This window comes from Cydia strobilella, chromosome 3 (assembly GCF_947568885.1).
Source record: "Cydia strobilella chromosome 3, ilCydStro3.1, whole genome shotgun sequence".
Lineage (NCBI taxonomy): Eukaryota > Metazoa > Arthropoda > Insecta > Lepidoptera > Tortricidae > Cydia > Cydia strobilella.
This window is the reverse complement of record NC_086043.1, coordinates 11,229,879-11,360,796: the sequence shown is the minus strand read 5'-3', so window position 1 is coordinate 11,360,796 and position 130,918 is coordinate 11,229,879. Positions and strand designations below refer to the sequence as shown.

The window sequence follows — 130,918 nt, the reverse complement described above, 5'->3', positions numbered from 1 at the left end:
TAAGGGGAAAAGTTTTGTGTTACACACGGGTGCAAATGTATTTTACTTCTCGTGTGTTAAAACACTCGCTACGCTCAGGATTCTATTTTAGAAAATTCAACTATAGAATCCTTTCGCTTTCTTGTGTTTCAATTCCACACTCGCGGGTAAAATACAACTTTGCACCCTTGTATAACAAATAACTATTGTTCCCTAGTTGGATACTGAGTTTAATTTGGTAATGGGAAAGGAAGCAAAATAGTTTCAGTTTTCCGCACGTAAAAATTTATTAAAACAACATGGATATAAAAGTAATGAATGGACAAGATATTTTACAGTAAGTGCGTAAGTATAGTTAGTGCTATAGGCCGAGTTACAAATAACTTAATTATGCCATAGATTCCGGCTCAAAACCAGGATCTTACAAGCCCAAATCGAGATTTTGATTTAACGATGATACTAGCTCATTTCTTAGCTACAGTAAGAACGTATTCTAATTAAATATCTCTAATGATAAAAACAAAAACTTCTTCAGAAACATCTATTATAACGCTAAATATGAGATTGTCTTACTCTATAGGAGACCCCAGTCGATATACATTTTTGCCCAACTATGTTTATGTTTCAAGTTTACTTGCTTGAACATTATTTCTAATTATATTAAGAAATTATAACAGTAAATATATGGCTTTTCATCTCTGGGAAAGCTCTTAACTAAATAGGTAAGCAGCAATAGTACATTACTATAGGTATAAGGCCAGGAAACGATTGGGATACGCAGCCGGCAACCCCGTTTCTCGCCGAGATTTGTATAGTGATTTTCTCAAACTTGCAATGAAATAAAAATATGATGATAATGATGATTGTTTTTATGTCCTGGACATAGGTTATTCAGCGCGTGGGGTATTGAAGGGGAACAAATTTTTTATTATTTTTGCGCTACGACGCACGGTTTAGGATATACAGCCCTATAAAGATCTTTTTTTTTTTCACCATGAACTTATTTAGTAACGCAGAAATCTTTATCTCCTAAACCATGCGTCGTAGCGCAAAAATAATAAAATTTTCGTTCCCCTTAAAATAAAAAAAAAATAAAAAAAAGCGTAATGGCAGAATGTCATAACGAACCAAAAATATAGGTTTTATTTTGAATGCCAATACGTTAAATTACGTTGTGTCACAATTTGACGTTTAAAACAAAAGAAGGTTGCTAAGGCTGGATGAAATTCCTTTGCATATTATTTTCACTCATCGCACCGGATACGTAGTATTTCAGGACCTAATTTGGAAGTAATTTCATTGCAAGTTTGAGGAAAAATTGTTTTTGTTTTCAACTATATTTTTTTCTTAACCTAATAATCTCCAGAATTAACTTGTAAAATAAAGAGCATAGCATTTAACAAAATAAAATAGTAGGTACATTTTAATGATAAAGTTCTTAAGACTATGATTAAAATTACCACGCTATTACCTTGTCCCTAATTAATTACATGTCAAAATACAAACTTATGTCGAAACAGTATTGTGCTTTTACGCTAGGTAAACTTCGAACACAGCCATTTTAATTTCTATTAATTTATTGTAATACCCTATTATAATCTTAATTGAACTAATAGCTAAGTAAATATGAACTAAGTGCTTTAATGTTTACTTAAACTTCTGGCTCCTAATTCGTTTTGAAGCTCTAGATTGACATTGCTGGACTACCTATTAAGAATGCCCACTGCGGCAAACGGTCTGCTCGCAAATAGGCATAAAACCATGTGAGTTCAGTTATTACTTATACTCTTATTAGGTATACGCTATACGCAGCGTAGGTAACGTGTTGCTGATTATCCACCTTTTCATACAAGGATTATCAAACCCATGTAGCTACATGCCCATCATACGCCGCAGAAAGCTTTTGCGGCTTTATCTACTCTTCTGCACATTGCTTGCTGCGGCCTAGTAGGTATTCAAGCTTGTTATTTCCATGGATACCTAAGGCAGGACGAAATGAAAGCTTACTCGTAAGAGAATGCGCAGCGTTTGCCACTACAATTACATTAAGAAATATTATATGTAAAACATAGGTACCTACTGTCAAAGCAATACATACATACTCGAAAATAGGAGTTCAATATTTGTACTCATTGTTCTGCATACAATTTTCTTTGTCTAAGTGACTAAGCTTGCTAATTAATTAACCACATTTATTGACTGCTAATTAACTTGGCCAATTTAATGATAATCGGTAGGTATGTAGATTACGTATTGGAAGCATGTGTAAGTACAATTTTTTTTTCATCTCAGCAGCTCGAACAAGCCTACTGTCGTCACTCCCTGGAGTGACGAAAGTAGGCTTGTACTCGCTTCGTTCGTGATTCAATTATAGAATCTTTCGCTTTCTCGGTACTCAAAATAAACACTCGCAAGAAAAACCAACTTTCCTCTCTTGTTGCACAAATAACTATTTCATTACTGACAATTATATTAAAAAAGCTGGAGTGCCTAAAAATATAAGTATCTTTAATACTTCATTTGCATAAAAAATAAAACTGAGCATTGTTTGGACTTAATTTGCAAATCAACAATATCTGTTATAGGTACTGGTAGGTAACTGGTATCATTACTTACATTATTATTTGAAAGGAAGAAGTAAGTTGCTTTTGGAAGATTTTTAACTGGGTTGACTAATACTAAGCAACTCTAAAAAAAGTGTATAATTATAGCTGTTTCTCGCAGTTCGTATTTACTTCCCCCGGTATATTTCGATAATACGGTCTTGGTCAACGTATTCAAAGATGTGTGGTGCATCCATCAAGATGCCGACAGTTCCAGCAGTGGTCACGATGAAGAAGATGTACAGCTGCAATCTATCGATCACCATGGCGACGTACTTCCAATCCTCGCGCGTCTGCAGTCAATACATGATGTTACAAAAGATGTATATAAACCGGTTAGGTAGGTTAGTGTATATAGGTATAATGTAATACTACTACATAAGGTATCGATAAGCGAGCAAGGTTGCGGCATCGTACTTGGCATTAATTTGTAGAAGTCTAGCAACAGTGGACAAAAGCAAATACAATAAGAGAAGAAGACATGGGCGTAGCCACGGTGGGGCAAGGTGGGGCAGTTGCCCCACCCTGATCTCTGACCGCTTCTGGTCTCTGACCAGAAAATTAAATATTAATTTAGGTAATTTAAAAATTACTCCGCGAATCGAGCGCGCATGCACAGAGATCGTGTCTTTTATAGTTTTTTGTCTATTAGAGTTATTTGCGAATTCCGGACAAAGTTAAGGTCAGTCCAGACGGGAGCAATTTTTCGCCAATCTGATTAAATTGTCTGATGAAATCAGGTGGTGCGGACGCAAACGCCAATATGGCTCGCTGATTTCGACCACCGATTATGACCGATATTACTGAAAAAATTGTGGTGCATACACAAGAATACCAATTTATGACGCTAGTATTCTCGTTTAGGGGCATTTGTTCAATTTAGAACGCTCAAATATTTAAAAAATAAAAAATATTTAATCGATTAAAAAATGACCCCCAAATACTAGCGTCACAAATTGGTTTTCCTGCGTCCGCACCCCATTTTATCGGTAATATCGGTCATAATCGGCAAGCCAAATTGGCGTTTGCATCCGCACGGCCTGATTTGACCGGACAATTTAATCAGATTAGGGAAAAATTGTCTCTGTCTGGACAGGCCTGAAGTTAGATTATTTACAGGCTTTTTTTCTTCCTTCTTAGTACCTATTAATTATTAAATCTACCCTAGTCTTGTGCTATTCTCACAAATACAAGATAGTAAGGAATTTTTTTTTCTGTTACTACTGCACTCAACCCCTGGTTTACCAATAAAAATAAACCAGGGTTCGAAACAAAACAACCTACGTACACTAAAACTAATAATTGAAATACTCCGTAAAAGTATCGACTCCAAAAAAAAATCTTTCAATCGTAATATGATTTGCCTTATGGGAATATAGTTCAGATCCGGAAACCGCTTTCAACTTTTAGTATGTTATTTATTATTGGGTTTCCAAAACTGCCGGGAGACAGCGGCGCCGGCCATCTACTTCAGCGGAATGACTCCCGCCTCTTTGCGAATATTCCATATTGCTCCCAAACTGCATTGCACATACACCATGTGGGGTATTAAATGAAAGCCAATTAAATATTCTTTATTAAATTTCTACACTGTAGTAGTTTAAGAGCAATTTACAAAAGAAATGAAAATGACGTAAAAAAAAAATTCGATTATTTGGGTTTTACAACCAAACCAAAAGTCGGACGTAAAGGGATGTACTACAATATTAAAGATGATGTCTCAAGCCATACACAGATATCAAAAAATCAAAATCAGACCAAAAATGAAAAAAAAATTGTACCAAAATATAGGTATTTGCCAGAACAACTGCATTAAAGTATAAAAAAATCTAAATTGGTCATTTTCAAGTTTTGGAGACCCAATACCATGCCCAACAACATACTAAAAGTTGATGGCGGTTTCCGGATCTGAACTATCTCTTCGACCGTTTCCCATAAGGCATAGTACTATTTATCCGCTCCTCTTTCCCCTAACCCTCACTCTCCTGTAGATCGAAAATATTCGAGCTGTTTCAACCGTACCCTGTATGGTAACAGGGTACGGTTGAAACAGCCTCAACTACTTCTGCCCCACCCCTTAAAAAATGCTGGCTACGCCCATGGAAGAAGACGTTTATATGTTGGTAGTTTGATAATGTAAGGGTGTATTCCCATTTGTCCCCGCCCCACGTGACCGCCGCCATACATGAGGCGGGGACTGATGGGAATGATCATATGAATGGACCTATTCCGATCTGTACCCGGCGGGCACAAGCCGAGTGGGAATACACCATGTAACATGGGCTTACCTGAATGTAAAGATCTTCGTTTCTTAAATGCTCTGCGATGAATTCGACCGCTTCAGTTGCTTTGGCGGCTTCAGGAGACAGAAGAAGGGAGTCAGAGCTCTCTGACTCCCGTCTATCCCCGCCAAGGCCGAGCCCGCCGAGCGCGCCTAAACCGCCCAAAGCGCCCATTTCACCACCGCCTCCAGCCGCCCGATTAATCTTGCAGTTAGGATGATGCAAATCAGACAGCTCCATCGCCTCCATTTTGCTTTGGTTTGCACCGATATCACTGAAAAATTAAATATAGGTTCATTCGCGAAGAAGTTAATGTTTTGATTAGCCCTCAATATCGTGCATTACCTGATGTGCTTAGGCAGGTCGTGCGGGGCAGCGGCGTGCGGCGGTGCGCCCATGCCGGGCATCTCCATCATCCAACGTAGGCGGGTTTTGCGTGGACGCCGCATTAGCAGCGCGGCAGGTAGGTAGTGCAAGAATACACTTCGAATCCAAAGGGGCATGCTGAAAATAAAAGTTACAGTTAATAAGGCTTTCTATTTATATTTCTGTCCAGTCGACGGCGCCGAGTTCGCTGAGGTCTTTCTGCACTTCGTCTCTCCAGCGGTACCTAGGGCGTCCAGACGGTCTTTGGCTACTTGGTACTCCAGAGTACGCCCTCCAGACTGCGCGATCTTCCCCCATCCAGACTACGTGCCCGAGCCATCGGAGCTTGGCGGCTTTCGTTTCTCCAATGATGTACGTAAGGCTTTAGACAGAGTAGCATGGCGGTCTTTGGTGTCGGAGGCCAAGATCCACTTCGGGTCGTCGCGCCACAGCAGTAAGTAAGTAAGTATTTATAAATATAAGGTCAATTCCGGTACTAACATACATAAAACATGGGCCTTAATAACCACCACAAAAATGCATGTTTGGTTAATTTAAATAGGTACCATAAAACCGGGGTTTTAAAAGTGACCCAGGAGAACTTAACTATGACAAGAAAAGTTGTTTCACCCATCTCATTACAAAATTAAAACCTCAATGTCTGCAGCGGCGTTTTGCATCTTAATTTACTTCTAAACTCTGATTTATAATTAAATTCCAATAATCTAACCTCACTTTTTCTCTTTTCCGTCTGTTTTAAGAAACTAAACAAAGCTAAAAGGATAAATCTATATTTATTTTAAATGCTAGAGTATGCAAAAGGGAAATTTGAGTTTACTTCTTTACATATTTTCCATTATTACGAAAGAAAAAGGATCTGAGTGAGGTTAGTTTTTCGGAACTTAATTACCACGAACCAACCACCACGTTGACCACGAACGCTGTAAAGGGTTCGAAACGTCGGGATGTATTATAAATTCAATATACGCGATATAATCCGTTTTCATAGTTTTATTTATATTTAATTATCTAAAGAGGTTGAGATAATTTTAACTTTTTATCCAGGGGGGTCCAGTCAAAGTGATTAATCTTTAGATCTCGTTTAAAGTGGTGTCAAAAGAATGAAGACCAAATTAAGCTAGATATTATATGTGAGCATCACTCTAAGGGAGATTTTAAGAGTTTCTGGAAGTCCACTAACAGACTCAATCCCAAACCGGGCCTTCCGGTGAGCGTCGAGGGTGTCAGTGATAATAAAAGTATTGCCAACATGTTTAGAAGCTTTTTTCGAGTTGAATCACCATTGGCATCAACACAGTCGCCAGGGGTGGCAGACACTGGGTCTCATGACCGGAGGACAATTACCAAGTTTACGGCTAATGAAGTTAAGAAAGCCATTAAATGTATGACAAGGGGTAAGTCTCCCGGTCATGACGGCCTCAGTGTTGAGCACCTCCAGCATGCTGGACCGCATCTACCAAGAGTACTGGCCATGCTGTACACATTCTGTATAGGACACGCTTTCCTGCCAGACGACATGATGAGGACTGTGGTGGTGCCAATAGTGAAGAACAAAACCGGTGACATTAGCGACAAGAACAACTATAGGCCCATTTCGCTTGCGACCATAGTAGCCAAAGTGTTTGACAGTGTGCTTAATTCTCAGATTGACAAATATCTAAAGTTACACGACAACCAATTTGGCTTTAGATCGGGTTTGTCGACCGAAAGTGCAATTCTGAGTCTTAAGCATACTGTCAAATACTACACAGACCGACAGACAAATGTATACGCATGCTACCTTGATCTATCGAAGGCATTCGATATGGTTAATTATGACATCCTTTGGCAAAAACTGAATGACATTAACATGCCACCAGATTTAAATAAAGTTCTGAAGTACTGGTATCAAAACCAATCGAATGTCGTTAGATGGGCGGGAGCATTTTCGGATGCATACAGGTTGAAGTGCGGAGTAAGGCAGGGAGGATTGACTTCGCCTAAGCTCTTCAACCTGTATGTAAATGCACTGATAGAGGAACTCAGCAGCACCCGCATCGGGTGCCATATTGATGGAGTATGCGTAAACAATATCAGCTACGCCGACGATATGGTGCTGCTGAGTGCCTCTCCCTGTGGGCTCACTAAGCTGATAGGTGTCTGTGAGCGGTACGCTAGTAGTCACGGTTTAAAATATAATGTCAGAAAGAGCGAATGTATGGTCTTTAAGGTTAGAAACAAATGCCCATCCGATATCCCACCTATCAAATTAAGCGGCGAGGTACTCGCTGTAGTGTCACAATTTAAATATCTCGGGCATATCGTGACATCTGACCTTAAAGACGATACGGACATTGAACGAGAGCGAAGAGCATTGTCTATTAGAGCTAATATGATCGCCCGTAGGTTCGCTAAATGCTCTAATCAAGTCAAGGTCACTCTTTTCAGGGCTTACTGCACTTCCCTATATACTAGCGGCCTATGGGCGAACTACACAGTGGCACGGTACAATTCTCTTCGTGTACAGTTCAATAACGCTTTCAGGGTGCTGATGGGGCTACCGCGATACTGCAGTGCATCAGGGATGTTTGCCGAGGCGCGGGTGGACTGTTTCCACACGACTATGCGCAAGCGATGTACATCCCTGGTGCGCCGGATCCGCGCTAGTACCAACAGCATTCTGAAAATGATATCTGACCGTTTAGACTGTGCATATCTCAACCGCTGTTGTAGTATACACCTGAACCGGGATGTACAATACCTACACTGACACCTGAAAACTTGTAAGAAGTATGAAGTGACATTTTATCAAATTTTAAAATTTTAATTTTAATTTAATTCTAATTAATGATAATACCTATTATACATTTTTAAATTTTAATTTTTAAACATATTTTAGTGACATTGATATTAATTTTATTGAATTTTGTTTTTATTATATTTTGTTTGATTTAATTTCACTTCTTTTCAATTTTTTATTAATTAATTTATTATTAAGTTTATTGACATTCGTTATATAGTGTATAATACTAACCATATATTTAAGCTTTATGTGTACTAACAACAATGATCTCAGTTGGTCTATGAATAAAATAAAATAAAATAAAATAAAATTAAATTAATCTTGAAGTTTTAATTATATTGCCTGTGCACTGTCAATATATTTATGAGAATATTCTGTATGTACATAAAAACATTGCCAGTTTTAAGAAAAACTGTGACATACATAACATTAATACTAGAAGTAAGCATAAGCTTGCAGTACCCTTCACTCGGCTCCATAAAATTAAAAAATCATTCATGGGTAACTGTGTAAGATTTTATAATAAACTTCCAAATATCATCACTGAATTATCTGTTAATAAATTTAAAAAATATGTTAAACGTAAACTTATCTCTAAAGCCTATTATAGCACACAAGACTACATGAATGATGAAACACTGTGGGATTGTGATTGAAAATAATTAATTATTTATTATTGTGTTAATAATGATGAAATTGATAATTCAATGAATACCTATACTAGGTAATCCGTATTTTTTGACATTTAGATTTTTATCGTAGAAAGTTTCTAGACTAGTATTTTTTATACAATTTTGGTGTTTGACGATCCTTTTGTGAATTCTTATTATTAAGTTTGACATATCTATAATAATTCAATGTTTTTAAGAATAATAATAACTGCATCAATAAAATGCTCTGATATTTAGATTAAGGTAATATTTAAAACTTGACAATTTAAAAGTGCTTGTTGCTAGGCCTATTTGAATAAAGAATATATTGAGATTGAGATTGAGATTGCCCACTTGATGCGGGCATTATGCATACAGACCGGTATTATTCATAGTGACCGGACTTATCAAGTTGCCCGTAACATGTAGATGAAGTCAGAGCACTACTGGTTATTGTGGATATCTTTAGGAGAGGACTCTGTCCTGCAATGCAGATGAAGTTTTTCAGCTGATATGATGACGATGCCGGGTAAAGCGTAGCTTAAATGTGTAACTTATAGTATAAATGATACTTACCGATGAGTTCTAGGTCCTCTGAAGTTCCAGTTGATGATGATGACCGTGACGAGGATACTGACGGTGTTCATGATGAATGTGAACAGCAGGTACTTGGCAATGAGCGGCAGCACGAGTGAGGTCGGCGGAAGGATTTTCGATACCAAGAGCAGGAACACAACCAGTGACAGCAAGATGCTGATACCCAGTGTGACCTAAAATAATTAATATTTATTTAAAAAAATAATAAAAAAATCATCTTTAATTGATATGCAATTATTATATACTTATATGTATTGGTGCAAGAGAGTACACGGTAACGGTAGGCATCGGGGCATATATGTACCAATTGTCATGTCGCTTTGTGTGGTAGGGCACAGGACAGCGGATGTCATTCCAGATCTAGAGCAGAGCCCAACTGGGGAAGTACCTCCACCTTACAGAAAACCGCAGCCAAATAACACTAGACCCTACTCATAGTGTTGTGTTCCTGCCGGTGAGTAAGGTTGCCAGAGCTTAACGAGGGAGTGGAGTGTTAGGGTCGGCAACGCGCGTGTAATATCTCCGGTGTTGCAGGCGTCCATAGGCTACGGTAACTGCTTACCATCAGGCGGGCCGTATGCTTGATTGCCACCGACGTGGTATAAAAAAAAACCATTTATATAACATTTTAAAGCACCTTAAGAATTTTTTGATCGAACTTAACAAATTGGTCTTGTTTTTATATTGTATTGGAATTAAGTACACGAAGTGAATCTCGCTCGTAGGTGCTTATTTGTTGGCGTGAGCTAGATGCATTGCGAGATTTGCGAGTAATAGATACCTACGGGAGGATCTCATCTCAAATACACTAATAGTTTGTCATAATTCCTACCTAGGTCTTTAGAAGTTTAAATAAAAGAAAAGTAGGTACTTATGATTACGTTACCTTTTCTCCAGCTTCAGCTGGAAGATAGAATACCAACACACAAAGGAACGAGATAAGCACGGTCGGCAGAATCAAGTTGACAGTATAGAATAAGGTCTTCCTTCTTATAATAATGTAAAATGTAATGTCCGTCTCAGTAGGATGGTTTCCTTCATAGATGTTCAAATACGCGGGCACTTCTATGATATCCCATGTTCCAGATTTCCAGTAATCAGACAGATCCACGAAATTCTTATTGTTATATAATGCGAGAGATACTTGGTCGCCGTTGAAAGTCCAAGATCCGAATTTCATGATGCACGTTTGTTGATCGAATGGGAAGTATGTTACATCGATAGTGCATGAACTCTGTAAAATTAAAACATAAAATGTACTTAGGTCACTTCTCTTCCTATAATTACTTCACCGAGTAAAGTTCTGGTCAGAAACGGCGCCATGGCTAGTCTCTGTACCACTAGGTACTTAGGTACTGTCTACCAATATTTATGTCTATGGTAGAGGTACTTGCCCTTAGGTTACCTCCTCCACCAGATCTTACAAATATTTTGTAATGGTTACCTGGTATATGGCAGGGGGTACCCAAAGTACTTCGCCGTTAGGGTAGATGAGAACGTTAGATTTATATCGCACTTCGTAGTTGCCGTCAGCGCTGTAACAATGTGTTTATTTATCGACAATGTCATAACAGCATCATTCAAGAACATCATCATTGTTTTTTTGTTAATTCGTGACATGGCTGGTCGATGTCACTGGTAAACTGAATAATATTAATGTTAGAAATGAATTAAATAACTCATATAGAATTTTAAAATAAACATTAGCAACTTCAGTGATAATTTCGTCTTTTGTATAGATTGATGAATTGCGCTCCTGCACTACACCTGTCCTCGTATAATAGGTAGTTAGGTAGGTAGTGTGCGATCAAAAAAAAAAATGCGTTAGAGCGGGTATTGCCATACTTTGTGCATATTATGTACCTAACTACTACTTATGATTTATAAGATATATCTGCGTATAGAGAAAAACTTTAACCTTTTCGACGCCGTGTCAAACACAAAAGCCGTCTCTCGGACGCCACGTCACCGAAGTGTCAAAACTGAAATTGAACTATGCACATGCACGTAGGTCTATGTTGCTCTGTGGTCTTTGACCGATTAATCCGTCTTTGGCGTTGGACCTGCGGTGCCGATATATCCGTCATTGGCGTCAAAAAGGTTAATACTAACTTGTTGAATAGCACTATATCCGGTTTCCAAACTTTGTCAGGGGGTAGTCGCAGTACGCCGATGCCTCCGTAGTCAGCTTCGTCCCACATCAGCTGATAATCCATCCATACTAAACGTAGCCACACATTCGATTTCATAATTTGATTCTTCTCGTTCTGAAATGTCAATTATGCTAATATAATAAACAGAAAAAATCTTATTGGATGTTTTAACAATAATTGTTGTTCAATCACGTCAAATTAGCTGAAAGCAGGCTGAAAGGACTTAGTTGTTTGAGTTAAAATAAGACTTCTGATACTTACTGTTTATTCCGGAAATTACCTATAAGGTTGAAATTAGTACGCCACGGAAGGGTACAGAGACTAGAATTAGCTAACTATAAGAATAACGGCGTTTAGAAAATGATGAGTACCTAATATATATACTTAAGATCAATTTATAAATATAATAACCGTGAGATGCTACAAAATAATTTGGATGAAGAAAAGCTCGCGCAACACATTATTTTTAAACAATTGCTTGATTTCGTTAATAGCTATAGTTTATAACACGCCATTATTTTCGATGTTAATGCGTAGAGCGTCATTGACTGCCAAAGTATTTATTAAACCCGAAAGGACTTTCTAGCATCTCACGGACATTAAGTAAAATGGTCAATGTGACGTACAACGTTGATAAGCTGGACGAAGGCTAGTCCAAACCGCACGTCGACCTTCTGTGTCATGTTTTGCACCGGCCGTATGAGCTTGTTGTATCCTCTGAATAGATCGCGCACTAGGCGCTCTTCGTCCTCTGAACACCATCCTGTTAAAACATCCACAATGTATTAGTATTTAAACGTTTTATTGCGGTTATAATAGCGGAATTCTTAGATTCGCACGTTATCTGTGACTCGCTTGGTTCCGATTCTGTGATGCTGCAGCGCTCGCAGATCAATAAGACACGACCGCGAGATAAATGTGCATATAACTACGTGAAAACTTATGAACAGGTATTAGAAAATATATATTTTTAAGACACTTAGTGTATTAGGTAATAAATATAATTAAATATATATTTCGAAATAAAATCGCTACCTACCTAAGATTACAGTTGTTGTTATCTACACTGTTTAGTTGTTACTGCTCGCTTCGTGGTACATTTGCTTTTGTTAATTATTATTGAGATTTACACATAACTTGCATAGTTAAAACTGAGTCATCACACAGTTAATTGATTTTAATACATAAAAATGAAAATATGAAAAATAAAAATATTGTTTAGTTAATCGTTTTTTTTTGTAAGCAAGCAATTTCTTTTCATAAATACCGCTGTTACTTTTTGATCAAGCATAGGTATCTTTCAATGTTGTTTTGGTTTTGTTTTTTTGGATATCGTAACTGACCTGAGTAGAGCACTGCGAGCAGCGCCGCCAGCAGCAGGCAAGCGCGCGTCCCGCCCGACATGGCGGCCCTCTGCCGCGAGTACCGCCGCGCGCCGGCTCCCGGCCCACTCCCTATCTATTCACAAACCATTCCCTGCACGACGGGAGCTCTTTTCCCTTTGTACCCTCTAAATTCAACAACTTAGCGCTAACCAGAGCTAGATTTATACTGGTTCGCTTGGGGCGATGTTTATGGACAGATTTCTGACATGGTTTTGAATAACACAGCTCTGCCTTTTAAACGAAAAACGTTATAACGTTGCTCAAGTCAAGAAATACATACTGCATTTGCCTTATTACATTTTGACAGTAACAGAGGTTTTCTCGCTCTCGGGGAATGCACTCTCTACTTCCTGGCGTTTTTGTCTTAAAGTCCATGTTTTTAGATTTACCCTCATCAAAAGTAAAAGGGCAATGATCGTTTAAAGGGATAAACTTTTCTATTTACTTACAGCGTCTTTTAGATAAGACATACATAATTAAATAAATGAGTAGGTACGCGACACAATAATAAGGTACACTTTTTGTATCAAGAACGTATTGTAGTTTCCATAGTGTACTAGATGGTGCTAATCACCAATTGTTCTTTAACCACATCAGCTGGTAAAAGCTCTCTTGATTGTTCAAAAACTGATGAGAAAGTTGCATTTTATCCACATGTGTGGCAAAGTTATCAAATGCAAATGTTGTTGTTTCCTTATGTTGGCTGGTAGAATTAACTTTGAAATGATGATATTGTCTTCGGTTACCGCGATAGTTACTCATGAAATAAAACTATGAAAACGGATTATATCGCGTATATTGAATTTATAATACATCCCGACGTTTCGAACTCTTTACAGCGTTCGTGGTCAACGGGTGACCAATACGCGCAATAAACGCGATATAATCCGTTTTCATAGTTTTATTTCATTTGAAATGATGATTATGAATGATAAATATTTAATAACCTTCGATCATTCGATTTGGTTTTTTACAGTCAGTATTTTCCTTACAGTGGCAAAGCCAAATTTGTTTAACTGTCGTGCCTTGAAACCCTCTTAACGCTCAAGATTCCACTTTTCGAATCACTCGCTACGCTCGTGGTTTAATTTTGGAATTTACTGGCGAGATCCTGTAATTGTCTTTTTGTATCATATGTTTAAAACCCTAGCAATATTAACAGCTGTTGGATCTCCAAATAATAATAAATGAAATTCACGCCAATTAAAATGTAAAATTAGTGTAATTTTAGTAGGATGACATTGATGACTCACGACAGTTTAAATTCGAAAATTTGTTTCATAAGGTGTCAAGATTAGACGTGAGTAGATTAGATTTCTTTTTCATACCCTTAAGTGAAAAGAGGAAGGCCGTTTCTTCACTTTCTCCATACAAACGTAGTTTACATTTTCCTCTCTGGATATTGACTATATGTAAAATATTTTTATATAATTTGATGTATTTTAACCATAGCTATGCCTCTACGTTTGACTTTTTTCGATTTTTTGATTATTGTAAAAATTAGGAGCGAAAAACAGATTTCATACAAATATTTAAATGGTCCTAACTCTTATAATAATTAAATAATCAAACGTAGTGGCATAGCAGTGGTTGATATACAACAAATTATGTCAAAGTGTTTACAATAATGTAAATATCCAGAAAGGAAAATGAGGACTACTTTTGTATGAAAAGGTTTTTTCCTCCTCTTTCGTCTTAACATTTGAATTGAATACTTAGCAGAGTTACGAGTACTTAAGCATTTAACGAATTGCTAAATGCCGCGGTTTACTTTGATAACTAGGCGAAGATAGAGCGAGCACCGAGCAGTACCTATTTAAGAGAGGTTCCAGTGACCTGCAGTAACCCTGCACTACTAAAGCCGCCCGCCCGCCCAACCACCACTTAGCGCAAAAATGCACAATACAGACATCCTTACGATTTTTGCGATTCATGGGTAGGTACCTAAGATTTCTGCAACACCTGTCTAATGTTACTTTCGGTTTAATGTGTTATATCGTAAAAGTTAGCAGTAAATTCATAAAATTATCGATTTTCCATGGGTCAGGATCTATTCCGAAAATAAATTAGGAGGTTATTAAGAAAATACATCATTCCATATATGAGATTAAAATTTCGTGAATTTATCGAAATGATTACTTATGTTGAAATACCATATTATGTTATACTGTCTCCGTACCTACATGTACGAGTACATATATAATATTAATATTAATAAAAACAAATTAAAGTATTTTCTGAAAATAATTTAATTTATTCTAATACTTCTAACAGCATATATAATATGTCTATCATAGAATAGCGACAACGGGAAGATTTTGTGCTCTAAACTAAATACTAAGTATTTGTATTTTCTGTACTTAAGTCAACAATGTCCGCAATAGTGGTAAATTTAACCCAATGTCAGGGATATAAATATCCTTTCTTAGGTTCCATTATCCTTTCTTAAACCTAACTTTCGAAAAAAAAACAGTAATTTTTTGTAATAAAAAAATTTAAGACCTATTTAAATGCCGTATTGCATTGCCTCGCTAAGGTAACCTACCACTATCAATATCTCTGTTAGATAAGGTAACCAATATAATTTGCATCCCATTTAATTGAAATTTAGAGAGGTTATTTTATTCGAGTTTCTGGTTTATTAGTATTTATTTATTTTAATATATTCGGTAGGTACCTACTCGCTCAATAATCTCCAGTTCAAGTCACAGGTTTTTTTTACGGTTACAGATCAATAATAATGACCATTTTATATTTAAACCTAGACACTATAGGTACTATACATAGGTACATACCTTTTGCTGAAACATTTAAAGTTTTTGTGACTTATAGACTGCATATATTGACGTGTCATCCTTTTACAGCATCCTGCATGTGCATACCTAAATAGAGGCATCTACCATCCAGAGTCCAGACAATATTTAATTAAAACTACTACTGCTAAAAGAGACTTATATTCAATACAAGTACTTACTATGAAACAAGCAATATACATATTATATATATAAATTTGATCACGTAAACGGCTCTGACGATTTCTTCAAGATTTATTTTATTGGAGCTTTGAGACGGAAAATTTAAATTGAAAACTATAAAATAGCTTGTTCTTGGAAACGTCCATAGTATTTCTTTTATCAACTAGTTTCCCATTAAAAGCAGAATTGAATTCGTTATCTGCATTGCGTTAATCAGGCTGAGTAGTCGAAGGCAAGCACGGGAGCTCGCCCGGCGGCGCCGTGGCCTTCTGCGCATGTGCCAACATCCCACGGGATAGCATCGATTGTCTTCAACCACGGTGCTCGATGCGTTCCCTAACCGACTGCCAGCAATAAATAGGTCAGGGTTGCTCGGTCACACAATAAAATCAACAAGGTCATCTGATAATTAAATAAAACTTCATGTTCTCATTCGTTTATATTTAATAAACAAAATGCAATTCAGATTATTAACCCTAACAATTGTACAAATCATTGGGACAGAGGTCGTTCGTCGCCGTCGGAGGCCGCGTACCGCGCTGGCACCAGCGACCGCTGGCTAGTGGCCACAGGCGCCGTGGCCGCGCTACGCGGCAGCCACCACTCGGCTCGCTCTCGTCACGCAACCGACACAGAGTGGTCGATGATACGATATTTACAACAATAAGTAAAGTAAACAAGGAAACTGCGTTCCCGAACGAAAACATTGGCTTCATAATCACAGACGGCCCGCAACTTCCAATGGGCCGTTTTAGATTATATACAAGCGCTGCCTTGCAGAAGAAAAACATGAAAAACGATGCGAGGGTACATTGTTTTCCAAACGTGTATCCGCGCACTCGCTTTGTTATGCGATGTTTTCCTCCTAAAAGGGTAACAATGTTCTCAACATTAAAGTATAAACTGTATCGTTATTAACATGACTTTTAAGGATTTTATTACATAATTCATCGAACAAAATCGTTATTGCGTCGTATCTTAAGAATAATAATGTAACTTGATGAGGTATAGCCGGTGGCAGTGAAATGGGTAAGATGGTACTTATGCGTTGACTCATTGTACTTTGTCGTCAGTAATTAGGCACGTCAGTCGTACATTAGGTAATACGACAACATAAAATGGATGTAAGTGGACTGGTTGATTTTTGACTGATTCATATGAATAAATGTTCAAATTCGTTATGTTTACTTAATTCTTAGGATAGGTAGTTTGTTTATTAATTGTCAAAATTTTAATAATGGGGAGCGCAAAAGCTAAGATCGGCAATTTACGAACTGCTCGTTATTAAGATACGGTAACGGTATTGAAAAGATGTATAAATGTGTTATCATGTATGTTAATTTATTATTTGTATAACTCGCTCCGAAAGACCAGGTACGATTTTAATAAAATAATACTTTGTTTAACTACAACTTTTAACGAATGTTTTATTAAGCTATAAGCCATGGATATTTTACCATTTATAACAATATCGACCCGTTCACAACGAGGCATATCACAACCTGTACCAATTGAATCAACATTGTTTGTAAAGTTCTATACTAGCTACGGACACAAATACATCCGAAAATAAATAAGGGTCTTAACCACGATTCACGGAATCGAACAAGAATAAGGAAACAAAGGGCCATTGCCTTACTGCCCAAATCCTAAACTGTACAATAGATTTCAAGAATCGAGAAAGTTTTAACAAAGTTTAAATTTTAAATGCGAACCAGGTCGTTCAACGGTATGAAGGAAGACGTTTTTGTGCTAACATTTTTATAATCGGCCGCCGTATCGGCTTGCAACCATTCTCAATTGTAAGTAATCTAGCGTGGACCTCTTGGCTGCCGCCATGGCCACGGTGTCTCGGACAGGATGGTGAACTTGGGACCACGTAAGAATTAGGGCATCGCGCTGTCGCCGTGCTATGGTGTGCACGCGCACCAGTCAGTGAAACCTTCCCCTAGTTACAACGATTCATAGATTCTTCAGATAACAAGAGCAAGAGCTGCTGGTGGAAGGAAGAAAACTTTAAGGGGATTAAGATGGGCAGTATTCGGTTGAGCGCAGGGAGATGGCAGTTCGATCAGCGTTAACTTATTACTATAGGGAGGCGCGGGGGCGGAGGCGAACGGCGGCAACTTCATCGCCGCAGCGGCCGCGCCCGCGCCGACTCGCACATCACAACTTAACAAGTATTCGCGGTATCACAGAACGTTACGCACGCGCAGCCGCAGCCGCAAGCGGGCGGGTCGCTACGACACCATGATGTGGGGCGCGGACAGCAGCACGGCTAGCGTGGCGATGATTGTGAACAGGGTAAAGATAATAAGGCACAGTCTGTCCACGACCATGGCGGCGAACTTCCAGTCGCGCGAAATGTCCGCATCTTCGTCATCTTTGCGCATCTGGAACAAAGTAGCCAAGTAAGTAAGTATGTACACTCATATTATCGAAATTTAAATTCACTATACCTAACGGCATTAGCATTTACCTGATCTGTGATGACTCGAATTTCTTTGAGAATGAGCGAAAGCTCATAGTCGACACCGAAGCAGCTGTGCGCAGCTATCCCCGCTCCGTTCTCCTCTCCGCCCCCCCTGCAACAGTTATGGCTCTGTAGACAATGCGGATGCCTACGCTCTACACTACAGGTGGGACCGAGGATTCGAGGGAACTACAGGAATTATGCTCAAAAATTTAATGAGACCCATGACCCACAAAAGCTGATTTTAAATTACTGTTTGATGACTGATTCGACTAATAGCTATTAGGGCCGGGTGACTGCGGAACGTTCGAGGCGGGGGTAAAATATCGAAACCGTGCTATTTACGGCGGCGAGTAGTGTTCGTGTAGATCGTCGAGGGACCTGTAGTATCGGCAGCAGGCGGGCTGCTGCGCGTGCCCGTGTCGGAAGTCGTCGTCGATATCGAGCACGTTGGCGAGCAGCGACTTGGAGGAGCGCTCGCGCAGCTCCAGGTCAGGCGGCGGCGGCGCGCGCGTCGGCGGCGGCGTCGCTGCCGAGCCCGGCCGCGACATGCGCAGGATCCACGGCATCCAGTACAGGAATACGCATCGGATCTGCGTAAAACCACACATTATTTGAGCATTGTTTTCATAATTCGTTCATTTTATGAGAAAGGGCCGACAAACACCGTAAGACTGTTATTTAATATTTTGCCAGCCCTGGCCATGGGCACTTTTTTTTTTTTTTTTTTTTTTTTTTTTTAATTATTTATTTATTTAGAAACAAACAGTCTTATAAAACATGTAGGTGAATCAGCTGACAGCTAGAATTTATTACAATGTAGACCTATAGTCTCCTGTATGTAAATTTTTAATAAAACTTAATACTATGAAATGCTATCTGAGACAACAGTGAAATTAACAAATAATGAGATAACTTAACCTAGCTTTAATACTAATTTAATAGAGAATAAACCTTCTTCTTAAATAACCCTAACGAACTGCCAAATATATCCGCGTTCATACACTTTTCATTATACAACCTGCATGCGCATTTATTTATGATATTGTTTTCATTTTATACAATACCAGCATGAAAATTTCAAATAAATATCGTGAATGTAGAGTCCGTGTAAACTAACTTTGCGCCGACTTGGATATAACAAAGTGAGGTTGCGTCATTATAAACAGCATATTTACATAGAAATTTGACATTGATTATGACATTTCCACACTTTGTCATTGTAAATGCCATGCAAAGTTACCTTGGTCCGACTCTACCTATAATACAAAAAATAAAAAACCGGCCAAGTGCGAGTCGGACTCGCCCACCGAGGGTTCCGTACTTTTTAGTATTTGTTGTTATAGCGGCAACAGAAATACATCATCTGTGAAAATTTCAACTGTCTAGCTATCACGGTTCATGAGATACAGCCTGGTGACAGACAGAGGAGTCTTAGTAATAGGGTCCCGTTTTTACCCTTTGGGTACGGAACCCTAAAAAAGATAATCAGAAAGGTCGAAGAAGGTTTCATACTATTTATTACCACAGGAGCTACTAACACACACAGGCTGCTCCAAAGTAAAAGATCGTAATTTGTAAATTCTTCGTAACCGCTACACCGGTTTTTCTGATACTTTGTAAACTGGTTCTAAATACCCTAATGCATAATGTACATTTCGGCTTTGTCCAATGGCTAGGGACACCCAGTATATACACATTTTTTTAAATTTTTATTTGGTCGATAGATGGCAGTAAATTTACTGTGACTACAAAATTTACTATGACAATAACTGTCTCTCTCTCTTTTACATTACCCAAGCCACGCTATTCTTACCGTTTGAGAGGACGAAGCGATACAAAATAGTTTTTTGTCTTGGTTCAATTATAATTTTGGCATTCAAAATTAAGTAGTAATTTGAAGTATTTTCAAAGTATCGCATAACAAAATTTATTAAAATTAACATCATTATAAATCAAAATATTTAGATCAGTACGGTTGTACGGTTTCACTCACTATTATTTTTAGTAACTATTATTTTGAAATATGTCTCACGATAGTTTAATTTCGATCATTATAAATTATAAAATTAAAATACGTACTACGAATAAATACAAATAGATTTTACGAACAAACTCCCATAACAACTCACGCAGCGTCTGACGTAAGCGAACAACTCGCGAACGCGAAGCGAAGCGGCGCGGAGCGGCGGGCCTACGGCGTTCGCGTTTGCAACGAGATCGCCTACGTAGGACACCTCTATCAAAGGACTGATTCACCCTGCGCCGCATCGCTTCGCCTTGTGTTGGCATGTTGTTCGCCTACGTAGTACGCTGCGTCAGCGACGCGACGCGCATCCAAAGAACGCCACACAAAAGTAACCCTCCTGCCTAAACTATTAGTGATATAGAGGTCCGTTTTTAGGGTTCCGTACCAAAAAGGTACAAGAGGAACCCTTATGTCCCCTTATAACCCTCTGTCTGTCACATTGCTAAATATCTCGAGAACTACTATCGATTTGAAATTTGGAATAGTTATGAACAATGCTAACCCAAACACATTAGACGTATAATTTTTTTATTTTATTTTTACTAATTATGAAAAATGCCCAATATAAAGAGGGGGCAAAAAGTCAAAGTCTAGTTACTAGGATCGAGTGGGATATCATTTGAAAGAGCTCAAATTGAACATTACATAACAATTTTTGATTTGTTTTTCATAGTGAAAAAAAAAATTGACTTATGAAGGAAAATGTGAAAAAAATACCGTTCCCCCCCTTATCTCCGAAGTTTACCAACGAAAATTTTAGAATTTTTTACATAATAATAACATTATCATAAATATTACAGGAAAAATATAATCACACCTTTACCTTAAAAACTTCTTTTTAATTATCAAAAAACATTTTCTAATTTAATTTGCAATTTAAGCCCATTTGCGGATGTTTGTTATACTTGAAATGTTTATAAGATTACACTAAAAATACCTTCTTTCAAATAAAACAAAAATTGTTGAAATCGGTTCTCATGAAAAAGGATCCTTGAAAAACCAACATTCATACGGTCGCGCAAATTAGTTAGCCAATTTGCCGATAGATGTCGCTGGACACAATTACGCTTAGTATACTTCTGGTCAAGTCTTTCGTGATTCTTTTACCATATATGAGAAAATTGAAAGTTTGTACGGAACCCTCGGTGCGCAAGTTAAATGAACTCGCACTTGACCGGTTTTTTTAATGCAGCCCAACTCAATACCCCGAGGGCTTTTAAAAAAAATTTCGATATCGCATTTAGTTTTTGAGATATAGTTGATTTTATGACAAAGTACCCTAAAGATCGAATTGATTGAATTTTTCACACTTGGCGATTTTCAAAAAAGTTTTAGACCATATTGTACCCCTTGTCGATACACGTCTACAGATATCAACCATTCATGTAGCCCTAAAATTCACGACACCAAGGCGATGTCACACTGAGCGAAAATGGTGGCTATACTGATGCGATCGAAAAAACATTTTCAATGTTAAAAAACAAAATAAAATCATATTTACCCAATCGCTCATTTCGTGTGTGTCCGCGTGCCGATGGTGGTAGTTGAGGATGAGGATGGTGGAGACGACCGAGGAGGCCACCATGAACATGATGCAGTTGAAGTATGTGCCCAGCAGCGGCACCGCGTCCGACGTCGCCGGCATCGTCTCCGCCACCATGTTCAGGAACACCGTCAGCGACAGCAGAATCGTTACACCTGAGACGAGACAGTTATGTAGGTACTATGAAAAAGGGGTAAGTATTTACTATGTATTTAATTTCGAATTTCTGATATGTCGGCACAGTTGCACATGCCATCTTCTCGGCTAATTGTTATAAATTCGTCCGTTTCTTTTGCTTTTCTAAAAATATTACCAACTTTTGTGCTTAAGCATTTTATTTCATTGATCGACAATAAACCCTACCACTGCGCAATGCGCATACGTTGCGAACAAAACCATCTGACGAAGCATTTGAACGCCAATTGAGATCCTTTTTATTGGATAATCCATTATATTCTGTAAAAGAATATATGGAAATGACGTCTAATATTATCAATACATTTAATTAATTATATGATATGATATTGCTTACTTATTCTTATATTGTAATGCATTGTACTATAATTTGACGACCATTACGAGATACCTAGGCATAACTAGCCATATTGACATCTTTTTCGTAATATATTATTGACATTGTATATTTATTTCCCAATATTTATTTGACTTTGTGATGAATTTTTATCTGTATTGACATTTGTATATAATAAGCAAGTAATAAGTGACGATCATTATATAAATTCGTATAAATTAAGTTAAAATAATTTATAATGTAATTTAATATTATGAAATAAATAAATCTAAATCTAAATCATACGCTGCGCTCAAATGCATAGTACATATAATGTTCGGTAGATATATAAAATACTTTAACTGCTACGAGCTACGGTGTAGCAGACAAACTTACCTAACGAAAGTTTCTCGCCAGAGTCCGGCGGTAGCGTGAACCCGAGCAGAGCCATGGAGGCGATGAGCACGCACGGCACGATCAGATTGAAGAAGTAGTACAGCGTCTTGCGCCGGATCACCACCGCGAACGTGATGTCGATGTACGGCTCCGGACAGCAGTTGTAGTAGATTTCGTTGCGCTTGCCCGGCACACCTGTTATACACAAATTTTGGTTTTTAAATTTGTCTTTAGAAAATCGTATCAATATATTTTTTACTCATTAACGCTTTAAAATAAATGACTTTAAAGACAGGGGTATAGGGTTTGTCTCGGTTTTACCCTCGAGCTCAATTTGTTCAATGTTAACTTGTGTATGGTTACCATACACCACTATGGAAAAGCTAAAACGATTTTGAGCAAAAAACAAAAAAAATATTTAGAGAACTAATACAATAATTATTAACACGATTTAACACTCACCTATAAGCTCCCATTCACCGTTCGTGACAAAACTGCTTATGTCCCCACCAGCTTCATCTTGAAGTTGAAGGTCTAACTGTTAACAGATGACACAACGATCAGTAAGTATTAGGGTCACATTTTGCAGATTTGTACTGTATCAATTATTTTAAGAAATATTTATATACCTACTCACAACGCAAAAATGAAAATTGTGTCTAATCTTTGTGGTGAGTATTTACAGTAGCGGCAAATAATCTATCATATTATTTCAGATACATAAAATCTGCATAATTGTTTTGGTAATTTCTCAAAAACGGCTTTAGCGATTTCGATGAAATTTACAATAAAGGAACGTATGAAAACGACAATTCGATCAGCCTAGAGTACATTTTTAAAATAATTAGTTAGTCCGAGTTTTCGCGGTAGCGGTGGGTATTAAATTGTTAAGTAATGATTCGATTTAATTTTCAAATCCTCTGGTTTGGGCTAACGAGGGCGAAACATCGATCCATCTAGGTTTTATTGTTGGCAAGATTCGCTTTTGAGTGTTTCAAATAAGAAATTCAATATTTATAATATACATAAAAAAAATCCGTTAGTATTCCAACTGATAATGTTCCCAGGAATAAAAATGTTGATAAAGGACCTAATGATTTGCTAGAATAAGCGACTAGTTTGAAAGACAATTTCTCATATCTTATTATGAGGTAGTAGTTTGGAAAGTAAGAAGAACTTACTTGATATCCATCGTAGGTCCAACTGCCGAACTTCATCTCGCAGCGCTGGTCGTCGAAGGGGAACCACGTGATGTCGATCTTGCAGGTGCTCTTAAAGATACCGGGTGGCACGTACAAGCACGAGCCGTTGTTGCGTACCACTACGTTCGTCGGGTATGTGCTGTCGAAGCCTTCGTCGGCGCTATATCACAGAAAATGTACCTGTTATTTAGGTTACTTAAGAGCGTTTTCACATTGTCCGATCCGATATCGGATGTAGGAACCTACATCCGCATAGTCAGGCCGCGGGAGCGTCTTTAGCAGTCACGCACACTACAACAAGCTTTATGCCTACACATACGCACACAAATAAACAATAAGACATGCGCGATGAGGCCTCGGATGGTGCCTCGGTGTGGACCCTCAATGTACTAATACTTGTCAAAAATGTGGACGATTGTGCCGTTCAAGGATCGGGTTATATAGCCACGAGCGACGCTGTCGCTAGATAACACAATTCATAGATACTGCTTAAATCATCTGTAAAGACGGACAAGGCCTAATGATGATGACGCACACAAACAAATATTATCGGTCCGACAGCTGACGGGGAGCTCCGACATGGCTGAATTTATCGGAAGCGCTTTTCCGATATCGGATGTCGGAAGGCGCCTATGACAAAAACAGCTGCAGGAGAGTGCCATTGGCATAAAGAAATACAGAGAAACACATATACCTATCTTACATTTTACTTCCTTCCGACATCCGATATCGGATCGGACAATGTGAAAACGCTCTAGGCGTTATTCAAGCTAGAGTTAGACCAAGCTATGTTGGCAGCGATTTTGATAGCCCAGACTGTGTAAGTATTATTTTAAACGTCAAACTTCTATGAAATTATGACGTTTAAATAACACTTGCACAGTCTGTGCTATCAAAATCGGTGCCAACTTGTCTTGGTCTATCTATATTTATCTTTTCATCAGAGACTTTCTGCTTATGCTGCTAAGAGCGACTCGTAGTCGTAAGCTAAGTTCTTGTTTTACTATTTTTACTTATTAAGTAAATTACAACGACTTAATTACAAAATTATCGCTAAACCAGATTCCATCGGCAGTAGATTGTTTGTAATTACTTATATTGTGATCAAAGAGGTTGAAGTAAGTAGGTACAGCAATGTGTTACTTCAAAGATAGATATACTTTAATGAGAACATATCTACATTTTTCTTGCGGTTTATAATTATACCTAATTCCGCGTAATTCCGTTTGGGATTTCTGTCAAAGTTATCAGATTAACAAGGTTAGTAGGTAGCTGTAACTTGTCTGGTTCGTAACATTTTTATTTTTTATTTTTATTTATTTATTGATAATAACGATACAGCTATCATAACATAACTAAGTTGACGGTTTAGACAGTATTTAGAACGTTTTACAAGTTCAAGCCAGACAAGATATGACGTAAATGCCCTACTTACTCGTAGGTAATAAGGTTATTTTGTTATTGCGATTTAGAAATCATATTTTATTTTTGGAATAAGTGGCAATTTGAGTATTTCATAAGTAAAAAACAAGTATGTTCATAAAACTTCCTGTAATTGTTGTTTACCTATTGTACATGAGGACATCTGGTTTCCATAGCCTGTGGGGTGGCACTCTTAAGTCTTTGACCCCGCCGAAATCAGAAGTGTTCCATCTCAAGTTCATATCATTCCATTCCTGTACAGACAAACATATATAAAAAAAGATTATTTATTTCGGTAGTATAGGAACGTTTTAACTGAGTCACTTTAGATTAATCTCACAACTCGTGCACAGTAAAAATCGTTTAAAAAATTATTTGATTCAATTTATTAATTTTATATTATTTATTTTTTAATACATGTTGCTCTTATAAAACTACATTTATATGACATAGTATGCACCCACAGAAGTTGGCTAAACTAGCCACGGTTCCACAATGTAAACGCCGGCATGGTCGGCCTAAGAGGAGATGGCGGGACGACCTGGACGCGTTTCTCAGAAACTTGACGGATGCTGCAGTTAATCAAGAAGATTGGAAGTTTAGGGAGGAGGCCTTTGCCCAGCAGTGGGACACTTTAGAGGCTCGTAAAAAAAATGACATAGCGCCGAAATTTTAAAACGTAATAAATATAAGAGCCTCGGTATTAGAGAGTACCATTTTGTACTATTTGGAGTTGAAACTCTAGGTCCATGGGGTCCCAGCGCGGTTTGCAGAAATCGCGAAGCGTCTGGGTGACGTAACTGGTGACCGAAGAGCTGGCGGCTTCCACGCACAACGTATCAGCATTGCGATTCAACGAGAATGCCGCCAGCATACTTGGTGAAATGCCTCAAGGGACTATTTTAGATTTAAGCTTTTAGTTATTCATTTAGTTTAGTATTAGTACCACAGTATATATCTTTTATGTAAATAAATGCTTTAAAAATAGCGTAGTTAAATCTCGTAACATTGATTTTTAATTTTTCATACTACTTGCGTTGCGTTTAGTAGCAAATGTATGAACTCGTACTAAACACAAATCAATATGTAATCAGGCCCTAAGGCAAGTGTACACGCTCGTAAGATAAGAGCCTTATTAGATAAAAATAAATTATTGATTATCTTCAAAATAGATTTCATTAGAATACCGGTGTCTTTCAGAAATTAATTTAATTCAAGCTTAGAAATGCACCCTTAAAATTAACGGAGCTTAAAAGAAACACGGTGTATGTATATCGAATAGTATACATAAAAAAAAAACTAATTAGTGCGTTGTTATACAGAATTATTATATGTATATTATTATTATGTGTATATTTACTTATTATATACGTTATTGTTATTTAAGATATATGTAGAGCCGGTTAAAGGAGGGATTAAGCAAGATGGTTTTCAGGCTTCCGTACCCGAAGGATGGATGGAACTTGGCAAATGGAACCCTATTACAAAGTCTCCGCTGTCCGTCCGTCTGAGAACTGTGATCTAGACAGAAAATCCTGTGATGGTACGGAACCCATGGGGCGCGAGTAAGACTCATACTTAGCCGGTTACGTAAGTAAATATCCACGATTACTTATATCATGAGTATTTTATTTGGGTCTATTTTAAAACTACCTACAATTAAAGCGTCAACAACAAATGCGAGTTTAACGTCAATAGCGTTAACGAGTATTCGATCAGCAAACATGGATACAATAGGTAGTTTAATCGTGTGAAGTAAGGGCTAGTCCTATAAGTAAGTAAATTTTGCGGCTTTTATAAGAAATAGTAACATCACTCCATTTAAGTAAACATACTAAGTTAATGGATACAATAACTAATTGCGTAATTGCGGAACAAACAGATAAACATTAGGTCATGTCAGGTGTAATATAGGTTATAGCTACGTATACCTACTCACCAGTTTGAGCCAGATGTTCGTTATTAATAGCTGGTTTTTTTCATCCTGCGAACAAAATTGAATTACTGAATATACATGCCAAAACGTACGAGCGTTTTAACCGTTGACATTATGTTAAACGATATTAAATTGCAAGCAATTGCGTATCACCCACAAACCGATCCTTTACACCCATTTTAATCAAGGCTTTACACAATTCCAACAGATTACCACATGATTACCACGAGGTTTAAATATCAGGTAATTCACACTTTCCAGTGAATTATGTGCGTTTAATCGATTGACATAAATAATTGTTGTATAAAAAATGGCTACTGACAAATAAATAAGATACGCGGTGATTTTCTAGTTGAAGGAAAATTAGTTTTGGGATAACATTCATTCTACGGTTTCTCCCACACATTCTAGTGGTCAGGTTGATAATAGCAGCAGTAACAACGTTAGAGGGTAGTTGTACGTACCACGTCAATGATCTGCATGAGCGTGAGGCCGAAGGAGAGCTGCAGTGGGTCGCTCTCGTTGACCACGGGCCTCTCCAGCACGTTGTAGTGGTCGAGCAGGTGGTGGAGCAGCCGCTTCTCGTGATAGCCGCCGCGCACCCCTGTACAAAAATCACCTGCCTTAGAGGTTACACGTATGACGGCTGATCGGTGATCACGTGGTGCTTTCCATAGAAAACGAAGCGCTGGAAGCTATGGCCCGGCCCCAGCCCGGTCTAGCGTGAGTCATCCTTTATAGTGGACTGAGTAAAGTTACTTTAGTACTTTATCATAACATTCATACTCGTAGGCCTCGTAGCAATCTTTATGAATTCTTCTTTATTCGAAATTGTCGATTTTTAGGGTTCCGTACCCAAAGGGTAAAAACGGGACCCTATTACTAAGACTCCGCTGTCCGTCTGTCCGTCTGTTTGTCACCAGGCTGTATCTCATGAACCGTGATAGCTAGACAGTTGAAATTTTCACAGATGATGTATTTCTGTTGCCGCTATAACAACAAATACTAAAAACAGAATAATATAAATATTTAAATGGGGCTCCCATACAACAAACGTGATTTTTTTGCTGTTTTTTTCCGTAATGGTACGGAACCCTTCGTGCGCGAGTCCGACTCGCACTTGGCCGGTTTTTTATAAAAATATGTATAATTTGGCTTCATCGTCATATCAGCCGGAAAACGTACACAGCTGGAAAGCCAAATTAATTTGTACAGTATTTCATGTTGTTAGTAAATGATGTCTACTCCTGTAGTAAGAAGGTACCGTTCATGAGACGCTATATACATAGATAGCGCATAACCAGTCAGAAATATGGGCGTTTTCTAAAATAAATATTGAAAACCTGATTCTTTCAAATCCGGACATTATTGGGCTCATTCTACCCAGAATCGACAGCATTCTCCATTCTGCCATTAAATCCCAAAATGTCCATTTCATTAAGTCACGTTTTAGTGTGAAAATTTTATTCACTTGTATGTGCATGACGTAGTGGAATGCACAATTTTCATACAAACTTTGGGCCATTTTTTTTTATCATCAGGATTGAATATGCTAGTGATTCTGAGTTGAAAGAACCGAAAAACACCAGGATCTGTGAGAATCAGATTTCAATATTTATTTTGGCATTAAACTATTTACAGTACAAGGCCCCTAAAATGGACGTGACACTAATAATGAGACGTAAACCCAAAAAAAAAACCTGTAAAATAAGGTTTTGTACACAAAAACAAGTCATAGAGCTGCTTTAGTTTGCTGCTTTGAAATAAATAGCTCCATACTGTCCACTACTGGAGAAAAACAACATAGTTTTAATTTTTTAATTTTGAAACCAATTGCAGTATCTTTCACTAAACACGTCGAAAACATAAAAGACGAATAGGAGGCCAATTCAAACGTACATTTTGACATCAAATTGATATCTAAATGATGTCATTTAGTTATCATTCGCGCGTCCATTTCCCTCGTACTTGTCCGTACATGTATTGGCGTGAGCGAGACGCACGTGCGAATGATATCATCTTGATGTCGAAATGTAAGTCCGAATTGGCCTCTAGGACATTTAACTTTTAACACGCAAAGCGGTAGACATTTTACAGGTTTCAGTGAAATATCAAAAATACTCCAAATTTTCTATTCAATGTCTCATGATTTTACCATAAAACGAAATCAATCTTGATTTCATTACCTGCCTTACATCTATTCATTTATACTAAAGTGACTGGGGTGTACCCTGACACAACAGCTCCACCAGAGTATAGCAAATTTCGATTATGTTTAAATGAAGAAAGTTTAAGTTGTTTTAACCTTTTCGACGCCGTGTCAAACACAAAAGCAGCCATCCAGAGGCCACATCACCGAAGTGTCAATACTGAAATTGAACTTTATGCATATGTATGTAGGTCTACGTTGCTATGTGGTCTATGACCGATTAATCGGTCTTTGGCGTTGAACCTACGGTGCGTATATATCGGTCATTGGCGTCCAAAAGGTTAATATTGAATATCGTGACATGACAACCATGTCATAAAATTTGCGATGTATAACAGTCAAACTGTCAAAGCGGAATGTGAAATTATGCGCCTGACTGTTCAGATGGTATCGGAAATTAGCTTTGAATCTGATAGACAGCTATATAAAATGTGTCACTTCACAGTGAAAGTACTGACAACAACGGTCAGAAAGTTTTGCAATTATTGTGCTGGTGAAGGTAATTCACATAAAGGCTAAGCCATTGAGGGATATATTTTTAAACTATCTTAGGTACAGTACATTTAAAAAAAAAACACGATTATCGATACGCAACTGCTCCTGGGCTCGAAAATCTTGAGGTAATCACTATTACCCATTTCGAGAATTAATTATTGGGTAAAAACATCAAGATTTTTTTCAATAACGTTCAATATTCCAAGGTATATAATATATAAACTAGCCAAAAGTGATCGAAATTAAACTATCGTGAGACATATTTCAAAATATTTAGATCGGTACGGATCGGTACATGTCGCCAAAAGCGACTGAAAATAATAGTGAGTGAAACCGTACTAAAAACAGAATAATATAAATATTTAGCCAAAAGTATATAAAATTTCGAAATATCGGATTTTAATGCTGCTTTCATCTGAAGATAAAATGATTCAAGAGAATGAAAGTTGGGTGCAAAATTATGATGATTAAGTATCTTTATTGCATTCGAACGAAGCCGGGCCGGGTCGCTAGTTACTGATATATGTACTTAGCCAAATCAATAGTAAGTAGTAGCAATAGTCCATTTGATAGATAATACAATAAAGTATATAAGGAGACAAAAATACGAGTATATTATTATCGATTGATGTGTTGAGTTTCGACGAAAATATATGGGCATCATTCGTTCGGACCACAGTTCGGACAGATTAATAAAAATAATAAGGCTGAATAAAACAATAAATGAACGTACCTAAATGCAGTCTCAAGCAAGATTAGAATGATGAATGATCTTTCGCTTTTCTATCATGACATTTTTGGACTAAGCCAACCAAAAAATAAGGCTTTTGTTCTAAAATCCGGCTGCGGCTACTAAAGCACTTTCGGCGTACTGTTATCCCACTATATAAGCCTCTTGGGAGCTGTTAAATGCTCGTTACGTGCATTATCCGAAAGACTCAGGTTATTTTTATCAAGTGGAACTCAAGGCAGTCTTTTGTGGAATTACAGCTTGTAGTCGGGGCGGGACGAAAATCTTTGATGTTCCGTGCGTGACTAAGCGTTTGTATGAAAAATTGACAGGACGTGTTGACGCACATAAGACGAGATGTTGGTCCGTACGTAGGTGTGTACTAGTAAATTAATCCTTTGAAAAGCTGTGGGATTAAGATGGAACAAAAATATATTAAAAGCAAATGCAATTATGCTTCGAAGTGGTTAAGTACCTATCCTATTTACTTACAACTCACTACTATTCGAAAACATATAAAATACTAAAAGACACCTAGAGATTAAGTTTCTGGTCTTAAAATTTTGAGAAAGGCGAATGAATGTTCGAATGGAAAGAATGTTGTCTAAATTAGAAAACAAAGGTAAAAATACCATAGAGGTAAGTTAAAATTTTAAGTAACGCTAACATTTATAAAAAAAATATATACACTGCTGTATAATATTTGTCTGTGTAATCAATCTCTATCCAAATAAAGGAATAATACCAACATATCTATTTATGTAATGAATTGGATATTTCGTCCAAAGGTGGAGATCTGAATTCTGAACTATTGTAGTATGTAACAAAGGATAGGCATTATCTTGCTCATAAATATTGTTAAAATAATATTAAAAATAGTACTTTCAGCAAAATCTAAGCAAAATCCGTAAAATGGGCATAGTTTCTTATTTAAAGCAAATCGATGTGTAGGTAGCTGAGCAGGGCCGACCCAAAGCGAAGGTCCGACAAATGTTGCATTGCACCACACTTTTAACACTAAGGTTGCCGAAGCGGTTTAAGATGCCGAGAAGAATAGATTACGTACAGGAGAAACTGATGCTCTGACGGGTCACAACCCCAACATTAGGGTATCGACGCAAGGAGGAGGAGGTGGCACTGTGTTTATTCAGCGAATTGGGATCCGAGGGCGCAATTATCGGAGGACTGATAAGTAATTTTCAGGATGGTGTTTATTTTAGTTTTAATTTCTTAAATGCGTACTCAATGTTCGGATAAAATATTCACTGCTCAACTGTGCTACGTGCGCTACGCCGTAGCTCGTAGCAATGCTTTCCATGTAGGTTACATAGCAAAAATGGTACAAACTGACAAAAATGTAACCAGGAGGCTAATTCAAACTTACATTTGGACATCAAAATGATGTCATTTTGCTGTCATTCGCTCGTGCGTCTCGCTCGTGCCAAATGTACCGACATCTATAATGTTTATTATATCTACACTACGGATAAGTACGAGCGAAATGCACGCGCGAATGATAACAAAATGACATTATTAAATATATCAAAATGTACGTTCGAATTGGCCCCATAAAACCTTAAACTTGTTTCATCTTTATGAATCTCAAAGTAATCATTTTCCTGTAGGTATCGCTTTCATCGAGTCTGCATCCGGGCTTCAACCGTGATTTTTGGATGAATGCGTAATAGGTGCGGTGGTGCGCTTGTGACTCACCCCGCGGCCACAGCAGGCCCAGCAGCAGCAGCAGGCCCGCGGGCGCCGCCAGCAGAGCGCGGCGCGCGCGCCCGCCCATGTCAGCGCCGCGCCGCCGCCGCGCCGCGCGCCGCCCACCCGCCGCGCCGCGCCATCGCCCGCCCGCGCGCCCGCGCCCGCTTCCGCGCGACACCCACCCTCGCGCTACGACAACTACACTCCCGACCCTCTGTTAAACACGATCAGTTTAAAATTTAATTCTTTTGCCGTTAACATAAATTAGAATGATCACGACCGCTCGCCGACGGCCTCGCTCGCCGCCCAGATCTCGAGCATCGCCGACTGCGTTACGGTGAGGTTTGTGGTTACGGTGTGTTTTAAAGCATTGTTGTTTAGCGGAGTGCGGCCGACCGTGGGGCAGCGGAGCCGCCGGTGTGCGGACTGGCGGAGCGGCGGTGGGCGCGCAGCCGCGACCCCCGCGCCGACCCCGCGCCGCTGCCGCCCATTCAAGTCGCGCCGCCGCCAGCGAGCCGCACGCAGCCTCCGACCTTGCCATCTCCCGCCAACGACGGGGTTGCCCAATACACTTTTCGCTGAAACCGATATCAACAATATCCCGATGTATTACGAGAGTAGATCTAGGCCTTGATGCATCGGCAGAACGAATAACTAAAAACTATGGAGTAAATGGTCCCTTAATTGTTTCTACACATTCGTAGGTACAATGAGATAGATAAGTTAGCCGCATTTTTTAGCGATAAGCTTGCTTTTGCCGTTGGGTTAATAGTTAAGTATAGTATGAATCTTTTCAAATGATTTTTACGTCTAAGGCCTTAATCTGTTAAACAAAAGCCATTGTTTCTTTTATCTGAGCGGTCGGCCATTGTGTGCCATTGTGCCTGAGCGCGTGCTACGGTGCGTGCCATTGTCAGACACAATGGCACACAATGGCCGACCGCTTACACAAAAGGAACAATGGCTTTTATTTAACAGATCACCGTCTTAGGCGTGTAAATAATTTGAGAAGATGCAGACTATACTACATATCGTTATAATGATAGTCATTGTTAGGCTTTTAGTCCCGTGTTGCCGTCTAATAAACCAAGTTAAATAATCTCTGAATTAAAGAAAAAAGAGCGCGCGGAGTGTGACATCCCCTCCGACTACGCTTGCGCTTCTCCCGCACATTGTCGAAGACCTTCCGACACTCACCACCTAAATTATGCTAATTTGCTAATATTGCTTTTCAGAGAGCATTTGTTTATGCTTTACAGTCTTACACAGTGCTAAAATATCGTTACATAAGTACGTTCAACAATATAGTACCTAAGTATACAAGCATAAATCACGCATTACGACTGGTAGTATCACTGACCTGCATCAAGTTTTCATAAAAGTAGAGGGCCCATGTGATGGATACGGTGTGCGAGTATCTATTTTTAATGAGACGGATACAATTTTAATGTAGTATAGGACTATTGCGATTCATGCCGATAGAGTAATTCCTTCATATATTTAAGGTGAGGTATGCCAAGGCGCATAGTTACGCGTTACGCTCGTACCTATACCTATCCAGTTCTCACCTGGATTACTAGATTTGTAACGAATCTAGAACATTGATACATCCAGAAACTCAATAGAAAATTGAAACGAAACTTTTACAGCTTCGATCCATCTTGATTTAACTAATACATATACTCGTATTCATCGATTATGAAAAGCGGTTTTTGTAACCGAAATTTTATTGCTGCTAAACTAGGAGAAGCTTTTGAATTTTGAACGTGAGAGTCGCCTAAAATATGCATGAAATAAGTTTGATTTGTTAGTACTGTGCGCCGCCATTAGGAGTATTCCTAATATTCAGCAGTTCTGTCGACGTTGAGCCGAGCGCTAGCGTGAGCGGGGCTGCGGCGTTGCAGGCATTGCTGGCACGGGCGCGGGGCCGGGGCCGGGGCGGCGGGGGATGCTGCGCGGGTGCGATCAATGAGGGCCCAGCCTCCGGCCCCGCGCCGCAACCCCTGCCATTGGAGTTCTCCGCACTCGCAACATTTGCCGAGAAACTTGGAGTGCCACAGATTGCTACTTTATATGTGTATATGTACTTTTCGACTGGGTAAAATATGCGGCAATCTGTACGGCGTTCATTATGTATAAAACGGTGCCGTAAAAAACAGAAAGAAATTTTCGGCGTTGTACTTCCTGTTAAAATTCATACACAAAATGTTCGTTTGCCTGTACCAAATTTTGATCCAAGCCTAATTAAAACGTTATTCCAGCAATTTGAGTTGAAGTGCTGAAGCATAAATAAAGCAGACCCGCTGAAAATTCAGTGGGCGAGTTAAGACACAGTTGCGCTGCTGGAGCGATAACCGTAGATCTTCGACTCTATTCACATATTTAGTAATTAACTTCGATGTTATCAGCTGATAAGCGTATATCATCGCCTAATAAGGGGAGATTAACGTGATCATCTAATACGACAGCGCCAGTGGTAGTTCCAGGCGATTCACATTTATCTTAACCGCTTTTTTGATTTACCTGTCGCAAATAAAGTACATTTGACAACATTATCAATTATAGTTGTCTTTGTAATACCTTTTACGGTGTCCTTTATAAATAAATTAATATTTTATTTATTTATGAAGGAGATATGTTTTCACTATAGAGAAAATATGGATACTGGACAGTACCTGAGTAAAACAATGAGAATTAAAGTAGGTAAGAGTAGGACAAGAAGTGACATAAATAGCTGCTAAGGATACTCGAGCATTCGACAGGCATACCCGTACCCAAGTACTTAACGAAGGTCTCCGTAGAAGGTGTCAAGTAGGTCGTAAACCTCAGCCGTCAAAAGCAACCTCACCTCACCTTCGCTATATTACGTATTTTTGCTGCTCTGTCATGAATCTTGGACGTGGGTGTACTCATATAGGTACCTACAGAGAAATCGTTGCTAGGGCTGAAGCTTTTACTTTGAAATATGTATTTTCACAATTACAGTTAAAAACAGCTGGATTCAAACACTGCAGAAAATAAAACCAATGTTAAGTGATTTAAATTATAAACACTTCAATTTAGTAAAAATATGCTAATGAGTTTTTTGGACATGATGTACGAAATATAATTTGATATAATTATTCAAGTCGCTTTTCGGTGAAGGAAAGCATCGCGAGGAAAAAGGACTAATAACCCCAAGGTTTAAATAGTTTCCTCTATGGGTGGGACGGTCTGATGGCGTTTGCTTTCGTAATAATAATAAAAAAACCGACTTCAATGGGGGATGCCGGTGAAAGATTATTGTTGATGGTGCACTTAGATTCCAGACAATGAAATGAAAAAGATAGCATCTTATGCCTAATTATGTAGTAAAGGAGGTAACACCACCCACTTTTCTAGTAGTATTTCGTTTCTGTGAGGATCGTAGTTCAAACCTAACCTAATCCACTTTTCTAGTAGCATTTCAGGTCCGGGTCTGGGTCTGGGTTCAGGTCCGGGTCCTGGGCCGGGTCCGGGTCTTAGTCCGGGTCCAGGTTCAGGGTCACGTCCAGGACCATGTCCAGATCCGCGTCCGGGTCCGTGTTCGGGTCCAAGTTTGGGTCCGAATCCGTGTCCGGGTCCGAGGTCGTAGGGGACAAATGTCACTTTTTAAAATGTAAATGCTGGATTTGTTAATGAAAATACAAGTCGCTATATATATATATATATATGCCTTTCACATTTGAGGAGTTCCCTGGATTCCTCATGGATCCCATCATCAGAACTCGAGCTTGACAACCTAACTTGCTTAACAAACATAACGAAGAGGACAAATCGCTAAACGTGAACTATGCGTCATTGAAGAGTCACTTCATCAAATGTCACTTTTTTAAATGTAAATGCTTGATTTGTTGATGAAAATACTAAAATCACTATATGTATGCCTTTTATATTTGAAGAGTTCCCTCAATTCCTCATGGATCCCATCATCAAAACTGTGTTTTGACTAAAACGGGACCAATCTGTATGTATATATAACGTGATATATACTTACAATCAATAAAAGATAATATTAACACCAAAGATAGATATAACTCCGTAATAGATGGATACAGTCTAAGGAAAAAACGTGCCTCGAAAATCACGAAAATTTGATTCTCGATCAGATGGCGCCACTAGCTTTGGTCTACTCTCGTATAGATGGCGTTGACGGTTTCGTTTGTTATTTATAATTTTAACGCATATCCGTTAAAGAACATGGGTCAAAAACATATAAAAATAATTAATGCAAATAAAAAAATCATTTATCCATATTTAAATACATTTTAACGTATTTTTATAAATCTTCATTTTTAGTTTTAAAGTGTGTCGATAGATGGCAGTGAATTTACAGTGGTTACAAAATTTACTATGACAGTACCGCTCTATCTTATTCTATCCTCTTTGATTAACACTAATCAATAAGTAGTCATGAATTGGAACAAGTATAAATTTAAAAAAATTGGAAAAGTAAAAAGCACTATCGCGAATACCAACTTCTACCGCACGCTAAGCAGCTACGTAAAGTAGCACTTTTTGAGCAACTGTATTAAAATAGTTTTTTATTCTACTGTTACTGACAACTTGCTTGCATAGCTTAACACTTTGAGTGCCGGGAATTAATGAGAATGAGAATGAGAAATCGTTTATTATCAATTAGCAGAATTACATCTTTTTATTCCCGTAGGATTGTGTCAGCTAACGACAGTCTTTTAGAGTGACGGGAATCCGCTCGGCAGGTTCTCTGTTCGTATATAGTCACCTTCCTCTACAAAGCGGGAAAACGCTGGGATCGGCCACGAGCGTAGCGCTACGAAAAGGTTGGCAGTGAATGCGTTAATAATTATTTGCCATTGCTAAGAAGAAAAATCGTACAATTAAAGTGTGCGGTATCGTGAAAGCGGTAAATGTCGGGCAGCGGGCGCGGCGCGCGCGTAACGAGCGAACACCCTTCATTATCAGTTTCCGCGACATTAGCCGCGCGACATTCCGCGACTAGCTGCACTCGATCTACTGTGACGCTGCGTTTTTTAAAACTGAAAGTCCTGACTGTAATACTTTTTTTGAAGTTTGAATCACGAGATAAACATTGGAATCAAATAAAAATTAAAGGAAAAATCTGGCGCTATTAAAGCTTACTTAGAACGACGTGTTAAAATCGTAACGGGGAAGATGCACCCGAAAGCAACGAAGAAGGGTAAGGTTAAGTAAATATTCTTTATTGCACAACAAAGAAAAAAAAAGCAGATTTAGATACAATGTAAATATAGGTAACAACAGGCGGTCTTATCGTTGTATGTATAAATGAATTCTTAAAACACGACCAACATGACCGTAATGAAAAAGCTTCCACTTAAAACACTAGGTAAGGGGACAACTCCAAAGTTCATATGCGCGTTATAAGGGTCGTAAGGGCCGGATGCGGTATGTTGACAGCTCAAGGGATAAATTTAGGACACTATGTACTGTGGGCACAGAGCCTAGAGGCATAGCAGCGCAGGTGTGAAATTTTGTCACAAAGAGGGCAATTTACTTACATTCCAGTAGGTACGAGTACTTAACACGAGTATGTATAGTCATGCTCCATGACGGGACTATTATATGAATGTATAACTCGACGTAAAAAGGATTGCCGGCCTCCTATTTCCACTTAGCCGACAATCACATACCTCGGCCTCGGTAGTAATGTAGGTACTATTTAAATAAATATTTTTCCCCTCACTAGCTCGGAAAGTTGTCTTTTATCCTTTAAAACAAGCGGGGAAAAACGCATTTTATCCACTAGTGGGAAAAGTAATTTGACCTTGGATGGAGCGTGTTTAAGTAGCTTGACAGATAACAAAACGTAAAACGCTCATAATAATGATTCGTTTGATATTAATTATCATTAAACAAATGGTTTGAGAATCTAATAAAAAATACCAAATTTAGCTTCATTTAATGATTTTATGTCATAAACCTTAAAGTTCCATAAGAAACGTTTGTTTTTTAATAATGATGTTAAATATAATTCTGAACGCACAAGTTGAGTCAATGCAATTTCAAAACGCATCATTGACATTTCATACGTCAGAAATGTCAACATTGTCAACAAACATTTTACTTAAAAACTTCTCACGTAAAAAAACAGAATTTCCAGTTTTTTATTATAATATCGTAAAAAATGAGTGATTTCAGTGATGAAGATGATCTACCGCCTGTGGATGTTGCACTTTCGTCGCTATAGTGAGGTGAAAAGTTTTGTGTTACACACGGGTGCAAATGTATTTTACTTCTCGTGTGTTGAAACACTTGCTACGCTCAGGATTCTATTTTAGAACCACTCGCTTCGCTCGTGGTTCAACTATAGAATCCTTTCGCTTGCTCGTGTTTCAATTGCACACTCGCGGGTAAAATACAACTTTGCACCCTTGTATAACAAATAACTATTTCCCCTCACTAGCTCGGAAAGTTGTCTTTTATCCTTTAAAACAAGCGGGGAAAAACGCATTTTATCCACTAGTGGGAAAAGTAATTTGACCTTGGATGGAGCGTGTTTAAGTAGCTTGACAGATAACAAAACGTAAAACGCTCATAATAATGATTCGTTTGATATTAATTATCATTAAACAAATGGTTTGAGAATCTAATAAAAAATACCAAATTTAGCTTCATTTAATGATTTTATGTCATAAACCTTAAAGTTCCATAAGAAACGTTTGTTTTTTAATAATGATGTTAAATATAATTCTGAACGCACAAGTTGAGTCAATGCAATTTCAAAACGCATCATTGACATTTCATACGTCAGAAATGTCAACATTGTCAACAAACATTTTACTTAAAAACTTCTCACGTAAAAAAACAGAATTTCCAGTTTTTTATTATAATATCGTAAAAAATGAGTGATTTCAGTGATGAAGATGATCTACCGCCTGTGGATGTTGCACTTTCGTCGCTATAGTGAGGTGAAAAGTTTTGTGTTACACACGGGTGCAAATGTATTTTACTTCTCGTGTGTTGAAACACTTGCTACGCTCAGGATTCTATTTTAGAACCACTCGCTTCGCTCGTGGTTCAACTATAGAATCCTTTCGCTTGCTCGTGTTTCAATTGCACACTCGCGGGTAAAATACAACTTTGCACCCTTGTATAACAAATAACTATTAATCACAACAGCCTTAAAAGTAGAAAATAGTTTTAGACGTTGCATTTATAAACTACCTATACAAAGATAAGGCCGACACTGCCGAGAGGTAGGTAAATACTCAAAATGGGCACAATTTAAATAGCAAGATGGAACATTCTCTTAAAAACTGTTCGTAAATGTAAATTCGTAATCAAACATGCAATTATAGTGCACCGACTAGGAACAAAAAAACTGGCCAAGTGTGAGTCGGACTCGCGCATGAAGGGTTCCGTACCATTACGCTAAAACGGCAAAATAATCAGATTTGATGTATGGGAGCCCCACTTAAATATTTATATCTTATTTTATAAACTGTAATAGATGTCATATATTTAAAAAAAAATGACGAAGCCCTTCAGTGCTGAAGGCCGGATTCGAACCGGCGTCTTTAGCTATCGCGGCTAACGCCATAATGCTATTACGTAATTCCGTAAGGAATTCGCTTAGGAGGTGCAAGCGCGCACTGATTGCCCTTAGAGCTGGTCAAAGACGCCTAGTCTTACTAAGATGGCATATAGTCGAGAAATTGGGACGGGTACCGCTGTGGCGGGGTGGCCTAGGGGTTCATGGCGTTAGCCGCGATAGCTAAAGACGCCGGTTCGAATCCGGCCTTCACCACTGGAGGGCTTCGTCACTTTTTCTTTAATATATGACAACTATTACAGTTTATAATTTATATATTATGACTACTTAAAAAACCCAAATCAAAATATTTAATTTGATTTGTTTCCACAACTTGTTTATATCTTATTTTGTTTTTAGTATTTTATTGTTATAGCGGCAATAGAAATACATCATCTGTGAAAATTTCGACTATCTAGCTAACACGGTTCATTAGATACAGCCTGGCGACAAACAGACAGACGGACAGTGGACTCTTAGTAATAGGGTCTCGTTCTCCCGTTTTTACCCTTTGGATACGGAACCCTAAAAAGTGAAGGTATTTAAGTAGTTGCTAGATTAAATATCGATAGATTATAAGAAACCAATCGCTGCAATTGTCGAACGCAATCTTGTTGGTAGTCTTTATTAGGCGAACTGAATCTAATGGTAAATGGCAAATCTGTTCTGTGCTAGGAAGTTTGCGAAACTTGGAGAAAGCGCCTAAGGAGTAGCTAGTGAATAGCTCGCTTCGAACAAAAGCGGTTCATTTGCTGGAAACTAGGCGCAATAATGACCGTCCCATAAGTGAAATGTCAAAAGTAAAGGTTAAATGTTACGAGTGCACGGCGTGGGCTATGGACTGCGGCCTGGGGTAATATATGCCATGCGCTTGCCAAGTTGATCGCTTAGGCGAATAAAGTTCAAGACCCCTTTTCGATCTCGAATACTTGTAATGGAAATTGAGGTCAAGTTTCTCTGGTTCGTTAAAGAAGTCGACTCGCCTGAGCTCGCACAAGCCATGCGAATAGACGGCCTGGAGGCTGCAGGGCTATTGCATAGCGGCGCCGGTTGCGGACTATTGAATTGAATACCTATTAGGTACCTATGGACGAAAGCTTTGGCCCGGAAACTTCAAGTACTAGTAACTACTTACAAAATTATTATTATTCAGTTATACGATCTTCTATATAAGTTTAGATCCTTTCATCATCACTATCATCAGAGTTTCCTGAAAGTATTGCCGACAGGAACAAAATGACGAGTTAAGAAACTAAGACTTAAAAATCAATACTAGGTAAATATGCGAGTCTCTATACGCAATATTTAATAAATAAGAGATACATAATTTATGTATGTATGTATTTATGTATATATATACTCTTTATTGTACAAAACAAAAAAACACAAATATGGCACAGATAGGCAGTAGAAAGGCGAACTTATCTATTTTACTAATTACTAATTAAGAGTTTTGAAGTAGTAGTAGTACACAACACAGGTTTACAAAAATAAATTACAGTAATGGAAGTACAAAGTCGAACTTATCCTTATAAAAATCTCTTCCAGCTAACCTTTGAGTAGATAAGTGGAAAACTATAGCCAAGGTCAGATAGACAAGCTTACGGGATGTATAAATTAATATTCAAAAACTATTTTACATATTGTCTACTCATAAAATACAGAAATAACATTATAGATTAAAATACATAAAATACATACTAGCATACATAGCATATATTATAATATATATAAATATTACAAATGTAATAATAAAATAAATAAAGGTTAGTGCTTAACCAGATCACGCTGATTGGAAAGCCAAAAGGGAAAGGGTTTAATTATAAATACCTAATTTATGTTTTAAGTATGGTACAGTCGAAGGCAAACATATGTGAACACGACTTTATTGTCTAAGGTGTAAGAGCGTACACATTTTTTTTGATGTTATATTTGCATCTATTGTGTACTCGTATGTGTATCTTGTAACACGAAACAGGGTCACAACTTTATTTCCCATATGGGTCAGGCACAAGCACGACGACAGTGCCCAAAAACTCGGGCTTACTTTCTGATTGATAGATGTTACATTTCTCATTACTTAAAGGATGAAGGGTACATGTTTTTTTTACGTTTCACTAGTACTCACTAAACGGGGCGAGCTTCTAATCCAGGAACTGTAAAAAAAGAAACAAACTGTGGAAACGTTTGTTTCTATTTAGAATTAATTATTTCTTCTTCTCTAAGCTACCGTAAATTGCTCCACTTTAAGGAAATTTTGAATATTTTTTAAACTGATAACCCATATTAATATTATAAATGCGAAAGTGTGCCTGTCTGTCTGTCTGCCTGTCTGTTACCTCTTCACGCTTAAACCGCTGAACCGATTTTGTTGAAATTTGGTATAGGGGTAGTTTGATTTCCGGGGAAGGATATAGGATACTTTTTATTCCAGAACACCCCTTAAGGGGGTGAAAAGGGGGGTGGAAATTTGTATGGTGAATTAATAATAGATTAAGATGAAATTAGGTATGGACATAGTTTGAGTCCTAGGGAAGGACATAGGATAGGTTTTACCCCAATAATCAATCAATCAATTTTTTGAATTGGACCATAGTTACCCACCAAGGAGCAAAGTAAGACCATTTTACGGTACTTTGATCTAAGCAAAGAGTGTTTTAATATTCTGTTACTTTTTAGGGTTCCGTACCTCAAAAGGAAAAAACGGAACCCTTATAGGATCACTCGTGCGTCTGTCCGTCTGTCTGTCTGTCTTTCTGTCTGTGTGTTCCCTCTTCACGCTTAAACCGCTGAACCGATTTAGATAAAATTTGGCATAGAGATAGGTTGAGTCCCTGAGAAGGACATAGGATAGTTTTTATCCCGAAAATCATCCCTTAAGAAAGTAAAAAGCAGGGTGGAATTGAGATAATTAACGAAGTGCCTGCTAATTTGTGTGCATAATATGCTCAAATTTAGATTGCTGTGAGAATTTTTCCAGGCGCTATTCTTACTCTAGCTGCGGTTACTAAGTCCACGCAGACGAAGTCGCGGGCAAAAGCTAGTTAAGTTATAATTTGGTATACATATGTAAGTTTGCGACCTAAAGACGGACATGTAACGTAAACAAATGAATTTTAAACACAGGGGCCACTTTTGGGAGTTAAATAATAAAATTAAAAAATAAAGTTTTTCAAACTATGTCGTGTTACATACCAAATGAAAGAGCTCATTGTGAGAATTTTAAATGTATTTTTTTTATAATTCAAGAAAATAGGCAAAAAATTACCATTCCCTTCCCTTTTATCTCCGAAACTACGCGGTCTATAATTTTGAAAAAAGAAATACACAAAATATATCTTTACCTAGATCACAGAAAAACCTATTAGAAATGTGCAGTCAAGCGTGAGTCGCACTTATTTACTTAGTTTTTGATCCGACCCTTACGGGTTTTTAAAGATATTTCGCTCACGTTTCACATAAAAAATACATTGTTTAAATTGTGTAATACGGAAGCCTTAGAACGCGCGTCCGACTCGCACTTAACCGGTTTTTTATTGTATGGTACATGTAAATGGCAAGTCGAATTAAGGTCGAATTAATGTCTGCAAATTGTGGGATTTTTACAAGGAATCTTTTTTTTGGGACCCCCTCTTACATTTTATTCAAGCAATGTTAAAAATAAGTTTCCAATCTGAAAATCTGAAAGAAATAGGGGTCCACTTTTCAGAACGGCCGAATTTTGTTGACACCGGCCCCTATTTCACCACGGTGACAGGTGCGGCAATTGTCGACATCACTGTTGCTTACGTCACAGGCCTCCATGGGCTACGGTTACCGCTTACCATCGGGCGGGACGTACTCCTGTTTGCCACCATCATTGTATTATTTAAAAAACTTTATTATATCGGCAAAAACAGGTAAGTTTATCATGATGATGACGACAATTGTCACAGATTTAAAAGAATTTTCGGTAGGTAATTCTTGACAGGAAATAAGTTCTGTGTCGGAATTTCGTGACAATTGTCGTGTTTCTTGTGACAATTGTCATTAGCTTCGCAAAATAAGTACTTATTTATTGGCGATATAATGGAGTTTTTTTATTATTAAAATGTTGGTGGCAAACAAGCACACCGCCCGTCCGATGGTAAGCGGTTACCGTAGCCATGGAGGCCTGTGACGTTAGTAATAGTGATTTCGACAATTGTCGCACGTGCCACCGTGGTGAAATAGGGGCCAGGTGGATTGTACAACACCGTAGTACCTAATAATTTACACTAATTTATTTTCTGCCGACCACCGCAGTCGGGATAACTTTTATTTACTTTGTTTTGCCTAGTTTCTAGATGTGTTACCATTTGGAGCGCTAACACATTGTGGAACTTTCTATGTCGGTGCTGGCATCTCTAGACAGCGGCGCTAGAATGTAGCTTTTAATGGGTTTGGTCGGTTAAGGCAAGTAGGCAAATGTTTCGTCTTAAGGGGCCCACTGACTATCAGTTCGCCGGACGATATCGGCGTCAGTTAGAACAAAAATTTGACAGTTCCGAACAACTGACAGGCCGATATCGTCCGGCGGACTGATAGTCTGTGGGCCCCTTTAATGAGATATTGTTCAACTTTATCCATCTGTAAGATGACTACTACGAAAAAGGACGTCCTCAATACTACTGCATATTTACACCTACTTACAATAAGTAATTAAAATGGATGTTGTAAACATAGTGTTATCAATAATCGGACTTGCCGTCGAGTTCGAATTCTTGTAAAATCTCACGTCCGAATTTTCCTATGACATGAAGAAATATTGCGCATTTATCTTTCAAAGAAGCCTCGTCGCGCCCTGATGCAATTAGGAAATAATCAAAAGCAGATTTCTATTCTCTCCAGTTGACAGCCATGTTCCCTTGTTCTTGCATGGGTTCCGGTTGCTCTATTGCAGCATACACACTGTTGTTATGTTGCGCCATTTTAGTATGTTTCCTTAAAAACTGGCATTACATTTACTCTAAATAATATAATATACATATATTTGATATTATATTTTCACACCTGACACCATGTCGTGTCATACGTCAAAAGCCTAGAGCATTTATTGAATAGCTTCAATACTACTACAGTTACAGTTATACCTTCACCTTCACAGAGCTTTGTACGTCTTTTTACTATGAAGCAAAGAATATAATATGAAGGGAAGACTTTTTGCGATAACTGCGATTATATCATCATAATATTGCATTGTCATCCGATATAGGTATTTCAGTAGTTATGCAAAATTTCAGCTCAATCAGAAATCAGGACGTGGGTCAAATCCAGCTTCCAAAATTTGACCCATACTAACAAAATACTTATAGGGCAAGTTAAATACAAGCTTGTAATATGTAACTATATACGTGAATATCGAAAATACGGGACACTCAATCATTTATTGGTCCTTATCAAAATCATGCATCAATCATGCCCCGGGGTACTTATAGTACTATAAGTACACCGGGGTATTGCAGTTCATTGCTTTCCTAGCAAACATTTTTTTTACATGACGCGTGTAGTAAAGTGACTGCGCACGTGACACACACGTAGCTTTTTAGCTAAAGCAATTTCAACTTTATTGAAAACAGTTCATTAATAATTATTGTTTTGTGTGAGGTTGAAGTCGCGTGACCGCTGAATGGCTGCCCGCAAATTGCACATTACACGCGTTCACCTCTGCAACCGGCCATTAGTGCATTCCCGCTGATTACTTCATAACTAAACTGACCATAGAAAATGTTATGTACATTTTTTGCCCTAAAGCAATATTGATTTCTATGAAACGATAAGTTATTTAGAGGACAAGTTTCGTAAATTTCAGTGGGCTCCGAGTTATAGTAGATACTGGGAATGGGGATATAGTAGATTGTTAACCAAGGGATGAAAGGCACTCACTGCCGCCGAGGTATTTTGGCACTCGAACGCAGTGAGAGCGCCAATAGTCCGAGGCTGAAATGATGCCTTTCACCCGAGTTAAACACTACTTTTCATTTCGAATACAAGGAAAGTAAAATGCATGTGGCTTTTTAAAAACATGACTAAGTATACATTTTTATAGTATTTTTTGAGGGTACTTTCAATTAACAATTCAGGCAAAAGTATCGTTATTTATGGAATGGAGAGTCAAATATCGGAAGGGAAATTTGGAAATGGAAATTTTATATTCAATTTAAACTCAAATTTCAATTGATTATCGTAAAAAAATTAGTAAAATCGTACTTCGAACGTAAAATGCTCTAGTGCAGACACGTATAATTTTCTGCACCAAGTATAAATTTTTATAGTATTTCTTAAACCCGTACTTTCAGTTAACAATTTAGGCAAAAGTATCGTTATTTATGGAATGGAGAGTCAAATATCAGAATGGAAATCGTATAACAAATCCATTTAAACTCAAATTTCAATTGCTTATCGTAACAAAATAAAAAAAAACATACTTCGAATCGAATTTAAACTGTTGTGAGACATACTAACATTAAATCATTTTACGGTTTAGACTCACTTGTTTTAGTCACTTGCGCGACATGTTCGCATGTTCATGTTGTGTGTGTATGCAATACACGGTCGTCGTGAACGCTGCTCGCACTATTAGTGCTTGAGAAAGGAGACCTAGGCTCTCCGAAACATGTCGCGCGAGTGACATACTTCGAACGTAAAATGCTCTAGTGCAGACACGTATTATTTTCTGCACACCTTTTAGAACAACAATGACCCTCTTTCAGAGCATGAGAAATGAAAAACGTATTTTCTGAACAGTCAGAAGAAATAAAGAATGCCTTCGATCTAATGTACATTATTTTTATTATAGGTACCTACTAATTGTTTGACGTGCTGCTTTAGTTATCAAGTCGATGAAATAGATTGTTTTCTCTCTTTGACAGTAGGATTGCTGCTAGTACAGTGTTGCTATTAGTGCACTACATAAGCATTAAGAATTTTTGTCATAAATTCTATATCAATTCCGTGCACAACCACACGAAGTACTTACGTCCCGTTGTAAGTCTTTAAACCGATAGGTACTAGGTACCGGTTTTTAGGGTTCCGTAGTCAACTAGGAACCCTTTTAGTTTCGCCATGTCCGTCTGTCTGTCTGTCTGTCCGAGGCTTTGCTCCGTGATCATTAGTTATACAAAGCTGCAATTTGGCATGGATATATAAATCAATAAATCCGACAGTCTTACAATACAACCTTTTTTTAGGGTATCTCCCCTACACGTAAAGTGGGGGTTTTATTTATTTTTTCGCTTTAACCCTACAGTTTTGGGGTATCGTTGGATAAGTCTTTTAAAACAAATAGGGGTCGCCGATCCCCAAAATCACCCCGTAAGGGTGAAAAGGGGGTGGAAAAGGGCATAAGGGGGGAAAGGCGGTTGAAGTTTGTATGGGGGATCAGTATAAAGCAAATTGTATAAATACGACCCCAGATACGTATTTCAGGATTTTTAATAGTAAATTACCACTTTAAATTAGGAGATGGAAGATTGTCATAAGCAACTTACAAAAAGAAGTGAAATCCCACCAAAACATTTTCATGTAAAATGTTGCCAAGACGAAACCATAAGGCTCGCACTGTTAAAAAAAGGGTGATTAGGGTGAAAGGCACCAATAATCATTTCATCCCTTTGTTAACCATCTTCTATAGCTGCAGCTTAGCCTATAGTGACGGAAGGGTAACTATAGAACTCTACACTGAGCATGGCCCGACATGCTCTTAGCCGGTTTTATTTTAAATCATATAATGCTGCGCATGACTACGGGATTCCTTTCCTTTTCTCCCGTCCCCACCATCCAAGTAACAACTGGAAGGTAAATGCAGAAAATTGTACGCTTGAAACCCTGTTGTGAAAGTAAAAGCTGTGTGTACAGTAATAACCTAAGTTGTTACTTGTTCGTTGTTCGAAAATTTTACGAGACAAATTAAAAGTTACTTTGTTTTAATGAAGGTTGACAATCCATCAAAACTGAGTGTACATCGTAATGTAATGTACATTGGGCGGCATCGGCACGAGGCTAGAGAAAAATGCGAAAAGAGGCATCTAGGAGGAGATATTGATATTTATTGAGATACAATTTTACAGCTAAGGTCTAAATGTTCTGTAAAATTAAGTAATAATAAAGCTATAGGTAATTAAATTATATGATAAATATGATAATAATTAACAAGCTACCTATGTTGTGTGACAAAAACGTAAATAATATATTTCGATGCTAGTGCAGGAAGTCTGTCATTAATTCACAAGTCGATATCTTGCCACGAGCCGCAGGCGAGTGGCAAGACTCGGGACGAGTGAAGAATGACATTTCCGCAAGTGTATCGAACGACGTTTTTTAATACAGTTGCGAAGAAATAAGAAAAACAACAAGTAAGGAATTCGAAACTTTTATATTATTAATTCTGTGACACCATTGACATTGACATTATGAAGAGGTGTTTTTTTAGCTGGGAGTTATTATTATTGAACCCACTTCAATGAAAGTTTTTTTTTTAATGCATGTTCTATAAGACAAAAATTATTGTAAATATAAAACATTATACAATTATTAGCTAAATATCGTTAATTACGATTATTTGTGTATCGTACATTTATAAAAACAATATCGAATGTTGCCTTTGGAAACTTAAAGCAGAAAGAAAAAACGCCTCTTCGTTGACAGGCGTTCCGTTCCATTCAGACAACTTATTAAGAACGGTTTTTCAATATTCAATATAAAAAAAATAGACGTGTTATAATGATGAAGAGGTAAGTAATAAAATATGAAATATGTATATTTTTCGTATTCTTACATTAGCAGTAGGTTTTAATGTTGATTACGACGTTTAAAGGAAACTAATATCAACACTCATCAATAAATTTAAAAAAATTGGAAAAGTAAAAAGCACTAGTTCACGAAAACCAACTTTCCGCATGCTAAACAGCTACGTAAAGTAGCACTTTTTAAGCAACTGTATTAAAATAGCTATTTACGATACAAGTGGGGAAAAGAGGAAATTCGAAACGAGTGGCGATAAACGACCGCAGGGAGTGTTTTAAATCGACACGAGTTGCGAATTACCCATTCGCACGTGTATCGTACAATATTTTACAGTACATATGGCCCTTTAAACTTTTGACATATGCACGAAAAGTGCTCTTTTACGCACTAGTGCGAGAAAGTGGTACCATATATACTGTAAAAATCTTTGAACAATTTATGATTTTTGTCATCAAACAAGTCGCAGTCAGGTGCAAAAAAAAAATGTTTAGGGGTGTCCGGGAGCGTAAGGAGTTCTCCAAGCAGTCAGACTCTCCTCTTAATATTTGAGATGTAGCGCAATCGAAGTTATGGCTAATTATCAATATCTTTCAGGAAACCAACATTGGGTATAAGTACCTACTCGCAGCTACCTAACTATACAGAATGTCCCAACCGGAATAACTCCCGGCTGACAACAGCAGACCAGCAACCCAATTCCATTACGGCGATTATCTAAATCGGCTGATGTGGGCTGGGAAGGGTTTCATCAATATTGCATAAGCTTAGAAACATTATACGGTCTTGTCGTTATTGGCTGGCGAGTGGTGCAGGTCATGCTGATTACTTATTGATGACTGCGATCCGCGCCGCCGCTGAGCAATGATAAATTTGGACCAACTGTGTCATTGATTAAAGAAGAAATTTTATCATACCGACATTTACCGACAAACCGACCGCAAGAGACGCTCGTGTAGTTTACTGCAATCTATATTGCGGGCGGAGAATGTCTTGTTAGGGTCACGATATATAGGTACAAGACTATAAAACATATTTGGACATTATTGACGCGTCTCATTCTGTACCTGAGCACTCTGTAATGAGCCGTCAAGTGTCAGGAAAGTTACAGTGGAATTTTCTCAACGAGCTCTCGGCTGTAGGAGGGTAGGTTGTGAAAATGTTCTGGAATTTGTTTTGTTTCCTACTTCCTAGACGATCCTGCCGTTAACCGACTGCAAACAAAGTTAGCATGTACTCATGTCTATTTCTTTATATTATTTAATCGCAACAGCAGATTCCAAGTTACATGGGCGTTGGGTAATACAAATATAAATGGTAGCCGAAAAAGAAAATGAGTAAGGATGAAATTAACGTGAAAAAATCCTACATATTCTTAAGTTTCTGTGTTTAAAAACCCAACTACCGCCACCTACGGTATAATATTATTATTTTATGGTCTGGACAAGATGCACCTACTGTTTGTGGACATGTATATCATAATAATGAATAAATTTCTGATAACCTAAACCCACGTCGTGCCTCATTTATATATTGATTGCATTATAGCATAAACAAATGTATTAATAAGGTATTCATTCAGTAATCAAATTTTGGCCTTAATTCAGTATTATGTCAGTTATGTGCAATGAAAACGTATTTCCAATTTCAAGAGAGGGAAACAACTAAAATCTATGAATATACACAACACCACACCACACCACACCACACCATGGTTAATTCAAATTTATACTTTTACTTGATTAAACAGTATGTTAACAACAAATTTCTCTTGTTAATGTTTGCGAAGTGCATTTAAAAACGCAATGCTTCGGTGTAGCGAGCTGTCCTCGGCAGATGAGTTACGACAGCGTCCTCGTACAGACTTTCCATCATTATAATTATGTTGTAGATTTTTTGCAACTGTTCGTTTATCTTTATAATAAAGTTATAAATAAGAATCATGACTGGTTTCACCAGATGTCCTACTTCCCTTGAAGTCAGAGCTGTGAAAGGGCCCTTTTACAGGCACTATCTTGAAGCATCCATTTTGATTTTTGCTTTAACTGAAATTTACGTTTAATTTTTGATTCTTCTTAACTTGACAATAAATGAAAAAAAAAACACTTGTTAAAATTGATTCTAAGAATAAAGTGAACGTCTGATTTAAAACGGTAAGAATAAATTTATTGATGATAAAGTAGCGCCTACGTTATGCAGATTTTACGAGAGTACAGTTAGGGCCGGTTTATGTGTAAACACACACCTTCCGCAGACGGTCGCTTGAGTCGAGTCTCATTGACTGCATTTGAGTAAATCTCACTCGCCCGGTACGGCAAGTCGACGATATTTATTAACCTGAAATGAGAAAAATGCTGATAGCCTCGTTCACTCCCCATTTAGAAGGGGATTACTTGCTGACCAGTCGATAATGTAGGACGTTTGCGTACCTATATATGGTGCGGTAGCATTCAAGTAGATTTCGTATGAGACTGCCTAAAATTATCGTGTAGGTATACCTTTATTAATCGAATGGCATAAAAAGTCCCAATAAATCGAATATATATATATAACAGGTATGTCACAAGTTTATATGTAGGTAGCTTGCATAAACGTAGTCAATTGGAAAAAAATACTGATAATGACTATTCTACCGAGCAATATAAATACATATGCCTTATATGCCTATTGCCTACTGCACACTCATCTGACTTTTAACTGCGACCAACTTCTATTTCCAGTACCTATGTCTAAATCAGGCCTTAGCTGGCGTTTTCGTTACAATACAAATATTTCACAAGGTCATTCACCTTTAAAATAAATTGCTTACAATGATACCGAACAGCGGGCAGTGCTTTGTAGCGGCCTGAGCACCTGTCGGCGTGACAGCCTGTGCCAATGCAGTCCCATTCATGGAACTGATTTGACTGACAGCTTTAGGTTAACTGGAAGAGATCCCTCTTAGGTATAAGTTCGCCTTTAGTTCATAAAGTGGGTATGTATATGCACTTCTGCAGCCTAGTACATATGATACTACAAATATCTAAGGTTTCCAGGAGTTACAAGGCAATACATTCATTCGGCAAATCGTGACAAATATTAGTGATGTCACCGAGAAAACTTGGGATAATGTATCCGTATTGTAAATTTCTTTATTAATACCTACAAATATTGTAGGATGGAAATAACATTTGAGAAACTTTTCTAACTGTTATTAGTGCCCAGGTGATCAAGCCGAAAAATCTGCGGAATCTAGACTATTTATTATTGTTAGAATCTTTAAATAATATGTGCGTGACAATGACGAGATGAATTCCAAGCCCCGTGAGAATGACTCCTGATTTGAAAGCTAAATCTTTGCCTAATTAAACACCTAACCAGTATAAAAGACTCAAATTAACGCGTCATCATGATACGTTGGAGAAATTGAAAACAAAACTACGATGGTTTGTTACGTTAGGTACCCGTTACGTACGATTAGATTATGCTCGTAGTCTGGTAATGGCATCTACTATTATGTTTATTTTTGTTTTAGAGGTGTATTAGCACTTAGAGCGTTGAATGATTGAATTAGCAATTGATTGGTCGACACGACAAAAAGAAAAAGTGAATACAAAGTTATCTTTCGTGTTATCTTTGCGAGAGAATGGTTTGTATTGTACTATCTACTTTCACTGTTTCAGTTCGTCAACACCTCGGAGCACCTCGGCCTAAAGCCGGGACGGGAGCAATGCGGAATATTCTAGTCGTGGCATATAGTTCGATGCATGTAAATATGCAATCGATGTATCTATACCAAGAACAGCGAAGCCAACCCAATAGGTAAGTGTAACGGAATTACCTAATTCAATTAGAGTTGTTGAGTCGGCTTCGAAACGAAGGTAAGTTACGCCTCGTTAGTCGGGTGTCGGGTGAGCAAGATCGCGAGGAAAAAGTGTTGATTTACTGATATCGAAAAACATCACTACATATTGTTGCCCTGGTTGAGATATATTAGAATAGAACTTGGATTTATCCTTGAAATCCCTTTCACTTGGGGGATTTTAGTGAAAAAGAAAGATGAATAGAGAAAATGAAGTTAGTCAACCATCTCTCGTCGGGTCGGGTTAAAGTGACATAGAGAAATGCGAAACTTTCATTAAGATTGTGCGCTGCACGGTGTCAAGTGCGATTATAAGTAACTTTGTGGCAGGGCGCGCGGTGAGAGCGCGGCCCGGTTGCGACCGGTCGGCCCCTCCAGCGGCGTACGCGCACACGCCGCTCTGCGCCGCCGACGTCGCGACGCTCGCTCGCTGCGCACCCGTGTGCGCTACATACTTACCACCGCGATTCCCGGATTTTCTTCGCTAATGTGTGAAGCCTGACCGACAAGTGATTCGGAACGTTGTTGAGTGATATTCTAAAATTTACATTTGGAACAAGAAATAGGGTGAGTATTCGACACTTCCAGTAGTTGTTAAGGGAAGCAGAACGTAAACAAAACAGGTACGTGTTGCTGCGGCTCGGGAAACGGGCTAAGGTCATCGAGGCGAGTACGGCTCGGCTGTGCGGTACGGTAATGAGATTAGGGCGGGCGAGCGAGCCTGAGATCCCGCTCGAGCCCGCAGCGCCGGGCGCGCGAGGGCGACACGTCGCCCGGGTGTCGTATACGCCGTGCCTGTATCGCCCGACTCTTATAACTACACAAGCATACTTGTCCCAGCGACGTAGCCTCCATTCTCTCTTCGAATTTACTCCGGTGACTTATATCGGCGAAAAATGCCCTTAAATTAATTGTATTCATTTAGTGACATCATTTGTTATGCTGTATTAATTTGGTTTATAATAATTATCTGCATTTGTAAGTGACAGTAATCTCTATGCACTAACTTTATATTAAGGTTGTAGTAGGGTTTTTGGTTGGGCCCTGTAGGTTCCATGTAAAGAAATCGTATTTGATTGAACCCATGTACCTAAATATTTATATTTAAATATAACTTATTTGTTTTTATTCCTTTATTTATTTGTCATCTTAAGTCAGGTTTTTTAAATAATATGAATATAAAATTATTTATTATTAGAATATTTTAATTTAAATCTGCGAAGCATATTCAGCATTGTTGTAGTTGAGCATTATTTATTTTGTTGATGTTTTTTGATGTTTGCCTTACCAAGTAGGTACGTTAAAAGGAATTTTTCGTTGTACTTATAAGTAAAAATAAAATAAGGCACGTAAGAAGCAAAACAATCAATTATCTTCTTCATCATCATCATCATCATCAGCCTACTGTCGTCCACTGCTGGACATAGGCCTCTCCTATTTGCACGCCATTCTCATCTTCATTATCAATATCATTATTATATTCATTATCTTCTTATGATAAAAAAAATAATAATATTGAAAATGTGTTATGCTGATTTGCAAATAAACCGTGCCAAGGTAATAAATGCCGATGACATGTCTTTAACACAACGCAATAAATGACATCATGTTCAAGATATTCACTGTATTTAGCCAAATATTCCGCAATGTCCGTCTTCAGCACTTCTATCGTACTCGTACGCCACTGACCAGTTGTTCGACGCTCTTGCCTTTTTATTCAATTGTCTAGATGACAAGTGATGTTTAATTCTTATTGAAATCCTCGCATAATGACAGAGGTTCTCACGGTACGTTATTATTAACTAGTTGTCGATCTACTAACTGCATATATAGCAAAAACTGGTGCGATAACTACCAGTTTGGCAGACCTTTTTACAACAAAGCGTATAAATTAGTACTACTACTAACTATAATTAGTCAAAAGCATGGAAGCCCTGTTGCCATATTGTCTGTTTACAGTTTGTTTTGTACTCGTTGTATTGGTTTCCTTTTTAGACAGCGAATGAGCCGTTTTGTTTATTTTGAAATACGAGGTACTTTTGGTTTCAATTCACGTTTTTCATTAAAAATATTAAATAAAATAAAATTAAATCATTTCGACGAGCGTTTTTCGACTTAGAATACGTGTGACCCGTTATTAATTTATTTAAAATTAAATCATTTTTATTTCGACCAACTAGGATCATGATTTACATAAACTTTACACTTATGACTTACTTGATAACTTTGTTAAGTTAACAATGTAACTGCTTACAAATAACAGCTATACTCACTGTACAAGTCATAGAAGTAAACCATAAAACATAATAAAAGTAGACAAAACAAAATTTAAATACCCAGGTTCTTCCATCCATTGTTATTTTTATTCATATATTTATGTTCTTAAGCATAAAACGCGAGATTCAATCAAACGCAATCCAACTACTTAGGAGGAAGAAAAGTTTTCTCGATACACAAATTTGTTATTGTCTCGAAAATAAAATGAAGTAAAAGAAATAGGTACCTATCTAAATGCAGATATTGTTAAGTAGGTACGAAATACTGTTTTGCTTTTGAAATATAAATATAGTTTCACTGTTTTGTATTTTGTCTGCTAATGCATAAAAATCATGCCGCTGTAAAAAAAAAACAATTCATTCAAGTCGCCAGTCTGGGTTGGTCACAGACGGCGTGTTTTTTGCGAGATTGCGAGAAAACTTGTTAGCTAAAACGGGCTGTCGCAAGACAGGCTATTTGGTGTTTGCCTTTGATTCGAGCTCATTGGTCAAGCACGGATACTTGTAGGATGTTAACCCCTGGAGGATTCGCACAGACGCCGCGAGCGTCTGATGTCATGCCAATACGCCCACTTTGGCAAACCATTCAGCTATCACTTAATGGTCATTTACATTTTAGAATAATCCGTAAAAACCTTTATTGATTTATTTTTATTGATTGCACGGTGTGAATATCATTTTAAAAAACACTAACGATCGTAGCCTACTTCCCAAATACATACCGTTATTGTAAACACTGTCTAGTAAAATATACCTAGTAAATACATACTGACTAATACTGAGGTAGGTCGAAGCCGATGTAAAATTTTGGATTCGTGTTTAACGAGGAAACTTTATGTCAATCGTACCACCACATAACAACCTAATGGCCTTAATAAAATAATGACACCGTCTTTAGCCACAAATAGGTAGGGCAGGGAGGATTCGTACATCCGTACATCGGGAGGCTTCGTACAGTGGTCATATCTCGACTATCCAACATGTTGAAGCGATCATAATATTTGTTTTCATTACACGTTGGGTTCCGTACATCCTACATTTCGACCTAGGGCTGTAATTACCCAGTAAGTGAAAAATGTAGATTTTTGAATTAAGGCCTAATTTCTAAAAATACGCCATGGCTACGAAAAAAACTTTAATGCCCGTCGGTAGGCAGCACTATTTGAGAATATTTTTCAAAAAACAGAACGTACCTAAAAATATTTTCATTTGTGGCCTAGACCTGACGATCATTACAGTGAAATAAGGAACCAAAAACTTAAAATTAAGAGAAGTGCGAATATCTCGAAAACCAGGATACTTTTACTAAACCTTAAAGTCTATTTTCTGCACCAGCCTAAGGTGCCCTCTTGGTGGTTTAGAAGTTGGTCATTAATTACCAAATATCCTGTACCTATGTATGTATAATGTATAATGATTTCTATTACATGTGTATAACTTGGCATACCTTATTAGGTATTTTGACGAAAGATTTATTTTTCCACTATAATATTATTAGGAAGTAGTCTAATCTGGAGTTGATGCCCGCTCGAGGATGTTTTTATGCTTATAATTAAGTTGGCAGGCTCGTGGGCGATATTGCGCCGCGGGAGACCTGCTTATTAACTTTTTCGTTTTGAATTCGACCAAAACAGTAAACTCAGTTTTATATTAGTCTTGGCTGGATGCTCGTGTCCCCACGTCTTACACGAAAGCCATTTTAAGGAGCTTGCTCTTCCGAATGTACGGCAGCAGTGACAAATGTTAGGCACTTTGAAACTTTCCCCGCCTTTCCTATGTAAAATTTATAGACCCTTTACATCTCTGGATAATTTGATGATCTTTTTTATTATTATATACATTTTATCTCTGACACCTAGAGACTTTTACATCTCTAAACAATTTTAGTACTTCTGTTATTTGTATAGTTTTTATTAGTTTTTTTTTCTTGTGTAATTTAACATTTATATTTATGTAATTGTTTTTTGTAATTTTGGGTTAATTTTATTGTTTGTAAAAATTTACATGTAAAAGTGCCCCTGTGGCCTATTTGCTGAATACCTATAAATGTTTGATGTTTGATAGCGAAATTCAATCTCGCATTAAATGCACAATTTACCTAAAATTTTCAGATGGTAGGTTTAAGGTTCAAGCCTTCTGATCTTCGAGAAAAAGCGTTTTAAATTTAAGAAAGGCTCAAAAGGTTATCGTGAACGGGATCGGTTGTTATGCCTCTGAACTCGCTGTTTTTGGCGACACATCTCGATAACGTCTGGACCACTCGTCTCGAGGCGGGTTCTCACCGAGATATTATCTAACTTATTTCAATTTCGTCGGAGATAAATGCGGGGGAGGGCGCTGCGTGATGAGATGAACTTAGAGACGCTGCTGACATATTGCCGACTTGCGGCCTGCGACGCGCCGACTGGCCCCTCTGCTATGTAAATGCCGAGGAGGGCGCTGCGTGATGAGATGAACTTAGAGACGCTGCTGACATATTGCCGACTTGCGGCTTGTGACGCGCTGACCGGCCCCATTGCTATGTAAATGCGGGGGAGGGCGCTGCGTCTACATGCCCCGCATAAGATGAACTTATGGGGCCTGTAGACGGGCCCCATTTTTACTGCAATATGTGGCCGGCAACTATTGGTGTCTTTCTCTAACATGTGAGTAAGAGAGGGACACCAATAGTTGCCGGCCACATATTGCAGTGAAAATGTGGCCCGTATACAGTCCCCATTAGAGACGGTGCTGACATATTGCCGACTTGCGGCTTGTGACGCGCCGTCTGGCCCCGCTGCTATGTAAATGTCGAATACCGATGGAGTCATAGGTTCACTCAATATGAATAAAACGGCGAATTTGTATAGAAAATCACGTTTTACATAATTTTAACGGGTGTTTGAGATGCGGTTACGATTTCGCGCATCATACTTAAAAATAGATTTAAGCACTTTCTAAACACGAGAAAATAAATAACTAAACGCAAACGTGTAAAAACACATTAATTAGCCATGAAACCTTCTCTCTACACCCTGTATAAATAGGACGGCCGTCATCGGTTAGTGCATTGCTATGAGTAGGTACTAGGTACTAGACACGAACTACAGCGATAAAATAAGCAGAGCAATCAGTTACCTAGCGAGCGAGTTCCATGGGCTAGCTGTTACTGTATGTAGCTTGCACAAACGAGGATCGCCTAATTAGATGTAGATAGTGATTGCCTACAGAAACAAGCCAGTAGCAATAAACTTGTAGGTATTGCATGTTTCGTTTTTTATGCACCCATCGTAGAAGGTGAAATAGCTAAACGCCAACGCAATCGGCCGCCACTGGCTAATCGTAGAAAGCGCATAAGTATTCAAATAATTGGTTATTCAATATCCTAATAACGAATCTTTGTTTCGATGCTATTGCAGGTGAAAGTTCAATGGCCTACCCATTGTTATGTTAGATTGTGTGGGTAGTTTTTGCTGGTAAGTAGATAAAAAGACTGTGCTGTCGTGTCGGTACACATTTGCTAAATGTAATAGTTAAATAGACATTATTAAAATTACTCCGGCCAAATCTAAAGCTACTCAGTATCAATTATTTTGTAGGGTTCCGTAGTCAACTACAGCCCCTTTAGTTTCGCCATGTCCGTCTGTCTGTCTGTCCGAGGCTTTGCTCCGTGATCGTTAGTGCTAGAAAGCTGCAATTTGGCATGAATATATAAATCAACAAATCCGACAGTCATACAATGAAATAAAAAAATAATAGTGTAAGTACACGTAAAGTGGGCGTGTAATTTTTTTTTTTGCTTCATCCCTACAGTGTGGGGTATCTTTGGATAGGTCTTTCAAAACGAAAAGGGGTCTTCGACAAACATTTTTTGATAAAGTAAATATTTTCGGAAATAATCGCTACAAACAACAACTTTGACACATGGGTTCAAAAAATATGAAAAAGACCGTAGAAACAGAGCTTAAGAAAGACTTAAATAAAAGCAAGCAAGCAGAGCTTAAATAAAAACTATAGCGAACATGATCAGTTTAGCCGTTTTCGAGTTATCGCAAAAAGTCTCCCCTATATATATAGCAAAAAGACGTACAGCCACAGTTAAACGTTGTTAGGTACGACATTAAATTGGTTTTTGAAGTTATTTGGCATTATACATGTAAATAAAGTAAAATGTATGATATAAATAGCTTATTTTACTCATTCAATTGTTATTTAATATTTAATTTATGTAAAACAGTTTCATTGGCTGAATGAGTACTATCTAATGCCGTTGACTAGTCAAGTGGCAGTTTTAGAACGAAATAGTAAAAAAATTAAAAGTAAGAGGCAATCCCGCTGATTTTCATAAACAAATAATTTTAAAATTAGTGCAGCATAAATATTGTAATTTAATATTTTTCGTTATGACTAAATAAGTGTCCAACTGAAAGTAAGTTCTTAGGAAAAAATCATGTCCATACGTCTATTACTTTAATTAAGTACTGACTATGCAAATTTGCCTCGTCTTTTTGGATTCCTCGTATTCGATATGAAAAATAGATTGTTTAACTCGGTCGAAAGGCACCAAGCATCATTTCATCCCTTTATTAACAATCTTCTGTTGTTATACTAATAGCTCCAGTTTAGCCTATAGGCTCGATGACAGTAATTAAACATTCATATAAAGTCCCTAAAATATTATATTTATTTAATGAAACTTTAGTCGTAGAATAGGTACGAAAAACGCATTGATTTTTTTATATTTGGCGAGATTGGTAAATGTCTTATTAAAATAAAATTACTAAATACGCAAGTCCGCCATGATTCGGTGAACCATTCAGAGCGAATGACGTCACGTTAATGTAAACAAATATCCAAAGTACTGAAAGTACTGGTTCTCCTGCTATTTTATTTACGATTCACGGATTCAATTTAGTTTAAACCGAATATTAACTAATAACTTGAGTCATGAAACAAGGATTTACTAAGACAAACAGTGCTAATTTGCCTTGAATCGATGTGATGATGCTTAGAGTGTTTTTACGATCAAACGAAGTCTTTTGTTTACAATTTAGAAATGTCAAAAGTTCCTTGTAAGTACAATAAACAATATTAATAATTATATAAAAATCATACTAATTTAAGTAAGTAACTAAATCCAAATCCTGTAAAATCGCTTTTTATATGTGTATTCCAATGCAATGCAAACAGTGCTGTGTGTGCAATGCTTTGAAACCTAACCTCAAAAAACTAGTCTTATGCAACTTTTATATTAAAGTTACGCCTCAAACAAGATAGACACTGTTAGGTATACAGACTAAAAAATAAATTAAATACTCACATCGAAATGATCTTCACAAAAATAAAGATGAGTCTTAGGCAATACGGCCGTTGTCTCGCCTTGCAAGTTTAAGCTTGCGTGTTTTATTGTGTGGAACATGCACAAATAACTTATTAGGAGTTGTTATTGATTTGTTATTACAATGAGGAACCGCACAACATTTATACACTTTGGTATTCATATTTAATAATACGAAATAAACAAATTATCTAATAAGTTCCTAAGGAACGTCAAGAGCGTACGTTCTGTTTATATGACCTTGACGTCACTAGGGACGCCATGACATTTACAAGCGTTTTGGAGCGAATTTAAAATCTAAAAACTAAAATGTAGTTTTTTCCTACTAAACCTTTATTAAATGCAGAAATATGTTATTCATAGTAAATAATTTATGTTTCTAAGGGCCTGTTTCACAATGTCCAACTAAAGTATTGGATAGCTAATTAACAAATAAATTAACTGCCAGATAAAATTTCCTACAAAAAAAGCATTTTATCTAGCAGATAAAGCTTATTTGGAGATTGTAAAACGCCAACGATGACTTTATTCGTCAGATAAGTGGCAAGTAGCTTATTCAGGACTTTACTTGGACATTGTGAAACAGGCCCTTAACATTATAGGACAGATTTTCAAAATCTGTCATCATGCCTATTGTGACGGAAGGGTAACTACGGAACCCTACACTGAGTCGGTTTTTGATAATTAGTTTTCCGTTTTTAGGGTTCCGTACCTCAAAAGGCAAAAACGGAACCCGGATCACTCGTGCGTCTGTCTGTCTGTCTGTCCGTCTGTCTGTCTGTCTGTCCGTCTGTCAGAGCCTATTTTCTCCGAAACTACTGGACCAATTAAGTTGAAATTTGGTACACATATGTAAGTTTGTGACCCAAAGATGGACATGTAACGTAAACAAATTAATTTTAAACACGGGGGCCACTTTTGGGGGGTAAATGAGAAAATTAAAAAATAAAGTTTGTGAAACTATATCGTGTTACATATCAAATGAAAGAGCTTATTGTGAGAATCTCAAGTATATTTTTTTAATAATTTTAAGATAAATAGTTTAGAAGTTATTCAAGAAAATAGGCAAAAAATTGCCATTCCCAGGGGGAGAATAAAGGGTTATCTCCGAAACTACTAGGTCAAAAATTTTGAAAAAAATACACAAAATAGATCTTTACCTATAGATTACCGGAAAACCTACTAGAAATGTGCAGTCAAGCGTGAGTCGGACTTAATTACTTAGTTTTTGATCCGACCCCTACGGGTTTTTTAAAGACATTTCACATAAAAAATACATTGTTTAAATTGTGTAATGTACGGAACCCTTGGAACGCGAGTCCGACTCGCACTTGGCCGGTTTTTTTATGAAAGTACCACAATGGGTAGGTATACTCATCTAAATATTGTCAAGAAAGCACCCAAGAATGGGGTAAGCCGCTATAATTAGATTCTTGGACAATTTGTGATAATGAGAAAATTTCAAAGTCTGATAAAGTTCCTTTGCCGGATAAAGTGATAAAGTTAAGTGGAATGATAATGAAGCACAGGTACCTACTCGATTCTATTGTTGATAAACAAGCGTAAGTGGCACGCGTGAGAAAATAACATGTTTAATGCAATTGCAACTGGTTAAAATTTTGGACACAAATTAGCATTACCTTCTCAACACACTGAATACAAACAAACAAACAGTTATGTATGTTTAAAATTTCAAATTTATCAGACCACAAAATAGTAATATTAACCTCATTTTGCTTCATACCTGTGTCGCTTAACTTCAAGCTCGGATAAATCCATTCGACCCTCTTAGGACATATTTACCTTATTACCTTTACCTAATACCAAAATCGCAAAATCTGACAGTTGGATTTACCCGAGTTTGAAGTTAAGCGACTCTCCTAATATATTATACTAGCTTTTTCCCGCGACTTCGTCTGCGTGGGATTAGTAATTTGGGTACCTTAGTTTTTAAACAAATCTACTTTAAAATCCACCCTTTTTTCACCCCCAAATTGGTCCACTATAAATTTCCGCACTATTTTTTACACCCTTAAGGGATGATTACGGGGAAAAAAATATTCTATATGCTTTCCCACAGATCAAACTATCCCTATACCAAAGTTTCATCTAAATCGGTACAGCGGTTATTGATTCCCCATACAAATTTCCACCCACTTTTTCACCCCCTTGAGGGGTGAGTTCTGGGATAAAAAGTAATCTTTGTCCTTCCCCGGGACTAAAACTATCTGTATACAAAATTTCAATTAAATCGGTTTAGCGGTTTAAGCGTGAAGAGGTAACAGACAGACAGATAGACACACTTTCGCATTTATAATATTAGTATGGATTCTAAGGGCCACTTGCACCATTCACTAACTCGGGGTTAACCGGTTAAACCTGGAGTTACCATGGTTACCAGTACAATTTGCCACTGGTTTAACGGTTTAACCGGTTAACCCCGGGTTAGTGGGATGGTGCAAGTGGCCCATACACTTTTAACTTGTCAGCATCTTTTTTTTTTTCATATCTTCGTACGCTAAGAAACAATAGATGTTACACTTCACCCAGATACGCAGGTGCTGTGTAATTGGCAATGTTTAAAATGATGCGCGTACACTCGACACTTGATGAATATTCATGCTGGCGCTGCGCGCTGGCACCGTCACCGCGCCCGTCGCGTCGTGTCGGTGCCGTCCAAAATAGGGTTAAATTGCAAGTATGCAGCCTTTTCAAATTTACTACTAAAACTTCTGTGAACACTTTAAACCAAATACCCCTTCTTTTTAGGGTTCCGTACTCCGTAGTCAACTAGGAACCCTTATAGTTCCGCCATGTCCGTTTGTTCGTCCGAGGCTTTGCTCCGTGATCGATAGTGCTAGAAAGCTGCAATTTGGCATGGATATCTAAATCAATAAATCCGACAGTCGTACAATAAAATCTATGAAAAAAATTTTTTTGGGGGTGTAATTTTTTTTCGCTTTAACCGAAACCGAATGAAATAAAAATTGTAACCAATTGGAGGTGAAAGGCACCAAGCATCATTTCATCCCTTTGTTAACAATCTTCTGTTGTTACCTATACTAGTATTACTTACTTATATAACGTAATACTGCATGCACTGCACTGTTAACTGGTAAGCGTTAAGGATTTTTTTTATCTTCTTTATGAATTTATAATGTATTAATAATACTTATCTCTTCTTTTGTAAATGTCTCCCGGAGCCTTAAGCTCCAGTGGTATATAAGCTCCGAATAATCAAAATAATTGTATTTATTAAGTGGTGAACGGTATTGGTCACACATACTGTAAATAGCGTTAAAACTACTATATTTAAGTTTCCCTTGTAGTGACTGTTTGTTTACCTAAATAAATTGAAAAAAAAAAAGTAGCTCCAGACCAGTTTAGCCTATTGTGACGGAAGGGTAACTACGGAACCCTACACTGAGCATGGCCCGACATGCTCTTGGCCGGTTTTTTTTAATTACATATAGGATGGCGTATAGCATGGCATTCGAATTAAAAACAAATGTTACTAATATGAATTTAATGCAATACGTTCGTAGTATCTCATGGCATAGTAGAAGAGCGACGATTATAGGTATCCGACCTTTGGATACCTAATCGTCGCTCGTCGTCGCCGGAACTTTGGAGTGTCGTTTTATTAAGATTTTGTAGCTTCCTTTACATATCCGCCTGTCTTATTTTAAAGATTTTAAATTTACGTTTTGTCCATTATGATGCAAATTAAACATCAATAAAATGGTTTCCGGACGTCGTATAATTTATGTTTGTAAAATATCGATTTAGTTTTCTATTGCTAGTTTGATTTTGAGGCGTACGTAGGCGTAAATATATAATAACTAATAGCGATAGTAGGTATTATTTGGAGTTGCATAAAATACGTAGAAATAATAAAACGAATGTTAGTGTCTATATAAAAGTTAGATTGCACTGCCATCGTGCTATCAACCCATCACGAACAATTTTCCATACACGATCTAAAGTAGGCAACGGGTCTCAAATTGTAAAACACTTTATGCTGCGAGTAAAGATTCAATTATGAGATATCAGTAAACAATACCATGTGTGATAGCGCAATGTTTCTTTGTATACGATAACAACAGAGAAGTGACGGTGCTACTCTCCATTGGCAAATCGTATGCTTGCGAACCAAGAATAATCACGTACGAAATTCATAAAACCAATCAGTAATCTTATAGGTGAGAAGTCTGTTTTGCACACTCACGAATTTTCTGCAATATGTGTACATTCCATTTCATACTTTTATTATTTTGTCTCTTGATAACTTTAGAAATATTGTTCAGATGTCAGTGAATGAATGAATGAATGTTTATTTGCACAAAAGAAGCGTACCTATATATACAGGTGTAAATTTTTTGTTTTTTAAACTATTCTTGTTTTGCCCAGACTGGCAATTTAATTTTTTTTTTTTTTTTTTATGAAATAGGAGGCAAACGAGCAGACGGATCACCTGATGGTAAGCGATTATCGCCGCCCATGGACACCCGCAACACCAGAGGGGTTGTAAGTGCGTTGCCGGCCTTTAAGATGGGAGTACGCTCTTTTCTTGAAGGTTTGAAGGTCATATCGGTCCGGAAATACCGCAGGCGACAGTTCATTCCACAGTTTAGCTGTGCGAGGCAGGAAGTTTCTAGAAAAACGCACAGTTGAGGACTGCCAACCATCTAAGTGGTAAGGATGGTAATGTTGTCGCGTAGGGCGATGGCGAAAAGAAGCGGCAGGGATTAATCCGAACAATTCCTCGGAGCACTCCCCGTTATACACGCGATAGAAAATGCAGAGCGAGGCCACATCTCTACGCAGCGCCAAGGAATTAAATTTGGTAACTGAGATTTTTAAGATAACTCTTTTACTAATAAGAGCTTCTTATTTATGAAAAAATTATATCACATGTGGTAACTGTAGCTCAGGCATGATTAAAATATTTTTAAAAATAATGTCACACAAAACATGAAACTTTCCAAAAATTTAAACCTTTTTCCGGTAAACGATACCTCACTACTTGTTTACAGTTTTGTAACAAGAGAAATAAAATATGTCAACAACATGCAGACAAATGCAAATATGGTACCAAAAGCCAAGTCAATTTCATGCAATTATGGGAAAGGCCAACACATTGCACAGGTCAAAACTGCCAGCATTAGAGTTGCGTAGTCAAACTAGAAACATTAATTCATACTTCTTCTTCCTCGGTCCCTCATTGCTGAGGATCGCGACCATGTATGCTCCGTCTCCATATAGTGTGCGGTCATAAGCCATATGGGTCACGCACTGCATGTTGCCGCCAACCACCCTCTTCACACCATCAGACCATCTCGTGGGTGCTTTTCCTCGCGCGCGCTCGCCATCCATTTGACCCAAGATAATCTGCCTTTCTAGGTCATGCTTCTTAGACCGCATGATATGACCAAAAAAGCTGAGTGCGCGTTCTTGACATACTGTAGAGAGCCGTGTGGTGATTTTCAGCTCCTCTAGGATGGACCTATTGGTTGTCATAGCCGTCCAGGGTAAGCGTAAGTCTTTGCCAACACCACATCTCAAAAGCGTCGATTTTTGCCCTGTCGCGACTTTTCAAACTCCATGTCTCGGCACCGTATACGAAAATCGAGAATACCAGAGATCGAGTCAAGCGCACCTTGGTTGAACGTTGAATGCTTCTGTTCCTCCAGATCTTATCGAGGTTCGCCATAGCACTTTTGGCCATACCAGATCTACGGCGTATTTCGCCAGCGCAGCCACCGTCACAGATTATCAGCGACCCGAGATACACAAACTCACTCACTTTTTCATATTTCCTGAGTGCATCGGTGATGGGAAGTAGTTTGTCTCGGTCTATCACCATTACTTTCGTTTTGGAATGGTTAATCTTAAGACCAAGGTTAGCACTCTCAACCTCAATTTTCTTTAGAAGAGTTGCCATCTCCTCTTCGCTTGATGCCACTATCGTCGTATCGTCTGCGTATCTCAGATTGCTGACCCTGCGTCCACCCACTACGACGCCGCCTTTCCAGCCGTCCAATGACTTCCTCATAATATGTTCGCCGTACAAATTAAAAAGTTTCGCCGACAGAATGCAAATTTATTAATATATTTATTAATTTATACAAATCAGTATAAATGCGATCACTTTAGTAATTCTCTTGACTGATCCAGACTAATACTTATACTCGATTTTGATGAAGCTTGGCACGTAGGAAGCTTAAATCCTAGGATAGACTACTTTTTTTTTTTACTTTATCCCGAAGGAGTGGATCGTCCAGTAAGATATTTTTTCTACTCATTGACTGTAATGGTTGAATTAAGATTTCGTATACCAAACTGTAATTGGGTACTTTTCATATATGGACCAACTCAAATATAATATAAATTTCGAAACGGTTTAATCAACTATAATGAATTTGATCAATCACGTGGCGCCGCGGTCCAGTGGAAAAGACACCAACGCGCGACTATTTCTTGAGTAATACTGTAGCTTTATCGAGTTTTTTTTGTTGTTGATAGCTACAATTGGGTAATTTGAAAATGGACAATAAATGAACTGCGCGACATACAAGTTAGCTACGATGCTTAAACCGAATAGGATATACACTGCAGCCACTAACCTGAGAGCTGATGGTGGAAGCTGGAGTCTTGGAGTCCACGTGACCAAGGTGGACTGCAGCGTCTTCTGAAGCGTCACACGGTTTTTCTGAAGTGTTTTGTATGCCGGCCGGCGAGAATGACACTATATTTAGCACTTTTTAGTTAAATTTTGGACATTCCATTCGAATTCGATGCGAACACGTTGAGATTTCAAAATGGAGTCAGCCAGAAGGTAAAACTTCGGCGTGAGTTGTCTCGCTCGCGCACAGGTTGCGCGTCGATCTTGCATCTCTTTCTAAGCGACCACAGACGTAGACCAACGATCTACGCTATCCATTCGGAAAGCATCGTGAATATATTGATGGCGCGAAAGTTTAAAATACTTATTTTCAAAACGTGAACATTCCGCCCACCAAAATACAATGTTTTGTATTTTAATAAACTTTAACTTTAAGCGAGACAATGTGTATGAACAATCTTAAACCTAAATTTTAAGAACTATTTTTTTTTCTTTATAACTACAGTTAATCTATCTTAATAATAATTAAGTTACTGATTAGTCAACTTGGTTAGGAAGTGGACATAATTTAGCTAATGGTCGCTTAAGAAGATTTCCATTAGCAGTTCGGAGTGTTGCTAAGCGTACAATTCCGTCCGGCCCAGGATGCAGTTCTACTACGCGAGCTAGAGGCCAGTGTAACGGCATTGTATTCTCAGTTTTGATAATAACAACCGAGTTAACATCTAAAGGTTGGCACTGAGAAGTCCATTTTGCACGTTTTGTCAGCGACTGTAAATATTCCGATTTCCAACGCTTCCAAAAGTCTTGTTGAAATCTTTGAATTAATTGCCATCGACCTAGACGGTTCAGTTTCATCGAAGTGTGGTCTTCGTCGGGTACTGCAGTAAGCGGCTCAAGCGTTAGAAAATGACCTGGGGTCAGTGCGCTTGGGTCGTTCGGATCAGAGCTCACGGGGCATAACGGCCGAGAATTAAGCGAAGACTCAATCTGAACGAATAATGTGGTTAATTCTTCGAAAGTAAGAGTTTGATCTCCGACAATACGATACAAGAGAGATTTCGCCGCTTTGATTTGGATTTCCCACACTCCTCCGAAGTGAGGACTCGACGGTGGGTTGAATCGAAACTCTATGTGTTCTGTGCTGGCAGCTGATCTCATATAACTATTGAGCACGTTATTTGCGCCTATGAAATTAGTTCCACAATCTGAATGAATAACACTTACTCGACCTCTGCGGCTCACGAATCTTCGAAGCGCGGCAATGAAAGCTTCAGAGGATAAGTCTGATACTGCTTCGAGATGTACAGCCTTTGTTGTGAAGCACACAAACAGACACAAATATGCCTTCCCTATTTTAGCACCTCTATATGAACCTAAACGAATGCGGAATGGCCCCGCAAAGTCGACGCCAACTATTGAAAAAGGCTTAGCTTGATTTACGCGAGTTGCCGGTAGATCACTCATGAACGGTTCAAGGGGAACCGGATTTAATCGATAACATCTGATACATTTAGATAGACAGTGCCTAATCGCGCGTATGGGAGACAAGATCCAAAACTGCTGTATTAAGAGATAATGCAGCGTGTTCGTGCCTGGATGACAGTTTTCGCGGTGGAAAGCCTCAATAATGCGGTAAGTTAACGTAGCGTTACGCGGAAGTAGAGCAGGGTGTTTATGATCGAACTCGAGTCCAGATCTTGATAAACGTCCGCCCACCCTGAGAATACCATATTTATCTATGAACGGATTTAATTTGCGCATAGATTTAGAAAGAGGCTTCTTGGTTTGTAAACGAATAATTTCATTATGAAAGTGTTGCGATTGTACATGTTTAACGATAGGCCCGAGAGCGTTGTGAAGTTCATTGAGGTTAAGGTAAGTAGTCTGACAACGCGTTTGCTTGTTACGTAGGTTTCTTATAAACCGCTGACAATAAGCTATAATCCTCTGGACCTTTCTTATCGAAGAGAATTTCTCTAGTAAACCATCGAGGAAGTGCGTGTCGTCTTGGACGACTTGGACGATGAACGCGTGTGTGCGTTCTTCAACTATAATGTCGGGATTGCCGCGATCAGAAATATCACTCGTGGACGCATCGAGTGAAGGCCATGCTGCAGATGGCTGCCTAAGCCACTCCGGTCCCGCCCACCATAGGGAACTGTGCAACAGATCTACTGGAAACAATCCGCGAGACGCTATATCAGCGGGATTATCTGCCGATGGTACGTGGTTCCAACTGGCGTCGGGAACGGACTCCTGAATATGACTAACTCTATTGGCGACAAACGTCTTCCAACGGTGTGATGGCGCCTTTATCCATGAAAGTGCAACGGTGGAATCCGACCAAGCAAAAATTTTGAAGTTCGGTAGTACTGACGAGTAAATTTCTTTTACGTATTTAAGGAGATCTGCGAGTAATACCGCTGCGCACAGCTCCAGGCGTGGGAGAGAAACGCGTTTGATGGGACAAACTCGACTTTTGGCTAAAAGTAAGTAGGTATGTACCTTATTATGGACATCAGTGGCGCTCAGATAGACCACAGCTCCGTATCCAGCCTCCGAGCTATCTGAAAAGCCGTGTATCTGACAATTCGTCATGTTCACGACGGATAAACAACGAGGTATCTCTACGAGTTGCAGGGATGACAATTGATCAGAAAACCGTTCCCACTGTTCAACAATGTCATCAGGAGGGGTTTGGTCCCAGCCTACACATGCAATCCACAATCGTTGAATAAAGCACTTGGCGAGGAAAGTTAAAGGACATAAAAACCCCATAGGGTCGAATATACGAGCTAATTCACTAAGAATAGTGCGTTTAGTACAAATACGGTTTAACGGTTTCACTTCGAAAGTGAATGCGTCTTTGATAGGATTCCATTTTAAACCTAGTACCTTAAAACTATAACTTTGATCATAGTCCATACAGACAAAATCTGTCAAACAATGTTCAGCTGGTAACTCGGCTAATAATTCCGGATGATTGCTAGCCCATTTTCGAAGTTCAAATTGGCCTCTCTTCAATAAGGCTATAACTTGACTTATAGTTTGGCTTGCTTCCTCGAAAGATGGAGAACCGCTGACAATGTCGTCGACGTATACATTATGTTGTAAGACTGACTTAGCTAACGGAAACTCATCTCCTTCGTCTTGGGCCAACTGTTTTATTGTACGACATGCAAGGAAGGGCGCTGAGCTTACACCGTATGTGACAGTATTCAAACGGTATTCTCGTATGGGTTCGGACTGGTGAAAGCGCCAAAATATTCGTTGGTAATCACGATTGTGTTCAGCTATTAGCAGCTGCCGATACATTTGCCGCATATCAGCGGTGAAGACAATTGCATTGATACGAAACCGGCATAATATATCAAGAATGTTCGTTTGCAGTTTCGGACCTATCAGTAAACTTTCGTTCAGAGAAATACCGCGCGCGTCCTTTGCCGACGCGTCGAAGACGACCCGCAGCTTTGTTGTGGCGCTTTCAGGGCGTAAAACACAATGATGTGGTACGTAATACCTACCTTGGGACAATTCGCTTATAGGAACTAGACTCATGTGCCCGCTTTTTAAATAGTCCGCCATGAAATCGGAATATTGAGCATGAAGTTCAAGGTTATTTAAGAGTTTTCGCTCTAGCGAGTGGAATCGTCTAAGGGCCGATTCCCTCGAGCCGGGAAAGCAGAGATCCTTGACATTTTCTTTAAAAGGCAAGGTGACGATATACCTCCCGGTGGGATCACGAGATAACGTTTCAGTGTAATGTTGCTCACATTGGATTTCTTCGTTGGTAAGCTTTGGAATAGCTTGAGGAACGGAGTCAAGCTCCCAAAACCGTTCTACCTGTGAACGGAGCTGCTCTCCTTCTGTGACAAAGAATGAATTCATTTCAGCTGCTCCGGCAATCTTAGTACGACCCATCAAAATCCATCCAAATATTGTATTAAGAGCAGGTGGCTGAAATTCTCCTCCATCAATACTTCCTGGGGTTAGAAGTAAGGGGAAGACCTCCGCGCCTAACAGAACATCGACGTCTCCCGGCAGGTGACATTTAGGGTCGGCTAGTTTCAAGTTTTGCACATGAGTCAATTGAGTCTTGGTAAGTTTGGCGTTAGGCATCGGACCGCATATCGTAGCCAAAGTGAGAGCTTCAATACTGAATACCGTTTCGTTATTCACGCCTATTTCCAGCTGAATTGCACCCGATACGGGAGCCCGCAACAGACCTAAACCGTTAATAGTACGTGGTGTTGATGATCGATTGAAGCCCAAACGAGTAGCCGCACGCTCAGTGATAAAATTGGGTTGACTACCCGGGTCGATTAGGGCACGACATGGTTGAAATCTTCCAGCAGAATCGCGAACGTTAATCTGGGCAGTAGCTAGCAATACAAACGAATTTATGCATGAATTTGTAACCAGGCTCGCTTGTGTACACGTATTTGAAGATTCGACTACGTTGCAAACGTTTTCCGCTTCGCTAGCTTCCGAAGTTTCAAGATGAAGTAACGTATGATGACGTTTATAACACTTTTGACATTTGAAAATGGATTTACAATCTTTAATGCCATGGGAAGGTTTCAAACAATTAAAACACCAACGGTGTTGTTTAGCGTGATCGAATCGTTCTTGTGGTCGTTTAGAGGAAAACGTTTTACAATGGAGTATTGAGTGGTCCTCTCCGCAAAACGAGCATTTGGTAGTAGGGATAGGTGTCACCGTTTGCTGTACCGATGACGTGGAATGAAGCGTTGTTTCACCCTCGTTTTGATCATCTGCCGATAACAAAGTCGTCACTTGTTTTTTCACATAGTTGAGTTTGTCGGAGCGTTTATCAAAAGGTTTACCAGAATAACTGAAAGAACGAGACTTGTCGGCTATCCGAGCTTTTTCAACATCACGAGTTTTATCATTTGACGAAAAGTGCGTATCACGAACAAGCGCTTCGCATTGTGAATATAGAAAAGTCTTAAGCGACTCATACGTGGGCAACTCAGCAGTTGTTGGCTGTTTCTCAAACAAACATCTAGTCTTCGAATCCAATTTAGAAAGAAGAAGGTACGTTAGAACAAAGTCCCATTTGTCAGTAGGTAAGTCGAGGCGCGTTAGCATTGTTAAGTTTTCTTGAAACGTATCAAGGGTTCTACGAAACTCATGAGGTGAATTTGATTTGAAAGTAACATCTAACATTTCTTTCCAACAAGTAAACGCTAAATCACGCTTACCGCGATAACGCCCGATTAAAGTTTCGTAAGCAGCGCGGTAATACTCGGCCGCCACGGGGAAGGTGCGGATGAGTGCCAATGCGTCGCCCGACAGGCAAGATACTAAGTAATGCATTCGTTCCGTGTCCGATAACGCTTTGTTTTCGTGAATAAGTGAATTAAACATATCGTAGAATTCGGACCACAGTTTAACATTTCCGCTAAAGTTCGGAAGATTGATCTTCGGGAGCCGGGCTTGTGTGACGTTACCCGTTGGAGGATACGACGGTGGACTCGGTTCATCGGAGGGTCCCAGGAGTTGCCGATGCAACGAGAGTATTTCAAAATAACATTCGTCAAATTGACTTCTAATTTCATCCTCCCTAACCTCCAAGTCGTTATCGATAACGCTCAAAATGTCGGCATGAGCCTCTTCAAATTTGTTTGCATGCCTTTTAACTTCTGAGTAATGTACAAGAAACGAGTCCATGTAAGTTACGTCATTTTTCGCCTGACGCGCAATCTCTAATGCTTTCTTTACGCGGTTAAACGCAAGTGTACGAATACGACGTAACGCCGGCAGATCGTTAACTGTTAAACCTTCCATTTCTATCGACTTTGATTTAGTTCCTTTAATTGATTTCCTTTTATACAATGGCATAGTTCTGACTGTACCTTTTAGTACCTATAGGTACGTTATAAGTATTTGTAGTTTAGTATTGTATCGTAAAGTTATACGTGAATCACTAGTGATACGTCTTAGAGTACACAATACCTAAAGTAAACCAATATATACGCAATAATAGAATATATTTTATAAGTATGCACGAATGTGGTTTCAATTTACACGTAAATAAACGACCATCTGTTACTAGGTACCTATACGTACAGACCTACACAGTTATACTTAGATAGTTTCACTTGCAGCGAAAAATGTAAGCACAAAGTACCTAGTAAAAGTAAAATGTTTATGAATTCTCTTGAGTATACTATACTGTACTACGTACGGGAATTATACGAATAACCCAAACGATAGAATACCTAAGTGAATATAGGGTTAGACGTATTGAGATGCACAAATAACTCAAAGAAATCAAACAAGTAGGTACTTATTATATTCTTAACGCAGAAAATTAATATTACGATTTACGATTGTATGCAACGCGACTAAATACGGAAGGCGATAATGCAATATGAACTTCTCGGAAATGTAGTTTAAGTACACGGACTTTTCAAATTGGTCGGTTTATACCAGAATGATTTGCAGTAATTATTGCAATATTTCGCTAACAATAGCACCTATTGTTAATATAATCTTATAAGTAATAGGTTGCTCATACACATATACGCCTGTTTTAACACCTGATTTATAGAATTTTAACATAAACTCAATAATTGCGCTGCTAGTAATAAGAACGGCGGGTAGGTATTTTACGCCTTTGGAATGTTGCAATTTAACTCAAAATATCGTAAATAGGTGGGAAATAGTATTAAATTGCTTGAATTTGTTAAATTTACTTTACCAATGATGGAATCTAAAGGTTCCCGGGTTTCGGCACCAAAAAATATGTAGCTTTATCGAGTTTTTTTTGTTGTTGATAGCTACAATTGGGTAATTTGAAAATGGACAATAAATGAACTGCGCGACATACAAGTTAGCTACGATGCTTAAACCGAATAGGATATACACTGCAGCCACTAACCTGAGAGCTGATGGTGGAAGCTGGAGTCTTGGAGTCCACGTGACCAAGGTGGACTGCAGCGTCTTCTGAAGCGTCACACGGTTTTTCTGAAGTGTTTTGTATGCCGGCCGGCGAGAATGACACTATATTTAGCACTTTTTAGTTAAATTTTGGACATTCCATTCGAATTCGATGCGAACACGTTGAGATTTCAAAATGGAGTCAGCCAGAAGGTAAAACTTCGGCGTGAGTTGTCTCGCTCGCGCACAGGTTGCGCGTCGATCTTGCATCTCTTTCTAAGCGACCACAGACGTAGACCAACGATCTACGCTATCCATTCGGAAAGCATCGTGAATATATTGATGGCGCGAAAGTTTAAAATACTTATTTTCAAAACGTGAACAAATACCTATTATTCATATATTATGCACGCGTTGATGTCTTTTGTACTATTGAGATACTTACCTAGTTTTCTTTAATTATTTAGGTTTTATAGTAGAAAGTATTATTTTAGATGACTCTTAAAAAAAAAAATTGTATACAATAGTGATATAAGTAATCAAGCTTTTCAATCTTGTAACTTTACTCGACTGAGCAGCTCTCTATTATATCACGATTGTATAAAATACTAAATATAAGAGCCTCGGTAGAGAGTATCATTTCGTTCCATTTGGAGTTGAAACTCTAGGTCCATGGGGTCCCAGCGCGCATAAGTTGTTTGCAGAAATCGCGAAGCGTCTGGTTGACGTAACTGGTGACCGAAGAGCTGGCGGCTTTGTCGCACAACGTATCAGCATTGCGATACAGCGGGGAAATGCCGCCAGCATCCTTGGTACAATGCCTCAAGAGCCTATTTTAGATTTAAGCTAGTTATTAATTTCGTTTACGTAGTACCACTGTATATATCTTGTAGGTAAATAAATGTCTATTATATAAATACTAAATATTATAACATTTATCTGTCAGTATCTTACCTACTTTATGGAGTTACCTCTAACAGTTATAAATGAATGTTAAAATCTAAAGTTACAAAAATACTTCGTTAATGACAAAGACCGAAACTAATTTAGGCAATCTTTATTATTATATAAAAATGATAGCCAGGTAATGGTGACATGAGAAGCAATAACGACCAAGGAATCGTACATTTGCATACTCCGAACTATTACACTTGTTTTTATATACCTGCCTTTCTTATTACGCAATGTTTATATCTAAAATACCTGTCTGTAACATGTAGTTTCACTTTTGTACCGTATTCATATATAAATGTTCAATCCCTAGTATTGTTACAAGGCAATAGATGGAATATTTTCATTATGGCTCAACATATCCCCATTAATCATCATTAGCTGCCATATTGTGGTAGGTATCTAGTATAGATTTGTTACTTACAGGCAAGAGGTTATTGACATCTTGACACAAGGGACTTAGTATCGTTGATTCATGTGTATATTTTATGTATTATTACAATTTGATTGCGCAATAGTACAAATAGTCCACCGCTGATTAAGGTCACCAATTATATTTTTCCGTCTCCACTGGTCAATGATTGGGCTACTTAGAAACATTGGCATGCAGTATTTCTAAACATAAGCAAGAATAAATCGAATCAAATATGTATATTTTAAGGAAAAATAATAGTAATATCCCTATTTATTCTTTTGGGGTAATGTTAAAATGAAAGGATTTCAATTTTGATAGTAATCGCAAAATTGCCAAGAGCCGTGAGAATGAGCGGCCCTTCGGAACGGGACCCGGGATTAGATAACGGACCGGACCAGCCAGCCCCGGGCAATATGCTAATGCTGCTCCGCGAAAAGCAGCGCGCGCGCCGCGCCGCCTCCGGTGCTACTAACCCACATCTCGCTATGATGAGGCTGTCTGTGGTCAGCGCATTCCCAAATACGCTCGTTATACTTTCGCATCGATCGACGAAAGTTTTAAACGATCGGACATGTGGGAAGTAGGTACCTACATCATTACTTATTAACAAAACTTGTCATGACGCTATAATGTTACCAAAATGGTGATTGGAAGATTGTAGGAACATTTTCTTCCCTATCTCTCATTAAGTAATGGCAATTTTTTAACATTACCACTTTTCATTTTATTGAGAAAAAATACATTGAGCACTGTACTTACAGGCTGGTTTAGAAATGGGTGAGTAAGAGCAACTAAGAAAAAAATAAAAAATATATTTAAGCTGCTTATTTCTATAAAAAATTGAAAAGATTTTTGGAGATAAGGAAACTAATATTAAATATTTATACATATTTTTTTTAGGTACATAGGTACATTAGGTACGTACATAGGTACATATCTTATTTCAATTAAGTATTTTTTAATAATATTTCTTGCTTGTCCACTCGTTCGTCCTTCAATAAGTGTTAATAATTCCTTTGAAAATCTATTCAAGGTACTCGGTAAGATGCAATTCCACACTCTTTGCCCGTATGCATAAGATTACGTTTCGCTGTGAAATAAATATCTTAGACTTTCATTTATTTTTAATATACAATCAGCCACTACATTTTCATCTATATATATAAATGCACGTGTCCTGACTGACTGATTCATCAACAAAGAGCCGAAACTTGCATCTATAAAGTGTACAAGAAATAAGAAGCGATTTTGAGAAATTCAACCCCTAAGGGGGTTAAAAGGGCGATGAAAGTTTGTATGGGGTTCAAGTTTTATTTTAAGCTGGGAATTTGAAACTTTGTATAAAGGTAAGGTACTGGTAAGGGGTTGTAACTTGTAATAGTTGTATTGTATAACTAGCCTAATGAACCGATTTTGCATGTACAACCAGCCTTAAAGTTTATATTCTATGATGGTTCATTATATTTTGTATGTGGGTATTTTTGCACTTTGTAGTTTTTCCTCAGTCACCTGTTGACCACGAACGCTGTAAAGGGTTCGAAACGTCGGGATGTATTATAAATTCAATATACGCGATATAATCCGTTTTCATAGTTTTATTTCATGAGTAACTATCGCGGTAACCGAAGACAATATTAAAGGTAATTTATTAAAAAACAGGAAAACTTGTTTCAGCGTTTTTGAAATTTCATCCCCTAAGGTGGTGGAAAAGGTGTTGAAAACTTGTATGGAGATCAAACATTTTTTTGAGCGGGTGACAGTTATTCCAACGTTTTCAAAATGCATTCCCTAAAATATTTAAGAAGGGGTTGAAAGTTTGAATCCATTACAAATGCTTTAAAACTTCTTAGAAAGGTATAATATAAGATTACACGAAATGTTACTTCAACGTTATTGATAATTCAACCCCTAAGGGGGTTAAAAAGGGGATAGAACTTGGTAAAAGGGCATTATATTAAAATAGACGAAAACTGATATCACCGTTTTTGAAAATTCATTCCATAAGTTGGTGAAAAAAGGATTGAAAGTTTGCATCGGGAACGAGAATTTGTTTAAATAGTGAACTTGAAATGTCGTAAAAAGACAATAATAGAAAACAAGAAAAGTGATTTCAGCCCTTTTAGAAATTTATTCCCAAAGGGAGTTAAAATGGGTTGAAAGTTTACATCATCGAGAGCGAACATTGTTTTTTAAATAGTAGACTTGTAAATATTTTAAGCGCCATTATCACCATCCCACTAACCCGGGGTTAACCGGTTAAACCGTTAATCCAGTGTCAAATTGTACCTACGGGTAACCATGGTAACTCCAGGTTTAACCGGTTAACTCCGGGTTAGTGGAATGGTGCAAGTGGGCCTAAGGGGGTTATAAAATCAATAAAAATAAAATAGCCTTTTATTCCTTGCTTGCACTTAAGATTACAGTTTTCATGTTAGTTATTTAAGTATTACTATTTTCTAATGTTAGTATATTTTTACTTATTTTTGTTCTAACTTCTATATACAATTTTTACTTTATAAAAATAATGCTTCATTACTTTAAGTGTTTGTGTATATACATTAGATATTGTTTTATTAATATGGTTCTGTTGCAAGAACCCCTGTCTGGGTATAGGCCTCCTCCAAACGGTTCCATCTCTCTCTGTCTTGGGCCACCTGTAGCCACGAAGGTCCAGCGGTTCTGACGATGTGATGACGATGTTCTAAGGGGGTTAAGAGGGATTATATCCAGAACAAAGCATGAGATTTGTATAATTATTAACAAATGATTAACCGTCCCTACTGCTCAGCTATCTTTTGCTGCATAATGTTCTATGCTCTTGTAGAATATATAGCCACAAACATACAAATCAACGCGTACGAAGTCGCGGGCATCAGCTATTTTTTATTCTTATGTCGTTGTGATAAATAAACAAGTATAGATTCTATAAAATCATTTTATTTGTAGTTCTAAATTACTTTAGAAATAAAAATTACCTCCGTGTTCAGTTCATAGCGTTAATATGGCCATCACTTGGTCATATTAACATACACTGTCGGAAATATGACCATTTTCTAAAGTTTTAAAAACTAATCACAAGATTCGTTCGAGGGTTTTTTCGTGCTTATAATAAGTTACCTAATTAAATACGATATAAAATAAATTTGACTTGTAACTAAGTGTAAGGCCTAAGTGGACGCTCGAAGCGGAGCGTTCGGCGGGGCGTGCAGCGTGGCGTCGAGCGTCCAAGGGGTTAGAGCAGCGTGCATGGAGGCCGCTCAAACTCCTATAGGAGCGGTCTTAGTGCACGCTGCTCAAATCACTCGTGAGCCCGATGCCACGCTGCACGCCCCGCCGAACGCTCCGCTTTGAGCGTCCACTCAGGCCTTACACTAACTGTTATACAGTGCGTTATATATAATCTGGCGTCAGACCTTAACGTGGCCATATTCGACCCAGGTACCTTATTAACATTAATCTAAAAACTACGCCAAAAGATAATAATACACAAAAATATCCCTCCGCGACATGGTACCTTTTATATTTACGTCGCCATTGAGTATTCGCCAAAGTGCATACGTATACGTATAATGGAGTTTATTTCCGATCTTAGCTCATCTTGTACCTTTCAAGTGCAGCGACAGTGAAAGAGAGAGGCCAGGCGTGCCAGTCCTCGCGTGCCATCCAATGCGAACGCAACTTCAAACATTCATGCATTTTTGTTACGCAAGTTCATGAATATTTTTTGCCTACAGATTCGTGTCTGAGAGCGGTGTTTGATAAACAGCGCCGTCGCGCGTTGTACGCGTCATGGCGGCGGACGTGGTTGGCGACGACTTTGTCACCATAGTTCCAGTGGGCGAGAGTCGGCCTGCTCCCAAGGAGTTTCCAGAGTCAAGAAGTACTTTTGTCACCGTGCTGACGGTGGGTGCAGCGGCGGGTGCGGCGGAGGTGGTCGTGCGCCGGCCGCGAGGTGCGCGCCTTGGGCTAGGACTCAAGTTTGAAGGAGGATCCGCTGCAGCGGAAAAGGTCAGAAGACTTCTGGTTCAGTCATGTGCGGAAGACAGCCCAGCAGCTAACGCTATCGCACCATGGGGTAAACTAATACCGGGTGACGAAATACTTGCTATCGATAGCATCTCCGTCTCAGAATTGACTAGAATAGACTGTGTTCGAAGACTAAAAGATTCTGACGAAAAACTGACCTTACTCGTACGACACTTTGAAACCACGAATGAATCTGAAAAAGATAAGACAATTGTGGACTCGATGGTATCAGGCAAACAATCGACAGAAATAACAAGACCTACAACTTTGCCGCCGCCAGTTCCACCAAGAAAATTGGGCAAGAAAAACTCATTTAAAGACAAACAAACTCTTCAAACTGTAGGTGAACAAAATGGAATTTTGTGCACTGATGGACACGACAAAGACAATATAATAAATGGACAACAGAATGGAGCAACACCTTATTTAACAAAATTATCAAGAAAATCTTCTTTTGATAGTCATATACATCGGCAAGGCAAAGAGGGAATAGCTTACTTAAAAAGAGGTTCCCCGGAAGAAGTTAGACGCCTTGTGCGTCGTCTGTCCGACGGCAAAACAATGCCTCCGGATGCCGAAGTTTACATAGACTTACTCTCAACAGAATGGGAGCGATGTCTAGCACTCGCAGATGCAGAGTCAGATGATACAGGCAGTTCAATCTCCACGGTAGTTGACCGACTGGGATCTATGGCTAACTCTGTAGAAAACAGTATTCCGTCCACTCCTACTATGCAACCGAAGACCATAGATATACAGAAAGTCTTAAATTGCATTGAAAACATTGATTCTAACATTTTAAACGATATATCAAGTACGAGGTTCCTAGAAAAGGACAAATTCGATATTAAGGAATCATCTAAATTCAACGATAAAAATGTAAATATCAAAAGTTTAAGTAACCACGAGACTTTGAAACAAATTACTCTGTTGTCAGATGATACGACTACATCTGTTAAAAAACTTGAGTCTAGTGATAAAAATAACAACAACACTATTCTCCATACAACTGTAGAACACAGTGAAACCAGTAAGATGACAGAAAAAACGGAAATCAAGACTGAAACCATAGTAGTAGAAAAGCCTAAACCAATGCCAAGAAATACAAAAATTGAGCGTTCTGTGAGTGAAAAGAAGCCAAGACCTATACCTGTTCCAGAAATTCCTCCGCCGCCAGTACCGGAACAACTTTTAACACCAACAAAGAAAAATTGTATCGAAACATGGTTGCAAAGATCCGAGGACGAGATGAAAAATAAACCACCTGAAAAAATGGAAGAGGCTCCACCGCCTGAAGCGTTACCTCGATTGATAGACTTTGTTCCCAAGACGCATTATAAAGAATATGGAACCGACTCGGCGCCATCACTGCCAAGACCCACCACGGCGCCGCCGCCGCCACCTCCGACAGCGGATCCTCGGGAGGACGGCTCTGGTGCTTCACTCGACACCATTGGCGACTTTGACGAGAGCTGTGATGTCACTGATAATGCGTAAGTACCTATTATTTAGCTTAATAACAAAGTAAAGCAATTGAACAAAAAATTAAGTAGGTAGGTTTTGTATTGTAGCTATGAGGTTATCTAATCAAACATGATAAAATTAATTTCATCTCTTATTCTTAACTATGTAAATTTGTGGTACATCGATAAAGTAAGAATCATAGCATTAAAAGTGAGATTATGTTAACATACGAGTATAATTACAAAGGAGGAACTAAATAGGTAATTGTCACTCATCAGGTGATCAAATTCAATATGATATAAATATGCGGCACAGATGACATGTTTTAATAGCTTTGACTGAGAGCATTGGTTTTATTCACAGCTTCAAGGAACCTTGAGAATTCGAGCTCGATACGCTAACGCATTTTTAAAAGATAAAGGATTTTGACAGATTTGATGCGTGGTCAAACACGCACTTGGCTTTGCTCCGTGGTTGTTAGTGCTAGAAAGCTGCAATTTAGCATGGGATATATAAATCAATCATGCCGACAAAGTGGTAAAATAAAAACGATTGATAATAAAAATTAGGACACGTCCACACGTAGTGGGGATGAATATTTTTTTCGCTTCAACCTTATGGTATTGGATATCATTGGATAGGTCTTTCAAGACGAATACGTGTTTCCCACAACCATTTTGTGATTAAGTAAATATTTACGGAATCGTGATAATTATGCCTAGGAATTTCATGATATGGCAGATTTTATACATTAGACAAGTCTTTCATGTGATATGGATTATTTGAGATATTTATTTAATTCTAATAATAAATCCAAAGAAATACTTTACGATAAATGTAGCGTCAAAAGGTTTGCTCTGGAGTATCTGTCACCGGCTCTGCTTGCTTGTTAAATAAATACGAGCCATTCAGACATAAACCTGCCTATTCGTCCTCGCGAACCGCCGCTCGTCGTAAAACGTTCCTCGTTCAGGTTTAACTGTATTCGTACACAGAGGTACCTAATCCACGGGAGAGGAGTCTAAAACGGGTAAAGCGGGTAGACACTGTTTTATAAGTGCGAATGTAAAAGAATGCATATGTAATGATTATTGGAACACTCCTGAATTTTTGTAATTTTGTAATCTTGTCGAATGATGAACAAATATTAAAAAATCAAAAGTCTTAATTGAGACGTTATATCGTGAATTTCCTACACTTAATTTGCTACAAACTGCTAAAATAGGTCTAAAGGGGCCCACTGACTATCAGTCTGCCGGACGATATCGGCCTGTCAGTTAGAACAAAAATTTGACAGTTCCGAACAACTGACATGCCGATATCGTCCGGTGGACTGATAGTCAGTGGGCCCCTTAAGATTATTATTTGAATAAATTTAAATTATTATTTGAATAAACGGCGATATTTACATCGAAAGCTGCATTTGATGCAGAAAGCCAGCAGCTTTGCCTAGTGAGATTAGGGACCAATCTGAGGATTTCATCCGAGGTAACACCTTACCAAAATGGCGACTTTATAAAAATATAGACACAAAACGGCTGCACCGATTATAGTGACTGGGGCATCAATCAATTCGTATCGAAAATAAAACATTTAAGAAATTAAAGATGGCGGCCAAACATTCCTATTTTTTTTCTTTGTAATGAAAATAACAACTAAATATTCTATAATATGGTCACATATTCATTAATTTAAATAACACCTGATAATATTATTTACAACATAAAATAAAAATCTTGACAATCCTTCAAGTAGTTTTTGAACTACACGCATTACAAAAAGCGCGTAATTGCCGTCCGAAACGGCCCGATCGCACCAAAACTGACAACTGCTGATTTTCTTTGTTTTGAAAGATAAAAAAAATAAAAATAAAGAACAGAAAATATATTTACTCTAATTAATGAGCTACGAATAAATAAATAAATGTATTTCCGCTTATTATTTACTCCTCTTTATCATTTTCGTCAGATGTGGTTAAACTTACAGAAATGAAAATTCATATGAAATCAGAACAAAATATACCTAATATAATAGGGGTTATTACTGCAATGTTCTGCCGCCAGAGTGCAGCACCCATCGTAAACAATACAGTAAATTATACATCCTGTGCTTTAAACTGTTTTTTGACAAGTTTCACAGACAATTAAATATGACATTGATGTATCAAGGCGGTTTGTTTACAAAGGGAAACGCAAAAATCGAAACTCGGCTATCTGCCTCTTTATCGCTCGAATATGCAAGAGTACTTAATAGAGGGGTTAGATAACAAAATTACGACTCTCTAGTTTCGCGGTAGACCCTCAGATTGTGATAGATTGTAGTAGTGGCGCCCCCTACGCAGAATTTCGCGTAATATTCTCTTTAAATTAAATACATATATAGAGATGAACTACGCCAAAAACTCCCGCCCCTTAATTACTATTTCAATGTGTGTTACCTATTTCAATAGTAATGGAGGGCGGGACAGTTTGGCGTAGTTTATCTCTATATATGTACTTAATTTAGTTTATATTAGGTATTGTATTTTGTTCTGATTTCATATGAATATTCAATTTCTGTAAGTTAAACCACATCTGACGAAAATGATAACGAGGAGTAAGTAATAAGCGGAAATACATTTATTTATAGCTCATTAATTAAAGTAAATATATTTTCTGTTCTTTTTAACCTTTGAAAATAAAGAAAATCATCAAAGCTGTCAGTTCTGGCGCGAGCGGGCTGTTTCGGACGGCAGTTACGCGCTTTTTGTAATGCATATAGTTCAAAAAGTACTCGACGGATTGTCAAGCATTTTTTTTATTTTGTAGATAATATAATCAGGTTTCATTTAAATTAAAGAATATGTGACCATGATACAGAATATTCAGTTGTTATTTTCATTAGAAGGAAAAAAAAACGAAAATTTCACAATTTTCTTAATATTATTAAGCGAAAACACATTTATTTATTTATAGCTCATTAAATAAAGTAAATTTATTTTCTGTTCTTTTTCACCTTTGAAAAGAAAGAAATATCATCAAAGTTGAAAATTTTGGCGCGAGCGGGCCGTTTCGGACGGCAGTTACGCGCTTTTTGTAATGCGTATAGTTCAAAAAGTACTCGACGAATTGTCAAGCATTTTTATTTTATTTTGTAGATAATATTATCAGGTTTCATTTAAATTAAAGAATATGTGACCATATTATAGAATATTTAGTTGTTATTTTCATTAGAAGGAACAAAACTGGCCAAGTGCGAATCGGACTCGCGTTTCAAGGGTTCCGTATATTACGCAATTTTTAACAATGTACCTATTTTTTATGTAAAACGTGAGATATCTTTAATAAATCCGTAGGGGTCGGATCAAAAACTAAGTAATGAAGTCCGACTCACGCTTGACTGCACATTTCTAATAGTTTTTCCTGTAATCTATAGGTAAAGAGCTATTTTGTATATTTTGTAAAAAAAATTAGACCCAGTAGTTTCGGAGATAAAGGGGGGGGGGGGGAGGGGGATTGTCATTCTTTGGCTATTTTCTTAAATAACTTCTAAACTGTTTATTTTAAAATGACAAAAGAATATATTTGAGATGCTCATAACGAGTACTTTCAATTGATATGTAACATGATATACTTAGTTTTAAAAATTTTATTTTTAAATTTTATCATGTACCCCCAAAAGTGGCCCCCATATCTTAAATTTGTTTACGTTAAATGTCCGTCTTTGGGTCACAAACTTACTTATGTGTACCAAATTTCAACTTAATTGGTCCAGTAGTTTCGGAGAAAATAGGCTGTGGTAGACGGACATACAGACAGATGCACGTGTGATCCTATAAATAAGTGTTCCGTTGTTTTCTTTTGAGGTACGGAACCCAATTTTCTTAATATATCTTATAAAAAAACACAATTTTCTTAATATTCGGCCGCCGTCTTAATTTCTTAAATGATATATATTTTTTTCGATTACAGGTGTCAATACAAATTGATTGATATATCAATCACTAGAATTGGTGCAGCCGTTTTATGTCTACAATTTTTTTTAATTTTGCAACCGCCATTTCGGAAAAGGTCCGCCATCTTGAATTGTAGTGGATGAAATTTGTGTTTCATCACTGGGAAAAGCGGCTTGCTTTCTGCATAAAATACAGTTTCATTTTGCTAAGCCCTATCAGGCTATCACTAAGTATCAAAATTAGATTTGTCATTTAATTCTAATCGTTTGTAGTGATTACCCTAGGCTAGGCTAGGTTGCAGGGCAAAACGGGTTTTTGGGGTTTTTTTTATATATTTTTTATTAGGTACAAAATTACACAGTCTTTTTGTCTTATATTATATCGAAGTTCGATAATCAAATTTGTTTGTCAAATCAAATACATAAAAACTAAAACTTATAGGCCCTCTCCGTTAGCTTACCCATTTTAGGCCTCCCTCCCGTGACTATTTGTAATCAAATCAGCCATTACCTACCGAAAATTGCTTAAATTTATTCATATCTTACTTACCACCTGATACAGTTTGCCTTTCAAATAATTTGACTTGGTAATTCATTACTTAGTGGTTATATTTAAACTGCTAGAGAATCTTAATTACGCTGGGCCGTTTAAAGGGCGAGACAAGTAGTTAGGTATTATAATATGCAAGTCGTTGTTGTGGAAACAGTGCTTGCGGCTATAAACTAATCTCTACCCGCTGCCTGCCGCCCCTCCACTTCCACTAATTATCCATACTGTTGTGAGCAAAGGGATTTGCAGGTCGGTAGTTCTTCGATTCGATGGTCCTAATATTGATTTCCCTTGCACATTCCTGTAGTGAACATTCATTTTACATATGCTATGCTCTAAAGCTACAAGTTGTGCTACAACACAAATCTTGTAAATATAGGAGAAATTTATTTTTAACTACTAGGTGCAAAGTAGTAAACTAGTAAGCATAGGAAAGTCGCTTTTCACCTTGGGCGAAGTAATCGCTGGTGTGCAATTGAAACCGTTCGTTTACCGAGTAAAGCAAATTTCTAGAAATGTTAGATACTTTTGCTAACAGTTATTAAAAATTACGAGTCAAGTTTTGATTTAAATCAGTGTCAAGATTCTGTACAATATTGGTTATAATAAGGTAAAATCCCAAATTTATTTTTATTTTAACGTTTGGTTATTGTTCTTTTATTAATCATCAAATAGCCTTTTTGTACCTTTTAATTATTTTATAAATAAATAAATAAATTGAATTGAATTGAATTGTGCATGACTTGAATATTATGGACATTGCAGTATTTATAGAGATTTAAGATGACGTTCGCATGGCAACTGTAGGCTGCATTACTGTTACAGTGTTGAAGTCGCCGCTATATCTGTCAATTTCCTTGATAAATTGAGTGTCATTCGCCGCCGCAGTAATGTCGTAACAGTAATGCAGCTGCACTTGACATCCGAATGACACTTTAAGGTTAAATTAAATGTCCCATGATGAATTATGATCTCATATTAGCATGTGGGACTAAAGACTGGTTAAAATAAATTAACGCGTAGATTCATGTATGTATCGAAGAGATAAAAGTGACGCAGAAATGCAGTAAACACCGGACTCTAAATAGGTATGTGTTTGATATTGGTTGTGAAAATACAATTGTTGTTTTCGCTAATTGTTTGTAATTGCTGTTCATTGATTTGAAAGCGAACTTCGTTGAATTTCAGTAGGAATGTGACTCACCCGATGGAACATAATTGTTAGTCATTATCGTGTTGGTTTCTAGATCATAGCTACGAGTTATAAATAACGTTCAGTAGTTATACGCCTCAGATGATTAAACCATCCTTATTTATGTCTTAATTGCTCATTCGATTGTAATGGCGGCTTTCATTTATTTTATTTAAAAAACATTGAATTATAATGAGTAAGTAAAAAAAAAGTTGTCAAACGGGCAAGCTTCAAAACAGTTTTATAATTTAAACGCTAATCGCCAATGCAACAATATCTTTATTGTTTTTTTCCGCAAACAATACTTTTTCCAGCTGCACAGGAATAAAGCCTGAAAGAAAGACGTGTATATTTTATATATTCGGAACGGTGACATACATGGAAAGTTTTCTCTATTTTCATGCAAACTGGTGGCAACAATAGCAGTGGCGTGGCACGACACGAGCGCACCCGGTGCGCCCTCGTAACTCACTCCGCAAATGCATTGCGAATACTAAATATTGCGTATATATGTACATACTCGTACCTATACCATACCAATTTTACACTAGCTCGTTCGCCTAAAATCGTCATGAATTTGGGCAAAAGAGTTCTTTACCTAATTATGGTATCTAAGTAAGTATGATTGGTATTTTTAGTGATATATAATGATTACTTTACTCATATTTTATACTTATTTCTGAAATTAAGTAGGTACTTTAAAATAAAATCTAACCAGATCCAGACAATTTTAAGTAGGTAATCTGGAATTGAATGATTAGTAGAAACTTTAGATGAAGTGCACTAATTATAAGCAAATTCGAAAATTTAGATTGAGTGGTTCAACGAGGGGTTGTGAAATTTAGGTCAGCACAATGTAAATTGAGTCATGTTAGATTCGATCGCTCGCCGGACTTGATTGAAATACGGCTTGAAAACTTCAGAAAAGATTTATTCTAAACCGTTAATTTAAAATAAATAAGCACAATATATCGAAATGATAGGTATATCGTGCGGGTTGTCGAGTTAGACACAACTTTTCACTCCAATAAACCAACAGATTTACAAACAGGTCGCATTTGAATAATATTGCGTTTTGGCGGGGCGGGATAATAGAATAGGGACGAATTTATTATCGGAAGTATCTCGGCCGGGCACACAACAGTGCGCGAAGTCCTTTATCAAATATCTTTTTGGTAGTACATAGGGAGTAGGGTGGTTAAAAAAACTTTTTTTTCCGACGGGGCACCCGCTTACTTTGCTACACTTATTATGCTAATAAAATACACTGAAAACAATTACTCAAATAAAAATCTAAAAAAAAAAAAATTTTTTTTTCGGATTACATACGTTGAAAAGTTTCAGTGGTTGAGCACCCCCTTGCAGTTGTAATAAAGTTACAAAACTTTGCGTAAGTATTTTATCAACATAATAAGTGTAACAAAATAAGGTGTGCCGCTTCTTCTAGCTAGAGTTTGAATTTTTCCCATACAAACGTAAACCACCCTAATGGAGTTAATAAAATGCTAATATTGTGTCACGTGGGAATGTTAGATAAGAACCCCCTTGTTGTTTAGTACAAAAACCCTTGGTTAACATATAATTAACCAATTATATGTTAATACATACATGATTTTATTAGTATATACATGTAGGCAGTAGGTATATATATATTAAAAGTATTAAAACCAATTTTTTCAAAACTTTTCCGTACCTCAAAAGGAAAAAACGGAACCCTTATAGGATCACTCGTGTCTGGCTGTCTGTCCGTCTGTCACAGCCTATTTTCTCCGGAACTACTGGACCAATTAAGTTGAAATTTGGTACACATTAAGTTTACTTTATTAAAAAATATTTTTTAGTTTAGTTTATTAAAAAATATTTTTTCAAACTATATATCGTGTTATATATTAAATGAAAGAGCTCATTGTGAAAATCTTAAATATATATTTTTTATAATTTTAGGATAAACTATTTAGAAGTTATTCAAGAAAATAGGCAAAAAATGATCATTTCCCCCGTTATCTCCGAAACTACTGGGTTTAAATTTTGAAAAAAATTAACATAATAAAAAATAAAAAAGTCAAGCGTGAGTCGGACTTAATTACTTAGTTTTTGATCCGACCCCTACGGGTTTTTTAAAGACATTTCACTCACGTTTCACATACAAAATACATTGTTTAAATTGTGTAATATACGGAACCCTTGGAACGCGAGTCCAACTCGCACTTGGCCGGTTTTTTTTATGCAAGCGCGTACCTTAGAGTTTGTAAATGAGCTCAATAAGGAAATTGGGCGGTGGTTACCTGGGTTCTTTTCGCATCCACTTTCATAAATGTGTATTACTGTCGCCACTTTCCAAATTTCAGGGATAACACCAGAAGACATGTTGAGATTATAGATGTAAGTCAAGGGTTCAATAATCAAATTTTTGATGGATTTGAGGAGAGTGTTATTAAACCCATCAGTGCTCGGGGCACTGGCCGTCTTCAAGTTTTGAATAAGATGGCCGATTTCATTCGGGTCAGCCGGTTGAAGAAATAAAGAACGTGGAACAGTGTTGTTGTAGTGAAATTTTTTCGGCTAGCTCCTCCTCGGAGTCATTTAGTCTATCCGTGATTGTTGTTGCCAGATCTTGTCCTACGTTTGCGGAAAAGGTGTTACAGTGATTAACCGAATTTTGGGGAGTATCTTTTGAATTGAGTAGTCCCAGGCAACGGCGTTTGGCCTTGGAAGTGTAGGAAATCTTTTTAATAGTTTTAAATCTTTTTCAGAACACTATCATATTACTGTTCTGGGTGGTAAATGGTTATGAAATTTGCTATATGATGATACAGATTTCGTAAATCTAGCTTTTAATACAACAGAGTTATGACCGAAAAAATAAATTTTGTGTCAACCCTCCTTGGTTTCCCCTATGCTACAGTTCATCTAAAAATTTTTTTAAATAAATAATCACTTTAATACAGGTTAGAGGGCTGTATTCTAAGAAAGTAAAACGTTTTTCACTCGGTTCACTTCAAAAACTCAGGAACGGTTACGGGTTTGGAGCATGAAATAGAAAGTCAATTGTAATCATTCTCTGACCGCTCGCGTAGCTGATTCGTGATCACTTGTCAATCATTGGATTTTTATCAATTATTGTATTTATGGTATGTTCATAATGATAAGAATCAAGAGTATATGTCGTTTGTTAATTTTAAAAAAACAAGCCTGGCGTACAATTTAAGTAATGTAGGTAGGTGCTTAATAGACTGATTAACGTCAAGCCGCAGAGAACTGAAACTTTCCATACAAAAAAACGGTGACAGACGGTTTGGTGCAACCGACCCTAAGTCAGTGTTATTTTAACACCGATCTGGGCTTTATTAAGACGGAACCTATTATTTTAACACCCGGTGGACCTAATCACAATCATTATTTATACTTTGGCCCGCGGAACCTTATCGTAATTATAATCAGTCACAGTCTTTCTTAGGCCGACTGGTAACATTTACAAATGACGAACAGTTACCTAAATTAGTCATACTAACGTTTTTTAAAACATCTTGTGATTTCAAAGCGGTGTAAATAAGCAATTGTAGATTAGGCAAAACAAATAATTTTATGTTAAGAAATAAAACGCTTTCTGGGTGTAATTTACAAATTCCATTATTTTAAGTAGCATTTTCTCTGATGACTGTAGTAATAAAAATCATTAGGAATCTCAGAAGAATTTATTTTTAATAGTATCGTTATTCTGGGCAGAAATATATATATTGTAAGAAAATAAAATTTGCTTTTACCAATAAAGTTCTGTATTCTGTATTCTGTAATAACATCAACTCTAAAGCCATATCAACAAAAGCCATGATTCAAGATGCAGGTAAAATAATTTGAGACTAATGGCCTGATTCGAACTTTAAGATACGTCAAAAAATTCCTGAAGATACGATATGGGATATGGATCGCATATGTCAAAAGTGACGTTTCTTCAAACAAAAACGTCACTTTTGAAACTGATATATCCGAGCCATATCGTATCTTCAGCAATTTTTTGATGCATCTTAAAGTTCGAATCAGGCCGTAAGTTCCGCAAACAAGCGCTAACGTAAAATTTCAGTTTGTTCACACCGGTGTGAATGGTAAATCAGTAGCCAAATACAGAATGCGGCACCGGCATTTATAATTGCCACTGTGTTACACCCACGGAGCAGCTGCATAACTGTACATTTATTAACTACGACGGTTTACTTCTACTCCCAATAACTTTACTTACTGTATTCAACATTTTAAATCATTTGTGCCAGTTAAGTTTGGTATGACATACCTACATTATATTGAATTTTATGCACATTCTTCATAATTATAAAGAGTAAATATGTAATCGCACTTAAACTATCGTGAGACATATTTCAAAATATTTATCAGTACGGTTTTTACTCACTATTATGTTTAGTCGCTTTTGGCGACATGTTTCGGATTCTTTGGGAATCCATCCTCAGGGCAGTGCACGACGTACAACCGCCGCGGACACTCGTGCCTGAGGATGGATTCCCAAAGAATCCGAAACATGTCGCCAAAAGCGACTAAACATAATAGTGAGTAAAAACCGTACTGATAAATATTTAGTAAATATGTAATCGTGAAAATATAATACCAATCAATGCAGTATACGCCGGACCTTAATAAACGCTACTATGTAGGTTTCTTTTAAATCATAAGGATCTAAAAAGTGGGCAATGAACCTACCTACCTTTACCTTATAGGGATAAGTTCGCCTTTGTAGCTAAATGTATGGGAATAAAGTGATTTACTACTACTACTACTACGGCAATGACATTAACGATCTTCTGTTTATTACACACAAAGACCTATGTAACTCCGTATCAGATGAATAGTCTAAGGAAAAAACGTGCCTCGGAAAATTAAGAAAAATTTATTCTCGGACAGATGTCGTTTACACCTTTGGCCTAGTCTCGGCTAGATGGCGTTAACGGTTTCGTTTGTTATTTTTCAATTTTAACATTTATAACACATGTACAAGAACATGGGTCAAAATCATAAAAAAAAAAATACAAATAAAAAAATCATTTATATATATTTTTGGTATTTTTATACAATTTCATTTTTAGTTTTAAGCGTGTGCCGATAGATGGCAGTAAATTTACTGTGGCTAAAAAATTTACTATGACAGTAACCCTCTATCCTATATATTCTCTTTGATTACACATAATTAAAATGACCAATAAAATTACAATTAATAAAATAAATACCTACCTAAGAAAACTAAAACATTAAATAATTAATCACTCATAAAAATAATTAACCTAGCTAGGTATAGCACAATCGGATTAGGTATAACCTCGAAACCTCTTCCAAAGTTATGAAATTTGGTATGTATGTTAACTAAAGGTCTCTTTTTCATGTTCACACTATTTGACATTTGGGGACCTCGAGGATTCGTAGCTATCTTGGAAAATGTGTACCATCCTGGAGAAATTTGCGTTTTACTCTAAATCTACGTTCTCTGTGAAAATATGTTGTAAGGCAACATTAAAGCTTATTAAATTCTACATAAAAAAGTCCTAGATATCTTTGTGGAAAAAATACATCTTGTTATAGAAAATAACTGCTGAATCCAGATTTAGCGCTATACCCTTTCAGGGGATATTCTCTTAATAGGAAACTCGTAGGAATATGAATTCTACTTTTGTCTATACATTTGTACAAGTATACCCCAATATCAACATTTTACTCGACTGCGTCTTAAACAGAAAGTAGGGTTATGGGTTTAAATACTGATAATTAGTACAACCTGTAGCTCAGGATACTGGACGGATTTTTTAAAATTACGTATTGGTAGATTCCTCTTGGCCTTAACAACCTGTTTACATTTGTTTTATTAAAGAAAAAAAAAATCAATACAGCCGCCTTGAGAGGACGCCGAATATTAAATCATATTTTTACTTCTAGCGCCTATACACAATATTTTAGGCGCTAGAAGTAAAAATATGATTTAATATTCGGCGTCCTCTCAAGGCGGCTGTATTGATTTTTCTTTAATAAAACAAGTGTAAACAGGTTGTTAAGGCCAAGAGAAATCTACCGATACGTAATTTAAAAAAATCCGTCCAGTATCCTGAGCTACAGGTTGTACTGATTATCAGTATTTTAACCCATAACCCTACTTTCTGTTTAAGACGCAGTCGAGTAAAATGTTGATATTGGGGTATACTTGTGCAAATGTATAGACAAAAGTAGAATTCATATTCCTACAAGTTTCCTATTAAGAGAATATCCCCTGAAAGGGTAAAGCGCTAAATCTGGATTCAGCAGTTATTTTCTATAACAAGATGTATTTTTTCCACAAAGATATCTAGGACTTTTTTATGTAGAATTTAATAAGCTTTAATGTTGCCTTACAACATATTTTCACAGAGAACGTAGATTTAGAGTAAAACGCAAATTTCTCCAGGATGGTACACATTTTCCAAGATAGCTACGAATCCTCGAGGTCCCCAAATGTCAAATAGTGTGAACATGAAAAAGAGACCTTTAGTTAACATACATACCAAATTTCATAACTTTGGAAGAGGTTTCGAGGTTATACCTAATCCGATTGTCACATAAATTACACAGCTTCCGGACGACTAAACAGTATCCTACACGTATAGTACCTACCTACTAACAACAACACTTAAAGTCTTATGTCCGTCGGTAGACTTTATGGTTTTGCAATAAGGTTATACGGTGAATAATTTAAATCATTATTGGACACTTAATACGAAACGACTACTTCTTTAAAACTATCCTGGAGGGGCGGATAGGAAGCAAGCGGGATAGAGGAAAACCCAGACGCAGCTTTTTAGATCAAGTGAAAGAAAAAAGTAGGGGTCGTGTCGTATTAAAAAGTCAAAGAGCTGGCGCAGGATAGGGAATGCTGGAAGATACTCTACCGACAAGAATTGAATTGAATTTAAATCAAAACCGTTTCCATTGGACTTGACTTAAACTAAAATAAACGAAGAATAAAATAATATTTTCATAGAAAGTAATTTAATTTGTTATTAGGGTAAACTTAGAAATTGTGTGTAGCGTGTTCGATTCGATTCCATTGTAGACATGTATGATTAGCGTAGGTATTTGAAACAAGATTCACTGGGTCAAGTAAATATGCACAGATTCAGCAATAATTGCCGAGTAAATCGGCTAGTAGGCAACATTCCGCGATTAGTGCAGCTACTGGGTCAAAACCATAAACCGAATGAGATGCCAATTTAAATTTATTTCTGTGCAAATTATAATATCTTAACTCTAAAGTGAGATGATCACATTTGAAAGCCGTTGCGAATCACGAAACAAGTGATAAATTCGTATCGCTGAAAAGAAGATCCGAAAGAGAAATTTAAATTCGTTTTACCTATTTCGCAACAAGCATAGTGACATGCCTGTAAGACAGCTACGTTACGTAAAATACTCGCATTATTCGTAAGTATTCATTGTTTATTTAACAAAGAAATTAATTGTTTAAGGTTTAAAAGGTCAAGCGTAGGTACAAAGTCGTGGCATTGCGTAAAACAGCGATCATTATCTGATTAATGTTGAATCCTTAGTTTTCAGCTGTGAAAGTACATATTACCTAAGTATGTGTATCATTATTATTAAGTGGTTTCGTCCAAATTCGGGCCTGACACAATATTGCAACAAATAATGCTCTCTTCGATGTAATCAAAGCAGTAACGTTCACGACTCGACCCACATATCCGAGAGAGAAAACATGACCAATAACGAATACGGGGCATTTTGATACGGACTTTCAGTGCTTTCGATTGATCTTCCGGTAATGGATAGGTAGGTACAGAATGTAATTGACAGTTAGTGTATACAATGTTGACTTGTCCTAGAATGCGACGGGGTGTGGTTGCATGTAATGTATTAGTGCGCTGTTTTGTTTCGTATTAATGTGCAAGTCACTGACAAGACGACAACATCACAATGTTCGAGTCGAGGTCATGCATGTTCTGTAACGGGCCATCTTCGGTATTAGCGGCATATTCTATGAGCGGATTGAGCGGCCGTGGAAAGGTGATTAGTCAGGCTCCTTTGACAAAGGCTTCGGCTAGCGTCAATCTAGTCGCATTTGCGTTTCGTAAAGTGCTGTCATATCCATGACTTGAATAGCTAGTACGTTGTCAGCTAACTTGTTGTCAGGATATGTTGGATTTGGTTAAACTTTGTTCGTACAATGTTCCGTTAGTTGAACTTATAATCGTCAACATATAGTGATTATTGAAGTATGAAAATATGACGGATAACGTCATATCTTTTTGGGTATGTGTAACAAGTACTTGTACTAGGTGTTAAAACTATTATTCTACCAAAGTTGTTGTTGGATTGCAGAAAACAAGTAAGTTAAGATACAAGATCAATTCAATTAAGCAGATCGTTCCGCCCAGTTACATTTCGGCAATTATAATTATTACTCAACAACGGTGGCATATTATACAAATACACCTACATCAGATCCTCAAATAGAATGGCGTCTATTTAAAGATTATTAAAGATTCTAATCTACTTGACATTTAGCAGATGTTTACTTGCCTTTAATAGGCTGAGCATTGATCTGATATGATTAGTGTAACATGTTGTGAGAAGTAGGTTACTCTCGTGTCGACCATCGCCGCTGAGCGGCCGTGGCGCCGTGAGCTCGCTGTGCGATGTACTTTACCCTAATAGACCACTTCGCCTCAAGCGGACCAGAATACATCTGATCTCCAACCACTCGTAGTCGTTGAAAGACTTGAGATCAGGCTATACTAGACATTAACCACAGTCGAGTGAAAACTGTCTATTGAATAGACATGGCATGGTGGTGCGGCAGCCGGCGGCCACTCGCGCCGGTAACGGTACTATCGCCGCATCGGCCCTGCAACCCAGACGCTGCTCTCCGTCTCTGCAACCCAATACATCTAATACTGTTATTAAATTTATGTGTGTACCTTGTCGTACTTTCTCTCAGGTTTGATGGTAATCGGCGACATCGATCACTCCGATTTTACTACAGAGGTTCCCTTTCTGCTAGGCTCTGCACGGTTTAATAATTTAACACCCACATTTATAATGCTGCTATCGATGGCCGTTCAGATAGTTAAAGAAATCATTAGACTGCAGAGTTCAAGAACCTTGGCAAACGCCAAGACGAAAATCAATAATCGCCAATAAATATCGTCAACGTTTTTATTTTATTTCCTGCTGGCATCGCAATGTCGTCAAGCAATTTTCTTTAATTTACCACCAGTACGTATGTAGCTTCTCCCGTAATTAGTATTAATAGTTGGTTACCACTTAAGCGTCAATTGCTTGGCCAAATTGGACTAGCTGAAAACATATTTTAAACAGAAAATGTACTCACGGTTTATTAACTGTATTGGAAGTATTGGAACGGATGAGCACTGAAATTACGGGAAATGCGGGCATGGGCAAAGGTTTCTTTCATTAAAGTAATTAAAGAATATCGAAGTAATTTTGATGAGAATGTGGAATTCCTGGCACGAGAGGCGGAAACGGCGACCGCAGCGACCGCCTTGATCTTCCACATTCTGCTATGTGTCACATACACAGATCACTCATCCTCTAGAAAGAACACATAAGACGACATGCCGTGACAACACATAGGTGCTCCCATACTAGCTTACGTTAGATAATGATAACGATTTTGCTAGTGCGTAATTTTATATACTACCTACCTACCTCTCTGTGTCTCAATTCGTCATTCTTTGAAAAGTGAAAACCTATATAAATAGGGACATAAATTTATTTTGGTTTTCCAAAATCGCACAAATAACTGATTCGTGTAAATAATTAAAATTGTGTGTTGTCGTTGTATGATGCTAAATGAGGTTCAAATACCATCCTTCATAATATGTTGTCTAAAGGAGGTAGTCTTTGACCACATACATGGAAATGATGGAAACGTACTAGTGGTGCAGCGACAATACTACGTCGACCTTATTCACACGATCCCCTCGTTTCTCCCCTGATTGTAGGCAATGAATTATTTACTCTTACCCAAATAAAATTTAAGCATCTAAATTGCGACTTGAATATTGTAGCGCTGCTAAGTGCTGACCGAATTCTCAAGCCTCGAAATGTCACTGTCAGTATTCTATTAATTGAAAACCATTAAAAGCTTTTAAAATGAAAACAAGGTTCTAGATAGTTATCGCCGACGTGGCTATAATTTTCCCAACTCGTTATTTATTAACTTTCCGAGTCGCTAAACTTAATGTATAAAATATGGGTCAATGTATAAAACAAATTGCTAATGCAGCTTCGGCCAAAACTATTGATTGAGTACCACCTTTTTACCCTTATTACTTTTAATTCCGATATTATACCACTTAAATATTGACACAATTAAAAATAGCTATTTACATATTTAGCTATTAACTATTTGTATGTTAGCGTCTTGATTTACACTATGCGATTGTGCGGTTTGTGTGCGCAAATGATTAATCTATGCAGATATACATCTAAGAAACATATTAAACCGTTAGTATAACATTTCTTATTTCATATGTTTTGTTGAAAAAAAACCGGACAAGTGCGAGGCGGACTCGCCCGACGAGGGTTCCGTACTTTTTAGTACTTGTTATTATAGCGGCAACTGAAATAAATAATCTGTGGAAATTGTAATTGTCTAGCTATCATGGTTCATGAGATACAGCCTGGTGACAGACAGACGGACAGACGAGTTAGTAATAGGGTCCCGTTTTTACCCTTAGGGTACGGAACCCTAAAAAGGCGTAAAGGAGGAGCCTTTCATACTGTACCTACATTTATAAATGCCTTCCGACACTTAAGTACCTTCTCCCATTTTCCAAGTCGGTTAAATATTGATCCAATTATATTGACGGACGTAGATTAGCTGTGTACCCTTGTGATACTTAATATCGATTACGGTAGTACATACTAAGGCGTCCGTTAGAACACGTAAGTGCACATAATGTGTGGTATTTCAGTAAGGCTGCTCATGACAGAAACTACTCCCAACATACTCGTAATAGGTATTTAGATTACTAGGTGAACTATTTTTCACCATACCAGTTGGTAAAGGCTCTTTTGATTGTTCAAAAAGTGTCCAGAAATTTGCATTATATTCACATGTGAGGCAAGGTAATCAAATGCAAATTTTAAGTTGTTTTCTTATGTTTGCTGGTAGATGATTTTGAATACTAAAAATTTTATAACATTAATTTAATTGATTTGCTTTGATTTAGTTTGATATTTTACAGTTAGTATTTTCCTTGTGTTGGTGTGGTAAAAAAAATGTGTTTCACTCGATGGCAAAATTTGTTTAACCCTTGTGCGTTGAAACCCTTGCAGCGCTCAAGATTCCATTTCTCAAATTGAATTTTTGGAATCTTTTGCTTGCTCGGGTATCAATATTAGCACGAGAGGTTAAACAACAAATTTGCCCCCTTGTAAAAAAAAACAAATAACTATTAACGGTTCATCGCATTTAAAAGTTATTTTGCTGCCGTGCCGCTTAGAAGTCATATTTGAGAATCATTTTAATCACGTGTTGTGTGTCAAAATAGCCGCTTCTACCTGAAAATACTATTATAGTAACCGCACCAATCATGAAACATTTAACAGTCAATTTTTAGTATTTTTGATATTTCAACAAGGATAATTTTACAGTATGCTTGTATTCGAAAAGAAACGAAATAAGTACCAATAGGCCATCAAACGAAGGAAATACAGGGGAAATAATTCGTGTATAAGCAAATTTTGGCATAGTTGTAGGGAATGGTGTATTAAACAACATATGTACTAATAGTAGCGTACCCTTCTCTTAGGGTGTCCTACCTCCCGTGTCAGTTTGATGTGGTATTTTTGCGACACCTGTATCCTGTATATTTATTTTGTAGAAAATTTTATATAGAGATTTACGTACTACTATTTTTTGCTATGAGTTATTTACGAAAAACTATAAAAAGAGACCCTAAAATACCCCCCTACCCGTTAGCTTCACCCTCACCCTTCGGTACTTTTAGTATGTTGTTTATTACACCATTTCCTACAACTATGCCAAAATTGGTTTATACACGAATTATTTTCCCCGATTGGCAATGTTTGGTCTTCGTTTGGTGGCCTACAAATTCTCCAGTCTAGAGCGAAAGGTTTTTTCGCATTTGATGGCCAACACAGACTGTTGGTTATCATAGTCGCCATATGAATGTGTTAATAGTTAAAACAAGTCGAATTGTGCCATACGTTTTATGTTATGGTCCATGTCACGAGGCGATCTCCACCTACTCCCCTTCACCACTCAGCATCCGGCACCCTCCACGTTTCGACAGCACCAATAACATTTTATTAATCTCGTTGCTTTTTATTTTAACGAACCCATTTTGCTGTTTCTATTTTTATGAAACGTAACTTTATATGAGGTTTTTTAATTAAGTAGTATGTGAAAAAAGTTCTACTGCAGTATTTTGAACGGTTTTTGTACCGTTAATGAATGTCATAATTTTATTATTATATTCATATGATGCTGACAAAATGTATGATCGTGTGGCGTATTTTAAAGATTATACACTTACACCTTGTCACCATGCCACGGAGCAATTTGCTAGTTAGATTAGGACGATTAAGGACCTACAATTACCCTACGCCTACAGTAGGTGTACTTATGTGTATTTTTTTTTAATATTCTTTATTCAAATAGGCCTAGCAACAAGCACTTTTAAATTGTCAAGTTTTAAATATTACCTTAATCTAAATATATCAGAGCAATTTATTGATGCAGTTATTATTATTCTTTAAAACATTGAATTATTATACCTATAGATATGTCAAACTTAATAATAAGAATTCACAAAAGGATCGTCAAACACCAAAAATACTATATAAACTGTATAAAAAATACTAGTCTAGAAACTTTCTAGAATAAAAATCTATCTCATTGTAACATCAGTTTATTGGAATATAAAAATTGAGTCGTTCCTGCCTAAACAAATTCTGGTTTGTCTTTTCATTTTATTAAAATCTGAATTTAATAATTTGGAAATCTACGTGGAAGTACCATTCATAATAAATACATTTTCAAGTCAGAGATACTCCTGTAGACAGCAGCTGCGATCTTTACGGATGCAATATGTGTCCATCAAACTTTTGCAATATCTTTGTGATAGATAGCTCTTCTGGCAGCAATTTTGATTTGATTTGCCGTTTCGTATTCCCGGCGATTTTTCCAGTGAGCGATTCGGACAGATGGAACGGAGATAAAAACTTGACTGTTAAGTTTTCCTCTTAGTTTTTGGATGCGATATCTAAAATGTTATATTAACAATGAAATCTAGAAAGAAAACCATATAAGTACAACAACATGATTATAAAAATGTCCTTCTTTTAAAAACCTGTCTCCATTTGCGTCTACTTGTCACCGCTGTTTACCAGTATTATATACTTAACCCCTTATTCATAGAACTTAGCAGCCTTTTACAAACTTTTGTTAAATTTGATCTCTTTCTAACAAACAGAAATGTCTAAATGATGCATAGCGAGAAACGATTATCAACGGTTATTTATATTTGACAGACGATTGGGTATGAATAACGCAACTATAGTTTCACTGTCATTAGATTTTTCACCTCTGCCTTATAAGTAGGCACAGGAACGGTTTACCCCTTTACAGTACAGTCGCCATCAGATATATCGGAGCGGCCGAGGTGCTCACAAATATCTGAACACGCATCTATTGTCAAGGCGTTATGTGCGTGTTCAGATATTTGTGAGCACCTCGGCCGCTCCGATATATCTGATGGTGACTGTACCTAATGACGCGATGTTTTGCACTTTTTCTATGGAAAAAACGGCTCATCATTTAGGTACCTACCTAAATATATGTAGTTCCTACTAGTTCTTGTACAAGGCAAGTCTGTTTCGCAGGTAAGCAAAAAAATATATGACGAAAGAAGGCTAAAGTAATGATACCTATACCTATACTAATGATACTAATACTACTTACTACCTATTATAGCACAACATTCTTCTGTCGTTCTGATCAGATACCGCTTCAATAGGTTTGACCTTAGTACTAGTTTAATTGAATAAAGGGAAGGGAAGGTTCCTGAGCACTGGTTGACTAACCGGTTCAGCGAAGGAAGGTTTAAGTATGTAGTAATGAGACACGTACTTTCGATGTGTAACTGAATAGTGACGTGAAGGCTTAAAAAGTCGGGGCGCGCGCCGCTTGGCGAGTTGCAAGGCGATGCATTCACTAGCAACACAATATTTATTTTGTCGAAAGCATAGTTTTTCCTACTTTTATTACGATTTAGGCTTTGAAGAGTCTAAGTCAGTCATCAAAGCAATATGTCAATATGTATGCAATATGTATGTAAGGCGATGCATTCACTAGCAACACAATATTTATTTTGTCGAAAGCATAGTTTTTCCTACTTTTATTACGATTTAGGCTTTGAAGAGTCTAAGTCGAAGTCATCAAAGCAATATGTCAATATGTATGCAATATGTATGTGTTCGTTATATCAGTTATCATCATTACTGTAAACACATGGATATAAAAGAGGAAAATTTTAATGAAGATATCATCACTATTACCAATGCATTGGAAAGTTGCATGAAGGGTAATGTGTCCGAAATGGTGGAGGCCCTCAATACGCACCTACTTTTGCTTTTTGATGTCCATGCTCCTATCAGACGAACCTATGTTAAAGATCAATCCTATCCGTGGATCACCTTTACTATTAAGGAGATGATGAAACTACGTGATGACGCGCACTCTAGAAGCAAACTGACGAAATTAGATGCGCATATAAAATATTATAAAGAATTAAAACGAATAGTTAGCGTTGCAATGCATCGCGAAAAAACGGCCTATTTTAATCGAAATATAAATTTTATGAAAAACCCCCGTAAATTATGGAAAAACATAAAAAATAATGTTGCAAACTTTAAAAAAAATGACTCCCAGTTGCCATCCCATCTCAGTAACCCTGAAAAAATTAACGAAAACTTTTTGAACCTTCCGTGTAATAATGATGTTAGTATATCCCTTTTGACATTCTATGAGTTTCACAGATTTGACTCGCATATTTTCAGACTGAAGCCCGTAAGTGAAACATTAGTATTAAATTTAATTAAATCAATTACAACAAACGCACAAGGTCACGATGGTCTCAATATTAGTATGATTTCGCTTACTTTACCTGAATCCTTAGCAGCAATCACAACCATTGTCAATAACTCATTAGAGACTGGTACATTCCCTGAGCAGTGGAAAGTGGCAGTCGTAAAACCAATTCCTAAAAACCAGAATCCCAATGACTACAAAGATCTTCGTCCCATTAGCATACTTCCTGTCATATCAAAAATAATGGAAAAGGTAGTTTGCATGCAAATGACGGACTACCTTGAGGCAAACAACATCTTGCCGAAAAAACAATCAGGCTTTAGGAAGTCTCGAAGCACTGCAACCGCTCTCCTAGATGTTGTAGATGATATTTTGGCTGCACAAGATGCTGGCGAGACTACATTACTGGTCCTGCTTGATTTCTCACGCGCATTTGACACAATTGATACCTCTCTCCTCCTATCTAAAATGGCTTTCTACGGGTTTGACAATTTATCATTGAAGTGGTTTCACAGTTATCTCAGCGGTCGTAAACAGTATGTTAAAATTTGTAATGATGATGGCACAGAGATGGTTTCTAGAACCCTGCCGGTCACCAGAGGTGTTCCTCAAGGCTCGATTTTGGGACCCATCCTGTTTAGCTTATATAGTGCAGATGTCATCAATCACATAAAACACTGCAACTATCATATATATGCGGATGATATACAGTTGTATGCGTCGTTTAAAGTAAATGATACCAGTGCGGCTGTACAAAACCTAAATGACGATTTAAATAACATAAACAGGTGGTGTGGCCAAAATATTCTACACTTGAACCCATCAAAATCAAAATTCATGTTGCTAGGCACACGGAAGCAAATTGATAAAGTTGCAGCACTTGATCCTGTAGTTTCTATAAAAGGCGCTCCTCTAGAAAGAGTCGTTGAAACTCGAAACCTGGGTCTTGTGATGGATGAATGTCTAAGGTTCGAAAAACATATTTCTGAAACTATGCGTAACTGCTTCTATCGGCTTAAAGTGCTGTACGGGATTCGCGAGTGTTTGTCTGTTGATATGCGCATCAAATTATGTGATACCCTTATTCTGTCGAAATTAAATTATGCTGATGTAGTGTTTGGCGAGTGTTTACTAGCTAAGACAAAAAAGGTACTGCAGCGAGTACAAAACGCATGTGCACGGTTTTGTTTCCCTGTCCCACGACGAGCACATGTTTCGCCGTTTTTAAACCAGCACGATCTCCTAAATATGAATTCACGTAGACATCTACACTTTTCCACATTGTTGTTTGGAGTCATAAAAAATAAAGAACCCTCGTACCTACATGACAAGCTTAACTTCTCGCAGCGCGCCATAAGACACGCATCACGACTCACTTTTCCTCCACACCGCACGGTTGCCTTCCGTGGCAGCTTTCGTTTCGCTGCCACCAAGTGTTGGAATGATTTGCCACCACCAGTACGTAATTCGAAAACCGTGTCCACCTTTAAAATTCACCTCCGTAAATTCATACTGGCTAAGCAAAAATGCAACACTTAGGCAACCGTGCACACTCAGTCACTCACACACAAATCGCATAGACACTTACATACATACATACACACAAACATTCATAAGACTTAGGTATAGGCTAATTTTAATTAAGTAATTTGATTGTTATTTGTATTTAAGCTTTCCCTTATTTATTTTTTACATTGTGTTTACTAGTCCATCTACTGGGCCTTACTGAAAATCAGCGTCGCAGAGTGTGCCATGTTGGCTCACACCGTGACACCAAGCTGAGTAAGGACCATTTAGCGCAACCTCATTCTGTTTAATTATTTCTAGTTTTAGTCTTGTTATGTTGTGCTAATAAATGCTTTTTCTTTCTTTCTTTCTTTCTTTCACATAAATATTAACATTAATTGATTGACGAAGTTAATTGCGGATGTTGACTGTACGAGTTACGAGTACACAATTAGCTCCATGCATGAATTTATTTTTATTTTTGGATTCATAATTTATATCGTTGGAACACCGGAAATGATAAAAATACTTTTGTAAACCTTAACATTATTTTATTAAAAAATATTTAAAATGTTGAAAATTTTTGAGCGGTTGAAACGCTTATAATTTTTGGCGCGAATTCGACAGAGCGTGATGACGTCACACGTTGGGCGGTCCAACTGACGTTTGCTACTAATGACACTAATCTGTCGAACGCGTGACGTCACGTGGCGTTTCGAGCGTTTCGCTCACTAACTTTTCGCGGGCAAATTTTTGTACTTTTTATTTATAATTTTAAGTAATTAAATGGTAATTTAAAAACGGAAATGCATTTGTAACATGATATAACGATAACAAACATCCGAATAAAACATATTTCGTTCAAATATAAACTTCATGCATGAGGCTAATTGTTGTGGATCAGTATTGTGGGCATATGTATCACCAATGTTCTTAACTTTTGGGTACAGAAACGGAATAATGTGAACACTATTATAGGTAGGTATGTCCATACGTACCCGGACCCATTTATCAGTTATAGAACAGTCACAATAAAAAACGCACAGGGAGCAGGAAGCCTATGTACCGGTCTACCTATGGAATTGTTTCCTTTTAATACTTTTGAGGTCGTTAGACAAAAACTAATGTTTTGAAGCATCGTTGAACAACGAAACAATGATACGAGTACACCACATCTCTATACAAAAAGTGTTCTGATGGTTAATAATGATGTATTAGGAACTATTTTCCATACATGAAATAAAACTATGAAAACGGATTATATCGCGTATATTGAATTTATAATACATCCCGACGTTTCGAACTCTTTACAGCGTTCGTGGTCAACGGGTGACTGAGGAAAAATTACAAAGTGCAAAAATACCCACATACTAAAATAATGAACAATCATAGACTACAAACTTTAAGGCTGGTTGTACATGCAAAATCGGTTCATAAGGCTAGTTATACACTATAATTATTTTTCAAGTAAAGATATATATATATATATATATATACGCGATAAAAACTACGCCGGCTCCAACCCTACACCACGGACCCGAGAAGATTTAATTCCCTCCTAAATTGTAGGAGGGTATCCCAATATGGGACCGGCAACAAACTCGGCGGGACACATCTTTTCAAAACATCAGAATATCCAGCATCATCCAACACTAAGGTCTCACAGTCTATGTCTCGCTTGCTCCTTTATCAGATGGACTACAGGATCCCAAGCTGGTGGTAGAGAAAAGCCATCTTCCCTATTAAAGTTTGGATATTTCTTAATCTCAATGGCCTCGCGCAGCATTCTGGGTATGTAATATACGCGATATAATCCGTTTTCATAGTTTTATTTCATGAGTAACTATCGCGGTAACCGAAGACAATATTATTTTCCATACAGTTTCAAGACTATTTCCGTAGTATCAATAGTTAGTCTGCAATATTACATATTTTGTATATTTGTACCGAACATTGCATGGCAGGCCTCTGGCAAAGGGCCTCTCGGGGAGAGGGGCGGGGTGGACGGTCACGACGCGGTTAGCCTAGGTTAGGCTTCGGCTCGCGTCCAGCGAGATGCTCTCAATTCTGCCTTTTGATTAAACACGCCGTGCCTCGTTGCTGGTGTATTGTGCCTCGGAAATTTGCTCCAAGGCACTTACAACCGTAATTAAAAGGCCGGTTCGGTTACTGGGTATCTAAATTTACCCATGTTCTGCATACACAGTATCATAGTTTTTACTAGCAAAACAGTTGTAAAAAGAACGACAGCTTTAAGTTAGAACATATATCAATATCAGAGTATGGACGAACAAATTACCTAACACAACAATCTGGCCAATGAATTTCGCTAGGGCACCTAGAACGGAGACGTTAAAGTTACACGTGTAAGTATAAGGTATAACTTACCTCATTCGACGTCTGTCGGATAATCAGAACTTCGTTCAAATTTCATCAACTAAGGGCATGTTGTGTGTACTTTGACTATTTCACAAATTATGCATTCATACAGATGCTAATGGAAAATGTTTTATCCTGAATTAGCATTAGCCTGGCAGCCAGCGAGGTACTAGAGATTGTAACTCCTGTGTGCTTAGCCAACGTGCCAATCGTTAACGCTCCGTGGCGTAACGTAGTCATCTCCCTCTATCACTCTTTCATATTAGTGCGACAGAGACAGTTGCGTTTCATTCGCTACGGAGCGTTAACGATTAGCATGTTGGCTACGCAGCCTGTAGTGCAACATTTCCGAACCGAATACTTAGTTGTTAACATAAAATATACAGTCACGGAAAAACACGGTACTAAATGAGAGTCTGCACCCCGGTGTTGTTGGAATGTATGTAAGAGTACCTATGTTTTAAGATTCAATCCATAACCGTATATCTACACCGAATATAGTAGTAGTAGGTAAAGATTGCTATGACTGCTCTTCTTACAGAAGATATTAGTCCACCAAAAACATTTTCATGTAAAATGTTGCCAAGACGAAACCATAAGGCTCGCACTGTCAAAAAGTTATCAGATCTCTTGTAGAGCCAAGCTTCTAACTCTACAAGACCTAACTTCACAAACTACACCTTAGTCATAATATGTGGCTTGGCCGTTTCGTTACTACAAGAACTACGATACACTACCGTGCCCCCAGATTAGTTTTAGCCGTAGTACATTAGATATTGTCGTAAAATAGCTGTATTTAAAATTAAGGAATAATGCCAAAATAGAGTACAAAGACCCGGAGCTAATTATAGTCCTACCCAGCAGCAGTGTTTAGGTAAAGTATACACATTAAGTTCGTTCCTATCCTACCTCAAAGCATAAAATTGCCTATAAAGTGCTTATTTCTCTCGGAGAGTAGAAGGCTATAAAACTGAGCTTCCAAGAATAGGCACCTCTAACGTGCATCAGCATATACGAAGTAAAGCAAAACATGACGATTCAACACATCCTTTTGGCTTTCGTCCTAACGTGCGTATAAATTAACTTTGCACACACAAACCTACACTCTGTAAAGTTGGTTCTAAATTAAAACATGAACAGAAAAACCGGACAAGTGCGAGTCGGACTCGCCCACCGAGGGTTCCGAATAAATTTAACTGATTTCTTATTTTATTTTTTATCTTATTTTTTACAAATTTATAGTTTTGAGTTTTGTTTCCCCTGTACTTACTTGTAGTATAAGACGATAAATTATTTGCCAAATTTCATAGTTCTAGGTCAACGGGAAGTACCTTATAAGTTTTGATTTCCTTCAGTGTCGAAAATGTCGAAATCTACTGATTTAAACTAACACGATTTTCACTCATAATTTTAAAACTAACACGGGACTTAATCGCGTACAAACTTACGTTTATTTATGGCCTGACGTTTCGAACGTGACGTTACGTTCGTGGTCACAGGCAGACTGGCGAGGAATTGTATCAACATCTTCTTGCCGCGCGGGTTTTGCGAACTACCCGCACTTGATCTTGATTATTAACTTGTACGCTAGGGTTGTCACTTTGCCTACACACAACACTCACAACATCCGATGGTATGTGGTGGGATGTTTTTTCCCCCTTACATTTGCTAATTACTGGATTCCACGAAGACGAAATCCCCTGTCCCTCATTTTGATTGAAATTTCGATGTTTTCTGATTTCAATTGCTTCACGTACCTTCCTGCTGTAGTAACGACGTTCCGTTGAGAGGACTTTGGGATTATGGAGCTCAATCCAGTGGTTTGGTCCCGACTGTAGCAAAATAATAATCAAGATCAAGTGCGGGTAGTTCGCAAAACCCGCGCGGCAAGTAGATGTTGATACAATTCCTCGCCAGTCTACCTGTGACCACGAACGTAACGTCACGTTCGAAACGTCAGGCCATAAATAAACATAAGTTTGTACGCGATTAAGTCCCGTGTTGTTAGTTTTAAAATTATGTCGAAATCTATCTTTTTTTACGCTAACTTTTTACAGCAGATTCAATTGGTTTAAATTTCAACTCGATACGCGTTCCTGAGATAAAGGGTCTTGACAGACAGACGGACGGACAACAAAGTGATCCTTATAAGGGGTCCGTTTTTTCCTTTTGAGGTACGGAACCCTAAAAATAACATGAATTAAAAGATTAAGTTTGTTTTTGTTTTGTTATGTTTTATAGGAAAGTGGCACGAATAAATGAACGATTAAGCGATTACACGAACTTAATTTTTTTTTTTACATACATACATTTGTATTTTAGAATGCGTTTTCAGTAAATGTTAATATATTTATCCTTTTTTTATGTTGGGACGTATCGTTGATTTTTTCATTGTGATTGACATCTGTATATACAATTTATAGTTCGTTTTCAGTAACTTTAAAACGGACGCGAGCCAGACCGAGTAAGGATCGGTAATTCGGTATATGATATTTAATCTTAATGTGCACAAAATCATAAAAAAAGTTTGATATAACAATAATTTACGACTATATCAACTACTTGTCGAAATAGTTTACTCCTTGGAGTAACTACGAGACTATTAGGAATGATAAAAAGATTTTAAATAGGCACTTACAGCAAGATGATATTTACTTACCTGCATTTATTTTCTATCTTTTAAATAAATACAGAACTTTTTACTGCCACCGTGTACCTGTCTTTAACACGCCAGTCGTGAAGCGGTAACCCGGCCTCGGTAGTCGGCACAAAGTGTTGTGAGTGTGAGACAAGCAAGGTGAGCGACATTTGCCAGTGCGTTGTGTTCAGGCGAAGTCTGCCGTTCTGAATCTAGCCTAACAACGAGCAGGCGGTCCCTGACATTTCGATAGCAGTTTTGCTTACATTTTACGTAATAGCCTGCTCTGTATGTTATTGTTTAGCGGAATTTTAGTTTGAAATAGATCTTGGAGGATAATTATATTCATGCCAGTACGTATGTCCGTAAACGTGACTTAAATGTTGTCAATTTGCATAAATTTACCTGCGCTTTTTATGATTTCATGAAATGGCATGAGCCTCACGATTTAAGTCCTAGGTAGAGTCAAGCTGGCAATTGACTTTGTGTGCCATGCATTACTATATCTCAAACTGATTTTAACTAGAACTTGTGGCTCAGGTATTTTATTACCTAATCTAGATTTAAGTGCAGTGGTAAACTATTTTGAAATGCATTATGCACGATCGATCGCACATAACTGGTAAACGGGGTTACGACTGACCATAGCTCTCAAAACCTCAAACACGTCCTATTAGGCTTTAGGGAATTGGGGCATAAGTAGTTGACTTAATACCCTGCACAAAACTAAAACGTGAGCAATTCACCAATCCTCAGTTAGCCACTTTTTATACAATTCTTTAAAATTATTGGACAAGAATGCGGACGAATCGCATATAACCGATAATTTAAGTCGACATCAATAAATAATGTTTTCGATTCGTGGGAAAGTCTACTTTAAGTATGTTTTCGTTACAAGTAGGTATAATTGCCAATGAAACTCCTTTATTGCCATGTTCTTTTGCTATATAGGGACCTACCTAGGTCTAGTAACAATTCTGGTTAAGCGCGAAGCAACCACTAAAACCGGATTCTTTCTATAGGATCGAAAAGCTTGATCTTTCTTGTTGACTTAAAATAAATCATTCGGACATTTCCAACGAATATAAGGGGCAGGTGTCTTTAATAAGGAGTAGCCTGTCATTGTAATGAAGCTCTTAGCCTTGATGCGATGTAAATCGCCGTAAAGTATGGTTTCTGTGAAGCTCTAATAAATGTGTAAATAGTGGTGGTGAAGTGCAGATAATGGAAGGGCGGTGTGTCGACCGGCCGCAGGCTTGACAAAGCGGTACAGTAGGCCAACTGCAATACTGATAATAGAGGTTCAAGACTAGCTAATAACCACTGCCTGAGCAAAATGGTTAAGCAACAATTTAGATGTCATGAGAACAAAATTTTACAATGTTTTGACTATAAATATGTTTTTAGAGACCTCTAAATGCGAATTATAAGCTAGACAAATTGACCGGAAAAACCTTATATAAGGAGGAGCCTAGATTGGAGAGTGAGAATTATACAAATCCGAAAATATATGGAAGATTTTAACTTTTTCTCCTCCCAAAAAATACTGAATAGATATAGATGTACATGGGATTTAGCACACAGGTCACCCATTAGGTACGTGAATGCGGTTTGTCTCGAAAACCTTTTTCTATGGGGTACAAATGGGGTATTAGAGTTTTTATTAGGAGAACGGGAAGTGCAATTATTGATTGAATGCCGCACGTGCGATAAATCTGTTATTGCAAAAAGTTAATTAATAGGTACGCTTTTATGGTGTTAGGCCTGCTGTAGCAGAGTGCGCTCGCGCAGTCAGCAGCAGCGGCGCGCCACCGCCGCCCGCTAATTGTCGCTATTACAGAAATTGGACACTTACACACAATTGCTATAAATCACTGCAATGCAGGATTAAAAGCGCGCCTCCGTCGTTTACGCGACTAGGCGTCCAGATAACTATATACTTTAAGTAACTTCGCTACTGTTAATAATGTCTCGTTACAAAATATCGGTGCCGAATAAATTCTAAAGCTAATAGACTTGTGAAGTAATGCACTCGTGATAACCAGGGTTTTTAATTGACTACTAATTTATAACATCATACAATCAGTCTCAATATAACCGTACACTTGTAATCTATTGCTACGCGTTAACACACCTATTAATTATAAATAAATGCGAGTAAAAAAAGTTGATAGATATGTATGTTATATATTATACAATAATACAATATAATGACATTGTATTAGGTATGTGAATGTTAAATTTTACTAGTACTTATTCAGATAACTCAACCTTCGTTTTTGAAGATTTCAAAGTACGAGTATCTGGGGGCACGCGCCAAGACGAGCAAAGCGAAGCGCAAGGGCACTAGCTACCTTTTCTCGAAGCGCTTCGTCGTTTTTTGAGCCCTCATAACTTGGGTTTGGATTATACTAGATAAACAAAATACTAGGGACTATAGTGGACTTATTAAGCATAAAAATTTTCAATTGCATAGCTCTTATACTTTTTTCATATCTATTCATATCTAAAAAAAACCCGATTTCGTCACTCACTCAATCATTGATGATTATCAAAACCTCTAGGAAGCTGAAATTTGGTATGTAAGATAGTCTAGATAGTATTTGGTATGAAGTCCTAGGAAGCTGAAATTTGGTATGTACACAAACAACAAAAAAAATAATCAAAAACTTGAAATTTTTTGCCCTTAAGGGGGTGAAAAGATGGTGGAATTTTGTATGGGGAAGCAATAACCGCTGAACCGATTTAGGTGAAAGTTAGTATGTAGATAGTTTTTGTTATGGGGAAAGATATAAAATAAAAATAGTTTCAACCCCAAAATCACCCCGAAAGGGTGAAAAGGGGGTGGAAAAGTGTGTTAGTGGGGAAAAGGGGGTTGAAGTTTGTATGGGAAAACAGTAAAAAACAGATTGTATAAAAGATTGAGAAAAGAGAAGCGAAAAGGCCAAGCCACATATTTTGACTAAGGTGTAGAGCAGTGTAGAGTTTGTGAAGTTAGGGCTTGTAGAGTTAGAAGCTTGGCTCTACAAGACAATACCTACTTAATTAAGTCAGAATGAGTACTTAACACCTGATCTATTAGCTGAGCGCAGTATCTGGTAGGTCTGTATTTATTAGTCACGTATCGATGTATGATGTAAGGTATCATTTTATGTCATTAAAGTTTAATCATTAGTAATTTGATACAATAATGACTTAGTAGTAGGTACATATTTACACGCAGTCGTCGTTTGTGTCTCCTGTGCCTAAGTACGAGTCTTTGAGCGAATATTGAATGAGTACTCATTTAAATATTTTTTATAGTTTTATCGTTTTTTTTAAAGCCATTTATTGTACAAAAAATTCAAAGTTATTTTACTTTTGTTCCAGGAAACCAGCCGTAATAGAAAACGAAACAAGCGATCGAAAAGCAACGTTTGACAGCAGCTTTTGGGAAGGTATGTTATTTTAAGTAAATACTAAATAGTATAAAATAAATATTAGTTATTTTAAATACAAATAGGCTATCAATAAGAAGGTATAGAGGGAAATGTTAGGAGGTAAACATATCAAGTCCCCGGCCGGGCCGTAGCCTCTGAGCTGGGGGTAAAAAGGTTCCATTTTTCGGTTTTTAACATATGTATCTTGGAAACTTTGCTTTGAATATGATTGTAACAAATTATAATATATAATCCTCATATACCAATGGTTCGGCTGCACGCAAGGTCTTTTGCTAAAGACAATGATGCCATACCGCTAGTTCGCCACTTTCTCTTTATTTTGATAACGTTAAAATCCCGGATGCACCCCAAAGGAATCCAGTGTGTGGTTCAGTTTTTTCGGTTAGGATATACGCGTGTAATACATTAGTTACTATTGGTAGAATAAAATATAAGAGTGTACCTATGTGGTCTAGGAATACACTGTAAATGGCCTTACCTTACTAGCACTTATCGAACCCGATATACGAGGACCACCTATCAGACACACAATTTGTATAAAATTTGCATTCGTCGTTATTCGAATACATGTTCAGTGTTGTGTCGTGTCCACAAAAACCATCATTGATATACCAATATTTTAGGTATTCTGATGTGTAACCCTTTTTAAAACACAACAAATAAAATAAAAATGCCCATATTTAAAAAAATATGTTTTCTTAGCCTTGTAATACAAAGTTCATAAAGTGTTAAAATTCTTATTCTTGAGGCTGTCCATAGCCATCCAGCGTGCAGCGGGGTAATGCCGTCAGCATTATGGGTACTCTTGCACCGGGAGCGATAACGAACGGGGTTGACTAATAGTTACCTCATGTAATTTGTGTATTTGTGTTCGTAGATGTAATTGTTAATTATTGACATTTCATATAAATCATATTGTATAAATTCTACTTATTATCAAAAAAACTTGTAATTTTATTTAAAATATAACACAATATTTTCGGAAGTCTAAATAAATATGAGAACAATTTTTAGGGCAGCTGATCATTAAACCCATCTTATGCATCTATTGTTACACATTTGAAGGAAATTAATTGACGCTATCCGTTGCAAATGGAAGAAGACAAAGGATTGCCATGAGTAGATTTGTTTATGAACGTTCGTTAGCGCTGTGAATAAAGCGTGACTTGTTTTTGTCACTGCAGGGTAGAGTCCGATATTCTTTACTGGTTCAACATATCCTTCTTATAATTAGGAGTATAAATAACCTCAGGTTAGTACTTTGTCATTAATACTAATCAACTAAGGTTAGCTTAACATTCGTCAATGAGTATGAGAGATTGCTTGATTGCTTGTTTTTTTTTTGTTTTTGGTCCACTACCGTACACAGGTTTTTAAGGATTTCACCAGATCAACTGCCCATCTGGCTGGAGGCTTCCCATCCTGCTTCTTCCAGTTAATAAGCGCCCGCCCCACTAACGTTATTTTCTGCCCAAAGGTTACAAGTAATTTTCCAAATACCACATCTGTCAACTTTACAAACAAGAAGGAAATCTCCGTTTTATGCAGAACTTTTTTTATACTTTTTCAACACATGCAAATTAATTATAATAGTTTGTAAATGTCGATAAGAGTACGCAGCGTTAGTGTTTATGCGAGTTTGTACGATTATCATTTTTATACTCAAGTACTTACCTATCACATTGTTTCTTGACAGAATAACACTAACTCGCCACGCCTATGCCTCGTGCTCCAAACGCCTATACAAATACATACCTACATAATCATTGCAAAATCGGGTTTAGGTAAATTTCTTAATCGGTGATGCTGTTGAATCCATAGATATTTTTTTTATTTATAGCATTCATGGCGGTTGTATAATATTCGTTTGATATTATAGCTGAGTAGGAATCCTTGCGTGTGCTGGGTCGTGAAAGTGCACCTTGCGAGGGGCCGCCCGCATTGTCGCACCTGTCTGCGTATTCCCATCGGTTGCGAATCACTGAAACGTGATCTTGTACTCCATAGCTACTATGCGTAATCGAAGAGTCCATTAATACTGGTTCTCTTGAGCTTTTGACTCGCCCGTGCTATTGAATGACACTCCTGCTCATTCTTTGCACATGCTGTAATGCAGTTTCGGTGCAAGGCTTGGACTGCATTGCGAGAATGCCGTAAACTTTCGAACCTTATAAGTACCGTGGGCAAACTGGATACTCGCACAAAAATATAATTAATATTGAGCTACATTTTAAATATTTCTCTTCCGTGAATGTTCTTCCGTTTACCCCTTCCATTTTAGGCTTTTGCTTACGTCCGTGTACCTACAATAAATAAGTTAAACGACCGAATTAGCACTGTAAAGTACCTATAGTCATCGGCACTTCTTTAGGCGCGATTCATTTATTACGTAAAGCAATTTCCCCCTAAATTTGGAGGGGGGTCGACCGTGTCTTATTTTTTCTTACAGGGGGGTGGCACGGAGTCTTGATAATTCTTACGTAAGATCACAAAAATGCGCAAGTAAAGATTATACTTCAAAAAACCGGCCAAGTGCGAGTCGGACTCGCGCACCGAGGGTTCCGTACTTTTTAGTATTTGTTGTTATAGCGACAACAGAAATACATCATCTGTGAAAATTTCAACTGTCTAGCTATCACGGTTCATGAGATACAGCCTGGTGACAGACAGACGGACAGACGGACGGACGGCCAGACGGACAGACGGACAGCGGAGTCTTAGTAATAGGGTCCCGTTTTTACCCTTTGGGTACGGAACCCTAAAGAGCATGTGCATCCATACGAGTGCCGACAAAAATAAAGCTAAAGTTGGTTATTGCCAAAAAATATTATTTTTTTGTACTTTCGCAGGTACAAAATAAAAGTTCCTAATATTGTTTCTTAAATTGAAATAAAAACAAACCCGATGTGTAATAATTTTTCCTTCAGATTCTTACGTAATAAACATTAAACAGGGGTGTGGGGGTCGGCCTATTCTTTTTTTTTTACATAGGGGAGGGGGAGAGTCAAAATCTGGCAAAAATCGTAAATAAATGAATGGCGCCGTATGTAGGAATGTCACTACTTCGTTTGTAAGGTCTAAGGTGCCAAACGGTGTATAGTGCCTTTTCGGCAAAATATTTTTCGCCAAATTTCAGCTCCCAAAAAACTTATTGCAGTTGTTTCATTTCCCAAATGAATCTTTAGGAAATTTACGTTTCGCATTTTATTAATTTAGTCATAATATAAACATTTGGCATCATTTTATATTATCAAGTTTTATTAAGACAAACGTGTATTAAGCGAACGTTTTCTTTTAGCGAATAATGATATTCCAAAAAAATGTTTTTCAAATTGTCACACGAACTGCGACAGGTACCAAAGGTAGGCAGGTTCTTATGTTCATACGTCACCACAATTACTAAAAGTAAGTTGACTTAAACAGCTTTTCCTACATAGATAATAAATAAAACAAATTGAATTAAAGAATGAGGACACTTTTTACATGTAAACCAATATTGTAATTATGATGGTTTTATGATGTATGTGGTATTAGTTACGTAGTGAAATTACGTAAGGTGTCACGTATGTATTTCAGCTCTTAAAAAACATATTGAAGTGAAGGGTTCCATAGCATACATAAAACAGTTAAGTAAGTCGATATTTACCGGTATCTGAATCTACTATAAGCGCAAAATATAGCTCGACTTGGCCGTCCTTACTTTATAAGTATGCTTATAAGGAAAGTTGTGTTCTGATATCCCGCTGGCTGATCATTAAATTGACAACCACGATCCACCCGTCAACTTTCATTGTTAACCGGCATTTTGCATCCCAGAAATTCGATTTCGAATGCTTATCGCTATGATTGATAGCCATTGTCGGTGCGTAGTTACGTTAGATCGATGCGATCACAATAGGAAGAGATTAGCAGTTTTATAGTGCACCTGAGCTATGGATTACACTCGCTTCACTTGAGTGTCTTATTGTACACTTGTTCCTTGGGTTACTTATTATTTATGAAAATAGGTTAATCGATAACAAATTAACCGGTTATATACTACACATTGTCCTGCCAAGTCCAGACTTATCGATAAATAATACGTATTACATACCTATTACAAGGTTGAAGAGAAGAAGTGTACTCTCCAACATTACTACCTTTTAACGTTGAAATAACTAAAAAAAATCACACTATACAATATTACATAGTTACATGCCTCACATACCTGTATATGTTAAAGATTGAAACACACCAAATTAGTAAATAATTTTGAACATTTACAACGTAGGTATTAGAATATACATTTTCATTTTTATATTATCAGGTAAATAATTATTAAACCTTTACCAGGCTGCGAAGAACAAGCGTGTTTTATTAAGTACTTTATATAGGTTTGCAACTGTTTTGAACGTCTTGTACAAAATGTATTTACAAAAGTCGGATATGTTCCTGTAAACCAGAAAAAAACAAATGTAGGATACGGTAATCCCATTACCTGTCTAGAGTAATGAACTGCCATATTCAATTTATTGTTATTGTAGGGTAAACTCGCATTATTTGGTGACACGCCTAATTCGGTGATAGGTACAAGTTTTGAAGCGTGACACCCAGGAAAGCTAGTGAATTAGGGCCTTTTAAATGGGACCTCACGGCTTCACGGCTTCGGCGGCTTTGCCGCGAGGCCCATTTAAAAAGCCCTAATTTACTAGCTTTCCTAGGTGTCATGCTTCAAAACTTGTATCACCGAATTAGGCGTGTCACCAAATAATGCGAGTTTACCCTATTCTTTACCAGGCAAAGGGTGATATGCCATCCATACCCCAGCACGTAGTATATCATTTACCATAGTTAATTTTTAACTTTTTAACTCTAAATCTCCTAAGAGGATAAGTCTTTAAAGGGAACTTTTAAGACTAGGTACGCCAATTCCCTAGTTATAAGTTGAACACAATAAGAATTTTATTATATGATACGACAGGAGAACTAACCGGGCTATGGGCGGAATAGTTCCCACATAGTCAAACTTTAACAAGCTAGTGGGATAATGTCATCCCACATCCTAATTCTGGTCATATTACAAAAATGCGTGAATGTTTAGCCAAGTATGAGATTAGATAACCTTACACAACACTCAAATTTATTTCTCTGAAATTAAATAGTGTTCGGTTTTTGTCATAATCCACCGAAATTACTCAAGTCAAGTGAATTCAAACGACTGCCAAAGAAACATTATTGGATTTAGATGAAGATCATAAAATAATATTTTCAACGATCGATATAATGCTTTGTAGGAGATTTGGAGCTAAAACGTAACTATGGTAATGATATACTATGTGGTCGGCATAAATATCACCCTTTGCTTTTGGTAAAGGGTTAAAAAGAAGGGATAAATTTCATATTAATTACAAAAGTAGTACATAGATATAACTTTTTAAGCGATGACTCCCGAATGTTGTTTTATTGTGGTCGGAAACGCTGAGCCATGGAATCCATTAATACCTTGAACCAAAAAACTTTGATGGGCTTAACTTATCTGGTTGCCATTTTAAATTGGAAGTCCTGGAATTTTCTCGAGTGAAGGCTTTAACAAAAAGCGTTTATATTTTGTACGCGATGTATCAGATTCTAATGTAGTACAGTTTAAGGTTGACTTTCGAAAAGCTAGCGAAGGTGCAGATGTTGTAACGTTTGGCGGATTCCTGGCGTGCCCGGTTTGATTCGCAGCAGTCAGCTCGCTTGGTCGTCGGTCGCATACCGCAATCGAAGCGATATTTATTCGACTTAAATGTCGCGAACGCTGCCCGCAGAATGCGGCATTAATTACCTTTTCTAATTAGACATAATTTCACAAATGCAGTTTTATTGTAGGTATGACAAAAAAGAAGTTAGCTATAGCGTTAGCTTATATGTTGTGTCGTCTGTTTCAGCTTGCAAAGGCTCACCATGCACACCACTAACTATTATACCTATACTATACACTGTTAACCCGTTCATACATCAGCCCTGTTGTTGAATTTGTCCATTACTCACTGTTGTGTCGGTGCCATACCAGATCGTTATGTCAGATGGATCGCCCAACTAATAAACACAAGTAAGCGTTTTGAATTAATAAAAGAGTCACTAGACGACCTTTTCGAGATACAAATGTGGCGGTTATGGCTCTTGTCTCGTTGAGATTACATAAGACATGTCATTGGAGAAAGTTAATTTAGTTTTGAAAGTGAAATCGATTACACTTTCATTCACTTACATATCTTTTATTTTAAAGTACGCTGTTGGAATGGAACCCATCAGTCATTCAAATGTTAAGCCGTTTTACTTGACTCTCTGTGACTTTGCCTATTGTTTCAGGAATCTGTCTCTTTTATGACGAGGGTCGAGCTTTTTAAAACAAAAAATACCTAAAGATTACGATGAAGTACGTATTACCTACCTCCCAAATCAAAAAATAAAATTAAATAAACTTTACACATATATATAAGTAAATAGGACAAGTAGATAAGCAGTCAACATGCCAACATATAGGTTATTCTGGTTGAGCTTTTAGCGCCATGTTTGTCGATAAATATGTAGCTACATTTTCAATATTCTGATCTATATTGAGGCTATTATAAAAAGGTTTAATAAAAGGACGGGAATGTAAAAAAAATGTGCAAACACGTCGGAGCGGTTTAAAGGCCGCGTCCGGATTGCGAGGGGCGGCGGCACGGCGGGCACAGGCGGCATTCCAACCTCCCGCGGCCATGGCGACGTCACCTCTATGTACCTAGATGGCTTGGCACATTCCGTGATGCCACACTTATTCCCTCCTCTCAGTACTGATGAAAAGAAACTGCACTCGTGAAATCGGTCCGGCCGCATTTCCTAAGTCTAATCCAACTTGCAAGTTGCTGTACAAGGCATGTCATATAATCGGAAGTGGAGCGGCGCTCAGGGTGCGCGCTTCGCGACGGCGGTTGCGCGGGACGCCTGCGCGACCCTGACATCTGTTGTGCGCGCGAGTGCCGTCTGCGCTCGCGCTCACGGTCGCCGCCCTCCAATGCCTCTCTTCGCTAAAAATAGCTCGGTTTTACAGATTCGTGCTTACTTTAAAGTTAGAGCACCGACTAGAGAGAGCGATTATAAATTCTATCATATTAGGTGCGCTGAGTTTTTGTTTTGTGGATATTGTTGTAGGTTGTGATGTGTTATCGAAAGTGCTGTCTTTTCAGTGACTGGGGTTTGTAGTGGTATGTGATGTGTGACGTTCTTAAGGCTTATGTATTCGCGAGCGGGATGCGGGGGAGAGTCGCGTGCGCACTCAGTGTTCGTCCCTGGCTCGGAGCAACGCCCCCGTCAAGGGCGGCGACGCTGCAAATTTGTGCAAGCCCGCCGCGACTCAGTGCATCTCGCCCCGCCGCGGCGGCACAGCGCTCGCCGCCCGTGCTCGCCGCTCGCTCGTCCTGCGCCGACCGGCGCCCGCGCACCGGCCCGTGGGCGCTCACTGCACGCACCGCCCTATGTTAAATAACTGTTATTTCGGTCGTCAATGAGCTGGTTCCGCATTCTTAACTCGATCCTCCTTCTTTGGACCGAGAGATTCGCGGCATTGTTGTTTTAATGCCGAATAAATAAAGTGCACAGCTTTTTGTTATCTGCGCGAAATGTGGGTGTAAGTTTTTGTGGTTTTCCCCGTTCTTGCAACGAAAGTATGTTTTCTGAATGAACTGGAATATGAAACTGGTTTATTAAATGAAAGTGTGAAGTTATGAATTAGTTCATGTGAACATCCTTGAAGTGCGATAGAGATAGTTCACGATGTTGGAGATGAGGAAGCTGCCGCGGCGGTCCATGTCCCTCTACGGTCAGTGTGTATGATTACTTTACTTTATTGACAGCATATGTCTTTCCCATCATTGAAAAATAATGTTCCGCAAGTTATTATTATTATTAAACGCCATGCCTACCTGCAAATAAATTATACTCAAGCTCAAGACATTAATTTATTACTGTAGGTTTCCTAGGAAATCTTCAACCTTTTTTAAAATTAAATTTTTATAGCAAATTAGACATAGGCCAATCAAATTAGATCCAAAAATAGCGTTTTGAGGAATTAATTCCCAGCAAGCTGGACATCGTTTTAATACTTTCATTTGGTCCTATTTAGGACGCATTTTCTTGTAATCCGAGTTTGCTCCATCCCAGGAGGTGTGCATAATTTTTGGCAGCCTTAGGAGATAAATTTTTCCTTGAATTGCCAAACCACTCGATGTAGAAGGAACCCACCATCAATTACAATGACACTACTAGCAAGGTTTGGCGGATCAGACACTGGTTTTCGGATTTTTAACATGATTATACCACAACTAACGAAATTCAGTGGCGGGCATTTTTTTATAAACATTGACTACGAATTCATATTAAGGTACCTTTCGGATCCTCAGATATCAATTTTCATCATGACTAGAACAAATTTTCCGCCGGACGTACCATTTTTGATCTACAAGCAAAAAAACTGAAAAAGAGGTAATATTTATGCACACCTCCTGGGATGGATCAAACTCGGATTACACGCATTTAGGACCAAAGGAAGGTATTAAAACGATTTTCAGCTTGCTGGGAATTATTTAATCTGGAAAAAAAATTTCGCGTCAAAAACATTTTTCTTCTACTTTTTCCTAATCATAACGAGATACCGAATATGAGCTTAAACGGATCCCAACTATTTTTGTTGCACCTTGTATCACCCACGACTGTTCCTAAAGTAATATCATCCTCAGGGCGTTTAATGTTTTAAATAGGTATTATGGTTTTGATAAATGGGAATTCTGATTTTGGAATTTATATAATCTTTAATAGAAAAAACCCCTCTTCTCAATACAGTTTAAAATGCCATATAAGTTATTGGCTGGTATTTAATTGATCACCAGATATAAGTAGTATAATTATTCCATTTCGTCACGTTTTTCTAGTAGCATTTCGTTTCTATAAGGGTCGCAGTTCTAACCTAACCTAACCCACTTCTCTGATAGACTGATAGTAGTTCGGTTCTGGGAGGACCGCAGTTCAAACCTAACCTAACCCACTACTTAATTAGTAGCATATTTATCGTTTCTGTAAGGGTCGCAGTTATATCTCTCCGGGTCCGAGTTCAGGTCCGGGTCCGCACCGGGTCCGGGTCCGACTCCGGCTCCGTGTTCGGGTCCCAGTCCAAGTCTAACTCGAAATCGCCAAACGTTGTACTATGCGTGGTTGAAGAGTTCCGTTCTGATCATCATTAGCAACTGCGAAGTGGAACTTTCCACTTAATGTTTTTAATGTAAATGCTTCATTTTCTGATGAACATTCAAAAATCTATATACGTATGCCTTTATCATTTGAGGAGTTCTCTCGATTTCTCATGGATCCCATCATTAGAACTGCGTTTTGACAAAAACGTATGCCAAAAATCTGTATGTATAATGTCGGCGGCAGATCGTAAAATCGGGCATATCGAGATATTCCTAAGCATATCATGAAACGCCGCCATTTCATGATCTGACTAGCGACTACCAGCCATAGTGTTCAAACCTCAACATTTGACGATTTGCCTGGGGACGTTTAGGCATATCAAATAAGTAGGGTGTGATATATACTTACAATCAACAATAGTAGTTTATGTGACTGCTACACAATGATAGGCATCAAAACTCGAGTGTGGGTTTATGAAACGAACGAAGTGAGTTTCATAACAGAATCACACGAGCGTTTTAATGCCTAATTATGTACAGTTACATACACTGCTTTATCTACACTCATATTATAAACTTTCTATGATATATTCACTAACCTCATATTACAGCCGACATTGGGGCATAGTTGTTCTCTGGCGGAAATCACGCATGTCATCCATCCGCAGTTTTTTTTAAATTCAGAGACAAACTAGAGTGGGGGTCGATACCAACTAATAAGCGAGATTGGCAAAATTGTATGCAATTGACATTTTATTTCGAATAAAACGTCATCTTGACTGATATTAGTATAGAGGTCAAATCAAATTTCATTGTTTTTCAGAGATGTTCGAAATTTGAATGAAATAATATTGTCGAAATGGATGTTATTATTTAGCTATACATTTCCACTGATAAAAAATTTGCTGTAACAAAATAGTTTATCTTTATGTTGGCCATTATTTACGGATTTTGAAGGCATCATAGAGGGTTTATGATATGTGTGTAGATAATAGAATTTTCAAAATCGGTCCAGAAATGACAGAGATATGGAGTAACAAACATAAAGAAAAATAAAGGAAAAAAAACATACAACCGAATTGATAACCTCCTCCTTTTCAGATTTGAAAGTCGGTTAAAAAAATACATTCAACTCTTTGGGCATTTCTTTTTAAAGATGAACCCTCAAATTTTGTGTTAACACAAAATTACTAAAACGGGACTGTTACTAAGACTCCTCTGTCCGTCTGTCCGTCTGTCTGTCTGTCTGTCACCAGGCTGCATCTTATGAACCGTGATAGCTACAGACAGTTGAAATTTTCACAGATGATGTATTTCTGTGGCCGCTAAAACAACAAATAGGTACTAAAAAGTACGGAACCCTCGGTGGGCGAGTCCGATTCGCACTTGTTCGGTTTTTTAATCAATTTTTTCAGTAAATATCTTACGATTTATGTATATGTATATTCATTATTGTTTCATTTTATCTTAAATTAATAACTAATAAGTATTGTGACAATATACTCGTACTGGCTCTAAATAACCTTCTTACGACATAAAATAAAGTATCTCGGCTCCGGGAAAGTACCGGTCCTTAAAGTCTCCATGGGGAAAGTAGTACGAATTTGTTCGCTATTGTTACTCCTCCATACCGAATAACATGTATTAAATACTAGCCACCCTTCTATTCCTCCACTTCGGGTTTCTAAAGCTAAAGTAGCCTATTATACTTACACCCGCTGGGGCTAAAGGGGCCCACTGACTATCAGTCCGCCAGACGATATCGGCCTGTAAGTTGTTCCGAACTGTCAAATTTTTGTTCTAACTGACAGGCCGATATCGACCGGCGGACTGATAGTCAGTGGGCCCCTTAAGAGTATATATATGTATATATGCCCAAAAATCGTTTAAGTACTTTGACTGTGAAATGGTAACAACTCGGACTCAGATAGATAACAACTCGGTCCGGAATCACTTGCTTTTTAATTTAACTACATAATACATATTAGTATAGATTGGTATTCTAAGTAGGTTAGTGCATTTGGTCGGGTGCTACACATGTGCATCCGCTCGCGCCGCCTTTGGGTACAGTAACTCAACACATTATATTATATGTACTAATTTTGCGCAACTGATTAAATTCGTCCAGTAAGTTTCTTTGTTCCGGTGTGATGACGAAAACATCGACAGCGTCGAACCCTTGAAGTGGTCCACAATGCTGAATTTCAGTGCGCACGAAACATTTGTTCAAACAAATTGAAGCATGCCATGTCCGCAAAATAAATAAGACATGTAGATATTAATCGCGTTTACGTGTTTAATGCTTTTACGTATATATTGGAAAAAAAACATCAGTTGAAACGCGAACCTCATTGTAAACGCCCATGTTTAAAATTTATTAAGATTTGATACGCAATGTATACACAAAGGGTGATAGTGTTAGATACTCAATCGTATAGTGTTGTTAAAATCAGACATTCGCGATGTCTGCATCCAATTGAAGAAGAAAGAGAAGGTAAATTTTTAGTTTAATGTTAACATGCTTACTGTGACTGTTTAGTACTGACTAATGACAATAATTATTGGACATCGGCGATTGGTTGTAATAGAAGTAATGACGCATCATCTGAGCTAATAGGTTGGTCAACTGTAGAGTGACACCACTGGTGATTCATCATATCGTCTCAGAATACTGGTTTTCCATTTTGCCTTAGTCTGTCCACACGTCGCATTCAAGGCCTTGTCTCAAATGTATAAATATTATCGCACCCGTATGTACAGTCAGTTCTTCGTAACTTTAAGTTAGTGCATAACAAATTTAACGATCAAAGAAAAGTGTTCAATAAAAATAGATGCTATTTGAACGGAGAGGTAGTACGTGGTTGCAATAGTCTTCTTTGTAAATTATAGTTTACTCCCTTATTTAAAAAAAAACGAAGAAATTTACGGCGTATGTCTCGCATACAAAATAACTTCATACCACTACTGGAACTAAGAGTTTTTCTTCTTTACAGATCGGGTCAATAAAAGCGATGCCGAAGACAAAAGTCTCTCTAATGATGAGACTCCCCTGCCGACGTGCCCTCGGCAGCCACCCGATGGGGTAGAAACGCCGGCGGACGCCGTGGAGAATGCTCCCGAGCTTCCGTCACGGCTACCACCCCGACTACCCGCCGGCTGGCCTTCCACGCGCACCCGCTACTCATACACCTCGAGGACGCAGGATGCGAGAAGTGAAGCCAGTGTGAAAGACAAGATAGCTATGTTTTCAAATGATCGTGCTCCTTCATCAGATCAATTGGATAGCTGTGGGACTTTACCAAAAAATTTAACAGTCCCCAGAAAAAGCACGACGTCGTACACAAACAGCTACAACGACGTCTTATCACTGGATAGACGATTAACCAAGTCTCAAGATAATCTCGATGAAGTACCAAGGTCGTATAAAAGACATTCGGAGCGCCCAGAGGTACTAGGAGCCATAGAAAGCAAGGTTAGGACGTCGAGTAAGGAAACTGCTCAAACCTTGAGTCCTCGACCAATGGACAGTAAACCTCTGTTTTATGGCAGTACAACTACTTTACCATCGAATATAGAAAAAACGTTTAGCCAGCCAGTGTATCATGCTCGCAGTATAAGTGATGACAATGGCGACAAAAGTGTACACAAATCCAACCTAGAATATTTAATTGAACAAAGAAAAAAATCTTTGTCAAAGCTCAGGGGGTTGGTAATACCTGAAGTGCAATCGCCAATAGTAGATTTACCTGAAATTAAAGTGCAGGATAATATATCGAAATCGTTTATATACAAGTCAAATGTGAATACGAGTATAAGCAATAAGGAGACCACAACAAGTCACAAGAAGATAATTGATTTAAATGAAAGTAATTGGAAAACAAATCTTTTACCAAATAATCTACCCAAGTATTCACCAGCTTTTAAAAGAAAGTCTTTACAAGTGTATACACCTTCTTCATTGTCGAAAGAGTCTACGCCTGAAAGGAAATTCAACGAAAAAGTCGATGCTCTTAATAAGCTTAATAGTAAAACTTTTGCACCTAGACCTGCTCGGACAACATCTGATATTAAAAATGGAACGTTACCGGCTAAATTATCCATGATCAATCTTAATAAGGGCTCCAGTACCGACTACAAATCCATTTTGAACAATAATCGGGATTACAAAAATGTCGAAATAAAAATATGTACCGCCACTGAAATCGTAGATAGTGATAATGATTCTGCCATGAGCTCAACACAATCTAGCTATCGGTCATCAGCATCATCACCTTTACACAACTTAGACAGCATAGAGTCCGATAGCTCTCGCCTCTCACCTAGAATATCACATTATACAACATACTCACTAATAAAAACTGAAATTCCTGCAAAATCAGTAATTTCAGAAAAAACCTGCGAGGAATACGTTAAACGTAATGTATGTCGTTCGGTATCATCCGACACAAATGTTTCACTCAGTTCTTCAGCGGGATCGGCAGCTACCTCAGGGTCGCAAGCTAGTTGCAGCTCTCTAGAAAGTTCTGTTGCTGACTCAGATAAAAGAAAAGTTTCGAAATCCTGTAATATGGATACCATCAACAGGCGAAATATTTTGGCTTCGGCTAAATGTAGGAGCGGTCGCGATGCTAAGCTGAAGTCACCCGTAGTGGAAACAAAGTTTTCGCACGAGTCGTTCGAGAAATCACCCAGCCCAACGTGCAATGCGTCTGAGCGCCTTTCTACACTCACGTCTTCCGTGAGTGCTATTTCGAATAAAGGCGATAGCAGACGTCGCAATAAGGTGATCGCTGAAACTGATTCTGACAGCGACCAAGAGGTCAACATGCGACAAAGAAAAGCTGACTTTAAGAATTCTAGACTTAAGAGAAATTCGAGTTCAGCGAATAAAACCAAGTCGAGCGAAGTTGTTGTAGAAACAGCAAAAGTCGAAGATCCGCCTATAGTGATTTCAGAAACCATAATTAAAGAAATAAAAAAATCGGGCCTTAACAGCTTTAATAATGATAATAATAAAGTTCTAAAACAAGTAGAGAAATCTAGTGTACAAGATAAGAAACATGATATAATACCGACTTTGCGAGAAAAGACCACTTTGAAATCAACAGTTTCACCTTGTTCACTCAACGTTCGAACTAATCTACCAACGAAAGAAAACCTTAGTTACAAAATCAGCAATGGGAATGGATTTTTGAGTGATAAGAGTGATCTAAGCTCTTTGGAGGAGAGTAAATTACCGACGCAAATAGTTCGGCTACAAAAAGGTGTCAGTTCTGGAGTGGGCCTGATTCTAGCCGGCGGCATTGACTGCGAAGCGAAAGATGTCACGGTAAGTAACACAAGTGTTTATGTAATTATTTTGTTACAGATAGGTGTCCTTACATTTCGTAGACAAATGTTTTTAGTGGATATAACTTTCATTTATTTATGGAATCTCAAATTTTTATCATGTCAGGGGATGTAGTCTAGTCTAATATTGTATAAATAATCTTAGACACTGGTTAAACTAGTTGAACAAAAAAAAGATGATTGTAGGGTTCCGTACCCAAAGGGTAAAAACGGGACCCTATTACTAAGACTGCGCTGTCCGTCTGTCCGTCAGTCTGTCACTAGGCTGTATCTCATGAACCGCGATAGCTTGACAGTTGAAATTTTTACAGATAATGTATTTCTGTTGCCGCTATAACAACAAATACTAAAAAGTACGGAACTGGGCGAGTACGACTCGCACTTGTCCGGTTTTTTTTTCTACAATACAAGTGGAATTCATAAAATAATTAAATCGATAGGCATTTACGTTATAAGTTGTCTTTAAATGAACTGTTCTCTTGTTCCTTTAAAATGTGTTTAAAATGTTTGTATTTCTCAGGTACACCGAGTTTTAGCAGACAGCGTGGCAGCGAAAGCTGGATTAACACGAGGAGCGAAGATTCGCAGCATTAACCATTGTAGTATGGCGGGCTTGACCCACGCGCAAACTGTTGCTATCCTGAAGGTTATTTCCTTTTCCTATTCACTTTTACAATTATGCACATCTATAATACTTACTTACTCGTAATAATCGTAATAATGTTTGTAAACATTGAGCATGGATTCAAAGGCATCAGTCAAAATTGACATTTTATTTACCAAAACGATGCTAGTTGGCGGTAATAGGAACTATTTCACACAAACTTGTTTTTTTTTTGCTATTTCGTGTTTTATCTCCAAAATTGACCTTGCGGCTCTTATGAACAAATAAATCCATTTCTTATAGTTCCTGATATTTCTTTACTGTCGCATTTGTAGGAAACACCCCGTTTAAATAAAAAAATGCTTCAGGTAATGTAATGTAGGTAATGGTTTGTTTTCAGGAACAACGTGCGGAGGTTGTAATAGAACTTGAGAACGATATCCCAGATAACACGAGTAGCGTAACATGCGGCTCTGACAATGGTAAAATACTTATATTAATTATCACATTACAGATTGTTATTCATAACGTAGGTATTCATAAGAAAGTCATATTAATATTCGCATACAAATAATAATGCAAATCCAAGGTATGTAAATGTCGATAATATACTTATTTAAGGCATCTAGGTCAATTCAATATTGCCTATAATCGTGTCGTTATCGTAAAATAAATTATGTAGGTATTTTGTAAAATCACATAAAACCGGTGATTTTGTTTTGTGAATCCGTAATCACGCATTAATTATGTATAGGTATATGAATTAACAATTATTACGACATTAAATAAATAAATAACATTTATTAACCAAATTTCAGTTTGAAGCAATTTATACACGATGGCTATAAAATAAGTGCATTCCCGTTGCCAGGTAGGTTTTACGATACTGAGCAACTTTTACGAGTACTATGGGACCAACCCCGAAATCGCGAAAGAAAAATTTGGCTGTTTCATACATTTTGGTTGCTCCATTTTCTATGGAAGGGTAAATTTTAACCGTATATAAAAATAAACCGTGTACTTATAGGTACATTTTCGCATTAGCGCTACTTTTTATTTTGCATAACCGACCATGTTGCATGTTAATTTATGTATTGCTTTGTTCTGACTTGATTAATATTTATAAATATTTTGTTTTCAGAATCTAAATTTATGATAATCATAAAACTTGTGCTCCGATTAAGAAACGGATGCAATATATAGGGCTTTACCTAATTGTTAAGGAGCTATTTACTTTATTGCACATACCTACATGATCAATGCGCCTAGGTGCAAACATAAATAATAAACCAAAAAAGTTTATAATGATAATGATTTATACGTTGTTACTATCTAGCGGAGTCGAAGGCTCGTTATGAGGGCGAGACGGAGAGCGCAGAGCGAGGGTCTGTGGTGACCGTGCTGCTGGACAAGGCCGGCGGCGGCGCCGGGCTCGGCTTCGGCCTGGACGGCGGCCGGGACTCGCCGCAAGGCGACCGCCCATTGACAGTCAAGAAACTTTTTGCAGGTACATTCATGTTTATTACAAAAAGTAATCTCCTAGCAAAGCGAACGCACATGGGGCAAATTAAAATTTGTTTTTGATAACATAATTCTTGTTTCAACTTTCCAGGCGGAGCGGCAGCACAAAGTGGATGTATTCTAGTCGGTGCTGAACTTCTTTCAGCGGGAGGAACGTCGATGGAGGGGTTCACGCGTACTCAGGCCTGGGCAGCGCTCAAGGCGCTTCCAGCCGGTCCCGTCACTTTGGTGTTGAGAAACACCGTAAGGAAATAACCTACATTTACTTAAACGCCGGATTAGGCGTAAGAAAATGAGACTTGTGTGGCCTATTTAAATTCACTATTGGAGTATTTTGTTGAAAATAGGCAGTGCGGGGAAATTGGAAGGCCTTGGGCTGAATTAATTAGACGACGCGTGCGCGCGAGATCCGGTTAGCACTCAGCCTAACGAGAGCCGTTTATCTGAACGTTTACTGAACGGGAGAATAAAAAGATGCTAACCGACACCATTCAATTTTGCGAAGTGCGTCGGATGCGAGGACCCGGCCCGCTCCTTGTACAAACACAATTTACTCCCTTCATTTAGTCAGTAGATTCGATGTACATAACGTTGTGCCAATTTGTCCCTAAACTAAATGGAAAGATTACATTTTATCGTTTTAGGACCTCTCGAAGACTGTTTCGTTATTTTAAAATATTTAAACTTTATTGGTTGAAGCTAATGGGAATGTACTTGCTAGTCTAGACAGTGGAATGGCAAGCGGAGATGCTTATTGCCTGCTTTTTGGCGCAGTACTTAAAGCTATAATTTTTGCAGCAATCCGATCTTGTAGTTCTATTATGCTTTGGATCTGAAATTTACCTAATCTTTATCAAAATGATACTCGTACGCAATTTATATAGATTATACATACCTATATAAATTGCGTATCATATCAGTCTGGCCCAAAAAATAAGTTACTAAAATAACATTTTCAACACTCAGATTTGGACTGTAAATCCATAGGTCACTGGTTCAAATCCGGTTCGAAGGACCATGTATATAATTGTGGCTATTCTTTGTGTAATTTGTACTGATTTAAATAAAAATCCGAAATTTATATAAAAGAGCGACTTATTTTATTTCCATGATAGATGCGAGTGATTAATGCGTGACATAATTCTTTTTAGTTATTCAAATTCAAAATTATGTCATTATCAAAGGTTGCAATCTGAACAGAATTCCTCCCATTTCTCTAGAGTTACGAACTTATCTGGTTGGGCAGACTACAGATATGTATTTAATACTACGTATTAATATTCATTCTGGCCTGTCTTTATTAAAGTTAAAGTTATTATACCTATCCTTCCTATTCCTCCTGAATATGTAAATTTACTTATTATGACTTTAAAAGCCTTTTCACCACACCAGCTGGTAAAGGCTCTCTTGATTGTTCAATAACTAATAAGAAAGTTGCATTGCAGTTTGCTGGTAGAATTGACTTTTATTTAAAGGATGATTTGAATGATTAATATTTAATAACATTAATTTACAAACGATTTGCATTTATTTTGTTTGATATTTTACAGTTAGTATTTTCCTTATGTTGGTGTGGTGAAAATTTTTGTGTTTTACTCGGTGGCAAAATTTGTTTAACTCTCTTGCCTTGAAACCCTCGCAACACTCAAGATTCCACTTATAGAACCACTTGCTACGCTCGTGGTTCAATTTTGGAATCTTTCGCTTGCTCGGGTATCAATATTAGCACGAGCGGTTAAAAACAACTTTGCCCCCTTGTAAAACTATTGTGTGTGTTGTGTTTTACAAGGGGGCAAAGTAACTGTTGTTGTTTAACCTCTCGTGCTAATATTCACCACCACACCAAGGCGAGGAAAATACGAACTGTAAAACATCAAACAAAATGAAACCAAATCAAATCCAAATGAATGTTATTAAATATTTATCATTCTAAATCATCATTATAAGTCAATTCTATCAGCCAACAATGAATAAACTACTCAAAATTAGCATCAGATTACTTTGCCTCACATGTGTATAGAATGCAACTTTCTTATCAGTTTTTCAAGTAAAAAGAGATCCTTTCTGAGCTGGTGTGGAGAAAATAACTATTGTTAGTAAAATTCGTTCACTGATTAGATTTACTTTATTCCTATCCTCCTCAACATTTTTTACTGTATTACCTACTCTACAATAATAATATATAGCAGTACTTGCCATGGTCGTTTAGGCTATTTAAGTCTTACTTTTACCACTAATTTGTAGCTATTAGCCTTAGAATACGTTGTACATAACTAAGAATATACTTAACTACTTGTTGTCATTAGTATTTTTCTAAATAAATATTATGCAATTTATTCGTTCTTGTGCATACACCTCTGTTAGCCCTTCGTCTATTGTTAAAAATCTTAATTGCCTTATTTATTGATTTGATAACCGTAAGGAAAAGAATGTTGCAGACCGTTAATTTATATTTTGTACCTAATTATGTTATTATTTTCTTGTAATGATAATAATAATAAACTACTTACTTTCGTCTACTGTCTACTTTATTATTAGTCGCATGCGTCACAAAAACTTGTTAGACTTTACTTATCATGGAATTATATTCCTCATTCCAAGCACAATTGCTGAATGTGAAAGGGATAATAGGATAACTAGGATCTGCACAGCCGCAGGTTCAATTTCATCGTAGCCTTATGAATAATATATTTTTTTTACTATTATTTAGAAATACATCACGAAATCGATGTACTCGTAACTACAGTCAGCTAAAAACTTGGGTCAAAAATATTTTCACTATCTTTACCATATTTAAAGTAGATTTCACAAATACCTATAGTCAAATATTAGGTACCTACTTACCTATTTTGTGAAGATGCTACTTTTTGTCCGAATTTAAATAATTGGGG

General features: G+C 37.6%; 3 protein-coding genes across 5 annotated transcripts; 1 reads left to right on the top strand and 2 right to left on the bottom strand.

Annotated features, from left to right (window-relative positions):
• Window positions 1–249: 249 nt before the first annotated feature.
• LOC134755845 (acetylcholine receptor subunit beta-like 1) lies at window positions 250–12,917 on the bottom strand. Of its 2 annotated transcripts, none has more exons than XM_063692473.1 (9): window positions 12,777–12,917; window positions 12,060–12,196; window positions 11,393–11,547; window positions 10,725–10,815; window positions 10,167–10,514; window positions 9,260–9,453; window positions 5,210–5,368; window positions 4,871–5,138; window positions 250–2,875 (listed from the first exon to the last, which is right to left on the bottom strand). In XM_063692473.1, exons 1-9 carry the CDS (start codon window positions 12,835–12,837, stop codon window positions 2,711–2,713), a joined length of 1,578 nt encoding a protein of 525 aa, XP_063548543.1. In that variant the 5' UTR covers window positions 12,838–12,917; the 3' UTR covers window positions 250–2,710. The 2 variants fall into 2 exon arrangements, with proteins under 2 accessions (XP_063548543.1, XP_063548544.1); XM_063692474.1 differs by having other exon boundaries at window positions 4,871–5,117.
• A 3,302-nt stretch (window positions 12,918–16,219) lies between these two features.
• On the bottom strand, window positions 16,220–32,861 carry LOC134755846 (neuronal acetylcholine receptor subunit alpha-7). 2 transcript variants are annotated; one of them, XM_063692476.1, is made up of 11 exons: window positions 32,453–32,861; window positions 27,770–27,909; window positions 27,309–27,353; window positions 25,514–25,623; window positions 23,927–24,107; window positions 23,208–23,283; window positions 22,746–22,940; window positions 21,797–21,993; window positions 18,612–18,859; window positions 18,273–18,378; window positions 16,220–18,186 (listed from the first exon to the last, which is right to left on the bottom strand). In XM_063692476.1, exons 1-11 carry the CDS (start codon window positions 32,529–32,531, stop codon window positions 18,034–18,036), a joined length of 1,530 nt encoding a protein of 509 aa, XP_063548546.1. In that variant the 5' UTR covers window positions 32,532–32,861; the 3' UTR covers window positions 16,220–18,033. The 2 variants fall into 2 exon arrangements, with proteins under 2 accessions (XP_063548546.1, XP_063548547.1); XM_063692477.1 differs by having other exon boundaries at window positions 18,648–18,859.
• Window positions 32,862–52,811: 19,950 nt separating this feature from the next.
• On the top strand, window positions 52,812–130,544 carry LOC134755834 (uncharacterized). The gene is made up of 8 exons (XM_063692447.1): window positions 52,812–53,184; window positions 78,845–80,629; window positions 111,292–111,359; window positions 123,547–125,882; window positions 126,423–126,548; window positions 126,907–126,988; window positions 127,843–128,013; window positions 128,119–130,544. Exons 2-8 carry the CDS (start codon window positions 78,900–78,902, stop codon window positions 128,280–128,282), a joined length of 4,677 nt encoding a protein of 1,558 aa, XP_063548517.1. The 5' UTR covers window positions 52,812–53,184; window positions 78,845–78,899; the 3' UTR covers window positions 128,283–130,544.
• The last annotated feature ends 374 nt before the right edge of the window (window positions 130,545–130,918 follow it).

Bases quoted from the DNA above. Each gene is read 5' to 3' on its own strand.
- LOC134755845 (XM_063692473.1), bottom strand. From the start codon at position 12,837: ATGTCGGGCGGGACGCGCGCTTGCCTGCTGCTGGCGGCGCTGCTCGCA. The intron at 10,816-11,392 runs GTTAGTATTAAC...ACATTGTTACAG, and splicing joins GATATAGTGCTATTCAACAA to CGCTGACGGCAACTACGAAG. The intron at 10,515-10,724 runs GTAACCATTACA...TTAATTTTACAG, and splicing joins TACCCCCTGCCATATACCAG to AGTTCATGCACTATCGATGT.
- LOC134755834 (XM_063692447.1), top strand. From the start codon at position 78,900: ATGGCGGCGGACGTGGTTGGCGACGACTTTGTCACCATAGTTCCAGTG. The intron at 125,883-126,422 runs GTAAGTAACACA...TGTATTTCTCAG, and splicing joins GCGAAGCGAAAGATGTCACG to GTACACCGAGTTTTAGCAGA. The intron at 126,549-126,906 runs GTTATTTCCTTT...GTTTGTTTTCAG, and splicing joins AAACTGTTGCTATCCTGAAG to GAACAACGTGCGGAGGTTGT.
- LOC134755846 (XM_063692476.1), bottom strand. From the start codon at position 32,531: ATGGGCGGGCGCGCGCGCCGCGCTCTGCTGGCGGCGCCCGCGGGCCTG. The intron at 25,624-27,308 runs GTGAGTAGGTAT...TTGTCTGTACAG, and splicing joins CGAACATCTGGCTCAAACTG to GAATGGAATGATATGAACTT. The intron at 22,941-23,207 runs GTGAGTGTTAAA...TGTGTATAACAG, and splicing joins CGGTGAATGGGAGCTTATAG to GTGTGCCGGGCAAGCGCAAC.